The following is a 134612-nucleotide window of genomic DNA, read 5'->3' as shown; positions in this document are numbered from 1 at the left end:
TAGTAGCCAGCTGCAATAAATCACTACTGACTGAGAGGTCATGAGTTCAAAGCCAGCCCTGGTCAGATTGAATGCCTGACCAGTAAAAGTAGCCCAGCTCGTTGTTGACCTAAGCAACCCGAAAGATAGTTGCATCTATCAAGTAGGAAATTTAGGTACTGCTTATGTGGGGAGGCTAATTTAATTAATTTACGACACCATAGAAATCATCCAGCAGCATGCGGAAGAATGAGGAAGTAATCCATCAAGGACTCGGTGCCACAGTGGATGATGAAGCAGCAGCTCCCCCTGTGGCCGGAATCGAGCATACCCTCATGAAGCAGAAAAATGTTAAATTGCCTCTCTTTCTTTGCCTCTGTCTCTGTCTGTATGTCGTATGGCAGGGGTCCCCAAACTAAGGCCCGGGGGCCGGATGCGGCCCTCCAAGGTCATTTACCTGGCCCCTGCCCTCATTTATAATATAATATTTTTATATCAGTTTTAATTATATAATATATTGTATATACATATGATATTGATAATAATATCATTTTATACAATATAATACTAATAATAATACCATATAATATTAATTATATGTTATATATTACATATAATGTTACAGTATAGTGATATAGTTCAATATAGTAATATATAATGCTAATATTTTCTATGCTAGAAGGGTGGGATATAAATGTAATAAATAAATGTAGTAAATGAATAAATAAATAATTTTGGACTTAGGCTCGCCCAAAGTCTGAAATGACTTGAAGACACACAACAACAATCCTAATTAACCTGACTATCTCATTGGCCAGAAGCAGGTCCACACTTCCTATTGAAATCCTGATAGGTTTATGTTGGTTAAAATTATTTTCATTTTTAAATATTGTATTGGTCTTTCATTGTTATTGTTGTTGTTTTGCACTACAAATAAGACATGTGCAGTGTGATAGGAACTTGTTTTTTTTCCCCAAATGATAATTTGGCCCCTCAACAGTCTGAAGGATTGTGGACCGGCCCTCTGCTTTAAAAGTTTGAGGACCCCTGTCGTATGGCATTGAATGTTTGCCATGTATGTGTACATTGTGAACCACCCTGAGTCCCCTTCAGGGTGAGAAGGGCGGCATATAAATACTGAACATAAATAAATAAATAAATAAATAAACTATTTCTATTAACCTGTATGCTGGTTTCCCAAGGAATCTGACAGTGTAAGGACATCCACACACTCGCCTCAATGTTTAATTTCCTGCGCATATATCTTAATTATGTTCTCTCCATTCTAACAGGTGTTTGATTTGATATGATATATGTTCATCTCTAGTGACTCATTTAAGAAGCAGGCAGCAACTTTTCTGTAGCTTGAGAAAGCAGTTGACAGAGATCTTAAATGTCAAAGAGTTCAAGCTTGACTTTTCTAAAGAGATAAATCTCACTGACTTCATATCACTAAGCTTTTGTTTTCTTTCCTATATGCCAGGCAGGTGTCAGTATTTAATAATCAATTGCTTTAAACATAAGTCACATGTCAATAAATAATAGTCTGTATAGCTGAGCTGGTATTTTTTGTAAGTCATAAGAGTCAGGTATTAAATGTCTCATCAAATATCTTACTCAGAACAAACATGAGAGCTCTCTGATACATGTAACACATTCACTGTGCTGTGGCGTGAGCAAACTGAAAATTAGATTTGTCATCAAAATACAGTCCTCATATTTTGGTACATTTTTCCCCACCCTAAACAACTCCAGATTAAATGTCCAATGAATTGTTGGCTGAAGATGTAGGAAGTTGTAGTATACATCTTGAGAACCCTATTCTAAATAAGGCCATTATAGTGCAACACCACTGAATCCATAATCTGAAATAAGTTGCAGATACTTGGTATCTTTATGCAATCATTCCAGACACTGATGTTTACTCTGATGCAGTGTCTTCTAAATTATCTACTTTCTAGGAACCATTCCCTAAATTGACTTCCATGCCAGTCTATTACAGAACGTCTGTGGTTTTAGATTATTCTGGGGCATGTTTGGGAGTATAGAGGTCATTTATGGCATGAACATATCCTGGTATGTTTCCATGTTGCTCCTCAGAAATGGGGAACATACTTAAGAATGCACCCAACATTCCTCTGGAAAGAAAGCCTTACATGGACTTTGAATTCTTTGAATGGGCGAACAAGTGGTGCAACTGAATGTAATGGTGGACAACTTGTCATTAAAGACAGTTTACTGTCATAACTGGGGTGGGGTGGGGGTATCTAATAGCTTATCAAGTTAAAAAACAAAATTCAATAGGTTTAGGTTTCATTGTTGCCATGACATCAGCGCTCAAACTACTATTAGCATTTGACTATCAAGTCTAAACCTTTTGATACTGAAAATATTTGGGAAATATTTGGGAAATTTGTTATTGGGCTAATCTTGGAAGAAATGCAGGAAACAAAACCCAGCTTTAAAGAGCTTCCTCTTGAATGTGTGAAAGTGAAAAGTCACCAGTAAACCTTCCTCTACAAAACCTTATTCTTTTTAGTTATTAGTTTTTGACAACAATCGCATCACCTTGGAAGAATCAAATAACATTTTCAGGTTAGTACTTATGGTCCACTTTAGGCTTTCTTTTCCCATGATCTAATTTTCCTTGTTCCTTTCCCTTTAGGTTATTTGTTTATTCTCCTGTCTCTCTCATAATTCCGTTAATGACAAAGAATTAGACAAAATTGGAAAGGTTATGGGAAAATGTCACAAATATTGCCCAAGATAAGGCCACCTGAAAGGCGCAAACAGAGTGTTATAGGTCTGAAGAGTTGGAGAAGTAGCATTGCCAGACTTGTGTCATCATGATGTTTATTTGGTCAATCTGAGTCATATTTGCTTGGATACTCAACAAGCGGACCAACAAACAGAAGCTTCACACTATATGTAAGATGCACACTTGCATAATTACCTCACTTGTGAATAATTCTGACAAGGATGAGCCTGAGCAATATAGCCTCAGAGTGCAAGGATCTCTACTACAGCAAGGCAGCATGTTCCAGCCTGTTTCCTGTGAGGAATATGGGGACTAGACCTTTCTTAAACGATATCTTCTTAGATATCATTCATAATGCAGGTTAATAGAAGCAGTATGTACTAAGGTAGTGGATTCTCATTTAGTAGACTTATCCTCTTAATTGTACATTAATTATAAAGATAGTTGTAATTAAACAGTAAATGGTGTTCTTATACAGATATACAGTTTTAATATACTCAGGAACTGAAGTTTTATCTCTTTTGTTGGAAGTCTATAGTTCTCTTAATTACGATGAGCACTAAAGGTCCTTCAGACATGTTGGTCCTATAAGTGCAAATCAAGATGGTATCTTCTCATTCCACTTAAAAAGGCTGGGAATCCTATTATACTCTTGTGATTGACATACAGAAAACTATTATATGGAAATGGCTGAGGCAATGAGATGGAGTGCTCAATGTAACCCCTTCCTGACTTAGGACCTTGCCTGGTTATCCTTTAATAGAGGAGTTCATCTCCTGGCTTCCAATAAGTCAGGGGTCCCCAAACTAAGGCTCACAGGCTGGATATGGACCTCCAGGGTCATTTACCCAGTCACCCTAAACCTGAAAAGGCACACAACAAAAATGATTCTAATTAACTTGACTACCCCATCAGCCAAAAGCAGGCCCACACTGCCCATTGCAATACTGGTAAATGTATGTTGGTTAAAATTGTTCTTTATCTTAAATATTGTATTGTTCTTTTCCCCCCACTACAAATAACATATGTACAGCAGGCATAGGAATTTCTTTTCTTTTCTTTTCTTTTTTCCAAACTATAGTCTCCCCCTCCCCCCCCCCCCCCGCCCAATCGGAGGGACTGTAAATCAGCCCTCTGCTTAAAATGTTTGAGGACCCCTGCTATAAGTCAATCTCCACATGAGGTTTTTCTGGATATGTCATTCCTACTCTGTCAAACAGGCAAGGCCTTGGCCCATTCCTCCGCAGTCCCTGGGTAACAGCCCCTGTCCAACTCAAGTCCAGAGAAGCGGTTTGTGAACTCTGCTTCAGATGTATAGTTTTATAACATCTCATTCCAGGTCCTCTTCCTCAGACTCTATCGATTGTCTTTTATTTGCCTCCTGACTCTTTCCATCTTTAGAGGCTTTTGTTGAGGCAAGAAGCTGGTTCTCATTTGCTACAAAGGCTATGGATCTGTGAGCTGGCAAGGTAGAGCCTCTGGTATCTCCAATCCTTTCTCATGTATGTATCAAGGTTGAGGTCATGAAGACTTTCAGTGAGTAAGGATGCATATACAAAGATGCAGAGATGAATCCATATTTAGGGAATTAGGACTGTATCTAATATATAGGCTTAAAACTGTTGTTTGCCACAAAATACCCAACACCAGCATCTCTATTGCAGATGCCACATATTAGATGCTGCTGGCAGCCCTTGGCACTACTTGGCCTTATGTAGGCTACCTCACTAGTATGGACTGCTTCATCTGAGACAACAGCTGGTGACTGTAATAAGGGTCTGACGCATAGAAGCGCTGCTAGGAGATAAATCTTTGTTGTTTTTGGAGTCTGCCATATGTGCCTATGTAACATTTCAGGCTGTATTTTTATCTCCTGTGTCACAAGTAGTATACCTTGACTGACTAACCACATTACTTTCTGTGAATTAAAAAAGGTAAAGGGAACTCTTCATCCTACTTCTGATCTCCATTTCAGCGGTCAGTCAACAAGACTTTGATCAAGGAACAAATGTCTCACTTCTCAAAAATAGCTTTGCAAAGAGGTACTTACAAGGATGTAGGGTAGACGGAGGCTGTAGCTCTAGAATCACAGAGAAGAAACAAACATTAACAAAAATTCATTGTGGCTTTCTAATTTAGGAAATCCACTCCAGTCACCATCCTAACTTCACAGTAGTAAGGAGAAACCTAATGTATACTGAAGATTATCTTCTTGATCTGCTACTCCTTATAATACATGGGAGATGTAAGGTGAAAGTGGGAAATGCTCAAGAATAAAAAGAACAAACCAACTTGATAAAAGTAAAAAATGTTTGCTTGAAATGTATCATCCTTGCCAAAAGGATGTGGAGGTGACATCAACTGGTAAAGTGTTCTGCCATTGAACTTCTCATCAGCTCCACCCTAAGCTGGCTCCTTTGTCAGACGTCCAACAAAAAATGAATTTTATTCCACTGTAGTTGGGTCTGCATTTTATCCCACTGTAGTTTGAATCAGCAAGGTAACCAGGCAAAGCAAAGTATCAACTAGCAATTTTAAAGTCTCATCTGGCATGCCAGAGGACAATGGATTCATGCCTGGTACACAGTAGCCAGTTAACACACGGAGTTGGGAGATGAAAAGTGATTCACCGTCTGGGTAGAAAGGGGTGCTTGGCAAAGCAAGCACACAATCTATCCATTTACAAGCCTTTTTAAAGCTTTCTAAACATAACAGCAAGTTACTGTCTGATGGATTCTTTGCCACCTGCTTTGGAATTACTTGATTGGTTTGCTCACCACCTGCAAGAAAAATTAACATGGCATACAATAATTTTTCACTCACTATTAAAACATTCCACAGTTAGATATTAACTCTAAATTACCTTGGTCTAGTATTGAATTTTTTGTTAGCATAGCAGCCATCAATTTCATGCCTGAGTGCGGATTTGAATCCAGGTCTCCAAAATGTTAGTCCCATGCTCAGATGAGTACACCATGCTGGCTCCCAATTTAGAGCACATTTCCGAGTAAATGCAGCCCATATAAGTAGTTTATTTTTATTGAAAACATTTTCAAATTCATATCTTCAGATTTAACTGAATATAGCCCAAGTTTAACATGACAGCTCATTGTTAGGATTTGCATTCTCTTAATACATAGCCATCTGGATCCTTCCCTGCATTCCATAACATCCAAGGATGCTTCTCTCCAGATCACTAAGCATGAAAGCATTAAAATACTCTCAGATACGAGCCTGGCAGGCACTGACATTGCCAAGTGATAAATTATAGTGAGAATAGTCACATGTAAAAGAAAATGGAACAGAGGAATATCTTTCCTCATTCTTGGCTGGAAATCTAAAATAGAAATGTCCCCATGTCTGTATGTTTTAAAATGAGTCACAGGAGAAGAAATGTTAACTTGAGGGGGAAAGAAGAAAAAAGCACTAAAATATATTTTAGGTGAAAAAGCTATTCTTTTTTATCTATGGAAAAAGCTAAAACAAATAAGTCTCAAAACGTTTAAAATATATATAATTTTCCCCAGCAAGCTTCCATTTTCTTTGGCATTTTGTTTTCTATCTAGAAAGCTCCCAATCTCTCCACTTAGAAGATGTTTTGAAGAATTACTGGCTGACAGCTCTGAAAGGAAGGGAAATATTTTCAGACTGAGAAAATCTCTCCAACAGTAGTACACTAATAACAAAATCAAAGGCTGGTCCTTGACAGGAAATGTTCAGAAATCAGATGAGTCCCAGAGGTCTAACAGACTTATGGAGGAGGAGAACAGGAAAGCTACATTTATTTTCCCAGAGAAAACTCAATTGTAGACAGAAATATTTTGAATGCATCCTCTCTTATTGTCTTATATGTTGTTGTTGCTGCTGCTGTTGCTGCTGCTGCTGCATACCTTCAAGTCATTTCTGACATATGGTGAGCCTAGAGCTCTAATAGGATATTCTTGGTAAGATTCAGAAGGGAATTTCCATTGCCTTTCTCTGAAACTAAGATAGTGACTTGTCCAAAGTCATCCAATGGGGTTCAGGATGGCATGAGATGCTATTGCACAGAAACAGGTATGTGTACTGTTGCCATTGTTGCCATGTTATAAAGAATGTGGGGGTCTATAGCTTTAAACAGATTCGCAAATGGGTTGGTGATCCCAGAAAACTTAAGAACCACTGTGCTGTGTTAAAAACAATCCAAACAATGTGGATACATGTGGTTCATTGTTCCAAAAAGGTCATTAGGTTTAATCCAGGCTAAAATTAACTTAGAGCAAACCCTATGAAATCAGGGATGTAACTTACTGATCAACTAACCTAAATCCAAAGTGATTTCAACAGAGGCGTAATTCAGTCTGGAACTAATTATTGGGAGGTGAAGAATCAGCTGTTATCTGTATAATTTCAAGGGCAACCTACAAAGCACCCAGCCCAGAAAAGGGTAACTTGTGGCTTTTGGTGTTTTCTCATTCAGCATGTGGCATGTCTGAGAATACCTCTTTTCTTCCCTCAGATGACTGAGGAAGAGACAATGTTATTGAAGCATAGTTGAGGCATGGTTCTGTTCCATCTAATAATCTAATAATTTTTCCTAAGGAGAGTTCTGGGTTGCATAATATAGCCCCCAATCATCGGTCATGGGTCCCCACCAGTGCACTGGCTTTAAAAATCTTTTAACTGGCTTACTGAGTCCAGACTGCTCTGAAATTACCCAGAATAAACAGTTACAATAAGATCTGTAGGTGGGACTCTATCGATGATCAATTCTCAACATAAACAAAGCTTACATCAAAGTTTGGGAAAGTTAGTGTTTTTGGATTAAAACTTTTGGAATCCCAAAGCAACCAGGGGTTGACGTGACTTGTAGTTAAAACAAGGGTGAATTATAATCAATATACCTGCCTTCCCATCCTGAATTCAGAATTGGCAGGCTAGCATTTCTCCACTGGTACAGAGATGGCCACATCAGGAGGCATAATACCCCTTTGATAATCAATGGGGAGAAAAACCTAGAGTGGGCAATCTGGAGTGTTAGAGGGAAAGAAGATAGGTAGGAAATGAGTCAAGCAATTCTTCATATCAGTATAATTTTAATACTTTTGATGCCTTGAAAAATATTAGAGCTTAAAAATTATATTTGAGAGGAGACTACAGCTACCAGAATGCTACAGCCATCATGACGACTGGTGGAAAAGTAACTTTTCCAAACTCTTTTCCTTTTTTTGGTTAAACTAACATATATTCTCTGAAATGAAGAGAGCTATGGAAAAAAATTGTGGAAGCCCAACACTAACGGTTAGGACAATGGTGGCGACCATGTAGATCTCCACCTTGGTGCACCAGATACTTTCAGCTAATAAACCCCCAGATGAACCCATGATCAGTGGACTCAGGCCCTTCAGTTCCTTGGCAGTCTTGCTAAGAAGCAACTGCAAGCAGGGGCAGTTATTATTATGGGATCTATAAATGCTTCTGGACTCCGCCAAGGAGAGCCTCCATAGGAATGTGAGAGATAAGTTTCACTTCACAGCCTGTAAAGCCCTTTGGGATCCTGTGGGGTGAGAACTGAAGGGAACGTAAGAGATATGTGTTATATACAGCTTGTAAATCTGGGGCCTAGGGGAACAAGGGGTGCTTTATAGCCAGAGAGGCAAATATTTTTATTAGAAAACTTTTTAGTTACTTGGGCATGTGTTGAATGCTGTGTTTAGCACGTTTGATTATAATTTCCAAAACCAAGCAACCCCTAAACGATTCTGTAAAAGGCTATTTCATTTCCCAGCCAGACAGTGTGTCTCATGAGGAAATCTAAGCCTAAGGTTTTCAGTTAATATTTTAATAGCAATCATAATTTGCCTGAGTGTTAACTGCTTGATTTGATATACAAAATGAGCATGGCCTCCACCTGTTTTCTCACAAGGTGTACCAGTTGCTGATGAGTCCAGTTAATGCAATGTACACAGAGTACAAAAATGTACAAAGAATGTTGGCATGGGCCAACTTGTAAAAAATCCTATTTGCTTCACATGGAATTGTAAAATTAATTCTAAAAGAATCTTTCCCATCTGGTGGATCAAATACAATTTCTTAAAAGATTGGAGTATACAAAATACTGGAAAAATAATATGATCCCAAATATTGTAGAAAGGATGGAAACACTGATGGATTTGGCTGACTGAGGTTGCTTCCAGACAGGAACAAAAATGTGGACTATCACACTTTTACCTGATGTGTCCAAATGACGTCTCAGGTAAAAGCAAATAAATTTGGAATAGCCGCTCTTATTGCAAATTAATCAAATACCCCATTAGTCCTGGGCCTTCCTGAAAGCCATCTCACACCTTTTGGACTTCTGGAGCCCAAAGGTCCGAGATGGCACCCACCTCCTCCCTCCGAGCCTTACAATTAAAAAAAACTTACCAGGCTCCCCCCCCCCCCCCCCGGGTCTCATGGCACATCATTTCTCCATGCCAGGAGGACTCATGGAGCAACTTAATGGTGCCCTGGTAAGTTTTAAAAGGTTTTAAGGCTTGGTTTGGGGGGTTGGGGGCAGCTGGACCCCTCCCCCCCTAAAAGCCTGGGTTTGGGGGGGGGGGTAGAGACTCAAATCCGACTCAAACCCACTTTGGCATGGATTTGGGTGCTGTCTGGAAATACCCTTAGATAAACTGACAAATCTACTTTAAAAGGCTCTATTAAAAATGTATCTAAAATTCTGGCAACTTTTAAACAGACTGGTTAAAGAAAGGAAAAGGAGGCATCAAAAGGATTCGATATGTACAGAAGAAATATGTTATAAGGAAAGCTAGAAAACATAATAGATGTAGTTTAGACGGGAGGAATATTGTGAATCCATTAGCACACTGCAGTCAGAGTCAATTTTAATGGGTAGTGAGGATAGAAATGATGGTTCATCACAACAGAAACGACTAGCAGTTTCTCAAGTTGCTCTTGACATGAAAAAAATGTGTGTGTTTAATACAAATGTGTTGTCTGACTGTTGTTTCTTGTTATGTAAATATTGCAATGATAAAATTTATCAATAAATATATATATTTAAAAACATGTTTCATTAAAAATTGGACGTAAACTGGATTTTTTTGACACTTTGAACAAAAGGCTTTGCATGGATTATATTTGCTAAAGAACTATTCAGTACAATGAGTGTTTCGTTTGATATGATTTTAAACATTTGTCAGATGGACTTGAGCCAAGCTAGGCTAATAGCAATGGGTGCTCGGCTATTAGTGGATGTTTCCTCAGTGAGAGTTAAAACAAAAGGCAGTATCTGGAAAAGAGTTTTTCTGAGTTTGAGCTATATATTTGCTTATGCGTAGCTATGCCTTGTCCCTCCAGTTTCGTTCAATGCGTGTGTTTGTTAGGAAATCAAAAAGAAAGTAAAGATAAGAATAAGGTCATTCATCTCTAGTGCGCTCTCATTCTAAAACTATTTCAATTCTAGATCAGAGCTTGAGAAAGTTATTTGTGAGGCTATAACTTTCTGAATTTGGAAGGGGTAGAGTTTGAAAAAAATCAGACTAAAGCTAGGGATGAGTGAAATATATCATTTAAAACTTTTATCATGTGAGGCTTTCTTAAAACAGAAAATTTCAAATTCTTTCTATAAATTTCATGAAGAAGTACATACATTTATGTGCATTCTTTCAGAAAGGTGAACCAAATGCAAATGTTACTCACCTTCATTGGCAAAATTCCATAAACACAGCTGTTCCCCGGCTGGAGAAAACCATGCCAGCTCTGCAGTTGTTCAAATGAGGAGGTTGTAAGGAAGGAAAAAAGAGGTGAATCAGATATTCAGCACCATAAATATGCCTGAATGCAAGAGATGTGCAATCTCAGACTTTTGACAGCAAAGCACTCTAAGCCTTTTGCTGAGATGGATGAATCTGTTAGTTTTGCTGTATCCCACAACTGAATATGAATTTCTTTCCATCCTTAGTCATATTTTTTTCCTGATCAGTTCTTATCAAAAACTGAACCAAATGAAATTTCTCACTTATGCTTATCTAAACTCAAATGAGCTGCCCTAAAACGTCTCACTCCTCAGGAAAATGGAGACATTATTACATTGTAATGAGTCCTCATAGGCACTGAATAGGTCTTGAATACAAAGAATGTGAGTGCTGATATACACGTAATAAGTACTTGGAGGGAGTTATGCATAATGTTCATGGGATGACAGTTATGCATTCTCTAGTTTTTTAAATGTCTTCTCGGTCATGATGCCAGACTTCTAAACATTGCAAACAAGCCACACTGGTTTCTGGTTCTCAGTTACCTGTTAAAGTCACTGAAGCTCAGCCAAGAGCAAAATAGTCAGTTGTAACCATGCATGTGTGCAGGGCCGGCCCTACCATTGAGGCCACGTGACGCCGCCGCCTCGGGCGCAGGTCCCGGGGGCGCCGTCAGGCTGGGCGGGAGGCGGGGCACCGCTCTGACGGTGCCCCGCCGCCCGACCAGTGCGCCCTGGCCTTGTGGCTCCCTCTTTCGCCGCCCGGGGAGGGAAGGAAGGATCCCCTCCTCCCCTCCCCGGGCGGCGAAGCCTTTCTCTTTCGCTGCCCAGGGAGGGAAGGAAGGATCCCCTCCTCCCCTCCCCGGGCGGCGAAGCCTGTCTCTTTCGCTGCCCGGGGAGGGAAGGAAAGATCCCCTCCTCCCCTCCCCGGGCGGCGAAGCCTGTCTCTTTCGCTGCCCGGGGAGGGAAGGAAGGATCCCCTCCTCCCCTCCCCGGGCGGCGAAGCCTGTCTCTTTCGCTGCCCGGGGAGGGAAGGAAAGATCCCCTCCTCCCCTCCCCGGGCGGCGAAGCCTTTCTCTTTCGCTGCCCGGGGAGGGAAGGAAAGATCCCCTCCTCCCCTCCCCGGGCGGCGAAGCCTGTCTCTTTCGCTGCCCGGGGAGGGAAGGAAGGATCCCCTCCTCCCCTCCCCGGGCGGCGAAGCCTGTCTCTTTCGCTGCCCGGGGAGGGAAGGAAAGATCCCCTCCTCCCCTCCCCGGGCGGCGAAGCCTGTCTCTTTCGCCGCCCGGGGAGGGAAGGAAAGATCCCCTCCTCCCCTCCCCGGGCGGCGAAGCCTGTCTCTTTCGCCGCCCGGGGAGGGAAGGAAGGATCCCCTCCTCCCCTCCCCGGGCGGCGAAGCTGGGCCAGGGCGAATAACATGGGAGGCGGGGCCAACCCTGGCCCCGCCTCCCACCCAGCGTGCCCTGGCCCCGCCTCCCACGCAGCGTGGGAGGCGCGGCCAGGGCACGCTGGGTGGGAGGCGGGGCCGGTGGGGGGCGCTTTTCAGCGCCCCCGCTTAATATTTAAATTTATCTCCGACCGGCCCTGCATGTGTGCATTGTACAGTTAAGCCAACAAAACACAATTAAAACAAACTACAAATATGTCAATAATACCAACACAATAAAAATGCTGAAGTAAATTCAAGATCCAACATTACAAAAATAGAATATGATTTCAAACTAATAATCTTCATAGCAGCGACAGTAGAAAACCTAGCCTTAAAATGAAAGAGGAGTTTAAATTGTCATGTAACAGATATTAACATAGCAGAAGAGAAATGTCTCAATCTTGCTATAGAAAGAAAATAATATTGGCATCAGCAGAGATCATGGAAATTGTGTTTAAGGTCAGGACAGGAAGACTATTATTAAATTTGCCTAGTTTCAGTTTTTTATAAAGCCATGAAAGCACATAATATAATAAAATGAAACAACAAAAACAACAAAAACAGGCAGTTGAGGTGGTAACAATCTGATCACTGTAAAAAACAATGGCAAAACAAGAAATGAAATGTTACAAAACTGACTAAATAAAAATAGATTGTTAGGGAATTCATTTGGATGTGGGTAAGAAAGGAGATGGACAGCAGAAATGATTTCAAGAAAGTTTACTGTTGGCTAAGAGAGGTCACAGCCCAAGTCTCGCTGGAAAAAACCCAACTGTCACACCCAAATTGGGTGTGCTGGCTTGTTATAACCTTTTTCTGACATGTGCACACTAAACAAGGCTTAAGTTTTCATTTTCCCAAAATCACACATTATTTCCAATAGGAAGAAATGTTCATGGCTTCAGCGTTATATTTTGTTGCTATTCTAAAAGGCACTCTATCGTCCATTGTAGTTCAGAATGAAGAAACAGAATATAGGAATGTGATAAAACACTGGGAAACTGTTTTTTTTTTGTTTTTTTTTAGCAAAATGGAGTGGAGTTTTGCTCCTTTCCGTTCCAGAAGTCTTATCAGCCAAAGATTACCCTTCAGAGAGACTGCTTGTTAGCAAACTGACTTTCAATTTCAGCATTATTTTGAGACCCTTTTGGGTTCTCTCTTTATCATTTCTTTTAGAGTTTCTAAATACAGTAGAGTCTCACTTATCCAACGTAAACGGGCCAGCTGAACGTTGGATAAGCGAATATGTTGGATAAGGAGAGATTAAGGAAACGCCTATTAAACATCAAATTAAGTTATGATTTCACAAATTAAGCACCAAAACATCATGTTAAACAACAAATTTGACAGAAAAAGTAGTTCAATGCGCAGTAATGCTATGTAGCAATTACTGTATTTACGACTTTAGCACCAAAATATCACGATATATTGAAAACATTGACTACAAAAATGCGTTGGATAATCCAGAACGTTGGATAAGCGAGATTCTACTGTACAATCATTAAAAGCAGCTCTTAAGCCCCCTCATTAAAAAAAATAGATTACTACTATTAATATATCAAGCAAATGAGAAAATATGTCAGTGGATGCAAAGATACCTGCATGATTTCCTAATACATCTGTCCCCACACTAGTAGAAAAGGCGTAGAGGGATTGCACAGGTAATATCACAAAAAGAAAATACAAAGTACAATATGGTCAAGTTGGAGACATAAAGAAACTTCTGATATAAATTCTGGAATGAAATGAGATGATCTCATGGCCTTACGGAATGAGTTGGCACTTTTAGATGGAAACGATGTCCTAGGGCAGGGGTCCCCAAACTAAGGCCCGGGGGCCGGATGCGGCCCACCGAAGCCATTTATCCGGCCCCCACGGCACAAGGGCTGAGAGGGGTTGGGCTAAATGACCCAAGGGTTCTCTTCTTCTCTTACAACCATTATTATTATTAATAATAATAATAACATTAAGGCTGGGTGGCCATTTGTCAGGGGTGCTTTGCTTGTGCTTTTGGTCCACAGAGGCAGAAGGAGGTTGGACATAATGGCCCAAGGGGTCTCTTCCAACCCGCTTTATTATTATTATTATTATTAATTAACATTGATGCTGGGTGGCCATCTGTCAGGGGTGCTTTGCTTGTGCTTTCGGTGCACAAAGGCAGAAGGGGATTAGATTCAATGGCCCAAAGGGTCTCTTCCAACCCTCTTTTTTATTATTATTGCTGTTTTATTATTATTATTATTATTATTATTATTATTATTATTATTATTATTATTAACATTGTGGCTGTGTGGCCATTTGTCAGGGATGCTTTGCTTATGCTTTCGGTGCACAAAGACAGAAGGGGATTGGACTCAATGGCCCAAAGGGTCTCTTCCAACCCTCTTTTTATTATTATTGCTGTTTTATTATTATTATTATTATTAATTATTATTATTGCTCGGTGGCCAACTATAGTCCGGCCCTCCAATGGTCCGATGGATTGTGAACTGACCCCCTGTTTAAAAAGTTTGGGGACCCCTGTCCTAGGGATTCAGTTTGGTTGGGCTTTTGGGTCAGGATCAAATAGAAAGACACAGTATGCTATAATATGTCCCACTAGTTCCAGTTACTGCTCTTGCTCCCAGTGACATGGTGAAAACAAAATATACAGCAAAAGGCCCGGATCAAATCCTTGGCATATCCAAGTAGCAATGGGAAAGTCTATTTTGGCCAGTCATTATAGATTAGGGGTGAATAGCAGGTAATACACAGATCTCTGATTGATACATGGGAGATCAGCAAGGATTTTTGACTCACCGTTAACAGGTAACAAAATGATTGTTCCACCCTAAATGATACAACTGAATTTAAGAAAATGTATGGTAATTAGGTAATGACATTTGGGGAAAAAAAAGCCTGGGAATACTCAAATAAACTCAGCATGGGCTTAAACTTTTTAGTTCTAAGAAGTATTTTGCATAAAGCATAAAGCTCCATAAAGACCCTATGGTTATGTTAAAAAATAAAAATAAACAAGATACAATAATCCTGAAGTCTCCCCAGTACTGTTAGAGATGATATTAGTAAGATGCCCTGCCCTGCCCTGCTCCTTTTCTCTAGTGGAGCAGGCACCTTTGCTAATGTTAGCATAAGTGGAATGGCAGTGGCAACATGGGGCCTGCATCATAAGGTAGTAGTCCAGCACTGCCAGACAGACATTGTCATCCAAAGGATGAAGAATGGAAGTGTACCCACCCCACAGCCAGTCTGGAGTACTGCTATTCTGGTCCAGCTTTGGGTTAAGTGGATTTTGTCGATGATCCTTTAGTGCAGTGGATCTCAACCTGTGGGTCCCTAGGTATTTTGGCCTACAACTCCCAGAAAAGGGGCCAGGCTGTGACGCAGCTGCAATAAATCACTACTGACTGAGAGGTCGTGAGTTCAAAGCCCAAGTCGGATTGAGTGCCTGACTGTTAAATAGCCCCAGCTCGTTGTTTACCTAAGCAACCTGAAAGACAGTTGCATCTGACAAGTTGGAAATTTTAGGGACTGCTTATGCGAAGAGGCTAATTTAACTAATTTACAACACCATAAAAAAACATCCAGCAGTGTGCATGCCGGATAAGGAAGTACTCCATCAAAAGGACTTGTCACAGTGGATGATGAAGCAGAAGCTCCTCCTGTGACCGGAATCGAGCATACCCTCACAAAGCCAGAAGCTGGAAAGTTAAATAGCCTCTGTGTCTGTCTGTGTGTTGTTTGTCTAATGGCATTGAATGTTTGCCATATATATGTACATTGCGATTCGCCCTGAGTCCCCTTTGGGGTGAGAAGGGCGAAATATAAATACTGTAAATAAATAAATAAATAAATAAACCCCAGCCAGTTTACCAGCTGTTAGGATTTCTGAGAGTTGAAGACCTGTTGTAATAGAGCCTGTGAGTAACATTACAAACAGTAATATGAGTGCCAGAAGGGGAAAAAAGGGTTACTCGGGAGCAGGAATCTGATGATGAGCAGCAGAGAAAGAGAATTCGGGACATACTTACAGCACCTACAGATGAAGAATCATTTGAGGGATTCTCTGTAGATGATGGGTAAATGAGTGAAGGAGAAGGAGGAGACACCATGGATTGGACTAAGATAAGAAAAGTGCAAGTGAGGCACCAACAACTAGTGATACTTTTATGGAGTTCTCTGGGAGTGAAGACTGGCAATCAGAGGATCCAACTGATTCTTGTGGGGATCTAAGTCTTGACAGGAGATGGAGGAATTGGAGGGAGAGTCAAAGGAATTCACGTGAAGAGCTGGGAGCAGCTGTGGGGGATGGTGATGGGATGGTGGTCAGTTCATCCTCTGATGATGGTTTGTAGATAAAAGTGGGTTCAGGGGGTGAGGGGTCTTTGCAGAAGGCAAGGTGTTGATGTGCGTTCATATGTTGGGTATTGGGAAAGTCTTGTAGTCTTGCTGCTGCCTGCTTCATGTTTGGATCTGCAGTTTGGACCTGAACCGGTTTGGCTGGAAACGCTGCTTCTGCAGACACTGGAGCAACTCTGCTTTGGATTCCTCGTGCTTCAATCTTTGACTTCAGCTGACAACGCTTCTCTTCTTGCAACTCCCTCTGTTAATCATTGGTGTACTGTGCTTTTTGTTTTGCCTTAGACCACTTTGTTTGATTTGTTGCTTTTGCATCCAGTTGTTCTGGATTACATTTCTGTTTACCCTTTTGAACCAGGTCTGGTTTGGTTTTTTGAGTTTTTGACCAGTGGAACTGCATTTAAGTATCCCTACGTCCTTTTCCTTTTGTTCCAATAAACTCTGTTTTGAAGACACTTTTAAGTCTGGCCCTTTAAGGCGTCTGTGATTCCAACAAGACCAAAACCTCTGGGGTCCCACAGGTTAAGAACCACTGCTCTAGTGTGAGGCATCTTTGTAGCAAGTTACCATTGTGTCTTCAGTCTGCCCAAATTAGGACTTCGCTTACATAATTTCTACTGCTACCTTCAATTAGCCTCCACCTTTGAGGTAGAAGAGTAAGGAATTCTTATCTCTGTCTTGTCCTGGCCCGGGAGGATTTTTCTTGTTCTTCTGAGAAGGCCATTTGAATAATGGAAGATAACACACGAGGTACCCCCTTCCATGCATTATCTCATATTCTCCAAGTGTCCTGATTTGGGAATCCCATCTAATCCTCTTTCATCCAACTTTTACAGCTGCTTTTAAAATGTCTCAGTTTCTCTTTCTTCATCCCACTTTCCAGCAATTTCTCCAGTGTACTCCTGGCGCAAAGTATTAAAGTAGCTTGCACTCAGTACAGTGAAGGGAGAGGAAGAGAGGTGAACACTTGCCTTTCACTGTAGACTCAGATAAAAGCAAACAGCTGCAGCCTCTCCTACTTTGTGTCTTCTCCCTCATTAATGCCTTTTGTCATCTTGTGGTGTCACTTGCTCATCTGTTTCCATTTGAGACATGTTGGAGGACATCTATATGATGATCTCTAGCAAAGCTAAGATTCTGAACTGGGTTAATATGTCTTTGAGGCTGCTGCTGAAGTTCACAAATCAGTCAGAATTTGCAAAGCTGAATCTGGAAGGGAAAGTAGTAACAGACATTTGATACCACAAGCTCCAGAGTAAACTTAGCATGGCCTTTCAGAAAGTACTCCATGTGGTGAAGCGAACAGTAAATTACGGCTTCAAATGCCAACAAATACTTTGGGATTATCAGAACTTATTCAGTGGCTCAAACAAGACTTCCAAACTGATTGACCAAGAGGGCTTCCAACCTAAGTAATTATCTCTTGGCAAACCTGGGCATGAGATGTACTTCCCTGTCATTCTGTTGGGAGCAGAAACATATTCCCTCAAAGAATTCTCTGTATAGTTTTCAGAGAATTATATGAATGAGAAGCTGCAAAATTTCACAGCATCACTGAAAATATTTGCAAGGCATTGAGGAATGCTAGGATTTGTCAGAGCCTGATTCCTACCACTGAGAGCACATCATTCACAGCAAACTCTCCAACTATACCACACAGCTAGGCACAACACTTGTTGGAGCGACTGATATGCAATGGATGTATTCTACATGCTTAACTGAATGTAGGGAGTCTTTTAAAACACAGATTGGGAGACAAAATATACATCTGGAGGCAAAGAGAGCAATTGGAAAAATTAGGGAGGGGGGAATTAAATACTCACTGGTTAAAAAAAGCCTCTTTTTGAATCACTAAAAATAATACTGTTCTTCAACTAGATATATTGCCAATGGTAAGAAATGATGGGAACTTTAGACTAAAATATCTGGAGAACCAAAGGTTCCCCACCCAATTTTTAGGTAAATAACAGCTGTGGGGTTATGTGTGTGTGTGCATATATGTAAATGGTATCATTGGAGCTCCCGGTGGCGCAGTGTGTTAAAGCAGACTGAAAGGTCGCAGGTTTGAATCCGGGGAGCGGAGTGAGCACCTGCTGTTAGCTCCAACTTCTGCCAACCTAGCAGTTCGAAAACATGCAAAATGTGAGATCAATAGGTATCGCTCTGGCGGGAAGGTAACGGCGCTCCATGCAGTCATGCCAGCCACATGACCTAGGAGGTGTCTACGGACAATGCCAGCTCTTTGGCTTAGAAATGGAGGTGAGCACCAACCCCCAGAGTCAGACACGACTGGACTTAACGTCAGGGGAAACCTTTACCTTTAACATTGGATAAGTATGTTACATTGTCAGAGAGAAAGGAAGATTTAAGCTTCCCTTCCCCAGCTGCCCCCCTCCCCCAGTTCTAAAGCTCCTTGGATTTCACCTTGCTTGCTATTTATGTATAAAAAAAGAGCATGTAATTAACTTTTGGCTGTTAGAAACTGGATAGGTGCTAGTATATTGCGTCAGGAATATTTGCATAAGGGCTTGGCGTTTTTTTTAGAAGTGAGATCTTGTATAACTACAAATGTACATTTTGGATGACATCTCAATGTGAAAATGTTTACTATGAAGATGATCAAAGTTGAATCGTTTGACCTGTTCACCAATATACTATGAACCCTTTCTTTAACACAACCATTATCCTTTGTCAAAGGTAATGGACAACGAGGAGGTGTAATTGCAACAGAAGTTGGTTTTTATATTGCCCTCCGTGTAGATTAAAAAATGCAATGGTTGGTATGTTGAGTGAAGAACATATGCGGGAGTATTCCATCTAATGGCAAAAGATGCTATTCTATTGGCACTATACAACCAGAAGCCCAGTCTTCCTAGCATGGAAGGTGCATGGATGGTCTATGCCTCTGGCAGCAAAATGTCTTGGGTTGGTCCTGAACTCACTTCCAGTTCTGCTTCATTGTGAAGCTTCCCTTGTGTGACCAAATAATAAACATGCACAGTACTCATGGAAGGAAAAAGGAAAAGGGGCTGACCAAGGGCAAGATGGATGGATGGCATCCTTGAAGTGACTGGCTTGACCTTGAAGGAGCTGAGGGTGGCAACGGCCGACAGGGAGCTCGGGCTGGTCCATGAGGTCACAAAGAGTCAGAAGCAACTGAATGAATAAACAACAGTACTCATGTACCACCCGAGAAGCCATTTTAAAGTAAATTTCATCTCCAAATCATGAATAACATGGAATTATATTTCTGCCAGGAAATGTGAGGGAATGTAGTTTACCATTTTAATGGTCTAAATTGCTAAGCCTTCAAGTTGTGCAGAAAGACTTTTGTTCACTCCATATATAAATTATCTCTTTATTACTATACTGACATCTAGTGGTGAAAAAATGCTTCCTCCAAAAATGCACCAAGATTTTGGTGACCTACCTATTCAGTTATATTCCTGCTGGCTAGATTCAATCAGTTGCACTGAAATCCTGGAGACATGTCTTTTGGGTTGATACAACAGATGCCAATGTGGCTACAAGGCTGGAGAACACAGACATTTAGGAGCCCTTTCGAACTACACAATTACAGCACCATGATTGAACTTTATCTGTCATGGTTCTATCCAATTGAATCTTAGGATTTGCAATTTACTGAGGAATACTATATTGATAATTCTCAGCCAGAGAGCTGTAGTACCTCACTAAATTATGGCTCCAGGAACCATAGGATAAAGGTGTGGCACTTAAAGTGGAATCATAGCGCTATGAGAATGTGTAGTGTAACACAACCCCAGCTCCCATTAGCCCTATATCACACTTTTCATTGCTTATGGGGCTTGCGACACCAGCATGTATAGCAATGGGATTTGAATGTGGTCAAGCAAGGTTCAATCCCTTTCTCAACCATGTGGTTTACTGTAAAAGCTCATTGATATTACTGATGTTATGATAGAACTGTATGTATGTATACTCTAAGCTTCTCAAAAAGTGCAACAAATTAATAAGATATTTTGTGAGAGCTTTGTTCCATATTACATTGCTTATAAATAGTAACTTGTGAGTCATTTTTAATTAAATAATGCATTAAAGATTAGACTGTATAGATTCTAAAGTATGTGTTGACCATTCTTCAATAACATCGGATTGGCCTCCATCTGAAAAGGGCCTACATGCATATGCCAAGACAACATGGCAGATGCACAGTACTGGGAACAAGGGGTGGGAGTGATAGCTACAGGAAACAAATTCTTAGACATGCCTAATGATGGACATAGAAAAATAACATGACTCAGGTCAAAACTTTCACTTGGGCATTGTCATGGTCTAGAAGTCCAACAGTGTCATGGATGATAATAATGATAATAATAATTATTATTATTATTATTATTATTATTATTATTATTTTCATTATTATTATTATACCCTGCCACCATCTCCCCAGAGGGACTCGGGGCGGCTCACAACATGAGCCAACAATGTGATGCGGCTGCTAAAAAAGCCAATGGGATTCTGGCCTGCATCAATAGGGGAATAGCGTCTAGATCCAGGGAAGTTATGCTCCCCCTCTATTCTGCCTTGGTCAGACCACACCTGGAATACTGTGTCCAATTTTGGGCACCACAGTTGAAGGGAGATGTTGACAAGCTGGAAAGCGTCCAGAGGAGGGCGACTAAAATGATTAAGGGTCTGGAGAACAAGCCCTATGAGGAGCGGCTTAAAGAGCTGGGCATGTTTAGCCTGCAGAAGAGAAGGCTGAGAGGAGACATGATAGCCATGTACAAATATGTGAGGGGAAGCCATAGGGAGGAGGGAGCAAGCTTGTTTTCTGCTGCCCTGCAGACTAGGACACGGAACAATGGCTTCAAACTACAGGAAAGGAGATTCCACCTGAACATCAGGAAGAACTTCCTCACTGTGAGAGCTGTTCGACAGTGGAACTCTCTCCCCGGGGCCGTGGTGGAGGCTCCTTCCTTGGAGGCTTTTAAGCAGAGGCTGGATGGCCATCTGTCGGGGGTGCTTTGAATGCGATTTCCTGCTTCTTAGCAGGGGGTTGGACTAGATGGCCCATGTGGTCTCTTCCAACTCTACTATTCTATGATTCTATGATTCTATGATTCTACAGATATAAAACAAGCATACAGTGGTATCAAATACAAAAAAACACACAAAATTAAAATTAAAAGGCATAAAATAAAATCACAGTCTCAAAAGCTGAAAAAGCAGTGGTGCCAACAGGGGAGGCATCAATCCCAAATACCAGTGGACAACCCTGATATCCCTAATCCCTCTCCCTCTGCCCTAGACCTATGAATCCAGATCATATTTGACAATTCCTTTACCTAGCTTCATTACCTGGATAACACATACTTCTACAAGAAGTCAAGGATTCCTGGAGCCAGTGTGCCAATGGCATGGATCCTGGAGAAAAGAAGAAATGTTAGATTTTAAGCCAAGGATTGAACATTTTAAGGTGCCTCTATTTATGGGAAGGGACACAGCTTGGGAGTTTTTGTGGCCAAGAGGTATAAAGATCTTGGTGCACTGCAGACCTGGTTGGAGCAAGGAGTTCACATTTTTTGTAGATGCTGCATTATCTAGCTTGTTGTGCTGCTTTCCTCCCATACTCTAATTAAGACAGACATTCTTTACCAGCTGAATTTCTTTTAGCGTATTTCAAAGGCACAGTGAGCAATATTTTGCTTACATGTTCATTAATTGTGCATGGGAAACTTAATAGCACATTAAGCATCGCTTACGACTTATATCAACACAAGGTAGTGATAGTATCAATCCTAGAATAGTCAAATGAGTTTAATCACTTTATATCGCATAAAAGATATCCATGACCATCTCCTTATATTGACACACTGTGACTTCAGTCATCTCTCTTCATTTTCTGGTGTTTGGGGCATAGGACCCCTGTGAAAATGAAAATAAATAAATAAATAAATAAGAATTGCTATTTTTTTTAACCTGAGAGAACATCTCTCTAGAAATTTCTATGTCTCTCAGCATTGCTCTCTGGTCAAGTTCACACTGCAGGATCTATTGTTTCATAGAAATCTCTGTGTGGTGAAGGAAGCATGGGTGAAGGAAGTTAGGCACAGAGTCACACTGGAGGACCTAGAAAGTCCTAGAGAGCATAATTTAAATCAAATCTATGAATAATCAAACCTGCAAAAGTCAAAACTGCAAATGAAGAGGGATAAGTGTACAGCATTTGTCTGCATGTTTATTATATGGCATACGATGTAAAAATATGCCATATATTATCACACTGCAGTCAGAAAGCAAGCAAAGGTAGGTGCCAATTTTAATTGCAAGGTCTTTGAGAAGCTGCATTCAAGAAGCTGCCACAGGTATTTGCATAATTGTTTCTGCCTATTTGCATAATTGACCTAAATCCAAATGATAGTGCAAAATCATGTAGGCACATTCAATCAATGTGATTTAAGTTACTATTCAGCACTTGATTCAATGGGTCTTCTAATGTTGCAGTTAGCAATTGAATTTAGAGACAGGGTGGTAGTTTCCTTAGGAGAGCACATTAATTATGGAAAATAATTACCCATTTCTGCTGATTGGTTCCAAAGGGAAATCTCCTTTCTGGTTGTTTCTGGTGAACATCAATGGGGGAAATGACCTTGCTGTACTCTTTGGCCGCCTGCCCAGCAGACACAAGGCATGTCCTGTGAGGGAGGCCATTCTTTTTCCACACTGTGGGCGGCCGTTATTGTCTCCCAGAAGAAGAAAAACCTTTCAGGAAACAGTTCTTTGAACTGAACCTCTCAACTTGATCAGAGCTTTGAATGTTGTTCAGCTGTGCACCTTACACAAAGAAGACCTTTTTCTGCAGTGGTGGAGCATAAGAACCATGGCTCTATTATTTTCTAGCCAGAGGCAGACTGAAAAAATGTCACTGCTCAGATGGAAGGAAAAACTGAGGTGCCTTCACATGGCATGTCAAATATTTTTGCAGTGATAGGAGCCAACAAATTTAAACAGATTACCAATTGGGTTAGAAATGTTCTAACACCTAAGGGATGAGCCCATTACATTTATTTTGATCTAGCTGACTTAAGTTAGAATTTCAGCATCCACTTGATTCCAGAAGTAATTAGTAATTAATTAGTTAAATGAAAGACCATTAGAATTAAAGCAGTTTGACACCACTTTAACGGTCATGGCCTAATGCTGTGAAATCCTGCGATCTGTATTTTGGTGAGACATGACCATTCTTTCGCAGACAATGTAAAAACCTTCTAAAACAATAACTCCCAGGATTCCATAGCACTGAGCAGTGGCAATGAAATGGTGTCAAACTGCATTAATTCCACGGTGAACCCTAAATCTACAATGTACCCTAAAGTACACAAATTCAGTATTTTATCCTAAGTCATGTTCTCCTGGAATTTAAAAATCTTACCATTGAGCAATTAGCATATTTAAGTCACACGATTCAAACCACCACAAATGCAAATAGTCCTAGAAACCTTTGTCGAAGGCCATGAAAGCCTTCGACAACACATTAAACCTTTATCTGTTTGTTTGTTTGCTTATTTATTTATATCCCACATTTTTCCCAGATTGGGACTCAAAGTGGTTTACTACAGATTTTAAAAAACATAGTTCAACATTCACAAAATACAAAAGTTAAAAAATTATTAAGTTGCTAAAAAAATAAATAAAAGCCAGTTAAAAACATGAGACATACCCTGTTTCCCTGAAAATAAGACATCCCCGAAAAATAAGACCTAGTAGAAATTTTGCTGAATTGGTAAATATAAGGCCTCCCCCAAAAGTAAGACCTAGCAAAGTTTTTGTTTGGAAGCATGCCCAGCGCCTGCCAAACAGAACACCAGAGCATGCAGGATTGGTAAATGTGCATACCAGTTGTACATGGAAATAATGGTAGTAACAAGAAATTATTGATAGATTTCACAGTTTGTCTGGTTATGCTGGTTTGTGATGAAAACTACTGTACAGTATATAATAAATGTTCATTTTTTAATTCAACAATAAATGTGAATTCTTCTTCATGGAAAAATAAGACATCCGCTCAGGGCCGGCCGGAGAAAATTTATAATAGTAAGCGGGGGTGGGGAAAAGCGACCCCCTGCCGGCGCTGCGCTGCGTGGGAGGCGGGGTCAGGCGAGTAGCGCAGGAGGCGGGGCCAGGGTTGGCCCCGCTTCCCGCGCTACACAACCTCACCCGTCTGGCCTTTTCCAGCTGGGAAAGGCCAGACGGGCGAGGGTGAGTAGCGTGGGAAGCGGGGCCAACCCTGGCCAGCCAGGAAAGGCCAGCCAGGCCACAAGACCAGCCAGACCAAGGCGCACTGGGCGGGAGGCGGGGCACCGTCAGGGCAGTGCCCCGCCTCCCGCCCAGCGTGCCCTGGCCCCGCCTCCCATGCTGCGTGGGAGGCGGGATCAGGGCACGCTGGGCGGGAGGTGGGGCACCGCCCTGACGGTGCCCCGCCTCCCGCCCAGCGCGCCCTGGTCTAGCCAGCCTAAGTTGCTGGATGCAGGCGCAGATCGCCCAGCCGATCTGCGCCTGCATCCAGCAACTTCCGCGCTTTGCTGTTTGGTGCGGCACGGCGGCGGCAGCGGCGGCGCTACGGGGCGCTGTTGCGGCGTCGACAGCGCCCCCTAGCGTCGTGCGCCTGAGGCCACGGCTTAACGGGCCTCATAGATCAAACCGGCCCTGCATCCGCTGAAAATAAGACCTACCACATCTTTGGGAGCAAAATTTAATATAAGACACTGTCTTATTTTTGGGGAAACACGGTAGAAATCACAATTGCACAACAAAATATATTAAAAATCCAGTCATTTGTGCTGAACAAACTGGCCCGAGAAGGGAAGATATGGATATGGATATAGGTTTGGGAGTGGCGAAGTCATCAACGAAGGCTCCATTGGAGGGGGATTTCTCTCCTCCTCATGTTGAGTGCCGCCATGGCCATACCTTGCAAACAAAACAACTGACCTTTCTAATTAGAGACTCCACATGGAATAGGGGTAGATGGACCTCAAAAAGAGCGATCCAGAGGTCCTTGGTTCAAATTTTATCAAGGAGCCTGACTACAGTCAAAATTAAGACCATTACGTGGCTCCAGAAGGACTATCAATCGCACGATCGCTCTATATGCCTCATTTCCACTTTTGAGGATAAGTCTATTATAGAGGAGTTATGGGCCCTTAGGTCCTGGCTGCTATTATGGGGCATCACCATCAGAAAAGTAATAGTAGACCCCGTGATTCGTCCTCTTGTGGCCAACTTGTCTTAATATACTCAAGCACTAACTAGGCCCAATGATAATAGGATGTTCAATCCTCACTGTAGGTCCCCTCCCTCAGAAAAGTCGCATCTAGATGTTCTGGCCCAATCTTTCTCAGTCCCTTACCAGCAATCGTTGCCTCCCCCTACTCCTCGAAGATTTTCCGGTAGGCCCCACTTGTCCCCTTTCTTGGAAGCTAGGTTAGTTGGAAATTCCAGCAGTCATTTGGACTTGGGGAGTTGACTAGACTCTCCAAATGATGTTCCAACTGAGCCAGATTCCCTGGGGGGTGGGAACCGGGTGGGGTTTGGTTCCATCGAGGTCGTGTGGGGGAGGAGGAATTGCGGTCGACGGATTCCCAGGGAGAAGTGCAACAGAGTTCTTGCGACCCTGGAGAAGGATAGGTGTGGTAGCCTTGATGGCAGGCCCTCCAGGCTGAAGGTCCTGCTGCTCAATGCCAGATCCGTCAAGGGTAAATCATCTATTATCCAGGATTTAATCCTGGATGAGCAGGCGGATCTGGCTTGCATCACCGAGACCTGGCTGGATGAACTGGGTGGAGTTAGTTTTTCCCAGCTTTGTCCGGGTTTCGGGGTGCATCAGCAGGCCAAGCCGGGAGGGCGGGGAGGTGGGGTTGCGGTGGTCTTTTGGCAGTCCATCGCCCTGGTCAGATGCGCCGCTTTGCAACCTGCCGGGTTTGAGTGTCTCCACCTGAGGGTGGGTACCCGGGACAGTTTGGGGATTCTGCTGGTGTACCGTCCACCCCACGACACAGCAGTCTCCCTGCCTGAGCTAGCAGAGGTGGTCTCTAGCGTGGTGCTGGGTTCCCAGCGCCTGGTGGTGCTGGGTTCCCAGCGCCTGGTGGTGCTGGGAGATTTCAACATTCACGCTGAGGCCACCTTGACAGGTGCAGCTCAGGAATTCATGGCCGCCATGACGACCATGGGACTGTCCCAAGTGATATCGGGTCCCACTCATCAAGCTGGACATACACTCGACCTGGTTTTTGTTGCGGGCGACGGTTTGGTTGGAGTGGAAGAGCAAACTATCCTTCCATTGTCATGGTCCGACCATTATCTGATCAGTTTAAGACTCACCACACCCGTAAACCTCCGCAGGGGTGGTGGACCCATTAAGATGGTCCGCCCCAGGAGACTTATGGATCCTGAGGGATTCCTGAGGTCTCTTGGGGATCTGTCTGCCATGGAGCCTGACTATCCTGTCGATGCCTTGGTCGCTCGCTATAACAGTGAGTTGTCCAGGGCTATAGACATGATCGCCCCCGAACGTCCACTCTCGCTACGTGGAGTTGCCCCACGTGCGAGGAGGAGACTAGAGTGCTGCTGGCGGACAACTCGTGATGCATCTGACCGAACACGGTCTAGAGCCGCTATTAGGGCCTATTCCGCGGCGTTGCGAGCAGCCAGAAAGGTTTTCTCGGCTGCCCGCATCGCGTCTGCAACAACTAGATCCTCAGAGCTGTTTCGGGTTTTTGGGGAGCTCCTCCACCCTCTTCAGGCTGGGGGGGCACCTGACATCCCGGCAACTCGGTGTAGCGAGTTTGCTCACCATTTTGCAGACAAAGTCGCTCAGATTCCAGGTGAGGTAACCGAGGTTTCTGTCTGTTCGATCTTGTGGGATTCGTTTCAGCTTGTGCTGCCTGATGATGTGGACAAGATTCTTGGAGCGGTGAGGGCGACCACCTGTGCCCTTGACGCTTGCCCATCTTGGCTTTTAAAACAGGCCAGTGGTGGGTTGGTTGATTGGTTTGTGAGAATAATTAATGCCTCTTTGGAGCAGGGTAGATTTCCATCTAATCTAAAACAAGCGGTGGTGAGACCTATCTTAAAGAAGGCCTCCCTAGATTCGACCAACTTGCATAACTACAGACCAATCTCCAACCTTCCATTTTTGGGCAAGGTCTTGGAGCGAGTGGTTGCCTCTCAGCTCCAGGGATTCTTGGATGATACGGATTCTCTGGACCAATCGCAGTCTGGCTTCAGGCCTGGTTTCAGTACCGAGACGGCTTTGGTCGCCTTGGTGGATGACCTCCGCAGGGAGCTGGACAGGGGGAGTGTGACCCTGCTGGTTCTCTTGGATATCTCAGCGGCTTTCGATACCATCGACCATGGTATCCTTCTGGGACGTCTCTCCAGGATGGGCCTTGGGGGTACTGTTCTGCAGTGGCTTCAGTCCTTCCTAGAGGGGCGTTCCCAGATGGTGAAGCTGGGGGACACCTGCTCGGACCCCTGGCCATTGTCCTGTGGGGTCCCGCAAGGTTCTATTCTGTCCCCCATGCTTTTCAATATCTACATGAAACCGCTGGGCGAGGTCATCTGGGGTTTTGGAGTTCGGTGCCATCTCTACGCGGATGACACCCAACTCTACTACTCTTTTCCACCAAAATCCAAGGAAGCCCCTCGGATACTGGACCAGTGTCTGGCCGCTGTATTGGCCTGGATGAGGGCGAACAAGCTGAAGCTCAATCCTGACAAGACAGAGGTCCTCCAGGTCAGTCGAAAGTCCGATGGGGTATTGGGTGGCAACCTGTGCTTGACGGGGTTGCACTCCCCCTGAAGGCGCAGGTCCGCAGCTTGGGGGTCCTCCTGGATTCGGGGCTGACGCTTGAGGCTCAGGTGTCGGCCGTGGCCGGGAGGGCCTTTGCACAACTAAAACTTGTGCGCCAGCTGCGACCATACCTCGAGAAGTCTGAACTGACTACGGTGGTCCACGCCTTAGTTACCTCTAGACTGGACTATTGCAATGCGCTCTACGTGGGGCTGCCTTTGAAGACAGCCCGGAAATTGCAATTAGTTCAGCGCTCGGCAGCCAGGCTTCTAACAGGAGCAAACTACAGGGCGTGTTCTACGCCTCTGTTTAAGGAGCTCCACTGGCTGCCGTTTGTTTTCCGAGCCCAAATCAAGGTGCAGGTTATCACCTACAAAGCCCTAAACGGTTTGGGACCCACCTACCTTAGAGACCGCATCTCCCCCTATGAACCTGCACGATCTCTTCGCTCTTCGGGGGAGGCCCTCCTCTCGCTCCCACCACCTTCGCAGTTGCGGCTGGTGGGGACGAGAGAGAGGGTCTTCTCCGCTGTGGCCTCCCGCCTCTGGAACTCACTCCCGAGGGAGATTAGACAGGCCCCCCACTCTCCTTGCCTTTCGAAAAAGCCTTAAAACCTGGCTTTTCCAGAGGGCCTTCGACGACTAATTTTTGGGGGTTGATTTGTCTGCCCATTTAATTTAATTAGAGAGTGTTCTGCCATGATTATTGATACCTTGCTGAATACTTCTGCCACGAAGCTACAGAAGCCCTCTATTTCGGCCTAGAACTGTTTTATCTCCTTGTTTTTAACATGTGATGTGTTATGGTTGATTATGTGACTGCTTTTTAACATGTGATGTGTTATGTATTGATTGTATGACTGCTTTTCATGTTTGATTTTACAATGTGTAATTTGTCACTGTTTTTATTATTGTTGTGAGCCGCCCCGAGTCCCCTCGGGGAGATGGGGCGGGATATAAGAATAAATTTATTATTATATTATTATTATTTTAAGATTGTGATAGATTAGTTCCTCTAAAATGTAAACCAATAAGTAGTAATGGCAGCATTGAAGGGCAATGTCTTCTGTGCATATAGATGCCTTTCTCTTTTGTATACTGTATAAAGATGCCTTATCTGTTCTGGAAAACTCATGCCCCTTCCACACAGCTGTATAAAATCCCACATTATCTACTTTGAACTGGGTTATTTGGCAGTGTGGACTCAGATAACCCAGTTCAAAGCAGTTATTGTGGATTATATGCTTTGATATTCTGAGTTATATGGCTGTGTGGAAGGGCCTTTGGTCTTGAAGTTCTTAAATCTGGGACTTTTCTTGGATCAATCTGGGAATCAATAAGACAAGTAAAGAGGAGGTTGTAAGATGATTAGATTGTAAGGGACACAAAAGGGGAAAGCAAAACATGGATTTTGGGTGGGGTGAATGAAAACAGAAAGTTCAAAAATTAAGACAGTTCTTAAGGCAAGAAAAGGGGCATGAAATCACAGAAGGCATTTTTTTAGTTATGTTCTGTAATAATTTTACTGTATGTTGCTAAATGCAGTATAAATAACAATTCAACACAAATGAAATAGTTAAGTTTTCTACTTTCTAATGTCAATTCAAGTTATTAGATTTTAAGCCTATTAATGAATAATTGCATTAATGCCTTTCTACTTACTTTGGTATACCTTGTTTTTTGTTCGTTTCTAGTAGACAGTAATACAAAGGCCAACTCTGTATCGGTTGGAACAAAAAACATTGTCTTGTGAAAAAATGTACTTTCAGTGTAGAAGTCAAAATCTATGATGTTAACATTAGGGGAATATTATTCACTCCTGAAAGCACTGATATTATGGTTTTCAGCCATATAGATGGCTGTCAGAGTGGCTCACAACATAAAATACCAAGAAACAAGTAACCATGACAATAAAATTAAAACAATTAAAAATATTGCACCAATGCAGTCAGACTCTCAAGGTCAAACAAGGTTGAAATGTCTTCTGAAGTGATCGTTGTCTTTCTATAGACTTCAAAATATTGTTGAACGTCTTCTTCCAGAAGCACAAGTAAGTAATATTTTGGGATTCTGGGAGAAGATTGAGAACCACTAAAAAAAACAGAACAATTTTGACAATATTTAGGTCCTGTAGTTAACCATGGTCCAGAAACATTGTAGTACAATAAGATATTTTGAGAGAGAGAGAGGTCACATTCAGATAGCTTTATTTACAGTATATTTGTTATCATTGTTCTATTTGATTATTAATTATTATTATAATATCTTACTGTGCTTAATTAATAAATCAATTAATCATATGTGTGTATAACAGAAAATATAGTATATATAGGATTCAGTACCATCAGTGGTTTCGGGAATCCACTGAATGTACTATATTGGAATGTATCCCCTGTAGATAAGGTAGAATTTCTGTTTAACATCCCAGTTTATGGATTAGTAACAGTAGCAAACTTTGCTCACGCACAAAAGCAAATTTCAGAAAAGTAGGATCTGTAAGGAAAATAAAGTGGATGCTTGTATTCTGATGATTAATTCCTTTATATGAGCTTAGGACAAAGTCTGGTACTTGGCTGTTTATATGGCCATCTGCATCAGGCTCTAATTGATGGACTTCCCAGATCTAGTTTAAGAAACAAAAATAGATCCTGCTAGTCTGAATCCTGATCTGTCCTGATCAGACCTTGCACAGGCAAAGGATATTTTTAGACAAACCCCATCCTTTAATGATAAAGGACTGTCGTTGAGTAAGAAGCTGAAACCATTGCAATAGCTTGTGCTTGGGTACTCTTCATCATGTTCCCTCTTGATATAAAGAAGGAAAGTTTTGATTTCTTTCTTTCTTGTCATATTTTTTGTGTGTGTCAGGAGCAACTTGAGAAACTGCAAGTCGTTTCTGGTGTGAGAGAATTGACCGTCTGCAAGGATGTTGCCCAGGGGACGCCCAGATGTTTGATGTTTTACCATCCTGTGGGAGGCTTCTCTCATGTTCCCACATGTGGAGCTGGAGCTGACAGACAGGAGCTCACCCTGTTCCCCAGATTCAAACTACTGGCTTTTTGGTCAGCAGTCCTGCTGCCACAAGATATAACTGCTTCATATCTGAAAAGCTTATCAGAGGAGGTTCCACTTCTTCAGGACAAGATCTTTCCTTTTTGAAGGCTTACAATTCCAATCTAAAAAGACCTGACACGAAAGAATACGGGATTGAGAAGGGAAGGGAAAATAAGAAAATGTAAAGAAAAGTTATGAACATTATAAAGATTGCTCATTCTAGTAGAATGGCTGGGAGATGACAGCTAGAAGAGCCACTGCCTGATGGATGTGGCTTCTCATGAGTGTGGATAGTGTCTCCTAATTGGGACTTCTATTAGAAGAGGTTTGGCACCTTTATCACATGATATGTGCTGGTTTACTTAGTGTCAGGCATTTGTATTCTCATCAATATTTTACTGAAGGACCATGACGAATGGTGTAATTATCATTTTCCATACTGTTAGCTTTTTATTTCCCTCTGATTTTAATATACTGTCCCTCTCCCCATCAATCTCCTGTGTATGGATGCATGCAATTATGGGCACCACACAATGCATAGTCCTGATAAAATGGGCTATACTCCAAAAATAGCTCATTTTTAATGTTAATCTTAAGGTGTCTTCACTCTATTGTTTTGGCTGCCACAGACTGAAGCAACAACTTTTAAATTATGATAGTTGGTGATTTGGAAATGTTCACTCATTGGAAAATTACATGGCTGTTGCAAGCATCCAGCATGACTTGCAATATAAAGCTCTGTATGCAAAAGGATCTTGTAGTATCTTTGGAAGGAGCATAAACTTTCATAGATTTCAGTCTACTTCATCAGATGCTACAAAAGTATATACCTAGTACCAACTTATTTCTTTCAGTCTCAGAGGTGCTACAAGAACTCTTTGCAAACGGATCCTGACTAATATGGTTGTATCTTTAAATTCTACTTCAGTGTAATGATCTGTTATGCAACACATGCGTAACTGAATTTTGCAGCAATCAACAGAGTTACATGAGACTTGCTACTTGGTAAATGGATACAGAATTGCCACTGGCCTAATAGCTTGATTCTATGCTTATTTTATTCAGGAGCGTTTGATGAACTCAATGGGACTTCCTCCAAGATGTATGTACACATAGATAACAGGACTGCAGCATTAGCCGACTCCATCTTCCCAGTAACTGCACAATGCTGGATATAGTTTTAAAACATTTAACAGCATTTATCTGATGCTTGTATTGAAATAAACTGACAATGACACCAGGACTATTTTGTTGTTCATGACGAGCAGCAGTCCACAAATATTACAAATAATTCAATAAACAGACACATATGTGTACCCATGCAGTAACCCAGAGGTGCAACGAGCCCTCCATACCCACATATTCTATCTCCATGGATTCAGCCATTCAAGGCTTGAAATGTTTTTTTTCTTTAAATTTCAAAAAGCAAACCCCGACTTTGCCATTTTATATAAGAGATTTCATTTTACTACATCACTGTGCATAATAGGACTTGAGCATCCATGAATTTTTATATCCATGGGGGATTTTAGCACTAAATCCCTGTATATATCTATGGCAGTGGTTCTCAACCTGTGGATCCCCAGATGTTTTTGGCCTTCAACTCTCAGAAATCCCAACAGCTGGTAAACTGACTGGGATTTTTGGGAGTTGTAGGCCAAAAGCACCTGGGGACCCCAGATTGAGAACCACTGATCTATGGGGTGAGGCTGCTTAAAAATGATAATATTGCTTTTCATAAGAATTGCACATTCCCTGTAAATCTTTGCTCTAGTCTCCACATTTCTAGCATTGCATTAGTTTCAGCTGAGAATTTACAAATGAAATGGAGGCATCCAAACCAAAGGGGCAAACTTACCAAGGGAAGGCAGGAGCCACAGTGGTGCAATGGGTTAAACCCTTGTGCCAGCTGAACTGCTGACTTGAAGGTTGCTGGTTCGAATCTGCGAGATGGGATGAGCTCCTGTCTGTCAGCTCTAGCTTGGGGGGACATGCGAGAAGCTTCCCAGCAACACATCTGGGCTTCTGCTGGGCAACGTCTCTGTAGACGGCCAATTCTCTCACACCAGAAGTGCCTTGCAGTATGTTCTCAAGTTGCTTCTGACATGATAAAAAAAAAAACCAAGGGAAGGCAAACATCTCATAATGTAGGCATCTTGGGTGCAAATGACTATCATGGGTGCATCTACAATGTAGACCAGTGGTTCTCCTAAACAGCCCCTTGCCTAACTACTTTGATACATGCTTATTTAAGTTTTTAAAAATTGTTTGGCTTTTGCTATGTATTTTAGTGTTGTAACTTGTACTATTATATATATATATGTGTGTGTGTGTGTGTGTGTGTGTGTGTGTCAATTGTTGTTTTTAGGGCTTTGTCCCCATGTGAGTTGCCCCAAATCCCCGCCGGGACATATAAGTAATAAATTATTATTATTATTATTAATACAGTAGAGTCTCACTTATCCAACATAAATGGGCCGGCAGCATGTTGGATAAGCGAATATGTTGGATAATAAGGAGGCATTAAGGAAAAGCCTATTAAATATCAAATTGGGTTATGATTTTACAAATGAAGCACCAAAACATCATGTTAGACAACAAATTTGGCAGAAAAAGTAGTTCAATACGCAGTAATGTTATGTTGTAATTACTGTATTTATGAATTTAGCACCAAAATATCATGATATATTGAAAACATTGACTACAAAAATGTGTTGGATAATCCAGAATGTTGGATAAGCGAGTGTTGGATAAGTGAGACTCTACTGTATTCTCAACCTATGGGTCCCCAGATGCTTTGGCCTACAACTCCCAGAAATCCCAGCTGTTTGGATTTCTAGGAATTGAAGGCCAAAACATCTGGGGACCCACAGGTTGAGAGCCACTGAAGTAGACTGAATGCAGTTTAACACCACTTTAACTACTGTGACTCAATGATAAGGATTCTTGGGAGTTGTAGCTTGATGAGGGACCAGCACTCTTTGACAGAGAAGGCTCAAGAATAGGCATGAGCAAACTTTAGCCTTCCAGGTGTTTTGGGCTCCAACTCCCACAATTCTGAGAGTTGTGGGAGTTGAAGTCCAAAACACCTGGGGGGCCAAAGTGCAGGTGCGTGTTGATGCATACACACGTGCCAATGGGGGGGGGGTATGTGTTGAGAGGCGGGCGCCCTCCCAGGGAAAGCCCCCTCGGTGCCTGGCTTCCTGGAAGGCGTCCTGCCTGCTGCCTGCGGGGGATGCTGCTGCCTCTGCCGCTTCTCTCGGCGCTTCCCGGGAAGGAGGGGCGCTCCTCCTCCTCCTGACTTCTCCTCCTCCTCCTCCTCCTCCTGGCGCCGGACTCAGGTGAAGGTCTCCGGGGCCGCTTCCCTTCCCCAGGTGTGCCTTCCTCCCCTTCCCGTCAAGCCCAGGGCTCCGGCCGAAAGTGAAAGCGGCCGGCAGGCCGGGAGGGAAGCGGAGAGGCGGAAACCTGGGGCAGAGAAGCAGAGACAGCCCGAGAGCCAGCCAACGACGGGGACTGTCCGCTTGAGAGCTGCTAGACCGGGATTAGAGCGCTATGGCCGGGGAGAGCATCGCCCGCTTCTTCCGACACAGTTTTCGGCGGCGATCGTCCCGGGGAGGTGAGCAGTCCAGCTTGGGAGTGCGTCTACACTACAGGTTGGATTAATGCAACTTGACACCAATGGCTCAATGCTTTTTTTTTTCGTGTCAGGAGCAACCTGAGTTGCTTCTGGTGTGAGAGAATTGGCCGTCTGCAAGGATGTTGGCCAGGGGACGCCCGGATGTTTTGATGTTTTTACCATCCTTGTGGGAGGCTTCTCTCATGTCCCCGCATGGAGCTGGAGCTGATAGAGGGAGCTCATCCGCGCTCTCCCCGGGTGGGATTTGAACCTGGCAGCCTTCAGGTCAGCAACCCAACCTTCAAGTCACGAGGCTTTAATCCACTAGGCCACGGGGGCTCCTGGCTCAATGCTATGGAATTGTGAGAGTTTTACAAAGTCTTTTTAGCCCTCCCTGCTCCAGAGTGTTGGTGCCCCCACCAAATTACATCTGCCACGATTCCGTAAAAGCCGTTAAAGTGGTGTCAAACTGCATTGGGCTTGCCCACCAACCACACGCGTGTCTGTCCGCCCGCCTGGCGCCAGCCCCGCCATCCACTCCTTCCAGCTTCCCCGAAGACCTTTCGTCCGCAACCGGTTTTTCGAGTGTTTCCTCTCCAATAAACGTCGGTGTGTGGGCTCTTAGGGGCGACCGGGGAGTGGGACATTTGGGAGGAATGTGGGACCGGGCCCCCTCGTTTTGCAGTCGGGAACAGCGGGGGAAACTAACCCTTCCCGGACCCAAGTCCCGGCTGTCTTTCTCCCCGCCCCTTCCCTCCGGCCAAGCCAGCAGGATCCGGGAATCGGAAAATCCCCCTCGTGGCGTCCCTGGCAACACCTGCGGCAGAGAGAGAAAGGCGGGGGGGGGGGGGGGAGCAGGAGATGACATTCAAGAGCGTGTGGATGTAAAACCAAAAGTGGTATCGTGCAGATGAAGCCCCTTCAGCCAGTCTCCAAGCTTGCTTTATAACACAGGCATGAGCAAACTTCGGCCCTCCAGGTGTTTTGGACTCCAACTCCCACAATTCCTAACAGCCGGTAGGCTGTTAGGAATTGTGGGAGTTGAAGTCCAAAACACCTGAAGGGCCGAAGTTTGCTCATGCCTGCCTTAACAAGTCAAGGTGCACATTCCATGCATGGAAATGAATACAATTGAGGCTACTTAGAAGTAAGATGTATTAAACTACACTGAGTAGGATTAGGCCTAGGTAGAAGCCAAGGGATTTCTGTTAGAGCTGGGAAAAGATCTTCATAGAAAGCCTGAAGGATAACTGTTGGTACTGCTTCAGACCAAAAGTGTCCTGCAGCTTAATAATAAGGGTTGTTCAAAGTTGTCATCCATCTACGGGTCCACTTACACCAGTGTTTCCCAACCTTTGGTCCTCGTTGTTTTGGACTTCAACTCCCAGAAATCCCAGCCAGCCTACCAGCTGTTAGGAACTGTGGGAGCTGAAGTCCAAAATACCTGGAGGCTCAAAGGTTGGGAACCACTGACCTACACTGTAGGATTAAGATAGTCTGACACCACTTTAACTGCCATGCTTCAGTGCTCTAGAACAGGCATGGACAAACTTGGGTCCTCTAGGTGTTTTGGACTTTTACTCCCACAATTCCTAACAGCCTCAGGCCCCTTACCCCCCCCCCCCCCCAGCCGCTTAAGTTCAATGGGACCTATTCCAGGGAAGAATATACAGTAATGCAGACTTTAGTATAGATTAGAGAGCAAAAGCAAACACCTTCTGGACAAATCTTGCTGGGAAAAATCTATAATAGGTTTGGGTTGCTGTGAGTTTTTTGGGCTGTATGGCCATGTTCCAGATGCATTCTCTCCTGAAGTTGTCCTCAGAGGTTGTGAGGTATATTGGAAACTAGGCAAGTATACCAAACATCAAGGGAACTACTGATCACATAGGGAAGCTGATGAAGAAACAACCCACAAACAATCTACAGACCCATTCAGAAAATCCAGCAAATGCTACGTTCAGCAAAGAACAAGAGGGATCCTCTCACCCCTGCAGGAGTCTACCGTATACCATGCAGCTGCAGACAAGACAACAGAGGGACCACCAAACGCAGCAGCATTGCCCAAACACAAGTCAAGGAACATGAAAGGCACTGCAGACTAATCCAGCCAGAGAAGTCAGTCATAGCAGAGCACTTGATGAACCAACCTGAACACAGCATATTATTTGAGAACACAGAAATGCTGGGCCACTCTAACAACTACTGTGTCAGACTACACAGAGAAGCCATTGAAATGCACAAGCATGTGGACAAATTCATCAGAAAGAAGGAAACCATGAAAATGAACAAAATCTGACTACCAATATTTAAAAAAAAACTCCAAAATCAGACAGTAAATAAAGAACAATGCTCAGAATACAGGGGAATTCCAGACAAGAAACCATCAGGGCCAGCTAATACCTCCCAGCAAAGAATTCCCCCAGGCAGGAAGAAGGCAGATTTTGAAGCTGCAAGGCCATTCAGTGCTAATCAGGCTGGGCAATTGCATCATTCACACTTGTCTCAAGCAGACAAGAGCTCTTTCTCCCACCCTGGACCTTCCACTGATATATACATCCCACTTGCATAGTTTTCCAACAGACCTCACAACCTCTCAGGATGCCTACCATAGATGTGGGCAAAACATCAGGAGAGATTACTTCTGGAACATGGCTATACAGCCTGGAAAACTCACAGCAACCCAGGGGTTCTGGCCATGAAAGCCTTTGACAACACATCAAACTGCATTATTTCAACAGTGTATTTCCACCCTGACTCTAGATGGATGGAATCAGACATCTCCTTATGGTCCAATTCAATGGGACCTATTCCCAGGGAAGAGTATACAGTAATGCAGACTAGTATGGATTAGAATGCAAAAGCAAACCCTTCTGAACAGATCTTCCTGGGAAAAATCTGATAGTTTTTACTTATGGTTGCTACAAGTGGGAAATGACTTAAAGGAACAACACGTTTTCTTGTATTCCCCTGGTATTCACAATCGGTATTACCATGTAAGTTGGGTGTTTTGTTTTTGTATTAACACCAGCACATGTTAATTAAGGGCTGGAATCAAAACAATATTAGTAATTGCATATGACATTGTCTGAGTCCAACAAACCTCATGCTCTCCGTTTCTCCTTCCCGGTCAGTCCATCTCTAAAACCCTACTAGAGTCCTTTATGTCTTTTTGTGCTAAAGCAGGGTCATGCTCTTTGAACAGTAATAATTGCTAATATAAAAATGTGTAATGTGTGTTTTGCATTAATGCAGAGAACGAGGTGTGGCCATGCATGTTAACACTGCAGATGGTTTTAGAAGTCACTGTTTGCTTAATAAATGTTTACTTTTCATGAAGCCTGCTCTGGTTCAGGATGGTTGCAAAACAGAATGATGGAATTAGAGTTATTCAGCTATCCAGAGTAAACAGTTTTTTCTCTCATGAGAGATATACACATGCACATATATGGCATAGAGTATATTAAGATGCAGAACAGGCAGCAACAACATGGTCATAATCTGTGTTGTCATGGAAGAAACTTTCCAGTGTTTACGGATTTGGCAGCTGTCTCTGAATTCTTCAAATTGCACATCTATATTACAGTTTTGCTGATTCACTCTGCTTTCGCCACCAGTCAAACATAAAAGTGCAGATATGTGGCCTCCCCAGGAGCCTTCAGAAATATGCCTAAGGAAGAGCCTGAGTTTTCTGACATGGTGGCAGACCCAAGTTTTCCCTCTGAAGCATTGTGTGCAGGATGCACACCAGTCATGTGTAACTAAGAGCAGAAGGATAACAATCCCCTTTGTATTTTATCACATGGCCAAACAAAGCCGTCCTTTTCTGTGGCACCTCACAAGATTTCATGATCTCTGGGGTTGTTTCTACAACCATGGTGCCAACTTGATGAAACAGCAGATCGGAAAGAGGTGTGGTAAGCCTCCATTGGCAATTAAGCTGGTAAAGCAGTCACTCCATTCTGCAGCTGCTCTTGGTACAGTTTGCTTCATTATCTGCAGAGTCACCTGCCTAAGGCAAACACGGAAGGGGTTTCCCCCTACACACCTTGTGCTTGGAAACCTACACCTTCCCTCCTCTGACTGCTGAATGCACCTATTGGTGCAAGCTACTTTGCATCTTTTCAGCCTTGTGCCATCATAAAATAGAAGTAATTATTAATCTCTCTCCAGCCAAGAGTGTTTGGGCATAATGTAAAACCGTGGCTTGGAAACACTGCTTTTTTGGATTCAAAGGTGACTTTACCTAGCTGTCTGTAAAATAGGTCTATTTCTAGCTTCATGTTGGTTCAGCTTATTTTGTCCATAGATGACAGTTATCTCTGCCCAGACATAGAACTGGCTATTGTTAAGAGAACTGTAAATGAATCATTAATGAAGTCGGATTACCAATGTTTAGCCAGATTTTCCAGTTCTGCGGGTAGGAACTGTTGCTTTCAATTTTTACAATAGTCACATAACTCCAAGTGACATGTTTAACATCTTTTGTAGTTTGGTCATACGTCAGCTGGGATGCTGACATTTCAGATGGTTAAAAAAAAAACAACAAGAATGAGAAGGCCTGCTTTTGTATCAAATCCATAAAAGGTTACTGGGGGAAGCTCAAATAATAATCTCTAATAAGAAAGTTTTGCCTTTGGTAGTTTTGCATTATACTTGCCAAATCGGAAGGTGTTAGAACAAGTCTTGGCTCAACACTGCGCTACATTATAGTATGCAATTTGAGATGAGTTTCTTTTTTAAAATATTGAGACTCAAATATGTGTGTCTCTAGTCTATTGCTCCCTTATCCAACATAGCAGTTCTTGACTTATATTCAAGAACACTAGGAGCAAATACTTGTAGCCTAGGAAATTGCTTCCATATATCATACCCTAAATCCTAGATCCTCCCTTTCCTGGAGATAGTTGTGTATGGATTGTGCTGAACAGTTTTATGAATTTGTGTCAGTTATGCTCACTTCTAGAAACTTGTAAAAAAGTGTGTAAATGTGAACTTGTGGGCACACTACAAAGCTGCAGCTCAGATAGACCTTAGACTGAGGAAGTAACATTTCTATCTGGTTTCATGGCACAGCTCCCAAAACATCTCTATTGATTTCGTATCCTATTTCAGGATCAGGTTGTCTGAAGCTGTATAAGATCCACATTGAACTGGATTATATGGCAGTGTGGACTCAGATAATCCAGTTCAAAGCAGATATTGTGGATTATCTGCCTTGATATTCTGGGTTATATGGCTATGTGGAAGGGACCTGAGAAGTTAAATTTCTCCTGTATAGATCACCTGGTGCTTGCATTCTGGGGCGTTCCACTTATCGTACCAAGGCCCAGTGAGGCTCATTTCTCTGGTGACGAAAACAGACTTCTGGGTCTTTCTGGTTTCCTTAATTTGGAGTAGCCCCCCTATTTAAATCAAGCGGACTCCAATGTAGAGTGCTTCTGTTCTTAACTGAAGACGTAACTGCTTATCCAAGCATTGAAATGGAGTAGGGAGTCACTGACATCCACTTTTGGTGCAGTACACTGGCAATGTTGGTCGGACAAGAAAAAATGGGCTTCTCTACCTTTTCATACAGAAGAAAAGTCAGTTCATCGCCTTCCGAGTGGAAGAAATAAAATAATTCCTAGGAATATAATAATCCGATTTCAAAACTTCGTAAAGAAAGAAAATTTGATGAAAATATTAAAGAAGAACCCAGAATATTTAAAGATGGGCGACTCAAAATTGGAGATATTCAATGACTATTGTACTGAAACTAAGAATTGGAGATATTCAATGAAGCCTATTACGATCCAATTAATGAAGGCCGGAATTTTGTACACTTGGGGATATCCTATCTTTCTCAAATTCCAATGGAAAGGCAAGAGATATAGAATAGACTCATTGGAGCAAGGACATCAACTATTGGAGGAGCTCGGTATAATAAGAAAACAAGAGAGAGATCGAAAGGAGGAGGAGGAGAAGGGTTCGGAAGCAGGAGTAACGGAGGAATTATTTGGCGCCACTGGAGGAATCGGGATGTAAGAAGAAAGCGTAACACTGCAATTAAATTTATTATTGAATTTAAAATGAGCACTCGGGGGGAGGGAGACTCTGGGCCATGGGATGACTTCGCCTTCCCCCTCCCCAATTGGGAAGGCCGGGGGCCATGATTGGGACGAGGAGTCCCGAAGAATGGAAGGGGAGGAAGGGGGGAATGAGGGAAGGGGGGGATCAAGGGGGAGGAGGGGGGAAGGGTGGGCAAGGGTAGGGGAGGGTAAGGGTCAAGGGTTCACATTGGTTCAAGCCACAAAAAAGCTTTTAAAGGGAAATGGAAATGATGTCTCATAAATTAAGAATTTCAACACTTAATGTGAGAGGGTTGGGGACGGTAATTAAGAGAAGGCGGATTGAAGCCCTACTGAAGAAGGACGCGGCGGATGTCATCTTCCTACAGGAAACGCATCAGAATAAACTGGGCTCAAATGAACTAAAGTCGAGCTGGATAAGGAATTATGAGAAATCTTTTGGGTCATCAAAGTCAAGAGGTGTAGCTATAATAATAGCAAAGAAATGCAATTTGGGTATAAATAAGGTATTGAAAGATGAAGAGGGAAGATACATAATAATATATGGTGAAATAGGGGAAGAAAAATATGTATTAGTAAATGTATATGCACCAAATGTTAAACAGCAAGAATTTTACGAAAAAGTATTAGAGCAAATAGAGAATTATCACCAACAAAATGTAATATTTGGAGGAGATTGTAATTGTTATATGGACCCAAAGAAGGATAAAACAATGTTAACATCAAAAACAAGAAATATCGAAATAACGGACTTAAGTAGAGTAATGAATAAATGGCAACTGAAGGATGTGTGGAGATTGGTAAAAGGGAATGAAAGCAGATATACATATTATTCATCGGTGCATAAGGTGTATACAAGAATAGATTATATTTTTGTCTCCAAAAATATGTTAAGTAAAGTGTTAAATGCTGATATTGGGATAATTAAGATTTCGGATCATGCTCTGGTATCGATTGAGTTGGTGCTGAAATGTGATTATGACAAAATGAAGAGGTGGAGGTTAAATACGAAAATATTGAATTATAAAGAGATAGTAGACAGAATGCAAGTAGAATGGCAAGAAATATGGGGCTTTAATGAAAAGGGGGTGACAAAAGGAGTTCTATGGGACACCATGAAAGCAGTGACTAGAGGGTTATGCATAAAAGAGACAATTAATCTAAAAAAAAGGCAAGAAGAAAGGAAAAGGAATTTAGAAAGAGAAATAGAAGAGATCGAAAAAACATATGTAATAAAGAGAGATATACGAACTTATGCAAGGCTGAGAGCAAAAAAAGAGGAACTGGATAAAATGGAAATAGATGAAGTACAAGAGAATTTAATTTATTTAAGGAGGGAATACTTTGAGTTTAGTGATAGGAATTCCAAGATGCTAGCCAAATCAACACAAAAAAAGAAAATGGAAGGAATGATAAATATGATAAAAGATAAAACAGGTAAATTATGTAGAACTATGAAAGAAAAACTGAAGGTATTTGAAGAATTTTATAAAGAATTATATCAAACTAAAGCTAGCTCTATAGAAGTAATTAGGAAATATGTGGAGGAAAATTGGGAGTGCAAGCTGGAGGAGAGGGATAAAGAGCTATTGGAACAACCCATTAAGAGGATAGAAATAGAGGAAGTTATTAAGAAATTAAAAGTGGGGAAAGCTCCAGGCCTGGATGGTCTAGGGACAGAATATTATAAAAGCTTCAGAGAAGTTTTAACTCCAAAATTATTAAAAATGTATAATGGGATAATGGAGGGAGATAAAATACCAGAATCATGGAGGAAATCACTAATAATATTAATACCCAAACCTGATAAAGATTTAACAGACCCGGGGTCATATAGGCCCATATCGTTAGTTAATCAGGACGCAAAAATTCTGTCTGCGATAATAGCTAATAGAATGAATAAATGCATGTATAAGTATATAAAAAAAGATCAGTGTGGGTTTGTGAAGGGAAGACTAATGTCAAATTTGATAGGGAGAGTACTAAAAAAAATTTATTTGGCTAAAGAGGGGAAGGAAAAAGCAGGGATATTATCACTAGATATTTTTAAAGCGTTTGATTGTGTGGAATGGGAGGCATTAAGGGAAATCCTGAATAAATTCGGAATGGGAAATAGAATAAAAGGAATCTTAGAACAATTTTATTCAAGGAATTCAGCAGAGATAACTATAAATGATGGAGTGACTAAGGAAATAAAAGTGTCCAGAGGAACGAGGCAAGGGTGCCCTTTGTCGCCGATATTATTTGCTATGGTGATAGAAATGTTTGCAAACGGTATAAGGAATGATAAGAATCTAGAGGGGCTAGGAAAAGAGGAGAAACATAAGGTGAGCTTATTTGCTGACGATACATTGCTATTTATAGAAAATATAATAGAGAAAATGGACAAAATAAAAGAACATTTGGAGATATTTGGGAAAACGACAGGATTACAAGTTAATTGGAATAAGTCAGAAATGATGTTAATAAATTATACAAAGGAAGAAGAGAAAGATTTTATAGAGCAGAGTAAAATGGGAATAAGAATTAAGAATGAATTAAAATACTTAGGAATATTAATAACAAAGGATTTAAAAAAAATGGAAGAACTAAATGTAGTAACATTAAGGAAAGAGGTTCAGAAAAAATTAATAGAATATGAAGACATACGCCTATCCTGGTTTGGAAGAATAGCATTAGTAAAAATGAAAATACTTCCAAAGATAAATTTTATATTTAGAATGCTACCACTTCAAATCACAGAAGAAGAACTAAACAGATGGCAACAAATGATTAACAAGTATTGTAATGGAAGTAAAAGAAATAGATTAACTAAACAGTTATGGTATAGATCGCAAAAAGAGGGAGGACTAGCACTACCTAATATTAAAAAATATTATGAAGCAAGCAGATTAAGCTGGGTGATAGAAGGAATGGTTAAAAGAGAGGGAATAGATTGGCTTAGTAATGATTCAGGAAAAGTGGAGGATGAAATTTGGAATATATTTTTTAAACAGTTTACTAAAAAAGAAATGAGGGAAATTAGAAACCCAATGTTGAGCAATATATTAGAAGTGTGGAATAAATATAGGAGGAAGTTAATAGGGGAGGGGTCAATCATAACCCCAATAGTGATGGAAAAAAAATTCCCTAAAAATTTAAAAAAAGTAATGGATAAAAAATTAAGGGAGAATAAATTAGATAGGATAGAGGATTGGCTGAAGGTGAGAATGAAGAAGGAAATGATGTTGGAAGAGTTTAAAGAAATAAAATTGACATGGTTCCACTGTATACAATTAGAACAATGGTTTAAAAATTGGGAAAAAAACAATAGAAATGGAAGCCAACTTAGTCAATTTGAGCTAACAATACAGAAGGGAAGGGCTGTAGAGGAACAGGAAAACTTGAGAGGTATAATTAGTAGAATTTATAAGATATTAATCGAAACGAAGGAGGGGAAAATAAATAAGAATACCCTTAAGGAGTCTTGGGAAGAAGACTTAGGGATAAAAATAAGCGAAATAGAATGGCAACAGTTATGGGGACAAAGACACTTAAAAAATTTATCAATACGGGTTAAAGAAAATTACTACAAGTTAATATGGAAGTGGTATCTGACACCAGTAAGAATAGCATATATGAATAAAAATAATTCAAAAAATTGCTGGAGAGGGTGCCAAGAACCAGGAACTTATATACACATGTGGTGGCAATGCAAATATGTAAACAAATTTTGGGGGAAAGTTTTTAGAGAAATAGAAGATATAATGAATATGAAAATTGATAAAAGTCCTAGCATAGCATTATTATCATTATATAATAATAAACAATGGAAAAAGGAGGAGAAAGATGCGATAACAAATCTAGTAACAATAGCAAGATTACTTATAGCAAGGAATTGGAAAAAAGAAATGAACATACAAATAGAGGAGTGGTATAAAGAAGCATGGAAATTAGCAATAAATGATAAACTAACATGTATATTAAAGGTTAAAAAAGGTATATGGAAACAAAGCGATTATGATGCTGTGTGGGGAAAATTTGTTGTAAAAGGTTTAAAAAACAAGGAAGGAAAGTTACCGTCACAAGAGGAAATGAGGTTTTGGACAGATGATATGTAAGAATTGTGGCTTGAGACGGGGGGAGGGGAGCACCGTGGTGGGGTGAAAATGTTTAAGCAAACTATAAAAGAGTGTGCTGTATAAAATGTAATAGAACCAATAATTGTATAATAATAAAAAAACATTTATAAAAAAAAAAAAAAAGAAGAAAAGTCAGAACATGTGACTTACATGGGATCCACTGACATTCTCACCTATTAAGGTGCTGGAGCTGAACTTTTTACATCTCGCAACTAAACTGTTTTTGTAAGGCAACAATCCTGTACATTATTATTATTATTATTATTATTATTATTATTATTATTATTAATAATAATAATAATAATAATAAACTTTATTTGTATTCCCCTCTATCTCCCTGGGGGGACTCAGGGCAGATTATAGAACACATAAACAGTCAGTGCCCTTATACAGACAATATCTGCTGTTAATGGTCTCATCCAGTCTTCAGGGCAAAAAGGAGGAATCTCTGGGTGAGAGCACTGCCTTGGAAAGTTCGTTTTCTTTATTAAAATGGATGTTTTAATTTGAAAGGTGTATTTGGTGCAGATTTTCATAGAGTTTTCTTAGACTGGGGTCACTGTATGTGAAATGAGCAACTGGAAGGCGGCACATACAGACACTCTTATGCAACTGTTGTCAGTAGTTGCCAGAGGCTGCCTCCTGTAGCTCTGAAATCTCTGCAAGTATAAATACCTATTGTAAGACCATAGTCAAGTCTGAATATACTGCTTATAGGCTTCACTTTAAGCAGGGTTAAATAAAAAAAGAAGGCAGTTTTGCAATTGCTGCCGAGAATAGATTCTGAAATCCTCTAGCTGAAATATTGTTACCGGATCGTTTTGTTAGCAAATACCACAGGCTTCATTGTCTGTGTCTCTTTTTTGCGTGCACTGAAGTGAACCGACTTCCTGGGCGAATGTTAACTCCCCATTCCTGCACCCAGCCTGGGTGATGTAACTATGGCTATTCTTTTGTAGCAAAACCATAATAACTTCCTGCTGTAATTTTTTAAAAAACAACAACAACCCACTCCTTTCTCAAGAACAAAACACACCTACAGAATACTATAAAACTTCAAAATCAGTTGCAGAGACATTGATAACATGTGTAGACCACCTAACCGTATGTGCTTGACCTAATGGCAGAAAGTGGGATCTGTTGGTTGATTTCTGGGTAATTATTTATTGTTCTGCATCAATTTTTTTACTAACAAAAAAGTAAACAAAGCCCCCCTCCCATATTGAAAAATAATGTGAGTCCTTTCACATACACTAAACCAATACCTGGTTTCTGTCCATGTTATTTTTCAGCATTTAATACACACACAGAAAGGGAAGGAGGGAGGGAGAATTGTTAGTGTATTTGGCAAGCAGGAAATATTTCTGGGTCAACACTGAGCACAATATCCACACAGAGACTATTCCCGAGGTCTCTGACTCATTTCTCTGGTCGCCTTCCCCATCTTCTAATCACCCTGTCCTGCTCATCTGTGTCACCAACATTACTTGCTTTCAGAAGATATCACTTGTTGTTTCTGGACCCTGGACCCTTAGTGGGAGGCATCCCATATTATGTAGACACACAGTTCTCCATAATACAATTGTACGTCCACATTTGCAGTTTTGACTTTTGCGGATTTGATTACACTATGTAACAAAATTTTAAAAATGTTCTGTTTCTGGTTTGAAAGTGTTATTTCCTGTTTAATTGTGCAGTACTTACTTTGAAAGTAGTTGTACTCCAGGATCTTTGTTTTTGTGGCTGCCACAAACTATGTTGAATTGGTTGAAACTCTATCAGATATTCATTAAAAACTATAGCAAAATGTGCTGCACAAAAAAAAAAGTTTTTTTTGCAGTTTAATCAACCTTTTTATGATAGAACCAATTAGGAAATGACATTTATACTTCAGGAATAAAAATCGTGTTACATAGTGTTAATAGAATGCAATCTAAATTAGCTAAATTAGAAAACCTCTACTGCTAGCATTTTACTTTATCTGAGGCATGCTAGAATTAATTACTTTTCAAGTGACAAAGTCACTGCAGGTTGATTTGGTTGCATTTCAGTCTTTCCGTTTTGTTATCTAGCAATGAGTCTAGGACAAATAATACTCAGTGACTGTGGGCTGAGTTCCTAAAGCTTTAGCATAGACTGTAGCACAGTGTTGAGAAGCATAAGATGTGAGCTTGAACTCCCTCATTCATGCCTCAAATCAACTTTGGACTCACTAGAAGGGCTTAGGAAAGTCACTTTCCTGGAATATTTTGTACCTTACCATCAAGTAATAATATAGGAATAGCGATACTTATCTACTGAATGATTTGTAAATATTGCTGAAAAGCTACACGTGACTTATTCCAAGCACTCAGAACAAGAGCTATATACATTAATTTTGTTGTTAGCTTTTCCTGCAAACCTCAAGCCTTCTTTAAAACAGTGACTCGTGCACTTCTGATTGTAAAAAGCACATTTTTAAAGAATGGAAAGACACTTCACACACAGTCAGAGTCTCAATCAATTCATCATAGTTTGTGGCAGCCACAAAAATGAAGTTTCTGGAGTATAACAACAACTTTCAAAGTACAGTGCTCCACAATTAAACAGGAAATAACACTTTCAAACCAGGAACATTTTTTTTTAAAATTATGTTACATAGTGCAATAACCCAAATATAGATTGGCTAGAAGAAATAAGGCTATGCTGACCAGATTGATCTGTGGTCTAATTCAGTATGAGGCTAAGCTTCAAATGGTGCACCTACACTGTAGAATGACATCAGTTTTGACACCACTCAGTGCCATTTTAAAAGTCTTTAGCCTTGTATGCCAACGATTGCTAGTGCCTCACCAAATTACAAATCCCAGTATGGCCTTGCTTTTCTAATACCCTGCTGTGTAAAGCTTTTTAGAAATAATCTTGTGAATTACTATCATTTTGCTTTACAGATGAAGCCCAGGGTGCCTTACCTAATGAAAACAGACCTGCAGTTGGTGAGAGAACCAGTTTCCCTAACTCTGTGGGCCACCTATTCTTTGAGTATTTAATTGTCGTCTCTCTTAAAAAGAATACTAAAGGAGATTATGAGCCCAAGATTACCTATCAGTTTCCAAAGGTAAGAAATCTTTCATGAATGAGTAATTGGGGGGGGGGGGGGGGAATTATGTAGAGCCCTTTTCAGATGCTATACCTCAAAGAAAGGAGTATTTATTAACACTGGAATTTGGTTTGCATTCTGGATGCAGGCTTTGCTCCAACATGTGTGTGTTTGGGTTTCATGTCTGAATAAGACAGTGTCTGTACTGTGTTTGTATGTGTATGTGAATACAAACAGCTTGTTTTTGGAAGGAAAAGTGCATCATCCAAAACAGTCTGGAATGATTTGATAATAGTACTGTGGGTAATCTGGATGAACAGCAAATCATTTTTCCTTTTTGTAGCTCACATAGTTGGCCCAGATTCTTCCTAGAAAACGATAAAAAGAAATCAGCCCTGAAAAATATGCTAATTAGCCTGCCATCTCTTGAGTTACCTTCGCCTGCCTTCCTTTCCAATTCCACAGAGCCTCCGGTGCACTGAGCTGCATTCTGTGAAACTACTGGAATCGATTTATCTTTAGAAATGCAGAAAATCCTGTTTACAAAGTATATACATCATTGTTCCCTTTTGAAGTGTCTCTTCCTGCCTCATGCTTTTCAAGTGTTCTTCACTGGATCTTCTCTGGTTGTGTTAAAGCTGCATTGTGAAAATGGCTCCCTTTCTAAAGCCAAGAGTGTAAAGAAGAGCACTCCTAAAGTGTTCACATAGGCCTGGGGAATAGCATGTAGTTCTCTCATTTGTTGCAAGATGTGACGCCAGGCAATAAGAACAAACTATAAGAGCAAACTGTTTTTATTGTGGATCCCTGCTCTGTCTTTTGACATCAGATAATGGGTGAGTTATTCCTTGGCATAATTCCATGATTCCTGATTAACATTAGTTCCAATTAAATCTCATTTAGAAGTATGTATAGCTAAGAAGAGCTACTCAATTAAAACAAACTTGAATACTATCACTGTAAAGATGATGTTATTTGATAAGACAAGGATGAAAATCTGTAGTCCATAAAGGTGACATTTTCTCAAAAAGTCACAAAAATCTTCAGGGTATTGACTTTTTTTCAACAAATGATTCAATTGCTGAGGGACTATCTATCAAAAGCTATACTGCTAGCTTCTGCCAACCTAGCAGTTCGAAAACATGCCAATGTGAGTAGATCAATAGGTACCGTTCCGGCGGGAAGGTAACCGTGTTCCATGCAGTCATGCCGGCCACATGACCTTGGAGGTGTCTACGGACAACGCCGGCTCTTCGGCTTAGAAATGAAGATGAGCACCAACCCCCAGAGTCAGACATGACTGGACTTAACACCAGGGGAAACCTTTACCTTTATTTACATCTCTACTTCACATTGGAAAACGGGCTGACAGGATTGAGATGAAATAGAAGACTTAGGCCCCATCTACATTGCCATATAAAATCCAGATTATCTGCTTTGAACTAGATTATATGGCAGTTTAAATTCATACAATCCAAATAAAATAATCTAGATTATTTGATTTGATAATCTGGATTATCTGACAGTGTATCCATCTATGCAGGTTAAATTATTCATTACCTCAATTCCAGTTCTGTTGAAACATGTGAAGTTTCTCTTCTTTCAGTGTAAAATACTTCTTTGATTTAAGGCAGTTTTTAAAAAAATCTCCGCTTTTAAAAGGAAAGACCAGTTTTTAAATCACACGGTTTGACCTACAAGTTAGGATCATGGTAGAATTGGGATTAGTGTGGGAAGGGCTGGGGTCAGGTTGGTGGTTGGTCACCCGATTATTCTTGCCAAGCAAGAGTAGCTCCCATGTTTGTTTTTAAATATTTGAAAATTATTATTAAACATTACATGCACACATTGTGAGTAATACAAACTACATTATAGCATTTACCCAAACAAAACACTCCCATCCCACATGCCCCAACAACTTAAAATATGACTTCGCACCCACCCAACTAAGGACTCAAATACAAGTAAGCCTTATTTAAGTATACAATATATTATCCTGCTTAACCAACAGTCATTTCTAGAGGACCAAACATTCATATCCCACAAGGTGCAACTATTGTTGTTTTTCCCTTTAAAAAGTTTAGATATGACTCCCAGAAATCTAAAATATTTCTCTTTTATCATTATAGATAATTTATCTATTTGGTAAATTTAAATACCTTCAGTATTGAATCCTTAGAAGGTAGCTCCTCCTTTTTTCAGTTCTGTGCATATAATAGTCTAAACATTAATGCAACACTCTGTAGTTTAAAGTCTTAACCTATTCATCAGGCATACCAAGTAGGAAATGTTCTGGCTTTTATTTATTTATTTTTTTACATTAACTAGTAGATATATCCCCACATGTCTTTGCCTGCCCCACATGTCCACCACATGCATTTCATATTTTCAGCATTTATTTTTAGTTACTTTATGTGCTTTAGCTAATCTTGCAGGAGTCGGATACAACCTGAACACCATTTTGTAGAGGTTTTCTTTGAAGTCAGTGTCTAGTATTCTTTTCAGTCCTGTGGTTAAAAAGTTATCTTGTTTATATCACTGTTCAGGTGTTACTTTCCTTTTTAGACCTGCCGTTTGTATGTGAACCTTTACATATATACCATTGCACCATTTCACTTCTCCCTGCTCCACAGGTTTCACTTCATAGAGGTGTTTGTGGCTAATCAGAACAGGGAAAAGCAAAGGTTGTTTGATTTTCATGTGTGGTGAGAATAAAACAAAACCCTAAAGCCTTAAAGTATCTGTAGTTGTGTGAGCAGACATAAACTGATATGGTGAACATGTGCACACAGTAGAAATACCTCTTTGCAATGGTGTGGCTGGTGACATATTGGGAGTCTCATGTGGCTTTCTAAACTGATTTTACTTTGGATTAAAAGAGGTGTGTGTATAGGGGTCAAACCAGGGCAGGAATACTCCACATTGGAGCTGTAGTAGATTTATGTAGCTTTGGCCTAAAATGCCAGGAAGAAATGTTTTAGCCTTGTGACATGTCAGATTCCTCCATGGAGAGATTGTAAATGTGAGAGCATTGTGTGATGAGCTATGATGAGAACTTGGAGGTGGCATAACTCAGACACACATTTCCAGCTGAGTGGGAAAGACTTGAGGTGTAGCAAAATTATAGAGCTCGGAAAAGTTGTTTTTGGGCTCCTTGGTCATGCTAGATGAGCGGATCTGGAAGTTGTAATCCAAAAGTTAAAAGTAGCATTCCCAAATCCCGGCTCCGTATAATAGCACTAAATTAGGCTGTCTGTGCAACACCAGCAAAACATGGGGACTCAGACAAAAGTATTTTACAACTTTCTGAGCATGCCCAAAAGTACAGCTACTCAGAATTCAGACAAGTTGTTCTTTGAACTACAACTCCCAGAATCCTTCTGCCATCATCACAATGCCATGCTGTCTGGGGAACTCTGTGAATCGTGGTCTAAAATAGTAATTTGTCTAAGCTCTACTGGTACCAGCCCTTTGAGCATGGAAACAGTACTCTGTATTTTTACTGAAAGAGTCTCAATACATGTGTGTGTTTAAAACTGTGTTGAGGTTACGCAGAGGCTAGGGACCTCATCACATTGGGCTTGGGCTCCGTCCTAGGATGCTTCCATGATGGAGCCCTCTGGCGTCCATCACATGATACAGGGCTACTTCTGACAGGGCTCCATCCTGGCTCTGTCCTGGAAATGTCCTAGGACAGAGCCCTGAGAACATGGGAGGCTTCCTGTGTTCTAATTGATTAGATTGGGGTGAGCATGGCGGGGGGGGGGGGGGGGGAATCTGGGCGGTGATGCTTTTTCCTATGTGATGTGGAAAGCGGTGATGTGGGCAATGCTGTGTGTGGGAAGATGGTTTCCCCCGGTGCCTGCTGGATTCACCACGTTGCCTGGAGAATCGCCCTGCTGTCGCTTGCCTTTTGGACCTCATTCTATCTTGATGGACCACTGATTGCCTGAAGGGATTGATCGCATAACCTCATTTTTTCCTACTCTAAGGTTACACATTACAAAAATTATTCTGCCAGCCTGAAAAAGTTCTTGAGGTATTAGAATCTATGCTGCTGAGGAACAGCTGGACTCTGTGGAGAGGATGTAGAAATAGACATTTGCATGCAACATATCTTGTGAAAGTCTGTTCAGCCACATTGTTTTTGAACAAAAATAAAACCACATTCCTTTGTGACTGCCTGAGCAGTTTGATTTTATCTGAGTATATCTTTTCAACTCTCATGTTGTCACGTGAAGGAAAATGCAGAATGGCTCCCTATTAAGCAGGTGTACTTATCTTTCATCTGAGCTACAGGTTATTTAGAGGCAGTCAGCCTTCAACACAAAATATACTTCATTGTAACCCATTGTTCCTTTAGGTAGAGATCTCTGTGAGTGCCTTGAAATTCCAGAACCAGGCAAAGCCTTGTTCATGAGACATTCAGTGGGCTTCATCTAGGGGTTAGGAACCTATTGCCCTCTTGATACTGATAGACTGGTGCTCCAGTCATTTCTCGCCATTGGCCTTTTTGGGAGGAACTGATGGAAATGAGGAGTTCAGTTTTCCTAGGAGGGCCACAGGTTCCCCAACCCTATTCGCCATCCATCTCATTCAGATGAATAATTAACCTGGATCTCTCCCCATCTGGTCCAGGAAAGGGGAGGGAATTTAATGCCTGGTGACAGCACAGAATTGCATTCACCTTCTACTTCACAGGCGAGATAGGAGGAAAGTGTCAATGTATGTTCTTGATAGCTCGCAATTGTTAATATTGCTGAGTGGACTGCCTATATGGCTTAGATCTAGGCTATTTGGCTGGCTGTATCTCCCTGTATGAACTGGTCCAGGCTCTGAAATTACCAGGAGAGGCCTTTCTCCCAATTATACTATCATTGCCAGCATGATGGTGAACCACTGATAGCTTCATCCTCCATGCAAATACCACAAGAAGGGGGTCTAATACGACACATCCAGATGTGATAGTCCTTTTTATCAGTGCTGAGTCCTCTTTAGGAGATTGTCATTTTTCTAATCCTTGATGAATCCAGGCATTCATTACTTTTCAGCTGAATTTCATCTTCTTCTCTGCTTTTTGTTTCAGCGTGAGAACTTGATGAGGGGGCAGCGGGAAGAAGAAGAGAGGTTATTGCAGGCTATTCCTCTGTTCTGCTTTCCAGATGGAAATGAATGGGCCCCACTAATGGAATGCAAGAGGTAACTGAATAGATGTGGCTGTCAAGTGCAACACATATTTGGAAAAGTTGGGTTTGTGTGCAAAATCGTAGCTTATGCTTTCAGGATACAGTTCAGATTATTAGGCTTGTGCATTTCAGCTGAACCTTGATCTGTTTCTACTGGCTTGATACTGATAGACCTCCACATCTGTTTTCACGTGCCTCCAGAAAACAGGTGGGTAGCCGGGTAGCTATTTTTGTACTACAGCTGGAAAATATGGCCAGATCCAGCCTATTGGCAGCAATGGGGCGGGGGTCCCCAGGCTCCCCTTCCCGTCATTTTAGGCAATTGCATTCATTAAGACCTGGATTTAAAAGCATCAGAGTTAAGATACCATTCTTTCTGTGATCCTTTCTCCCTTTGGTCTGTAGAAGAGACCTGGGTTTAATGCTTTGTTAAAGCTGTTTCTATTCTAGAGGAGACAGGCATTGCAGGAGTGTGCGCTGTCTCCCTGAACACAGCTTTCCAAGGCATTTTAAGGAGGCGTCCCACTTCCCAGGGAAGGAAGAGCGATGATCTAGAGCTATTCTACCCTGGGCGTCCTTTAAAAGGCCCTCTCTTTTCTCTTGATTTGTACTGCAGACCCTGCCTGGAGTGGTGCCTGCCTTTTCCCCCTTAAGCCTTTCTGCTTCAGGTTTAATGCTTCCTTAAAGCTGTTTCTACTTTCTACTCTAGAGGAGAGGTAACTAGGTGGTTGTAGTTTTCTGAGAATAAGGTTTTTCTTTTTATCTGCTGGGATTACTATTATTAATACTTTTAGAAGTATTTTCTGAAGGAGAGGAGGGGAGGAGAAAAAGAAGCTATAAAGGTGACTCTCCAAGCCCCCAAGCACGTGCACGCACCCATCCCGCATGTTCCCAACTCCCAGCCAGTACCATTAAATAAAAAGAATTTAAAAAATAAAGGAACATAAAAAAGATTCAAGAGAAAGGCCATGCCAGAAGCCAAGCCAAAAAATACACTGAAGACAGGACAGAACTGTGATGCTGAATAGGGGAGGATCTAGGAGACTGCCTTTAAATGGTTGTGGGGTGCCTAGCCAGAAAACAGAGAATCACTGAAGATGAAGATGCTGTGTTCCTCCATATACCACCTTTTTAAAAAGTCCAAAACAATTGTCACTGATTAAGAGGCAGCCTATGTTTCTGATAGGATAATTAACAGATTTATAAAATATGTCTTTTATTCTTCTTTGCAGTGAAACATTTTCTTTTGTTCTCACCAATGTTGATGGGAGTAGAAAAATTGGCTACTGCAGGAGGCTCTTGGTAAGTATCCCTTTCTTTTAACTCGCCTGCTTTTAGACAGTAGAAACAATATGTTTCTTGCAAGCCACATCCAATTTTGGAATAAATCTTTATTATACAGTGAGAATTATTTACATTTAACATTGGCTAAGAACAAGAAAAGAAGAACATAGCTACTTCTTATTAAATGTGTATTAAAATCAGGGAAGAAGAAAAAAACATTATTGCTGCATACTAAATGTAATATTTAAAAAACAAGGATAGCAAATTCAATCAAGTATAATCAAGTATAATATATTGTGCAAAGACATTGGCTTATTTGTAATAGAATATTTGTTTCCTAAGGCTTAGACATCATGCAAAGAGTGTGATGAAAATTCCTGACACTACTGCAGTAATATGAAAGAGGAAGGATACCCAATAGGGAAATGCCTGCAGTTTCTTAGAATTATCAGATGTTAATGCATTGACACATTAGAATAATTCTAAGAATTTTATTTAAAAAATGCTGAGTTGTGCCCCTCTCCTCAATCTGCAAAGCCTATAATTCAAGGGTTTGTCCTATGTTTTTTAAAATCAAATCAATTTTTTTGAAATACATTTTGCAAAATAGTGCAGCTGCCATGGCCAATGACCATACTAACTCAGAAGATTCTGTTGGTGCAATAAAAAGGTAACACAGTTGATCTTCTGTGTCATCATATTTTGCACCTACAGATTCAACCATCTACAGCTTGAAAATATATATATATATATATATATATATATATATATATATATCAAAAAAGCAAATCTTGATTTTACCATTTTATATAAGGGACACCATTTTGCTAGGCTTGTGCAATCTGGGTAAACAGCTGTCTGTTTTGGTGTCCTGGATTTCAGTGGAAGTCCTGATCCCTTTTTTGGGAACCTCCTGAAATCAAGAGGACAGAAATTTGCTTTTGATACGGGAAGCCAAAATATTTGTTTTCTATCCAGCCCATTGATAGCAATGGAGGCGACTTCCCAGGCTCCCCTTCCCATCATTTTAGGCATAGTCCTTATATCCTTCATTATTATTATTAATAACAATAATAATAATAATAATAATAATAATAATAATAATAATAATATTTTATTTATATCCCGCTTTTCTCCTAAATTAAGACCCTGGATTAAAAGCATCAGAGTTAAGATACCACTCTTTCTGTGATCCTTTCCCTTCTGTCTGTAGACAAGATCTGGGTTTAATGCTTTGTTAAAGCTGTTTCTACTCTAGAGGAGACAGAAGCTATAGGTGCGCACAGCTCTCTCCCTTTAAGAGGCCATTTTCCAAGGCATTTTAAAAGGACTTCCCATTAGAAGCAAGGGCGCCTTAGAATGCCTTTCCCCCCTGTGCTTCAGTCTCCTTTCTGCTTCCAAATCCAGCAGGGAGGTCTTAAGAAACTTTGCTTCTTAGAATCCTTTTCCTTCTAGCGGCTGCCTCCCTCTCCACACTCCATGTGTTGCCGAAAGCAGCCAGTTTTCAACAGCTACTTTTCTATTTTGGCAGGTAAAAAAATGGCAGCGGAGCTCATGCCGTTACGGGCTTCTGAACAAGCTGAAGGCAAATGTCTAGAATGAATCTATGCACAAGCCTACATTTTACTATGCTAGGGTCTTGGAAATAAACCCCAGTATGTGTACAAGGGTGCCCTGTATTTCTAATATTTTTTTGAGTTGTAAACAAAAAGTTCAGTTTAGAAGGGAAAACCAGAATGAAACTGTGCAGACTGAAATTAGGGAACAAATGCAAATTAGTAATAATAGGAGCAACAACAAAAGATGTGCAGACCATGGTGCCAAAGAACTGTGTTGATTCTTTACCTTGGGCCTTCTTCAGATGAAGATTTTTTTTTTTGCTTTTCTAAATCTATATAAAGTGTTAAATTAAATTGTTATTTATTGTTATAAGAGATATGGGAGTTGTGGATACTTCCAGATCTTGTCAGGATGAAACTCCCAACAGCCCTATCAATTGCGATGAATGATAGGAGTTGCAGCCCAAAACATTGGAAGGTTACACACTTCCCACTCCTCTTGTATCTGATAAATGTGCTTGTATTGGAGTGATTTCAGATTTAATACTTGAGGAGGTATGAGCAAATTTTTCCAAATGTGTGAGAAAATTACCGGTAACTATTTTTTGTCACACAAATCATACTTTAAAAAGACTCTATGTGTTACAAGTCCCTTGAGCCATTTCCCCTACATACTCATATACAAGTCTAGAAATCTTTGTCAAAAAGCAAGCTAAAAAAACCTGGGTCACCGTATTCATGAGTATTGTATGTCAACTCTTATAAAAAGAGGAATGGCCCTCTTTTCACCAATTGGAACATCCAGCTGTATCTTTTTGTTTTTTTGGACATTCACTTAAAATTAATGCAATATGTTGTGAAGCTAATAGAGATGCCTAAAATCTAAGTACTGTAGTTCAAATATTGAAGCTGGTAAATTGGTGAGAAGAATGTTAATCTGCTTGATATAGGATGATTTCAGATGGAGGTTTCTTAGCACTACATGTCAGGAGGAAGTAGGCAATGTTCCTAATCTTTTGTGTACTTTATCACCATTGATTAAAAAATGATGATTCAGGACTTTGAAAGTTGTGAGATCGCACATAGAGAGAGAACTCGGAATGCTCAATAAAGACTTCTGGGAAAGTGGCCAGGAAATGAAGATAAAAAGGTGAATGCAGTATAGAAGGGCCCTTCCATGCTGCCTTCACTTTTCCATCTTGGCTTTAACTACTGTCAGTTGTTCTGGTGGATCATTTCATTTTAACACAAGGCTATGTCTGTTTCCTTTTTCTGCTCTGTGTAGAGGAAGAGTTTTATCCTAATTGCTTTTAATTTTCATTGCATTTTCACATCAACTTTGTGACCTTTGTTTGAGGAAGTCCATTTTGAGAACTTCCTTAAATTAGAGGTGCTAAAGCAGAATATGTTTCTTAATTTCAGTTACTATATATTGTTCTTCTCTTGATATCTGAATATGGCATATTTTGAATATTTCTAATATCCACTTATATTTTGGAGGGGTATGTTCTGTAGATCAGCTTCCCCTAACCAGTTGCCTGCCCATTATTCCCAGCTAGCAATTTGCCATTTGTAGATTGCCAAGTTCAGGAAGGCTGCTGCTGATGGTAAGAGCTTTGACCTCTTCTCCTCACTCCTCCAGTTTTATAAGAGAAAGGAAGTCTGATAATATACTATTTCTCTAACCTGAGCTAGAAAAAATTATCCTGGATGTCATTTTGCTGGATCTCCTCAGAGGTATGCATGTTGGCATTTTGTTTACTTTTTCAGCCAAGTCTTGGCTTAGTTTGTCTGCTCTCTTGTTGAGGAGGCAACAATATGTGCATTGTATATAATTTGCAATTAGGTTTTGTTAGTGTAGTTTCCTGTCAGAGATAGTGTTCCCTGGAAACAAAAGGAGCCAGTTGTTTCTGGGCTCAATTCACTTTCATAAAATAGTACAGCTATTATAGAGTGCATGACTGGATGCTCACAGCAGGCTAGCATCATGGCTTTAAGGTGCTAGCTGCACACTTTAAAAGTTGTTCAGAAGTTATTATGCATGATTTGTACACAACAACTTCTTAGTGAATTTTAAAGTATTTTAGCAAAGCATCTCAGAAGATGGAATTTTGAGTCAGGAAGCAGAGATGCCTAACCTTTTCTCTAATCACAGTTGTTTTCTAAATTCCTGTTCCCCTTCAAATCATAATGCAGAAATAGGATTTGAGGAGGAAAGTGAAAGAAAGAGCACTACTCATTAACCATTTTCCCCAACACCCTCTGGATATTTTTTTTAAATAGTCAGCAAGCCATTAGGTCTCTGTCAACATGCATTTGGAGACAAAGTGTTATTAGCATTTAACAGTGTGTTCTTAAAACTAACTTCTTTGACCACTAATCTCTACAGAAATGCTTCTTAGACCATGCAGCTTAGACTCTTTGTGAGCAAAAGGGAGATTACATTCTTGTCCACTATCTATTTTGTTCCATGTCTGGTAGATTCTCATCTTCAGAGGGGCCCATGAATGGGGGCTGCTCAAAGCTCTGTCTGTGTCATGACAGTATGTATCCCATGGAAGGGATGTAACTGACAGCTTGCAAAAGAATCAGCTGCCTTTCAAAAACAAATTATGCTAGCTTGAGAAAAAAAAACCAGGAGGAGTTTGTGTGTGTATGAGTGTGCTTTTGCTCTCCGTAGGTGTGCGGAGACTTGGTTCCTTCCTGCTGTGAAATCCAATTTGTACATTCCGTGGGAGATTTCCTCAAAACCAGGTCATCCAGATTTTCTCCTCTTTATGTTGTGTTGCTGAGTGTCTGTTGATATGAGAATGAGTGAATCTTTCTGTGATCAGGTCAACAAACTGGTGGTTTGGGTTCTATTTCTGACTTGCCTTGTGAACCTGAATTAGAAGATGTGTGCCTATAGAGATCCAGCTGCTGTAGAAAAGGAAAAAAAAAATCTTTCCCTGCCCCCCATTCCTGCCTCTCTTCCTACGCCTTGACAGAGGAAATTCCACATAGCCCTGCACATTTGTTTGCTTACTTTTGGTAACTGAAAAGTTCATTTAGGAAAGTTAGATCTGCATGTGGCTTAAGGTGATTCTTCTTGCTTCTTTATAGGAATGGTTTTTGTATTTGCACAATACAAGCATCTCGCTAGTAGTTGAAATACAGAGGTTGTTAAACTTTTTAAATGTGCAAAATTATTTTTCAGCCATCTGGACGAGGTGCTCGTCTCCCAGAGGTTTACTGCATAGTGAGCTGCCTGGGATGTTTTGGCCTGTTTTCAAAAGTAAGAGCTCTGGACAATTTCTCCCTGCTACCATACATGCTCATCTCTTTACCCACTTACACAAAGGAATACATTTGGCTTTACAATTGCTTGCCTCATTAAGACTTGCACAGAAGTGGTGCACAGTGGTGAACCAGCACAGCAGAATGACCTATAGCACGAGGCCTTGCAATACCAGTTGCTGATCAACCTCATCCCTCTGATGAAGCTAACGGGTTATTTATAAGGACAAACCTTATAAATACCCCGTGATCACACCACAGTCCCTTATGTGTTGAGTCCACGTGCTTCCGTGTTAACATCTGCTGCGCTCTCCTTACTGTAACATTTTTTGGTTAAAGAATTGTGAAATGGTTGTAAAAAAAAAAAAGAGGTAGCACTGCAGCGATGTCCACCTACCTGGGAGTGCCTATAGGAAACCTCCTGTCTCCATGATGGTAAATTGTCACTAACCTACATCATAGGAATGGTGTGAGATAGTGGTAATGTCCTAAACATACATTTTTAAAAAATCATTCTATGCATCCATGTGTGTGTGTGTGTGAGAGAGAGAAAGGGTGACGGAGAAGGAGGGAGCGGATAAGTTTTGCTGGAAACCGTGTCTCCTAATCTTAGATCTTTACTGTAGTATTGTTTATGATGTATGGAAATGTATTCTGTATGTGTTTGTACAGAAAACAGTGGTTTAGTGTCTCTTGCAGTTGCTTATCATTTTGTGAAGAAGTGAAAAAACTGCAGTTAGCCATAACTTCCTGGTATATTAAAACAAATAGAGGTGGTTAATGCCTTTCAAATAGGACATCATAGAGAAGACAACTTTAAACCATGCCTTCTGTTTCTAGTTTGTTTGGAAGCTATTAAATGTCATTTTTAATCCAGTTATAAAAACTTAAAAGTTTTATGTGACTTCTCAAACTATATTACTACTTGCATAAAGGAAAGAGTGAAATGGCCATGGACAGGTGAAGATGGCTCATTCACATCTTGGTTTATTAAGCTGAGAATGTGAGCTACTTTTTATCTTCCCTTGTCTTATAGAGGAAGGTTGTGTGGATGAAATTTTTGTTCAACTTGATGAAACTTATTTGCCTAGGATTTTTCTTTTTATCCCTAAATTGATAAAACTATAGGAGGAGACATTGTGTGGCCACTAGTTGACTGACATCCCTGCTTTCTTTTTAGATTTTAGATGAGGTGGAGAAAAGGCGACAGATCTCTACAGCAGTCATCTACCCTTTTATGCAGGGCCTACGTGAATCTCCTTTCCCTTCACCAGGAAAAACTGTTACAATTAAAAGCTTTATCCCTGACTCTGGGACAGAGGTTTGTATCACTATGTATTTTATGAATGTTATTTTACTGTTATTGTTTTAATTATATATGCTGTTGTATTGTTTTATCTGTTGATTGGGCTTGGTCCCCATGTGAACCAATCTGAGTCCCCACGGGGAGATGAATGCGGGTAATAAATAAGGATTATTATTATTATTATTATTATTATTATTATTATTATTATTATTATTATTATTATCTGTTCATAAAAATCTGAGCTGGTTCTATTACAGCTAGAAACTTAGCAATGGCAGTGCTTCAGTTAGGAGTGGAAGAGGACAGGAGCTAATACAAAGCACTCTCTGGCTAGGTTCAAAATGTGATGTGAAAACATTCTTTTATATTGCTTCTGAACACAAACCTGCCTGGAAAATGTTGGTTGGTTGATGTTCGCAAGCTATTGAGCTATTGTAGTTTCAGGCTCCATCTGTTCACAGACCTTTGATGAACCATTATTAAGGCGACTGCTGCAACATAGAAATAGAAGCTTGTGTGTAGTATGCTTTTCCTTTATTTAAGGTTTACCTGGTTTTTACCATTAACATGGTACATGGGCTATGTGGATAATTTGCCATGAGCACAAACTGCAAGTTTGCATGCTTGAAAATGGAATGCAAAATTATAACTTGTTCTGGTGGCAAATGACTTAAATAGTCATCAATTCTAGCACAAAAAGACTCTTTAAACTCTGGAGACCATCCAGAGTCAGGAACAAACAAGCTGCCTTGTACTGCATCAGGCTATCTGTCGCCTGGTACTGTTTATTTTAACTGTCAGAGCATCACTGTAGTTGGAATCTTGCCTGTGGCAAGGCTTATTTTGTGGTCTCTGTTGAAAAATACCTTGAAGGAGTACAGAAGATAAGGTGAAAATTCTCCTTTTAACTGCACCCATCTTTGTGACTTCTTTTGCTGCCACCTCCCCACTTCAAATGAGCTTTGCCAAACTACAAGTGGACTGACGTCTAGCCATTTCCAGTTTTGGTTTAGGTAACTAATGCAGTCCACAGCCAGTCCTGCTTGCAATCAAAAAGCTTACCTACCTAGGGATTTGTTTGGACAGTGATGTTTCACATGATCTCCTTCCTGATCTTCATTCTACCTCAGTGGTTCTCAACCTGTGGGTCCCCAGATGTTTTAGCTTTCAACTCACAGAAATCCTAACAGCTGGTAAACTGGCTGGGATTTCTGGGAGTTGTAGGCCAAAGCACCTGGGGATCCACAGGTTGAGAATTACTGTTCTACCTGGTTTATGTCTGTGACCGTCTGAATGCAAAGCAAGTGCTCTGCTACTGAGCTGTGTACCCAAAGATATGCCTTTGAGGCCTGAACTTTCAAGGATGTGTTTGACACCTGGATGTCATTTATGAAAATGAGATGCCAAGGATGGCAAGGCTCCAAGACATTTAATAGTAGGTTATGAAAGGAAATATCAACAGGTGTGTGTCTGCTCCAATCCTGTCTTCTGTATAACTGTTAAAGGAACCCTGACCCACCTGGTTTTCTTCCTACAGTTGCTTCTAGGGGCATAATAATAACTGGAAAAGTTTCTGGTGCTGTTGTTTGCTGTTGGATCACAGCATAAACACATTCTTAAAAATCTTTACTACCACATACAGTACACATTCCTGAGCAAGTAATAGTTAATGTAGAAGAGGTAATTGAGGCACATACAGTTTTCTCTGTAGTGCCATGCCCTGTCAGTCTGCGCTAACCAAACTTCCCCCTTTCTAGGCATCTCTGAAAGGTGCACAATCTCTGCCCTCTTGGCTGTTCTTCTTGCCTCCTGCACATTTCTTGTCTCCGGAGATGTTCTCTGGCATAGAAAATTCTGTTGGTAATGGGCCACACTGCTTGCCTTGCTGTTGTCTTGTATACTGACCTACATTTCCTGATGTACATTTCCTGTTCTGCTGTCCAAAATTTCTGTCTTTCAGCTGCCAGTGTATGAAATCTTGGTACGATTTCCTGGCTTGCTCAATGTTTCAAGCAGCTGGAGGAGTTAGATAATGGTTACTGGTTGCATTTTCCTCAAAAGCATCCGTGTTTCTTCATTATCCTTAAATGGGCATACAGCAGTATCTCATTCCGCTAGACAGTTTGTGACTTAGCATTCTGGAGAAAGAGGCAATACAGAATACAGATGGTTTCCATAGTTTAAGCTGATTGGAAGTTCCTTTGTTGTACAGATGGATACAAATGCTTAGGATCAAGCTTAGGAGAAACAGTTTCTTCGCAGTGTAAACCAATTGCACACACTTCCCTCTTTTGTGTAGTGCCAAAATGGTTACTGGACTAAATATTGAGAAAGGAAATATAGCCTCTTGGTTTTCAACATGAGTTTTAATGCTCACTAACAGCTGAGAAACAACTTACCTCACTAGGACTTGGAAACCAATGATATCCATTGATGTGTTCATACACAAATCTAATCTCCATTGCTTCTTTGCAGCAAATTGAGTTAACCCGTCCTCTAGATTCCCACCTGGAACATGTGGAATTTCAGGCCCTCTTACAGCACCTCAGTCCAGAAAAAATCCTCCTCGTATTTGCTTCTGCAGTTTTGGAACGACGGCTCATCTTCCTGGCTGAAGAGCTCAGGTAAACACTTGGCCTCAATCTAGAGAAAGGAACTGTACTGAAGTCCACCTGAAACCTGGATCTTGGGAAAGTTGCAAGAAAACTGGAATTCGGTTTGTAAACCTTCCAACATTGCAGCCTGCCTTGAACTTAACAAATCTCAGTAATAAAATAATAACAATAACAATAATAATAATAAGTCTCCATCTTGTCTCCTTGCTCCAGCTGAAGGCCCCTCCTACCAGTAACATGCTTTGTGTGTGTCTGTGTGTGTGTGTGTTTGTGTATGTATATATATATATATATATATGTGTGTGTGTGTGTGTATGCGCATGTACACACGCACACACATGAATATATATAATATTAATATTAATAATAATATTATGTTGTAATACAATGTAATAATAATTATAATTCACTATTATAATTGTATATTTATATTACATGCAATATTACTAATAATATTGCAATATAGTTGTATAATATAATATATTGTATGTATATATACTTGTAAACCGCCCTGAGTCCCCTTCGGGGTGAGAAGGGCGGTATATAAATGTCGCAAATAAATAAATAATAAATAATAACATTGCAAAGGCTATAGATTCGTATGGTGCATAGTAAAACCATTGAATCCACGTCACAAGATAAAGCTATCACAGTCCATTTGAACAGCTTGGAATGTAAGGCTGATGTTCAGTGGCTGATGTTCAGGATCTATCAGTCATCTTCTGCACCATCATGCGCTTGCTTCTTGTATCCTACTGGTAGACTTCCCATACACAGTTAACTACTGTGAAACAAAACACTGTACTCACTGGGTTTTTCGTCTGATTCCAAAACAGCTCTTTTCATGTAAGACTGAGTTTAGGATTATCATCTACTAGTCATGATGGAGGTCTGTCTGACCATTGTGAGAGCAGAATGCTTGAACTAGGGAGGCCTCTGGCTCAATCCACCATAGATCTTCTTAGGTTATATACGAAGATCACTTTACCTTGAATGTCTCTGTTCTTTTGTACATAGTATTTTGGTTATTTAAAATTTTTCACATTCATCATAAAGAATAACAATAAAAATGTATACTCGTGTATATACATGAACCAGCACAATATTTTCTAACACTTATACAATTATACTCTACTATGCCATTCCCTCATCCCACTCATTGTAGTGACTTATTGATTTATTTATTTATTTACAGTATTTATATTCCGCCCTTCTCACCCTGAAGGGGACTCAGGGCGGATCACATTGCACACATATAAGGCAAACATTCAATGCCATAACATAGAACAGAGAGAGATGCAGGCACGGGCTGGCCTCGAACTCATGACTTCTTGGTAAGAGTAATTTGTTGCAGCTGGCTGCTAATAAGCCTGCGCCACCTCCCGACTTCCCATCCTTTGGGTTAGAGACAGTCATGTAAAGTTCTTTTCTTTCTGTCTATTACAATATTTTTCCATTCTTCCTTCTTACATGATAGTTATTCACTATAAATTCCATAAAGATTCTGACATATTAAATTATGAGTCCTTCTATAAACATTTTTCCCTTGTGCTTTCCTAATACAAAATTTAGAAATGGTTCCCAGTCTTTGCGTGTTTTTGTGTGAGTGTTTCTTTGTTTTAATCAGCTTTGTGTCTCCCTTTGCAGCTCCCTCTCCAAGTGCATTCATGCAGCAGCAGCTCTTCTTTATCCCTTTAACTGGGCCCATACATACATCCCAGTGGTCCCAGAGAAGCTTCTCAGCACTGTCTGCTGTCCAACACCCTTCATGGTGGGGATCCAAAAGCGCTATCTGGATGAAGTTTTGGATCAACCCATGGAAGAGGTACTGCATTTCAAAACTTTAAGGTGAAACAAAGGAGTTATCAACAGTACCATCCCAAGTTGTACTTGCCTCAGGTGTTCTCCCCAGAGGGTTTTCTTTTTTACAGAAACAGATTTTAAAAAGAAAGGATGAAACTGGTAGTGGATTTCCAATCATTTCTAGTTTTGCTTTGGGGGGGGGGGGAGGTCCATCCCATGGTAGGCCTGGGGGTAGACCCTGTGAGGTGTCCCACCCCAAATTTATATATGTCTTTTGGGCTGACATTCAACCCTAAAGGAACTTGCAAAATATCAATGCCCTAGATAAGCATTGGGCTTTCATCTGGGCTTTCTGAAGGGATGAAAATTCTAATGTCTCTGTTCCATCATTTGTTGATTAGTTTGCTAGATGATTAATTCTGGATATTGTGTCTTTTTAGGTGCTGCTTGTTGACCTATCTGAAGGGAAATTCTTAAGAGTGGTAAGTTCATATTGATATTATACTTAGCAACTTCGATAAGCACTTTATTAACTTCTGCACTGAGTGTGCCTCCTCATTTTCTTATCCAAAGTTTGAAAATATTTTTAAACTAAATAAAACTAGTTTATCTAGTTTATTCTGGGATCTACAGTCCTAAAAAGAATATTTTCAAGTTCAGAGCTTTCCTCTTTAATCAGTAACTCTGAATAGATTCTCTTGTATTCTCTCTTTACTCTCCTTGTCTCTTCTCATTACATCTGCCTCTATCAATCTTTTCTTCAACTTACCTCAGTCTTTTGCAAATCAACCACATGTGACTTTTCTGTCAAAATAGATTCAAAATTGTGAACATTCTTGTTAACCCAAGATTTTTCTCATCAGAGTTTTATGACACTCATTAAACATGTTTTTAGACCATTCCCGGAATATTTCCAAATGATCTTTCCATCTCTACCTTCTTGATATTGTGTCCCAATCCTGATTACTATCTTGTTTTCTTAGGGATTTTATAATAAACAAATAAAACAGTCACATTTTCTATTGCATTATTAATTTGTTCCTTTTTTTGGCTCTTTCCATAAGATGTTTTCTAATTGTGGTTCCCTTTGGCCATAGCCAGTATAGACAAGAATGAGCTGTAGTCCAACATCATCTGGAGAGCCACTGAGAATTGTGGTGTGGAAGCACGACTCATTCTCAAATAATGCACCCCTGATGCCCTCAATACCAGCCAGTCTTCCTTTTTTTCTTACCTTCACAGTTATGCTGAGCTTAGTGTTTGGGAATAGAACTCCCAGAACCACAGTGGTCTTCCAGGTTGAGAGGTTTGAGGGATGTTTTTCCAGAAGTAACATTTCCAAGCTTTGCATCTTATGTCTTGCACAGTGGTATTTGCAGAGAGCATTAGAATATGACAGCAGAGTCCTCTCTTGGGTTTTCATCTTACCTGCTTCTCCATCTCTTTGTGAGAAAACTATCTTCCCTCCTTCTGCCTACAATGCATCTTTTGTTCCCTCTCTTGTATAAAGGGATAGCTAATAGTCCTAGTGAAAGCTATTTTGCTCCTGTTTACTTATCCAGATAACAGATCTGTCTGCAAAATATTTAGAATATGTCTTGGGGGAGTTAGAGACCAGCCTTGCATCTTCCCTTACAGTTCTGACTATGGTATTAGAAAGGGGCTTTTGGAGCTGTAGCTTCTCTTTCTTATCTTCCATGCTGCTTTTTCAGTGACTGGCTGTTGAAATAATCTCCTTTTTAAAAACATTCTTTAGGTTGGCGATGAAGAAGAGATTTTACCAGCCAAGTTACAGAGTGAGATGCTGTCCTCTCTACCCACAATAAATAACAACATACAGAGTAAGCAAGGAATTTTCTCTGTCTTTCTGGCAATTCATGTGGGGAAAAAGGGAAATGTGAGAAATAAATAAGAAAAAATATTGACTGCAGGACATGCAATAAATGTCCAAGATAGTGGGAGAAAAAGGAACATCTTGTGCCTGACCTTTTGGAATTGGTGTAGTAGGAAGCTTCTTATTGAGGATCATCCCCATCCCCATCTGACATTTAGGTGTTGGAAGCCTTCCATCTGGAGGTGCCCCAAATCCTGACTGTAATGCACAGTGTATAAACAGTTCACCATATGGTAACAACCACAGTATGAGGTGATTTTTGCAATTCGGTGGCAGTTCTAACATTTGTGCTCTCCCAAGGCAAATGGTTCTTCTGGAATTTTCCACTTGTGAGCCAGAATAAGAAAAAAGACCACCAAATGGTTAAGACTTTAAAAGGAGCACTATTCTAACCAAAACATGAATTATATACTCTTTCTCTGTTTCTCTTTCAAGCACCCGAGGAGCTCAATGTCTGTGTTTCAGATGCATTTGTGCAGTTTTTTGTCAAGACAATTGGCCACTATCCTGCACACATCAAATGGAATAGAAGTGGACAGGGCTGCTTCCAGGAGCGGGCTTTCTGCAAGGCTCCCACCTCCAAAACCACACGCAAGTTCCTGAAACGATTTGTGAAGACTCAGATATTCTCCTTATTTATTCAAGAAGCAGAACAGAGCAAGAAGTGTTTAACAGGTACATTCCTAGTCTGCAGGGGCTGCTGCTTTGGGATTTTGAGTTTTCCATTTGTGTTGTTAAACCTGTGTGATTTAATATATATATTTAGGAATTTGCTTCTGGTTGACTCGAACACAACTCAATACCTCCTTCAGTTTGGATTGAGGCGTTGGCCCCTTCCACACAGCTGAATAAAATCCCACATCTGCTATGAACTGGAATATATGGCAGTGTGGACTCAGATAACCCACTTCAAAGCAGATATTGTGGGATTTTCTGCTTTGATATTCTGGGTTATATGGTTATGTGGAAGAGCCCATAGGGCTGTGGTTCCTCTTTAACCACCATGACAGCATTCTATGGGATCTTGGGATTTACCATTTAGGGAGGAGTATTTAGGATTCTGTTACAGCTTTAGTGCCTCACCAAATTGCAAATCCCAATATTCTGCAGGATACAGCTATGGCAGTTAAAATGGAATCAAGGTGTTTTATTGTAGTCTGTAAGGGTTGTTTGCTGGTCACGGTCACATGGATATTTTGGGGCTAGGAGCAGCTTATTCTCACTGCAAATTACCACAAAAGTTGACTCTTATTAAGGTAGGACATGCTCTCCCTCCTAACAGATGTGCTGATGTTCCCCAATGATAGTAAGATGCTGTAGCTCTCACCCTTTCCAAAATGCTAGATAAATAACAATAACAAGACTCCTGACCATAAAACAATCCAGACGTTGGAGATGTAAGTCCTAGAGTCTCCCCCACTATCATTGTACTGGCCACGCTGACCAGCTGTAGTTTAAAAAAGAAAAATGTCCAGGCTTTGATGCTGTCCCTACTTGATCTATGGAATGGGGGTAAATAGCTTTGTTGCGTTGGAACAAATGTATAATTGCTTGCCACAATTTTTTGAAAAGAGTTATATTTTTCCTTTGCTAAATTTGTGATGTGAACTATCTATGAATATTTTTGTGAAAATCTATATATATAAAAGGATAAAGTTGTGGGGGCAGTGACTATAACAACAAAACTAAACATCCCAGAAATACGAAACTTGGCAATACAATGCAAAAGCCTTGCCTCCCGGTTACAACAACACAACCACACCACAAAACCACAATCCGGACCCACAAAACTCACAACAACGCATCGTGACTATAACAACACAACTAAACGCCCCAGAAATACGAAACTTGGCGACACAACGCAAAAGCCTTCCCTCTCAGTTGTAACAACACAACCACACCACAAAACCACAATCCGGACCCATAAAACTCACAACAATGCATCGTGACTATAACAACACAACTAAACGCCCCAGAAATACAAAACTTGGCACACAACTAAATGCCCCAGAAATACAAAACTTGACAACACAACGCAAGAGCCTTGCCTCCTGGTTGTAACAACACAACCACACCACAAAACCACAATCCGGACGCACAAAACTCACAACAAAGCATTGTGACTATAACAACACAACTAAACGCCCAAGAAATACAAAACTTGGCACACAACTAAATGCCCCAGAAATACAAAACTTAACAACACAATGCAAAAGCCTTTCCTCCCGGTTGTAACAACACAACCACACCACAAAACCACAATCCGGACCCACAAAACTCACAACAACGCATCGTGACTATAACAACACAACTAAACTCCCCAGAAATACAAAATTTGACAAAACAACGCAAAAGCCTTGCCTCCCGGTTGTAACAACACAATCACACCACAAAACCACAATCCAGACCCACAAAATTCACAACAACGCATCGTGACTATAACACCACAACTAAACGCCCCAGAAATACGAAACTTGGCACACAACTAAACGCCCCAGAAATACAAAACTTGGCAAAACAACGCAAAAGCCTTGCCTCCTGGTTATAACAACACAACCACACCACAAAACCACAATCCGGACCCATAAAACTCACAACAATGCATCGTGACTATAACAACACAACTAAACCGGATGGCCATCTGTCTGAGAGATTTGGGTGGGTTCTTCCTCCATGACAAAAAGAAAGAAAGGGGTTGGACTGGTTGCAAACTACAAATTCCAGCACCCCATGGCATGGAGTCCATGCATTTCAATTAGAGGCCTCTTCCTTTTCTCTTTCCTCGCCATCCAACCCACTGACCCAGTTCCAAGGCTCCGCAGGCGGGAAAGGCTGGGACGGATAGAACGAAGGAGGGAGGGAGGGAAGGGAAGCGAAGGAACGCCAAGTACAAGAGCCCTCCCTCTCTGCCCGGAAGGCCAAGAGCAAAAGGGAGAGAAAGACCATTGATCCGGTTATATTTACCCTCCTTTCTGACCAGTGTATTATCAGCGAGCTCAGGATTGGAGCAGAGAAAGGGAACAGCATAGGAATAAAGGAAACAAGGAGAGCACCCACTCTATCTATCCATCCACCCATCTATCCATCCACTCACCCACTAATAATAAACACCTACACAGGCAAGAATCAGCCATGCACTGAGTCTACAAGGCCATTCAGTGCTCATCCACCTCCCCAATCCCTACATTCACACTTGGCCTCCAAAAAAACAATTACAATAATAACAATGACAACAATAACAATAAGAATCAACACCATCACAGGCAAGAAGCAGCCAGGCACTGAGGCTGAGAGGCCAGTCAGTGCTACACTGGGCCTCCAAAAAACAATACAGTAGCATCTAACTTATCCAGCCTTCATGACCACAACAACAACAATAATAATAAACACCTACACAGGCAAAAAAAAAAAAGACGATTGTACCACAATACGATATAAACCGCACTCAGCAGAATCAGACATCACGATTAACAACAAACCAAAGACAACAGGGACCTCAAGCAATTATCAATCAACACAAAAATTGAAGAAGGTAACAGACTTCAAATACTACTACTAATGTGAGTATAAAGAAGGGTGGAGGTCACAGCATAAATACAACCTAATGTAGACTGACCAACACCACCAGACTAAGCCACAGCAATGCGTGGCCAGGCACAGCTAGTTAGTCTATAAAATGTGATAGAAAGTAGTAGTAGTAGTAGTAGTAGTAGTATCACACAAGGCTTTCCCCAAGAGGTGAAAATGCCTTTCAGCTGTTTTGTTTCATGGTGGTACAGGGCATCTTTTGCATCCACATATTTTACACTGCTGAATCCTGCAATTCCTTACCATCTGCTATGTAAAATGAGGCTGATGGGAATTGTAGTACAGTAATTTGGAGGACCAAAGAATCCTCATTTTGGTCTTCCTAGTATTTGAAAGAATTGCGGCTAGGACTGAGAGAGAGTACCCTTTCTAAAGGCGGCACTGGATTATGTATATTTACTCAATAATTCTTGTAGATTTTATTAAATGTACAGTATAGTAATTTAAATTACTCTGTGAAGTAGAAGATCAGAATAGGCAACCATTAATCTTTTTGTGTTGAGTTCATGTTGAAACTGCATTCAAACATTTTATTCCTGTTAGGAAAAAAATTGATATCTAATTTTCCCAGCTTGAGTAAAAACAAATAGAACATTCCTTTGAAAAAGAAGTTTCATCATAGACATGAGAGAAGCCTCCCACAAGGATGGTAAAACATCAAAAACACCCGAGCGTCCCCTAGGCAATGTCCTTGCAGACAGCCAATTCTCTCACACCAGAAGTGACTTGCAGTTTCTCAAATCACTTCTGACACAAAAATATATATATATCATAGTATGGGCTTGAGGAGCTGCTTTTCTGACTGTTAAATTAAGGCTTTTTAAAAACGCACAAACATAATCCAAACTATACTATTGATGGTAGTGGTGATAGTAGATGAAGGAATCAGGATCTCCTACAGTAAATGCAGGCAGTCACTGACTTACACACATTTGACTTACAAATGACTTATAGTTAAGAACGGGGGTGAGACAACAGGGAAAGAAACCCCTCAGAAAGGAATTCACCGCTGAAAGAGTTATCATAGGAAAAAGTTGTCTCCACTAAATCTTTCTCACCAGTTCTTGTTTCCATAAAAAGCCAAATTCTCCAAAATCCAATGATCACAGGGTCAGAAAGTGAGCTGATATTTTCTGAACGGGGCACAGACAACAAAACAAACACCACAGGGCTGTTAATCCTTCCCTATGCTATCCAAAACCTAATAATATGTATTTGGCTGGAATGACACTTAAAAATGTATATGTTCCAAGTTACATAAAAATTCAACTTAAGAACCTATCTTGTTTGTAACTTGGGGATTGCCTGTACATACAGTAGAGTCTCGCTTATCCAACGTTCTGGATTATCCAACACATTTTTGTAGTCAATGTTTTGAATACATAGTGATATTTTGGTGCTAAATTCGTAAATACAGTAATTACTACATAGCATTACTGCATATTGAACTACTTTTTCTGTTAAATTTGTTGTATAACATGATGTTTTGGTGCTTAATTTGTAAAATCATAACCTAATTTGATGTTTAATAAGCTTTTCCTTAATCTCTCCTTATTATCCAACATATTCGCTTATCCAACGTTCTGCCGGCCCGTTTACGTTGGATAAGTGAGACTCTACTGTATTACATGCTGTGACATGAATCCTATTGATGACCTACATTGAATTAATGGTGTTGTAATGTAAGTGATTTACTATTCAACAGCTCAGTACGAGAGAGGCCTTGTGAAAATTATGTACTCTTCATCTGGCTGCTGTCCTTTAGGTAACATATTCTGATTCAACCACTCCCATATACCAGCATATGTACTTTGAAGATTACTGCAGAAAAAGGTATTCAATACCGCCTTGTACACCCCTCGCCCGCCATACACACATAATTGATGATGGTGCTTGTGAACAAACACACATACTTTCATGGTCAATCAGTGGCTAGTACTGGTGGGAAGAACCTGAGCACATCCTACTTTTGCTTTTGCAACCAGGAAATAAGAAAGAACCATATACCTGCTATACCTCCATCCATTAGAGAAATTACAACTCCAGGAAGGGGAAAGCCCCCTCCCCCAGTTTCAAAAACACAACTTGATGATGTCTGCAATCCCTCCACTAGTCCTTGATGGACATTTGCATAGAGGTGCATGCCAACATCATTGGTTTGGGGTGCATCCAAAGAACAAAAGAGGAAGAACAGCAGATGATGATGGTGGGGATACACCTATTCACCCAACACACATGCTTTCCCAGCAGTTACACAAGATTTTCTTGCTGAACTTTCAGACCTCTGGACCGTACTCTGGTAATCATTTTCTGTGCAACGATTTCATCTGAGTTTATTGCACTGCTGACTCATATCGTCGTCACCTACACCGAACTTCTTGGAATGACATGGGAGTGACCAATAATGTTCTTTAGAGAGCATGTGGAAAATACAAAGGTAGGATTGTAGTGACTGATGCATTTTTCTCTCTCACCTACAGGCTATTTTCAGAAGAGGTTAAATGAATATCAAGAGCAAAAGAAGCAAAGGAGACTGTCCTGAAACTGTGCTCTGGAAGAAAGGATTGCCTGCCAGTGAAGAGGCAAGGCTGTGACTTGAGTAATCGTTTGTTTGGATCATGATAACTCCTTGGGAGGAAGAGCAGCCTTTTCTTTGCTTGATGCTCATTGATGTGTTTTGACTCCAATTGTGAACTAACACAAGAGCAGAGGGACTGCAGCCTCAATTTAGTGTTCTCCTCCTCCTTTCTCATGATTCGCACTACAAGTTGTTCTTTAAATATGTAGAGAGTTCAGATGTAATTTTTGTAGATCAGCTGACAGTTCTGACATTTTAGGACAAGTAACTGCAAAAATTGTAACAAATCAAATGATCATTTTGGTCAAAATAGCATTCTAGATTTCTCTAGAAACAGTCCTTTGATGGGGATATAGAATGGTTAATGACAAGACTAGACAAAGCGTGAGGCCAATTAAATTCATTGGAGACATTTTATTATCATTAAAATGGTTTCTAGTTTGAAGGTTTCCTATTCATGCCTTTTTTCTGATGGAACCCTGCTATTACTACGAGGTGATCCATATTTCTTTTATAAAGATGCCTTTCCGCACAAAATTTTGTTTGTTCCATAAGAAGTTCTCTCCCATGAAAATTTTAAAATGTCTTTCAATAAAAAGTGCAGGAGATGAGAAGCAACATGCAAAAGAAACAAAAGGAAGATTTACAAATTTGTTTCAATGGAAGAAGAAAAAGAAATGGTTACAATGATTTGGGGCAGCCAAAAAGACCAACCAACCAAAAAATTCTGCCCTAATATAGTAAAAGTGAATGTACAGCTTAATTATATTTAATCACTATGTTTGAAGTCATTCTGTCCATAACATGGAATCCTGTACCTGGGTAACCTACGAAGTAGATGTGGACTCTTGCACATGGTGTAAGAATAACAGGCCGATAGTGTCCCAGTTTTAGACTGTTAATGGTGCTGTATACAGTAGAGTCTCACTTATCCAACATAAACGGGCCGGCAAAATGTTGGATAAGTGAATATGTTGGATAATAAGGAGGCATTAAGTAAAAGCCTATTAAACATCAAATTAGGTTATGATTTACAAATGAAGCACCAAAACATCATGTTAGACAACAAATTTGGCAGAAAAAGTAGTTCAATGCACAGTAATGCTATGTAGTAATTACTGTATTTATGAATTTAGCAACAAAATATCACGATATATTGAAAACATTGACTACAAAAATGCGTTGGATAATCCAGAATGTTGGATAAGCGAGACTTGGATAAGTGAGACTCTACTGTACCAAGAGATTATAGTTGTTACCAACTGAAACTGTTGTGACCCAGCATCAAAGGTGAGTAAACACCGAGTTACTTTAAAAGACCAAAGCAACATTTAGAAATACTTTGTGTGTCTTTCAGTATTTATTTGCACACCCATCTTTAGAAACAAAGGCTATCTTGTTCTTTTTGTGACAGCTCAAGAGAAACACAATGGGTAAAATCTAGGTTAAGGGTCCAATCCTGTGGCTTCTGGGAGGTTCTCCCACTGGCCATAGGACTATGTAGATCTCCCTCTTGAAATATAAAAGAGGGGGATACTTTTGGAAGATCTGTCCCTGCCACCACATAAAGGTCTGTGTTGGCAGGGAGTGCTGCTACGCTCTGGAAGAAGGGGGAAAACGGAAAATCAGTGAGCTAACAGCCTCTTATTTCCTATTAGGTTCCACAATAGATGACAAATGCACCAGGTCTAAAATTGGTATGCATAATTTCCCAAATGAATGGGAAATTCTCGGGTGTTTAAAAATACTTCAAAAAAGGAGTGGAAGGCTGTCTTCCCATCCTTCTGCTGACATGAGATGAGCAGGTCTTTGAATTTGCTATTTAATCTGCCAAAGCTTCTCCTGTTGACCCAGTAGCTGGATGCAGGTCCTAGTTCATTCAGTGAGACCACACTATACATAACCCAAAGTAATTTTATACAATGCTCTTTTAAAAACCGAAATTCTTTATTAGATTTAATTCTTTATTCTTTATTATTCTGTGATGTTTCCAACTTATGGAGACCTTAAAGTGAATCTATCATAGGAGTATCTTAGTTACAGTAGTTCAGAGAGGATTTGCCTTTGTCTTCCTCTGAGACTGAAGGAGTGTGACTTGTCCAAGGTCACCCAGCTTTCTATGGCTCAAAAGGGTTTCGAACTCTAATCTCCCAGAGTCTTAGTCCAATGTTCAAATTATTATACCGAGCCTCCGGTGACGCAGTGGGTTAAACCCTTGTGCAAGCAGGACTGATGACTTGAAGGTTGGGTTGCTGACCTGAAGGTTGCCAGTTTGAATCCAACCTGGGGAGAGTGCGGATGAACTCCAGCTCCATGCGGTGACATGAGAGAAGCCTCCCACAAGGATGGTAAAAGCATCAAAACATCTGGGTGGTCCCCTGGGCAACGTCCTTGCAGATGGCCAATTCTCACACCAGAAGTGACTTGCAGTTTCTCAAGTTGCTCCTGACATGAAAAAAAATCCTTATACCATACTGGCTCTCACTTGAGCCAGTGATTACCATCAGTTGTCTGTGAGAATGCACAGCTCTAATAGAATAAATCCTTTCTTTATCCAACAGAGATTTCATAATTTTGAAAAGTAACTATGTAATACCAAAAAAAATTAACTGGAAGTACTGTTATGGTATTTGAGCTCTTCAAATACTCTGGAGCCACTTCAATGTATTAGTGTTGCATCCTTGTCACTCTTGAGGTATTTGGATGGAGGATATTAATCTAAATTCTTCCATATGGAGGATAAAAACTCAAGTGTATCACATATGTCAATATGAAATATAACTTTGAGTGTAGCTCACATTTTTGCTAGCAGTAATACTTTTTTAGTCTAGCAGACTAGTCTACAAGCAGCTGTACCCCTTAACATTTATAAACAGCTTTTTTGTACACCACTTGTCCAACTCTCATTCACAATGAGCTCTGATGAAAGTACTTTTCAATGTTAACCCATATAATCCAGAATCTAATTCCTACTGATTAGACTAAGTCACAAGAACATATGCTGCTTTGTCTTCTTATTTTCAGATAGTACCTTGAAGTTCTCCCAAAAGTTGCTTCTTTAATTTATTATTGACAAGGTCATATTGCTCTGTCACCAAATGAGTAAGAACTACAATTATTATTTCAGATATAGATCATACAGGACTTGTTCTCAGCCAGTTGGCCCTATAGAAAGTTGTAGTAAGTTGGGGTTGTATGTTTTCCGGGCTGTATGGCCATGTTCCAGAAGTATTCTCTCCTGACGTTTCACCCACATCTATGACAGACATCCTCAGAGGTTGTGAGGTATGGAGAAACTAAGCAAGGAAGGTTTATATATCTGTGGAAGTTCCTGGGTGGGGGGAAGAACTCTTGTCTGTTGGAGAACAGTGTGAATGTTGAAATTATGTTACAATGTAATTACGTTATGTTGTAATGTTGTAAGCTGCCCCTGATTGATTCCTGTTTGGAATTCTTCTGTTTTCAGAATGCTGCTCCTTATTTACTGTTTTGATTTTGGAGCGGGCCAGTGAGAGCCTTCTCAGCCCAGTAGTAGCAAATTTCTGTATGGAACACTTTGAAAAACAAGCCCTAGAAACAGCACCAAAAAAGCCAACTATATGGTTCAGATATGTTGATGACACTTTCATCATTTGGAGCCATGGGGAAGAAGAACTCAACAAGTTCCTAGACCACCTCAACAGCATCCACCCAAACATCCAATTCACCATGGAAAAAGAAAAGGAAGGAAAACTGACATTTCTAAATGTTCTAGTTATCCGCAAACCCAATCAATTGGGCCACACAGTTTACAGAAAACCTACACACACAGATAGACACCTTCATAAAAACTCCAACCATCACCCCAGTCAAAAAGAAGCATAATCAAAGCTCTGACAGACCGTGCACAAAGAATCTGTGAACCTCACCTCCTCCAAGGTGAACTAAAGCATCTAAACTGGGCTCTACAGGCCAATGGATACTCCACCATGGACATCAGAAGAGCTGTCAGGCCAAAAACAAGCCATGAGAATAAAGACAAAGATCCACCCAGAGGAAAGATGTTTCTACCATACATCAAGGGAAACACTGACCGCATAGGCAAACTGATGAAGAAGCACAACCTACAAACTATCTACAGACCCACAAAGAAAATCCAACAAATGCTACGGTCAGCGAAGGACAAGCGGGATCCTCTCACCTCTGCAGGAGTCTACCGTATACCATGCAGCTGTGGACAAGTCTATATAGGGACCACCAAACCCAGCGCCCAAACACAAGACAAACATGAAAGGCACTGCAGACTAACTCAACCAGAGAAATCAGCCATAGCAGAGCCCTTGATGAACCAACCTGGACACAGTATATTATTTGAGAACACAGAAATGCTCGACCACTCCAACAACTATCATGTCAGACTACACAGAGAAGCCATTGAAATCCACAAACATGTGGACAACTTCAACAGAAAGGAGAAATCCATGAAAATGAACAAAATCTGGCGACCAGTATATTAAAACCTCTTAAAATCAGAACAGTATATAAGGAGCAGCAGTCTGAAAACAGAAGAATTCCAGAGAGGAATCAATCAGGGGCAGCTAACGACTCTGAACAAAGGATTCCCGTAGGCCAGGATGTGACCCTGGGAAGGCCATTTAATGCTAACAAAGGTGATTAATTACAACATTCACACTGTTCTCCAACAGACAAGAGTTCTTCCCCCCACCCAGGAACTTCCACAGATATATAAACCTTCCTTGCTTAGTTTCTCCATATACCTCACAACCTCTGAGCCATAGATGTGGGCGAAACATCAGGAGAGAATACTTCTGGAACATGGCCATACAGCCCGGAAAACAAACAACAATCCTGTGATCCCGGCCATAAAAGCCTTTGACAACATACTACATTAAAATGCAGAATGTGCCTTTTTGTACCATGAAAATATTTATGTATTTCTTCAACTGTAAGTTGCCCTAATTTCAGTACTACCACCACAAACAAAGATAGATAAAATATAGCTGCAATTTTAAGACACATCCAATTTTTTGAGATGTTTATACAGGAAAAGTGTAACTTAGAATTGAAGAAATATAGTTGTTCACATTGTTTTGCATAATTCTTTCAAAATAAACACAAGGCAAAGTTATGAGAATTTTCTTATTTATTAAAGAGCAGAAATAATTTTTTGCATAAATTTTATACAAAAAAGTAATTTTTTTAGACTTTTCACTGAAGAAAGTGGAGAAATAAACTATTTAAATGTTTATTTTAAAAAATAAACTGACAGATACCACACTGTACTGCATGCTGACAATCAATACCCCCCCACCTGCCATCACAGGGTCCTGGGGGCAGAACTTTAATGACAAAGGTGCAATTTATCAAGCACAGTGGCTGAGCAACTTGCATTCAGCAGACCTACATCACCCAATTGAAATGAAGAGAGACTGCTCAACCATGGCGGATTGCTTCCAAAGATGGCACTTTTCAAGGCCCAGTTTCGAGAGACAATGTGCAGCAATGTGAAAGTGTCATTTCTGACTCTTAATAATCTACTTCAGTTATCAGCAATAGGTGAAAAATGAGATCAAGACCTAGACTCATGTCCAAGACAGTCCAGCCACATGAGCTAGTGGGATATCTGTGTGTCACAGAAGCTCAACTCTTTAGTAATTATTTTTGAGTAGGTACTAAATGAGTATTTTACTAAGGTATGATTTATTAAAATTAAAAAGTAAATTGTCTGACAGTTTGTTAACATATGTTCTCACATATGTTAGAACTTCTTGCTGCTGGGAATCCATACACCCATGAACATGTCCTTGGTCAAGGTAATTACAAAGACAAAGCTTTACTCTCTGCATGCTTTCCTGGGCACACCGCTAGCAGATCAAACAATACATGTTCGACTGGAGAGTGCATAGAACTCCCATTTCAGTGGAGGAGGCTAGCTAAGGAGTGTCATCAATAACAAAGAGTAGAAGTTATACAACATTATTATAAATGAGATTTGTTCCTGTCTGCTCCAGTTTCCATAGTCTCCTCAGTATATTTGTATTCTCTCCAGTAGAAAACAATTGTTTTTATTGTAACAATCATGTAATTAACTAGTGATGATTAGAATATGTGGAATAGGTCTTGATTCTGAAAACATGGATGTGAAGGTGGGAAGCAATCTGATTGCACACACTGACACAGTACCGGAGCAAATCAAAAAGAGAAAATATCTGAAAAAAAGAACATAGCTATGTGTGAGATCTAGATGTAAAGCATTGGCTTTTTCCTTTAAATCTGGAATATGCAACTTTGCCTCTCCAGATGTTCTAGGATGGCAACTCCCATTAAACCTAGGCTGGCCAGTATGGTAGTCTGATAACATTGAGAGGGCCACAGCTGCACATCTCTGCTTTAAAACATTTGGTCCCTCCAGATGTTGTTGCACTACAACTCCCACAACCCCTCACCACTGGCTAGGATTGCTGGAACTTGTAGTCCAACATCTAGAAACGTGATTTCAAAACTGGTCTAAAAACATATTTTAAAAATCTGAAATATTACATGAATGCACACAAAATCAGTCTAGTATATTGGATACAGGCTATGGAGATAATTTTGGTAAGCCAGTTTGTCTCAGACTAACATTACCTGCAAATCTGGCTTGATGACAATATGGTAGTGTCGGTGAGTACAATTATTGTGCTCCTTGGAGTAAGGGCACAGTAAACATGAAGTATATTTAGATATGTGATAAAAGAAGCAATAACAGTGTGGTTTTGATCTAAATTTTCAATTTAAAAGATCCCAAACATAATAATAAAAGGAATTACCGTATACCTGGGTATATTTAATTTCTAATGCAATTACTGTTAGTTTTGCCTTTTCTCAATTACTTCTGCATTCTTAAAGACATGAAATGAAGTAACTTTTCACTATCTGCACTAATATTTCATGTACCTTGGTACAGTGATTTATTAAAATGCTAAATTATCATTAATTAGAATGTCATATACATAACAAAGGATAGCAACTGTGTCAGTATAACCCAGCAATTTGGAAAGTTCTGTATGATGATCAATATACTGCATTGAATACAATGTATGAAAATCAGCTAAATTTCTCTCTCTACCTCACTTAAGACTATTACAAAATATAATCTGTGGACACATATAGTTGAAAAAACACCTAGTATATTTCATGCCCAGAGAAACGAGGAAATACTTACCATGGCAATCCAAAGTACAATATATTCATCAATAAAGCTATTAAAATATTGGTCAAGAAATAAAAGTGCTGGGCCTATGAATGCTGTGTCATGCAGGTGCATCTCACTTTTGGTCATATGCGCAACCTGTAAGAAAAAAATGACAATTCAGGGTGACTATTCTATTCTAATGCTTCTAATGAACTATTAATAATAGCAAACAAGAGAATTTTGATCAACATGCGTCTTAAATTATCGGACTATGGTCAATCTTTGTACAGGAAAATGAAAATTATCCTTATGTGCACTACTGAAGAGCTTTTGGAAGTAGAGGTACAGAAGAATATCAGTGTAAGTGAAGAAAATAATTTATCACCAAACACTAAAATATAACACAAATAAAAACGCAGATATGCTTACCACCAGTTTGTTAGTTATCTTAGCGGAAACAAAACCAAACGTCAGTATATAGAGGCAAGGATGTTTTTCAAAGAGTTCCACCGCAGATTTCTTGTAGATCATGGCAGCTAATGCAATCACTGATCCAATGTGAAGAAATGGTGAAAGGACACTTGTTCCCTATACAGAAAAGAAGTTTGCTTTTATTTATCCAAAAGGGCATGGACAGAAGTACTAATATCAACATGGTAAATCTAGAACACTTGGTAGAGAGATAAAGTTTTTGTTACACTTTTAACAGTACCTTCCTGAGTTCAATCAGCTGGCAGTGGGGAAGTGTATAGAGAAGGATGACGATTGTGTAGCAGGCACTGTGAACGGCTGGTGCACTCTACAAAAACATCTGCTGCCAAGAACTGAAGGAGACTTAAATGATAGGTATGGACAGATGGGGGGAGGAGTTGGTCAAAGGAAAATGAAAAAGACAAAGAAACACTTACTGCTATTGTTGATCCATTTTTGCCAACACCACCTGTGAAGATCACACCAAAGTAGTTTGTACACGAGAATATGGTGCCTGCTACAGTACAAAGAGCTGGGAGAATTTTCACTTGGATGTTTAGCACTGGAATCTTAACAGGAGAGGGAAAATACAGACATAGGTAAAGTTAAGCTGAAATGAAATGCTTCCAGATTTCAAACAAACTCAAACATTCCACTTTTCTAAGTATGTATTATAAGATGAATAGAAATAAAGCAACGAAAAACTTTGGAAAAAGAGGGTCCAAGGGGTGGCCATAAACATTTCATGATATGAATGTATATGTCGCGTCTCATGCCAGTTCTAACACAGTGAAAATTAGAATGGATATATCAGAGGAAGAAAACTGGCACAAAAAAAGTCAAAGAATCAAATGTGCAATAAAAGGACAGCATTTGGATATTCTCTCATGCTGCATGCTAATTTCTTTTGATAGTTTATTCACTTTTTAACTTTAGTATTTTGTGAATTTTAAACTTTTTTTGACTTCAGTTCCCGTCATCCTATGCCCAAAATCATGGCTGACAAGATCTGCAGTACAGTATTAAGAAATCCACAATTTGTACCCCTTTGGTCTACATAATGTTCAGATGTCATTGAGTTGCCAATAAGCCAAATTATGGAGTAATGCTATTTCTTGTCATTTATCCCCAATTAAATAACTCATAGTGGAGAAATATGTTTCATCTGAAATGTAATTCTATAATCACAGAAAATAGCTACAAATTATCCTGCAGTTTTACATGCCTCTTGTTCTTGTTAAGTGGGTACATGGCTAGTGTATCACGTAACAACTATAGGTAGGAAACTGCATTATGTGGTAAAGCATTCCCCGTTGTTTTGGGACAGTCAGTGCTAGTCTATTTTATACAATTTATGATTTCAAAATCCTTACCAGAATGAAGCTGTGAAAGGTGGACATGGTACGTATTCTATACTATTATTCTGAAACTTCTCTTTAAATATAAGCTGAAAACTGTTAGTTGCAGGGAAAGAATGACATGAAATTGCAAATTCAAAACAACTTGAAAAGAATAATTTGTTTAACCCATGAAACGGTGATTGCGGGGAGGAATCACTGTGGGTTGCTTCCATTAACTCTGATAGGCAGGAACACACAAGCCTTTTCTGAGAGTGTCCACGAGGTGGAGCCCTTCACACAGACCAATGTTTCACCTTCTTATGCTTCTAGATATGTTTAGATAACAAGTTTAATAGATCCCTTGTCATTTTATTAATTACTCTCTGGAAAGGACATGTGACAGCAACTATTAATATTTGATTTTAAATGTTTTAACTTTATTATGCATGTTTTTATTCGCTGTAAGCCTCTTTGGGGCCTTGAGTGGGGCCAGCAGGGCAGGGCTGTGGCACAGCTGATTAGTAGCCAGCTGCAATAAATCACTACTGACTGAGAAGTCATGAGATCGAAGCCCAGGTCAGGTTAAAACCCCGACCATTAAATAGCCTAGCTTACTGTTTACCTAAGCAGCCCGAAAGACAGTTGCATCTGTCAAGTAGGAAATTTAGGTATGCTTTATGCGGGAGGCTAATTTAACTAATTTACAACACCATAAAATTGCCAGCAGCGTGTGGAAGGAATGAGGAAGTAATACCATCAAGGACTCAGTGTCACAAGTAGACGGTGAAGCAGCAGCTCCCCCTGTAGCCAGAATCGAGCATACCCCCATGAAGCCAGGAGATGGAAATGTTAAATTGCCTCTGTGTCTGTCTATATGTCGTGTGTCTAATGGCATTTAATGTTTGCCAATTATATGTGCACTGTAATCTGCCCCAAGTCCCCTTTGGGGTGAGAAGGGCGGAATATACATACTGTAAATAAATAAATAAATGGTGGGAATGGGGTATAATTTTTTCCAAATAAATAAATAAATTTGCAGGTAAGACAAACAGTTCTTTTTCCAGCAGTGAAGAGAGGCACATCCTTATGTGGGAAATACCACAGCGCCCTGTGTAAACATACTTTATAATGGCTTCACTATTTGCTGTAGTATCCACTGCTCAAAGGCACTTTCGGCAAAGGTGTCCAGTTTGTAGTGTGTATTGAACATGAAAGGTGACTTCATCATTGCTGCCCCACAAACCTCTGCAAGTAGGACATCAACAGACAGTGCTGCCAAAATAGCTGTGCTCCAAGTGGACTCGGACAGAACAAGAGCTGGCAGTGCAACTCTCAGAGACTCGTAGCAGTCAGTAAGGCATTTTCTGGTCTATCTGCTTAGGATGAATGTGGGTCTTTTCTTCCCTAAGAATTGCTGGTTGAAGGAAGTGAAGAGAAAGTCCCAAGCAACAGAAGCTGCTTTTTCTTTGGAGATATACCTGGATGGTTTGATGTACATCCTGCATGTGGCATCTCTTATCCAAAAAATTGGTAGGTTTAGAAAACAGTCGTGAAAATTTGCTGATTTAAGTTATTTATGACCAAGAGGTCCACATTCAGTATGATGAAAGCACTAATACTAACACTAATGAGAAAAGATGGCCAGTGGCCAGCTGAATTAACATGAGGCCAGCTAGAATTGTTGCTAAATCTGAGCTTCTCCCACTTGCAGGTTGGGGGAGGTCTGGCTGTGGCACAAGTCAGCTCTTCCTCATTGTCATTATGGCTCTTGTACCTACAGCTAGCAGATCAGATTGCATTACCTTCGAGATCTGTCAGTGAAAGAAGATTTTTGGCATAAGGGACTTGTAGCTGATGCATTTTTAAAGTTGGTATTACACTACCTATATGGAACCAAATTACTAAACTGTCAGTTAAAATATGTTCAGTCACCATATATTGGGTGCAATTCTATACCCATGTTCCTATGTATATGCCCTAGTAGGACTTTCTTTTATGTAGGTGCATAGTGTTCTGCTGTTAATACATTACTTTGTTCCATAATTATTTCATTCAATTTAACATGAATTTCACATTTCCCCTCAAAGTAACGAGCAAACAAAACCACCATTCTCTTATTCTTGCACCACTCACTTGAAGTCCTATTTTCAATTACTACAACTCTTTTCACTGTACATATGACCAGTATGTAGCTTCAGTATGTGCGCTATCCTTCTTTTCATTATGTATGAATAGAACGTTTTACCACTGTAACCATAAACAGGTTTTTGTAATGACCACTGGTATGGTACAGAAAGATCTTCATCAAGAAAAGTGGAATGTTTGAAGCATATTATGTTTTAAAAGTGATCCACGATTATTTTTCCAGCATTAAAAGTCATTGAAAGAAACAACTGATGTTAAAACAGACTAAACACATACTGCCTTAAAACCTAAAGCAGAGTGTCTGAATTTACTGGATTTACCTATATGATGACTTACCTTTCAGCAATGGGTCTACAATAGTTAGAACTAACCAGCAGGATTTTAGCCACCATATAAAAACATAGAACATATTCAAAGTAGACTTCAAAATCATGTGTTTTATCTTAAAAGGAAAATGTAAGGTTTACTTTTTTAATCTACTAAATAAATTTTCACCTATGCAACATTGGTTTTTAGACTTATAACAGATTAAGAAAGAGCATATTTTTCAAGCTTTACCTAATATTTAAATTGCAGAAAACTGATTTTTGTAGTGAATTAGTTTTTGCTTTTAGCAGTGATTTTGCAAAGCAAGACACACACAGCTGCTGTGTTACGGAAAATGCTAAGTTTTAGTAGACAAGGTAGACATACATAGCATGCTTAAGCATCTATGGCAGCCAAATAATCTTTGAGAAGTGCTTTTGGCTTAATACTGTCAATATGATCACCACATTCTGAATACTTAGACTCCTCAAAATGTTAATAATCTATAAATGGGTATGATAGTACTTGTTTTCTGCACAAGCAGAGACCTTTTAATTCTGATGCCTTAAATCCTATTTTTGTTTTTCTTTCTTTTCAAAGAAAATGAAATCAAGGAAACTCCAGTTTAGGCCAGTGAACTGTTCAGCAAGATAATACTTGTTCAACTGACAGATAAAAATACTTCTTATGGAATGGCCCACCTATCTTTGAATTTTAAAATGTTATGAAAAAGAATGACACTGTAGTTAAAATATAATCTAATGCAACAAAGAGATACTACACTGCAAAACAATTAAGATTTTTTCAATAAAAATGAGGTATTGTTCCAAATATATAACCAAACACAGTACAGTTGATCGAAAAAATGAATTACATTACATGGGATATACAAGATTAATGAAATTACCATAGTTTGCCAAAAAGTTGGTCCTCCGATCACTGCCAGTAAATGCATGACTATTATGAAGACTTGCACTTCAGTCACATCAATTCTGATTAGGCACAAAAAAAGCAAAATTGCTCGAATCAATTTTTAATCAGTTTGCAAGCATGGCAGCTCTCCTTTATCATGCACAAGATAAAACAAACCAAATAATGGAGAGGAAAATTCCATGTTTTCCAATGCACCCATACTGTACTGTAGCTTATTAACTACACAGCACAGAAAAAGGAGCTAAAGTTAGAGGGGCGTGTCTTTAAACAGCACACAAAAGGAGAGGACAAGTGCATACAAAGTCACAGATGTTTTACAGCTCTGCAACAGTCAGTCACCTGGCTATAAAGACAAGCTGTTTGTTTTTTTTCAAATATACCAACAGCTACTTCAGTCTACCAGATGTCTGCCTAAAAGAAAAACTTGCAAAATATCCCCTGGATGCACTTGTACTTCCCTCCTTTCCATAATATGGCTTTGCAGCAATGTGGTTAAAAGGAGTTGTTGGAACAATCAGTAGTTGGAGAAATATCAATGTTAAACCTTGCCCACCAAAAAAAGAGCACTCCTCTTAGTAGAAGTGTTAACCTCATCACAATTGTTCTTCCTTCATTCTGTGGTGTTATTCATATAGGTCTGGTGCTGACAAATTTTAACAGTTTCTTTATTAAAGTTCACATATTAGACTGCAGATTAGCAATATTCTATTCTTTTCTTGCTCTCAAGTACGATATTCCTCTTCTATGATTTACCTTAAACACACAGAAAACACTAACCATAATTTCCAAATTGAACAAAGTTTCAAATTAGGGGCTGACATGAATTAGAAAAGTGGTTAAAAGGGGCTTCTGCGCAACAACAGTGTAGACATATCATTGAATGATGGTAAATGTAAAGAAGGGGGATTTGCACAATAGAAGGGAAGATATAAAGAGTGCACAAGCAGCTCTCAGCTCCTCATCCTAGGGTGCTTCTACACGGTAATATAGTTTGATACCACTTTAAGTGCTCAATACTACGGACTACTACAATTTATAGTTTAAAAGGTCTTGAGCCTTCCCTGCCAAAGAGTGCTGGTGCCTTATCAAACAATAAATCCCAGGATTCCATAGCACTGAACCATAGCAGTTAAAGTAATGTCGGACTGCATTCATTCTACACTGTAGATGCACCCCAATATTTAGATACAGGTAGTGTTGCACCTGCACTAAACAATAAGTACCATGGTTTTGTGGTAAGGCGAGTCTTTATCTGTTATTTAAGGGCATATCTAACTTGCAGGCTAACTTATAATGTTTTTGATGAGTAACAATACAATATCTGCATGCATCAAACATGTGATCCCTGCCACATGTATCATGCAGTTTCATGAACAAGAAGACCATGGCTTGCTGTGGAGCAAACAGCTCCTGGTGAAGCAAATGGCCATGGTAAGTGGGTAAACCCTTCCTCTTTCTGTCAAAGTTGTCCCAAATAGTCACTAACATCAAAATGCCATCTATCTGGCATTTGGTAGAGGGAGAACTGTCAAAGTTTAAATTATTTCATTTCAAGGATTCAGCATCATCTTTTACATATGGGGAAGGATGTTGCTAGGTTCCAAGAGATCAGCAAAAAGAAAAAAGTTTAGGAAAAATCCGTCTTCATTCATATTCCATATACAATTTATATTAACAGGAAAAAACCAGCTAATTCCTTATACAGTCTCTTTCTCTTTCATGGGCATTCCTAAGTTACTAGTCGATACCAGTCCATAGCAAAAGCAAAAAAATGAATTAAGCAAACTTTAGTCCTGAAAACAAAACACTACAATCTGTATCTAGATTGTCCCTACATAACTTACTAAATAAAGATTCAAGGGACTGAAACAAGCTGAGGGTATATGCCACCATCTACAGTCAATTTACAAAAAACAATATTTTCAAGAAGTAGAAAGCAAATTTTTACATTTGTGGCATTAATAAATATAATTTGTTATCCAGTCACTGCTAACCAAATATTTAGTATCTATAGAAGTTCAGCAGTCTTGGAGTTATTCATTGATTTAATTCGTAAATTACTGGTTCAGAAAGTTTAAATAGCAATGCCCATGATGGAAGAAATATATACATAGTTGTAACATTTAAGCAGAATGAGCTATTATGTATAATAACTGACCACTTTTCAGTATACCACTTGGTGAAATGGCATTACTGTGACTGAGCAAATCTTAGTTCATTCCAAGAAAAGGAGACCATGTTTCTTTAATTTATAAGAGTTGTATCAAGTGGAGAAACAGTCTCTGTCTCATGAAAGGTAATGAAAATTTTGTCTAGTTTCTAAGCAAAGGTGCCATTACACAAAGTGCCTTTACATGAGGAACTAAGTCATTTTAAAGCTAATGGGCAGCTCTGCTTAAAGGCTACAACATACATAGATTTATAAATATATATAAGCATACACCAAGAACAGAGAAAACAGGATTAAGTAATCTTGCATAAATCACACTGTTAGTCAAAGAGAAAAAATAAGGCTTTAGAAATATTTCAAAAGATTTATAGCAAAATAATAATAATATCAGAGGGTGGGAACAGGATGAGCTTCTAATATAATATTGGAGTTTAGCAAATGCACCCTCCTAACATGAGAGAATGCTAATTTCAAAAACCTACCTTTGTATAGTTACAAATTATGTTAAATCACATATGTGTATACAGGAAAAATTCTATGATCAGCCTTGTATTATCACCTGTGTATGTTACAGGGAACTGATAATCTTGTATCACAAACTGCGGTTGGAAAATATATATATCTTGTCTGTGACATTTTATCATATCTTGCTTTAATCCAAGTTTTGTTAAAATAGTAGTGTATGCCTATTGGGATTAAGGTTTTAACGTCTGTGAGGTGATATATCAACTTTTAGTCTTTTCACAGAGAAAAAAATAAAATATTGAAGGGAGAAATGTCGAGAGGCTTATCAAGGCCTAGCTATGACACTAAGAGAATCATAACATTAAACTCAAAAGAGATAGTAAATGCTGCAATGCCCCAAATAATTCTCCAGTTTGGGTTAAAATCTGAATCTCAGAAGAATTCCTAATTTATACTCTCCCACCCATGAGTTCTCAAATTCCAGGAAAGGATCCTGGAAAGGATCCTCCTGCTTGTGAAAAACTGTCAAAAGTAGCCAGTTATCAGAGAGGAGTGAAAGTTTTCTCTTCTTCCTGACTGATTTTGGCAGCTTAGCTGTCAAACTGATAAAACCAGCAGATGCCACCCTACAGATACATCTATAGGAGGAAGCTGGCATTCCCCATTTCAAGTCATCAGAACTGATACTACCTGTTTAAATATTATTTTAAAGTCTATTAGACTGAGTTGAGTTTAAAAGAGCATATGCTTAGATAGCTAGGAAAAATTATCTTCTGGACACATAAGCAGTTAATTGACAAAGATCTGGAGGAATTCAAATACATCCCTGACTGATCGCTGGAGGAAACCAAAATTCACACTAGCTTGTGTAAAAACCTTTCACTTCCTAATTTTTTATTCTTCATTTTCAAATGGCTCAACATTTCAAGCAACCTGACATGAGCCACCTATCTGTAATTAAAATATTTTTTCTTCTCCGGTAATTTTCTTTATTTGAGATAGAGAAAATGCTGATTATGCTTAACTTATCTGTATTGGTTTTTTGGTTAACAAAATCTATACTTTTTTTTAAAAAAAAGTTCTAATCCCTAGACATGTTATTGTCTGAATTTGCCTAGAGCCCTGACACAGTACTTTTAAAAAATAAATTGTGGACTAAGTGGACTTTATCACTGCATCAATTTAGTCATAAAAACATTTAGGAGAAAGAAAAAAAACCTCCAGCCAGGTAGCTACTTTTTCATTCTAAAGTTATGTAATAGTTCCAAGCAGTTGGGAAAATAAAGTATTTTTTAAAGAAAACCCTGGCCTGATTTAGTGTAATAAATTTGTTTGTACATAATTCACATACTCATTGTACCAAATTCCTGGTGTTCCCGTTCTTAATAAAGAGATAAAACCAATTTAAAAATATAAGCACACTGATTTAGTTAATGTATACCAGAATGTATGTGATCTCTCTTCTGAAGAGGTTCAAGGTATCTTTTCCTTAAGGAAAAAAGATGCATTTCACCTAACTCCCTCTCCAACAATATACTCACAGAAAAATACAAGAACATGGTTGCTTTAAATGTGATGGAAAACATGTTGCAAACAATACGCAGTACAGAAGCGTATTTGAGGCCAATTTCAACAAATGTTTCTGCACTCAAATTATATTGGGAAATCTTTCTGTGGGGAATGTATTTTATGTTTAAACAAAGTATTAGCAGAAAGGGAAACTGAAGAAAAGGAAAGTTATAGAAGATCTTGAGAGATTTAGAGGACCTAAATTGTTTTGTTTTCATCAAATTATGTTTAAATCAGAAACCTGCATTAATATCTTTCAGGCTAGATTTTTCTGCAATCTAGCATAAATATACCTTAAGGGAAAAACATATTTACGTTGAATTCTATGACACAACAAAAACATCCCCCCCCCCCCACACACACACAAACTGCTTTAATTTTATTTAATTAACATGTAGGTGGAAGAAGGTTCTACAGTGGGACTTTTGCAATACTCTTCACATCTTCTTAGGAAAGAGCCCTATAGGCTTTCCTAAGATGTAGGTCAAGGAATTCTAATGGCTAGGAATATTTTTCTAATGGCAATATATTCTAACATCAATATATTTCAAGGTAACTATCTACCTAAACATTATTTTTTCTGGTGGAAAGGTTTCTAGCAAAATAGGAAGGAAATATTCCAAAGGTGGTTCCAACAAAATTAATCCAGACCTTATGAAAAGAGATGCTTCCAACATTCTGGGACTCTTCTCTTCAAAGAGGTGAAGTCAGTTCTGTATATTTTATAATAGCCAATAGGGAAGAAAACACCAGAGTTTCAAAACAAAGCTATGTATGTTTTTAGAACAGAGGAGTGAGGGGAGCTTCACAATCTGAGTTTTTATTTCCCCTTTAGGCACTGCAGACTGTGTTCATTAAAACAAATGTCTTGGAAAAAATATTAGGAAAACAATTTTGATTTTTTTTTCCAATTACAGCGTGCATGACAAAGAGGTGCTGTCTCTAGAGAGTTCATGCCATTTTTCATTGGGTAACACTGATTTCGATCAGTTACCGTGTCATTCCAGAACCCAGGTCCCAGAGTTCCTGTGAGAAGGTGAGTTATTATAATACAGAGTTCAGACTCTGTAACATCAAATCTAGGTATGAGGGAAAGAAACATTTAAGAACACTTTAAATATCTTCAGCTTAATAGTATCATGCAAATAGATTTTCACTCACAATTATGGATATGGACTTGAATTGAAAGGAAAGACTCTATTGAAATGTTATAGGTACAAAGGTAGTCACAGAGAGGTGTAAAAAGCAATAATAGATGGAATCCACATTCCAATGAAATCAGAGGCAAAGCTCCCACTGAGCTCAATGACTCTAAACTGTAAGCAATACAATAAAAAGGTTTGAAATATCCTAAATGCAAAAATAATTCACATACAGGTTTTCAATTAAATTTCACAAATTAAAGATTTGCAGCTTAAATTCCAATATTAAAATAACTTCATGCAAATACCATTCCTAATCTATAGGGACAGCTTTGAATTTGTATTATCAGTGCCACTAGAAGCAGGGCAGATGATAAAAGATTCAAAGCCATAACTATAGTTAGATATGTCACATGACTAAAATGATACATAGTTCTGAGTTATCATAAATTATACTTAAGATAAGGAAAATCTTGATATACAACTATCATCATAAAATCTTAAATATACAGCTTTCATAATAAAATCTTGATATACAGCTATCATGGCACAACTGTCCCCCATATTGCTTAAAAAACATATCACCTAAATCAATGCAAAAGCATTTTTTCATTACAATACTTTGAAACTGGTATATCATGAAATTGCCCTGGGGGAGTTATACGTAACCCATAGGTCACACTTTCCTGTCGTGATCTAGAACAGTGATTCTCAAACTGTGTTCTGTGAAACACCAGGGTTCCGCAAAAGCATTGCAAGGTTTCCACAAAAAGCCTTTAAAAGTTTTTTTTAAAAAAAATATTAAAAGTCCATGCCAGAATATGCAAATTTTACTGAAATTCAATATACCACTGCTTTAAAAATGAAATTTGAATTTGTGTCGCTGAATTATTGCTAGTAAGACAAATGTATAGCTGTCAGCAGCCAGAAGCTATCTGAGCACTGTTCCCCTCATGTCCACCTATTAATGTAAATAAGGCTTTTTAGCTTATGGTTACACAAAAAACAAATTTAGTAGTCAGTTGGATGCCACCCCAAATTTATGTATCAGCTATCAGACATAAATCCTTATTACAAAACTATTTTAATTAAATTCACTCAAAGGGGCTCATTTAAGACCTGCTGCAAAGGGAATACTCAGCACAGATTAACTGTTGTGCCAGCACAATCTTGCCCTCCTCGTCATTTTATATTGGAATCACTTTCTGAAGCATCTACTAGCATAATAATATCCCAGTAGTGCTGCAAAGTTCATCATAGTACATTCTGAGTCCTATTTCTGGATTATACTTATTAACTCCTTATTATTGTTCATCGATCAATTATATAGAAAATCTACAATTTTTAGCAGTAATCTTTTATTCATAGGTCCCTTACTTAACATTATTCTTGCTCCAATCTTGTTGAAGTCTACAGGATTGTTTCAGGACTACAACTGAATAATGCCTGTGAAATGCAATCATTTGATTTGTCTTATTAAATATAAAAAGGGGATTTTATGATTTTGAATAACTACTATGAGTTTGTATTGTTTTAATCAATTTATGCTATTGATAAATCATTTTAAAACTGATGAAATGATGACACTGTGTCCAGTTGTTGTCAAAACTAAAAACTATAACATTATTTCAACATACTGTGATGCCTCATGGGCCTTGTAGTCCTGCTCCCAGTGCCATCGTGGCTAATGAAGACGAAAACATGGGGTTTTCGCCGGTTCAGCAAGAGCTGGAATCTTTCCAGATGCCTGATGTTGATGTTTTTCCCCAAGAACCCATTAAAACAGACCTTGAGCAGCTCTCACCCCCTTTTGCTAGGAGACAGTCCTATACTGCAGACAGGGGAGTGAAAGAACAGGTTCGCAGGAGCTTGAGAATTGCAGCTAAACAAGACACTGATTAGCCATGTTTCCCCTGGGAAAATCTAGGGAGTCTCACATCTGGAGAAAGCTGGGTTTCGTTTCCTGTTCTCTAGGGAAAGAGAATGCTGGACACCTGCTTGGCAGGGAAACGGGGCCCAGATATAGGTGCCTGGCACGGTAGGTTCCATGCGGAATCAACAGAGCAGCTTCAGGAGTGATTTCGTGTTTCCAGCCTTGTGTGGACTTCGCAAAGTCCGCAATCCAGTTTCCTTGCCTTGCCTATCCAAGTATTCAAGAATTGCCTTGCCTCGTTCCTAGTCACGGACCTTGTTCCTAGAATCAAGTTTTGTTTCCAGCCTTGTTGTAGATTTACCTTGGACCTTGAAAGACCCTGGACAATTCCCCACACTATTGCTTGGCAATAGTGTGTGTTTTGGTTTATTGGATTTTATCTTTGGACTCTAATATCATTTATTGGACAAAATATTTCTGGACTATATTTGACCTCTCTTGATAGGTCTGCTTCTGGACTATATTTTCTACTTGTTTTTATTACTCTTATATATTTCCTTAATAAAGATATTAGATAGTATTTGGCCTCCATGTTCGGTTCTTGGTGCTCCGTTGCCACGGGCGTGACACATACAGACATGAAATATATAAATACACATTTATTGGCTTAAGGTTTTAACAATACAAGATGAGACAACAATTGTTATATTAGTTTAATGTTTACTTACATTCCAAAGCGCAATGTTCCAGAAACATAGGTCTGCCAGTGTGCACAGTAAAACATGAATGTCCCAGCAAAACAGCAGAAGAACATCCAGTCAGGATTTGTACCCAGCTGCACAGCAATACACGTTCCCAAAACCACGAAGACTGGAGGCAAAAAATCAATTAAATGAATATAGATTACAAAACCAAGGCATATACATGCATAAATGAGTTCACAAATCCATTGTTACAAATGCTCAACATCCTGCAATATGTAATTGCTACTCTTTTGTTCCTACTGCCCTCTGACCTTGATGTACACTGCTAAAGCAGATTGTTAAAAATTTAAAACCAAATTAGGCTATAAGATTTATACATTATGTATATTGTGAAAGAAACTACATTCCCAATGCAATGCAGCTAGAAAAGCTTCTCAGTTCCATTAAAATTCATATTGACATATATTTGAAAGATTGATGATATTTTTAGATTCAATATAAATAACAGTGATTTCAAGGCTATGCACACTTTTCCAGGTGGAAGTTTCACAAAACTCAACAGCATTTATTTTCAAGCAGATATGTAAAGGATTCTAACACTAGTGTTATGGTTATATGCTTTCAAGTCATTTCCAACTCATGGCAACTCTATGTTGAATATATCACAGGATTTTTGGGGCAGATTGATTCATAGGGGTTTTGCCATTGCCTTCTGAGCTTGATAGTGTGTGACTTGCCCATATCACCTAGTGAGTTTCTATAACCAAGAAGGGATTTAAACCCTGGTATCCCAGTGCCCTAGTCTAACACACAAGTCACTATACCATGCTGGCTCTCACCAGTAGTAACACTTCATAATCAATGGGAAGTTTGGGTGAGTTAATTGTTATGGCTATGCTATCATGGCAGGGTCTTTTGTGTAACTCTAGTAGGCCAATTACTATACCAAAGAAATAAGTAAAAGAAGAGATCTGGAAATAAGAACAACCCTTCCTTCATTTTCAAATTCTACTTTGCCATCTTAAGCCTAACCAATCATGAAATTGACAAGAGTCAAATTTCTAACTCTATGATTCTAAAAGTGAGGATGCTCTATGACCAGCAGGGGAACACACTGCATGATCAAGAAAAAAATGAAAAGATGATGGACTCATTTAAGGAAGAACCATTAAAAGATGGACCCATCAGTTTACAAAGTGAAGTGAAAGCTGTGCTCGGAGCACTTGGGAGAATTAAATCACCAGGATCTGACGGCATATCACTAGAGCTGTGTCAGGCTATGGAGACAGAATCTACTCTTGTTGTAACACACATCTATTAACAAATATGGAAAACAAAGATTGGAAATGCTCGATAGACATTTCATCCCCAAGAAAGAATCACCAGGGACTGTAGTAACCATTGGACTATTGCAATAATTTCCCATGTAAACAAAGGGGTGGTCAAAGTTCTGCAGTGAAGACTTTTAGCATATACTCTATGGCGTGAGAAATACTGTATCACATGTCTAAGCACAGTTTGGAAGAAAAAGAGGCATTAGGGACCATATTGCAAATAAAGAATTTAAGAAGAAAATGAGCCTATACTTTATAGAGTGTTGCAAAGCATTTCAATTTTGTACACCTGTACAAAAATGATGTATTGCTCTTAAAGAATTGGCTTTACAATATATTTGATTGCCCTGTGAAAGTGTAAAAATTAGAGGAAATAACATCTACAATTTAACATATTCAGATTTAACTATTTAACATACTACTAGCAGAAAATAGCAAAAACTTGGAAATATTACTTTAGAAAGTGAAGGGGAAAAGTATAAAGACAGATTTATTATCAGTGATGAAGAAAACAAAAATAATGACCACTGATTATTTACATAACTTTAAAATAGACTGTGAAGATATTGAGATAGTCAAAGACTTCCTATATCTTGGTTCAATCATTAGTCAAAATGTAGACGACTACATTATGTAGTCAATAAATCAGAAGACGGCAAAGATTTGGAAGGGCAGCTATGTAGGAAATACACAAGATCCTCATGTGTATTGATTACAAAAGTCAGGATTATTTATGCCATCATATTTCCAATTTCTATGTATTGTTGTAACAGAAAGGAAGGCCAATAGGAAAAGACAAAAATCACTTGAAATGTGGAGAAGAGAGTTCTGCTATCCTGGCCTACTAAAATGACAAATTAATAAGGCTTAAAGCAAATCAGGCCTGAATTTTCTTAAACTGAGGCTGTCATACTTTGAACATATGATGAGAAAAGACACTAGAAAAAACAATGTTGCTTTGAAAACTAGAAGGCACCAGGAAATAAGGTAGACCATATTGCAGAGGGATAGACCCAGCCCCAGAAGTCACAACCCTGAGTTTGCAAGACTTAGTGTGTCTGTTGATGACAGGGTGACTTGAATGCCTCTCAATCATAAGGTAACCATAAGTCAGGAACCTAAGAAGATTTAATTAGGAGATTCTTTGCATTGAACAACAAACTAAACACATGTTGCCACAACCAATGACTGCTGTATAATTTTTTACCGTCTGTTCACAGATGAACAGAGGTCTCCATTTCAATTGCTCCAGTAGCATTCTTAGACAATTAAGTTTTCAAAATTCTTTGTCCAGGTTTTTCGTCTACTACAATGGTACAATAAAACATTCTGTCAGATTAGTGGACAGGAAGTAAATAATATATACAACTAGATTATGTTAGATTATATCTATGCTTTCGGTATACCAATTCTTTATAATAAAGCCTAGGAGCACACAGCTGGGAGGGATCCTATGGTCCATCTATTCCAACCTCTCAACACAGGATTCCAGCTTAAGCATTCCAGCAGGTATCCCATGTCCTATTTGAAGACCTTAAAAAAAGGAGTCCCCACCATAACTTTAGGTAATTTATTCCACATTTTTTCCCGATGTTGTCAAGATCATTCTAATATATTAATGTTACTGTCAAGATCTTTTTAATGTACTAACAAAATCTACTCCCCTGTAACTTCACACCATTTGACTTGATCCTACCCTTTGAAGCAACAGAGAAGACAATGTATTTCAATGAAGTATTCTCAATCTCACCCAATAAATACTTTATTATCTTTCAATAATATAACGCAATACCTGTGGACAGTGAATCACAGCCATGGTCAAAAAGCTCTCCCAAAGGGCTACTACTATTCGTTCTTCTTGCTTGTTTCCCATCTATAGCATCCAAAGATTGGTATATGAAAAGACCACAAGCACATGCAATATATGCCCACGAAGGTGCCTAAAATAGAAGTTAAGTAAACTGAAGTGAAATGTAGATAAATGTTATGGAAGCTCAAATAAAACATGTTCTCAATCATAATTACAAATCTCTTCCCATTCTTAATCATTAATGTTTAGGATGAAGTTTTTTGTGCATATGCATAATTAGTTATGTCAAATCCCATTAAGATCAAAACAGGGTCTATAAAAGGTTCATAATTTAGTGAACCATCTTATTTTGGCGCAGCATGGCATTTGGATAATTTTATTGGGTACCATGTCTTATATATGTATAATCCTTTACACCAGTGATTCCTAACCTTTTTGAGTCGCAGAACCCTTTTTGGAATCAATTTCTATGACGGAACCCTTTAGGCCTATCCTATATCTTACAAGTGAATGGTGTTTAGGAGTAGTGTTACAGGGGAAGGAAGAGGGGGCAGACAGTAAGGGAAGTAAAGTAAAGAGACATCTAAACAATTGAGAAATGTCCATGTAATGAAATTGCATTTTAAAAACTTGAAATTTACCATATCTCACTTTATTCTCAACTACACCAATATACAAGATATTGTCAAAACTTGGCCATATACATAAAAATTCTTCTGAAGTTCAATAAACCAAACCATTTGTGTTACAACAGAATGAGATTGCCCTATAGTGCAACAATAGGCCTAAATTAAGACATAAAATAATGTATAAATGTTTAATGAGAACTTGTGGCTGGCAAATTTTTGTTAAGAATGTAATTTCTTGTTTTCTAATTTTGATTCTACATTTTGTTTCTTATTCTTTAATTTCATTCAATTTCTTCTTTTTTCCTGGAGCATTCACAGAGCCCCTGGGAACTGCACGCAGAGCCCTTAGGGCTTTACAGATCACAGGTTGGGAACCAATGCTTTACACAAATCCATCCCATTGTAGTCAACAGAGCTCACTCCCAAGTCATTATATTTGGCAGTTTTTATGTATTTACATGAAAGTAAGTTCCACTGAACCCAGTGGGACATATTTCTAAGTAAAGATACATAGGCGTACACTAATTACTTTTGTCCTCCTTCTATTTCTGAAAGCTATTATATTCCTTGGAAATCATTCAGTGGGAAAATTATACATTACATATTTTCCCACATTGTTTCAATAGCCAAAATAGCCCCCCCCCCCACAAATTCCCAAGATCTTAAAATTGTCATCAATATAATTCCCAGTAATCTATTTTTCCTCACAACTGTTTCTTCATTCCACTAGCATCTTTTCTCTTCACCAGCACCAGAAACACTTCAGAAATTAAGAGGTGGTGTAATTCCTCATTTGTGGTAGAAGTGGAGGTCATATTTAATAATAATAATTTTATTTTTGTATGCCGCCTCCATCTCCCCAACGGGGACTCGGAGAGGTTCACACGGGGACAAGCCCAATACAGTCATATAATATCATAAAATCAACAATTAAGACATCAAGCAACACATTTAAAAACAAATTAAACAAGTCATAGTTTAAAATAGGCACAATTAAAATATTAAACAATAATCCAAGGCATTAAAAGGTCCAATATAAGACCACAGTCTGGGCGACAGTCAAACTGATGAAGGGAGTGTCTATTACAGAATAGAACATACATCAAATAGACACAACAAGTAGGGAAGATAAATCTGAATGGAAATCAAAGTATAAAGTGACAGGGCAAGTTTCAATGTGGATATGGGCCAGATTATAATGGATTTATCTACTCAAAAGCACAACGGAACAGCCATGTTTTTAATTGCTTCCGGAAGACAGTGAGGATTGGTGCTAAACTTATATCCCTGGGGGAGGGAATTCCAGAGCCAGGGAGCCACCGCAGAGAAGGCCTTCTCCCGCGTCCCCACCAACCTCATTTGCGAAGGGGGAGGAAGCGAGAGAAGCGCCCCCCCCCCAGGAAGATCTTAGAGATCACACAGGTTCGTAGGGAAAGATGTGGTCACAAAGATAGGCCGTTCACGAACCGTTTAGGGCTTTATAGGTAAGCACCTGCACCTTGAATTGGGACTGTAAACTTAATGTCAGCCAGTGGAGCTGTTTAAACAGAGGAGTTGACCTCTCCCTGTAACAATCTGGCTGCTGATCTTTGAATTAGTTGTAGTTTCCGAGCCATCTTCAAAGGCAGCCCCACGTAGAGTGCATTACAGTAATACATTCTAGAGGTAACTAAGGCATGGACCACCCTGGCCAAGTCAGACTTCTCAAGATACGGTTGCAGCTGGCGCACAAGCTTTAATTGTGCAAAGGCCCTCCCAGCCACCACCAACACCTGAGAATCAAGTGTCAGCGCTGAGTCTACGAGGATCCCCAGACTGTGGACCTGCGCCTTCAGGGAGAGTGTGACCCTGTCAAGCACAGGTTGCCACCCTATACCCCGATCACTCGAGCAACTGACCAAGAGGACCTCTGTCTTGTCAGGATTAAGTGTCAGCCTGTTAGCCCTCATCCAGTCCATCACAGCGGCCAGGCACTGGTCCAGGACCCAAGGGGCTTCCTTGGAGTCTGGTGGAAAAGAGTAGTAGAGTTGGGTGTCATCTGCGTAGAGATGGCAACGCACTCCAAAACTCTGGATGACTTCGCCCAGTGGTTTCATGTAGATGTTGAATAGCATAGGAGATAGAATAGAACCTTGCGGGACCCCACAGGTCAAAGGCCAGGGGTCCGAGCAGGTATCTCCCAGCTTCACCAACTGGGTACAGCCCTCCAGGAAGGAGCGGAGCCACTGCAGAGCAGTGTCCCCAATACCCATTCCAGAGAGTCGACCCAGAAGGATACCATGGTCGATGGTATTGAAAGCCGCTGAGATGTCCAAGAGAACAAACAGGGACACACTCCCTCTGTCAAGTTCTCTGCTGAGGTCATCCACCAAAGCGACCAAAGCCATCTTGGTGCCATGACCAGGCCTGAAGCCAGACTGCGATGGATCTAGATAGCTGGTCTCGTCGAGGAAGCCCTGGAGCAGTGTGGCAATCACCCGCTCTAGAACCTTGCCCAGAAAAGGGAGATTGGAGATTGGGCGGTAGTTGTTTAAAACCATAGGATCAAGAGACATCTTCTTCAGGCAAGGCCTTACTATTGCCTGTTTAAGGCACGATGGAAAATGTCCCTGATCAAAGGAAGCATTAATGATTCCAATGAACCAATCTACCAATCCCACACTGGCGAGTTTAATAAACCAGGAAGGGCAAGGGTCCAGAGCACAAGTGGTCGCCCTCACAGCCCCGAGGACCCCCCCCCCCCAGATATCATTGGGCTGAACCGGCAGAAACGAATCCATCAAAACCAGACAAGCAGATGCCTCAGTTACCTCATTGGGTACTGTGATTAATCTAGCATCTAAGTCGGAGCGTATCTGAGTGACTTTGTCTGCAAAATGATGTGCGAAATTGCAACATTGGTTTGCTGGATGGTTGGGGACCCCCTCCCCTTCCCGAAGATGGAGAAGCTCCCCGACCACCTGAAACAACTCAGGTCTGTTTGCTGCTGACACGATGCGGGTAGTGGAGAAAGCTTTTCTGGCTGCCTTCATTGTCGCGGAGTAGGCCCTAAGTGAGGCTCTAGCCCATGTTCGGTCAGGTACACTATGAGTCGTCTGCCAGTCCATAGCCAAAGAAAAAGAAAAAACATTCATTCTTTTTTTTTCCAGAAAAAGAATTTGATCAAATTTCAAAAAAGCTCAATTCTGAGTAACACTTCCAAAAATGAAAAGTAACTTAGAAAGGCTCCAAGGTCAAGTGGGAATGTATGATTCCTGTATATTATTATTGTAGAGGAAAACATCCTTTGTAACAAGTGAAGTGATATCAATCCTTGAAATAGAAAATATTTAACTATAAGGATACAATAAATGTGATTACAATAAAATATGGTTTCTCAAATGTAGGAGAAAGGCATTCTGACATTTTTCAGATAAACTGGTTCTGCTTTTTCAATTTATTTTTAGTTAGAACAAAAATAGCCACCCCTTTTGTTATACAAAAAAAATTCAAATTATCATAAAACATGAGGGGTGTAGGCTCTAAAATACAAAAACAACATTATGAAATAAAAACATTTAATGATGAAAACTTATGTTGATATGTGGACAGTGAATTATTCAATTCTGTATCTGGCATGAAACCAGAAATTTATCAAAAACCATTATGCGGGATCTCTAAGAATATAGGCAACGTAACAATAATACTAGCATGAAAATTGTTAACAGTGCTTCCCCTCTTGTATATGCATGTCCATTTCTTCAGTAAGAAAATAGCAAGTTTCACTGAAATGGCAGAAGAATTTTCATTAAAGGTTTCTTATGTGAGGACTGTAACATTTAAAAATTGTGATTTTAAAAAGACAACAACACATCAGAACATTGAGGTAAAACATGATAACAAATCTGATCTGCTGTTGTTGTTGTGTGTCTAAGTCATTCCTAAATTATGCAAACCTTTATGTTTTCTTGGCAATATTTATTTAGAAGGGGTTGGTACTGCCTTCCTCTAAGGCTGAGAGAATGTGACTCACCCAAGGACAGCCAGTGGATTTCGATGACCAAATGTGGATTTGAATCCAAGTGCCCTGGAATCCTTGTCCAACATTCGGACTTCATCAAGTTACTAGTTGACTTATCGTGGCCACATTAATTTCACAGGGCTTTCTCTGAGGCAAGGAAGTACTGTAGTTTTGCCAAGCCCTTTCTCTGAAATATAGGCTATGTCACCTGATATTTGTCAGTGGTGTCCCATTCAAATGCTAATCAAGGTTGTTCCTTGCTTAGTTTCCAAGATCAGATACGTTCTGGTATCTTTAGGGTATTTAGGTGTAAATTGCCTCCCCGCCCCCTCTTTATGAGAACAGAAGCGTCACTACACAATCAATCAATACATTTAGATATAACTACATTTTTACTGAACTTCTCAAACGTTCCAAAGACATGACAGGCTTAAGTAAGAGTCGGGACAGCTCTGGTAAGTACTTTAATGGGAGTCCGCCAGGGAATGCCAGGAGCTGTAGAATGATTTAAGAAAAAGGAACAGGAAAAACTACCTCTGAGAATTCCTTGCCTAAGAAAACGAGATCACCATTAATCAACAGGTGATTTAAAGAAACACATATACATATGTATGGTAAAATGCATTATGATTTCTAATTTTTAAAAAGACATTGTAATGCTGAATTAGTCTAAGAAGGCAGGTTAAAGAATCCCTGTTCTGATATTTATTTCCCTTTCAGTACAAAATACATCCAGTTTTGCATAAATACTACCACTAACTATTCTGTCTGTCTATCTATCTATCTATCTATCTATCTGCAATGATAGTTCTTAATAAAATGTCACTTTCAATTATAACTTCATGGACTTTCCCTATTTTATTTTATTTTATTTTCCTCTCTTACAAATATATAAAAATAACTCTATGAAGAGTGTCCAGGCATAAACAAATAGTTATTCAAAGAGTTGAAGCAGCAATTTATTGGTAACCCAATATATGTTAACTAGTACTTGCACAGTTACAGTTCATATGGATGTTTTCTAAGTACTATATTACATACATACATATTGGGAATATTTAAAATAATTTATGCTAAAGCAACTTTCAGCATATTAGGAATGGTAGTGAATGACATATTTACATTCATGAAATGAATGTATGGATGATGGGTGGAAAACATCTGCAATAAAATAAATCTGGTGCTTTCCTGAGCAACTTCAACACAGATTGATTTCCAAAACACATCTTAAATATATGGAACAAAAATAAGCTGTGGCCTTCTCATCTGCATTTTGAGAACTTCACCTTAGATTAGATTATAGTTGCAAGAATAGTACAGCTATTACTAAAGACTAGGGATGAGTGACAGGGTGTAAAAAGGTTCTTGTAAGATGTGAATATTTAGATCAATTACAACACTTTTAAGTTGCACAGTGCCTGTAAAGTTTTATTTGATCCTTAAAAATGTACTACACACTCTATAATTAATATAGAAAGATAGGGGTAATTGAAAAATTGAAACTAATGAAAATTATAAAGTATCCCGGGCTTCATCAGACTTTCAGCATTGTTAGTTTTTTTATCGTGCAAAGTTAACAAATACAATTAATATGATTCAGCAATTTGACCAAACAGTAATGGGGCCAATGAAATGTTTACTTTTATTATTAGATGGAGCCTCTTCAACAACCACATAAGACTCTATTTGTAGCAAGGGGTTCGTTTCTAAACACCTAATTAATGCAGGATGTGAACAAGCTTAAAAGGGTACACCTTCATAAATGATTTGTTGTCAGAGGCTTGATAGGAAGAAGTAATGTTTATCATAGAAAAACATCTGAGGGAAGAAACTATCAAGGAGAACATGATTTGTCCTTGGTAAGAGAAAGTACAAATAAGTCTGGTTAGGATAAATATCTAGAACAATGTCCTACCACTTCAACCACCAAATTAACTCTGGTAGGATATTGTAGAAATTCTATTCTGGTCACACTATCTAAAGGAGATGAATTAGACTCATTAAGGTACTTCCAAAAAGTGAACTCTGTTATGAATCAGAAAGTAATGTGAAGCTTTTTTATCTTTTCCTCTTTAACATATTTTTGTTCAGATTACAAGAACTATTGGAGATGATGAAAGAAAACACAGAAGGGAGGCAAACTGAAGATAACATAAACAAGTAGGAGATTAGACAATAAAAACTTTGGAAGTACTCTATCTTTGTCATATCAGCAAGAATAAGTTCAGTAACTTAAAATCAGTAGTGATCCCTTTTTCACATATCAGGTTTGCAATAAAGGAAACCACTTAAGAGCCACTAATCACTACATGAGTAAAAGCAGAAAAAACAAGTTTCTCAAAATGAACAGTTTCACTAGAATTTATTCACATGTTTATATGCACAAATCTTATAGTGGCATGGGCATAAGAAGATATGATATTGAAAGCTTCTTTGATTAAAGAAGGGAGATCTCTTGAAAAGCAAAGCCTATGATAAACACATCTATATGTATAAAAATGTTCTGATAGTTTTTCCCTTAACTTAAACAACAAAAGTACAAAGCCAAAACACACCAAATTTGGCCACAAAAGACATGGTCATCTGAACTGTGTTTTTACATAAAAAAACAAGAAAAATAAAGTCCTAATTAGAGGGAGAGGAATAACTGTTTCTTTCCCATTGCTGCCAGTTAGAAGGCTAAGCTCCGCCCACTTTGTCTCCTAACAACCCACTCAGCCATTTAATGGCGCCCAGGGCCTCTTCAATTAAGCCTCTTCCACACTGCCTATAAAATACAGATTATCTGATTTGAACTGGATTATATGGCAATGTAGAGTCAAGGCCCTTCCACACAGCTATATTACCCATTTATAATCTTATATTGTCTGCTTTGAACGGGATTATCTTGAGTCCACACTGCCATATAATCCACTTCAGTGTGCATTTTATACAGCTGTGTAGAAGGAGCCTTATATAAACCAGTTCTAAGCAGACAATATAAGATTATAAATATACAGTAGAGTCTCACTTATCCAACATAAACACCCCGACAGAACGTTGGATAAGCAAATATGTTGGATAATAAGAAGGGATTAAGGAAGTCTATAAACGTCAAATTACATTATGATTTTACAAATTTAGCACCAAAACGTCATGTTATACAACAAATTTGACAGAAAACGTAGTTCAATACATGGTGATGCTATATAGTAATTACTGTATTTACGAATTTAGCACCAAAACATCACAATGTATTGAAAACATTGACTACAAAAACATTGACTACTAAAAGGCAGACTGCGTTGGATAATCCAGAACATTGGATAAGCGAATGTTGGATAAGTGAGACTCTACTGTAATATAAAATAATTACTGTGGGATAATAATACAGAACAATATAATCTCTAAAACCAGGACAGTAAATAAAGGGCAACACTCTGAAAGCAGGGAAACTGGGAATTCTAGAAAGGAAACAATCGGGGCCAGCTAACACTTCCCAACAAAGGATTCTCTGAGGCAGGAAGCAAACAGGCTTTGAAGCTGCAAGGCCATTAAATGCTAATCAAGGTGACTAATTGCAGCATTCATTCCTGCCACACTGAGACTATTAATTGCTATTCAACCTGGCCAACCAAGGATTCCGCAAGGTAGAAAGCGGCCAGGCTTGCAAGCAGCAAGGCTATTCAGTGCTATTCAACCTGGCCAACCAAGATTTCCCCTAGATAGAAAACCCCCAAGCTCTGAAGCCACGAGGCTACTCTGTCCCATACAACCAGGCCTAGAAAGGATGCCCTATGTGGAAAGTGGCCAGACTTTTAAGCTGCAACACTATTCAGTGCAGTTCAAGCTGGCCAAACAAGGATTCCCCTACTAAGGAAGTAGCCAGGCTTCAAAGTGGCTCTTTGATTGAGGGTGCTACTCCAGAAAACGGCCAGGCTTTGAGGCTGCAAGGCTATTCACTGCTATTCCAACAAATGATTCCCATAAGCCACAGCAACGCGTGGCCGGGCAAACCTCGTATATACTAAATATTTCAGAACTGATTTCCATTTGCCATAGAGAAGAGTTCCCTATTATTCCCTTATACATACAATACCCATTTAGATTACATTTTCATATTTCAGAGAATTTTTTTTTCATATTCTAAAATATGTTTAAATTTTTTGATTTCGCTGCCCTTCTTACTAATTTGAGGAATTTTAGTGTTAAGATTTTCCCTTCTTATTTCCTATCATTCATTAGTCCGTAGGCATTTCATGAAAGTGATGTTATGAACATGATAAATCTTAATTTATCTGACAATTATGTTAAGATGTACACTAGTCCCTCTACATTTGCAGGTATGAGAGATGTAGAGCCCCTATGAAAGGGGAAACACCGCAAATATAAATAAAATCTACAAACACTATTATTTTTTACCCGACAGAATATTTCTCTAGGCATTTCTAGGTTCTCCAGTGTGATTCTGTGGTCAACATCTAATGGATATTCACCATAGAATTGTGTTGGATGACTTGGAAATGCCTAAAGAGAACATATTTTTTCAGTCATGTATATTTCAGCAGCAGAGGTAACAACAAATACAGTAATGCTTGCATGATCAAATCTGAATACTCAACCCGCAAATGTGGAAAGACGATTGTATTTACAAACATATTTCTCAAATTTCTAATAATCAAGATGTCATCAGTTTTCAGATCATCACAAATCAAGTAAAATCCAATACTGAAGCATTTATTGAGAGTATTCTCTTCCCCAATCAAGTCAACATTTTAGCTTACCTGCTCTGTAGCTGTTGGACAGTAGAATATTAATATTACGGTTGTACATATATTTATTATCAGTCCAACTATCGTAATGAGATTAGGAGCAATCCAAGCTGGTATTCTTCTGACTAACCATTCCCAATAACCTTGCATCAATGGCTCAAGCAGTGATCTTCCAGCACTTTGATACTTATGTTCTTCTAATCGTTTTAACTGGTGCCTTGACAAAGGTGGTGTAGGTAACTGAATCAACTTGCTCAGTGAACATCCTCCAGATGGGACATGGCCATAACGCACAGGGGATTCTAGTTGCAACTCCCCACATCGTTTCTTCAGGGATCGATTCCCACTCATGGATTTTTGAACCTTGAAAGTTTGATAGGTGTGAACTGCTGTAAAAGATCGTTAAGATCCTGGTTTATCTGAAACATAAAGTATTTTAGATTAACATAAGCAAAGCTTTGACTTTGCTTTTTAATGTTGCTATAGTCAAAAGTATAACACATGTAAAGTTAAGCTTCCTATAAATAAGTGTCTTGAAATTTAAGGGACAGATATACATGGTCTAACTCAGGGGTCCTCAAACTAAGGCCCGGGGGCCGGATACGGCCCTCCAAGGTCATTTACCTGGCCCCCCGCCCTCAGTTTTAGAATATAATATATTGTATCTATATATATAAAAGGGTAATGAAATTTCGGCCTAGGACAAAACAACAAAACCACACATCCCAGAAACACTAAACTTGGCAGCACAACCCCTCATCCATGCCTCTACATTCATACAACAAAAAGAAAAGAAAAATAAAGTCCTAATTAGAGGGAGAGGAATAATTGTTTTTATCCAATTGCTGCCAGTTAGAAGGCTAAGCTCCGCCCACTTGGTTCCTAGCAACCCACTCAGCCTAGGGGACAGGCAGAGTTAGGCCTCACTTAGGCCTCTTCCACACTGCCTATAAAATACAGATTATCTGATTTGAACTGGATTATATGGCAGTGTAGACTCATAGCCCTTCCACACAGCTATATAACCCATTTATAATGGAATTAATGTCAGGGGAAAACCTTTAGCCTTTACCTTAACTACCACCAATTCCTCAATACTTTATTTCCCATACCACCATACTTCGCCACAGCAACGCGTGGCTGGGCACAGCTAGTATACATATAATATTGATAATAATATTATAATGTAATACAATATAACACTAATAATAATAATACCATAAAATAGTATTAATTATATATTATATATTACTAATAATATTACTAATAATACAGTATAGTGGTATAGTTCAATATAGTAATCTATAATGTTAATAGTGTGCTATGCTAATAATATAACATATTGTATGTACATATAATTTCTAAGCCACTCTGAGTCCCTTTTGGGGTGAGAAGGGTGTGATACAAATGTAGTAAATAAATATAGTAAATAAATAAATAAATTTTAGACTTAGGCTCACCCAAAGTCTGAAATGACTTGAAGGCACACAACAACAACAACAACAACAACAACAACCACAACAACAATCCTAATTAACTTGACTATCTCATTGGCCATAAGCAGGCCCACACTTCCCATTGAAATACTGATAAATGTATGTTGGTTAAAATTGTTTTTATTTTTAAATATTGTATTGCTCTTTCATTGTTATTTCATTGTTCTTGTTGTTGTTTTTGCACTACAAATAAGACATGTGCAATGTGCATCGGAATTTGTTTGTATATTTTTTCAAATGATAATTTGGCCCCTCAACAGTTTGAAGGGTTGTGGACTGGCCCTCTGCATAAAAAGTTGGGGGACCCCTGGTCTAACTAATAAGCAAATAAACAAAAATTGCAATTTGTTGTAGCAATTATTTCTTCTTTTTCCAGAAATAAATGAAAACCAGCATGAAGCCAGATTACCTGAGCGCAAAACTCCACCTATTCCTTATTAAAGCAAAAAGATTCCACTTCCCAATTTTTCTCCAGTTGCCCCGAATAGTGTACTAAAGTGTTCAGGGATACTCTAGGACAGAATATGAGATGGGACTAAGGGAGAATGCATTAGTTATTATCATCTTATCAACTTCAGTTAAGAATCAACATTCATTCTTGGATAGAGGTAATCCATGATTAAAAATAACCTTCTGTTGTGGTAGAGTAAGTCAATATACTATTTATTTTCTTAGTAGTTTAAACCTCACCCACAACTGAAACATGGCCTAGGCTACTGTAACCTAGCTAGGGTCAGTTGGAATACAGTATGACACCCCCCCCCCCCCCCCGGTTATTTGCAGGGGATATGTTCCAAGACTCTGTCAATACTTGAAACTGTGGATAACAGTAAACCCTATATTTTGACTATATTTGGTATGGTAGCATACCATAGAATTGTACTGGAGGAACTAGAAACGTCCACCAACACACCCCAGAGAAAGGGATCAAGTTCTATTTCTCTGGAACTGAACAGAATGATGTTGACTCACACTTGCAATTCAGGAGGACTAGACTTAAAATAATAGAATCATAGAATTGGAAGAGACCTCATGGGCCATCCAGTCCAACCCCCTGCCAAGAATGGGCTGGTATAGATGCAAGCACATCTGTACATAAGCATAGGTACATGGAATAACTTCACAAATGGTATATTTTCAGTTATTTGGAGCTGCCAATTCTCCATTAGAAAAAGAAGCCTGCAATTTAAAGAAAATTTATTAGCATTTTATTAGTTCCCTGAAGTTAGTAAGAGCAGATGACTCTAGTCTAAACTAATGTATAATGAGAAGTAATGTTCTATTAAAAGTGATTACATACACAGAAAAAACACCTGTGATTCACAGGAAAAGATAAACAGATAAATCAGAAAGAATTTTATTTAAACCTTCTGAATTATACAAAGAATGCTATAATTACAGTAATATTTTGACACAAGTTCCAATTTTTGTTCTTGAACTCTCCAGTTTAAAACCATTGCTGATATCAGCCAATCCAGACATCTTTGCTGGCAAAAGAATTAAACACAAATTTGCCAGGCTGTTGCTAATTAATTTACTGTTGTTATGTGAGTAAATCTTAAGAACTTTGTAAATAAGAGAGTTCACAGTAGATGATAATAAAAGACAAAGTTGGAAGTCAGCTGCTAGAATTACCACAATACTCCCTCTGCTGAATCAGGACATAGAAAACAATCCATAAAAATGTGATGCCTGAGCTATTTCTTGGCAAGATATGGTGAAGAAAAAGATGGAAACTAACTGGAAAGGAGCCATAATCCAGGGACACAACATGTGTTTTGCAAATAAGCAACAACGTATAACAAGAATGTAGGGTACAAGATCTCAGGTTGAATCTAAGATGATTTTGATAGCTTATGAAGGACTACTTCCGGTCCGGTGCTGGCCAAGTGGTTTGATTGTAACCAAGAGAGGCTAAACATGCCCAGCTCTTTAAGCCGCTCCTTCCTGAGCTTGTTCTCCAAACCCTTGATCATTTGAGTCGCCCTCCTCCGGACACGTTCCAGTTTGTCAACATCTCCCTTCAATTGCAGTGCCCAGAATTGGACACAGTATGATGCCAGGTGTGGTCTGACCAAGGCAGAATAGAGGGGTAGCCTTTAATGCAGTTTCGACACCAGTTTTCCTGCCCTGGCTCACATGCTATGGAATCCTGCGACTTGTAGTTTTGCATTCTTTGGCAGGAAAGGCTAAAGTCTTCCTAAAACTACAGCATTGAGTCATGGCTGTGAAAGTGGTGCCAAACTGCCTTCACTCCAGGTGCAGGGCAGGTTTCCTGGAGGCGCTCCTAATCTGGGCCTGTGACACATCGGCGCACTCTCCCTCCCTCCCGTGTGTTGAGGGCGAAGAGGATTGTTGTTATGACCGGTGATCCCGGTCACAAGCTCCGGTTACATGGCCCCAAGGACTGCCCGGCGGGTGGGTGGGCAAGACTCGCGGTCAAGGGCCCAAGGCCGGCAAGGGCAAGGGGACTTTCTGGGGTCACCTGACGCAGAAACCCCGAAAGAAGAGACACCCTTTTCGCCGCCATACCCGCAAGTTGAGAGGCAAATGAGGCGCAGGCTCTCCTCCGAAACCCAGGGAGGAGACCCTCGGCTCCCAAGCCCCCACAGCAGAGCCCATTCCCCCTTGAAGCGCGCGGAGAGCACCCGGCATTTACCTCAACCAGCCTCTTCGCCCAGGCGGCGCTTTTACGTCCCTTTTCCAGCTGCCGTAAACAAGGCCGAGCGGCGGTTGCTTAGGGAGGGCTGGCGCGCGCACGCGGCCCAAGGAGAAACTAACGGAGGAGCGGCGCGTGAGGGACACAGAGCGAGAGAGAGAGAGTGCGCGTGCGCCAGGGAGGAGGCGCGCCTGCCCACCCGCCTGCTTTGCTTGGTGGCGCTTCGCCTTCGCGGGCCCTCCCCGCCTCCTTGGCCGCCCTCCTTCCCTCCCTCCTCTTCTGAGGGGGTGGCGGCCGAGGCTGGAGCGGCGGTGGAGGAATGAGAGAGCGGAACGGTAAATCACACTTCGACCTCCCCATCTTGCCCGGCAGGCAGGATCAAGTGTCCGGGTGTGCTTTCCTGTCAGGACAGGACAGGAGGAGGGTCAGATGAGGCGCCGAGGGAGGGAGGGAAGGAGGGGGCTTCTGTTCCTTCGGGGCCTGAAAGTGAACCGAGCAAGCCCTCGCCACCCTTTTCTGTGCTTTAGAAGAGAGATACCGCGGCCAGTTTTCTAAAAGGAAAACCTGGGGTGGCCTCCGTTTGAGAAATGGGACAAATTGCTTTCACCAGTATGTGGCTAGTGGCCACAATGGAAGCTTTTGTCCCGCTGAGTTTCCCTCCTCAAGATTAAGATCAGATGACTCTTGCTTTGAAAGGCTCCATGGTTGCTCTGTTATAAACGAATGCGCGAAGTTCAGTACTATGTGCTTCAGCACTGTCTCATCTTAAAGCTGGTTTTATTTTCCATTCCTAAACACCTTTCTGAAACAAATAATTTTGTGTCTTGCTTTGGTTGTTGGGCCTGTAAGCAGATTGGTCTTTATGGGCTTCATCACACTACAGTTTGGATCCACTTTAAATCCATTTTAAGGAGGGGCCTGTAAACAGCTCAGCCAGACAGGTCCTGGGCCTCACCAAACTACAAACCCCAGAATTCTGCAGGAGGCAGAAACCACATTTAACGCGGGTTCATGCTTTAGTGTGATGAAGCAATATGTGTTGTCGAAGGCTTTCATGGCCGGAATCATTGGGTTGCTGTGAATTTTCCAGGCTGTATGGCCATGTTTCGAAAGCATTCTCTCCTGACGTTTTGCCTGCATTTATGGCAGGCATCCTCAGAAGTTGTGAGGTCTGTTGGAAACTGGGCAAGTGGGGTTTATATCTGTGGAATGTCCAGGGTGGGAGAAAGAACTCTTGTCTGCTTGAGGCGAGTGTGAATGTTGCAATTGATCACCTTGATTAGTTACATTCAGCAAAGGACAAGAGGGATCCTCTCTCCTCTGCAGGAGTCTACCTTACTGTGCAGTTGTGGAAAAGTCTACATAGGGACCACTAAAAGCAGCATTGCCCAAACACGGATTAAGGAATATGAAAGGCATGCAGACTAACTCAAACAAAGAAGTTAGCCATAGCAGAGCACTCGATGAACCAACATAGACACAATATATTATTTGAGAACACAGAAATTCAGGATCACAGCCACCATGTCAGACTGCGCAGAGAAGCCATTGAAATCCACAAACATGTGGACAATTTCAACAGAAAGGAGGAAACCATGAACATGATGAAAATCTGGCTACCAGTATTAAAAAATTCTAAATCTGGACAGTAAATAAAGAACAACTCTCAGAAGACAAAGGAATTCCAGAAATGAAACAATCAGGGCCCGCTAATCACCTCTCAACAAAGGATTCTCCCAGACAGGAAGCAGCCAGGCCTTTAATCTGCAAGGCTTTTCAATCCTAATCAAGGTGATCAGTTGCAACATCAACACTTGCCTCAAGTAGACAAGAATTCTTTCTTTCTCCCACCCTGGACATTCCACAGATATATAAATCACACTTGCCAAGTTTCCAACAGACCTCACAACATCTGAAGATTCCTGCCATAGATGTGGGTGAAATGTCAGGAGATACTGCTTCTAGAACATGGCCATACAGCCCAGAAAACTCAAAACAACCCAAATTGGTCTCTCTTTTGTGGAACTCGTGGATTCTGCAAAGTCAGAATTCCCTATTAGCCAGGGAAAGTTTAAATAACAGTTTGATTTTGAAAGACTCTGTGCGAGGGCCTCTACTTTTGCAGGAATTAGGGAAAGTAGAAAAAAGCATAAATATCTCTTGGCACCCACACTGTATTTCCCTCTCTCTCTCTCTCTCTCACACACACACACACACACACATATACACACAAAGTACCTGTGTTCTCAAGTCAGCTGTGGTTTTCTATGTTTCTGTGGATTTTATCTATATGCTGATGTTTTTATGATAAGCTGCTTTGAGTCCCTTGCAGGAGAGATAAAGTGGGGTATAAATAAATATTATAATTATTATTATTATCATTATTATACGTTTTCCAACCATTCAAAGGGGAGGCAACACATGGCCTCTCCTTATTCTTTACTTTCCTCCTCAACTAGGCAAGTGAGTGTTCAATCAAACTAACATGCATGCACCCTCTTCCCTTGCGTTCCCATCTGCTTGAGCAAGTGCGCATGAAGGAACCATGAAAATGTCCTCCACCCTCCCTCGTACAACGCCTTTAAGTTCAGACTTAAAGGAGGAGACAGATTGCCAGGAATCTTCAGGTCCTGATATCAATGGCTCTCACTGACTCCAGAGATTCAATTCTTTCCCCAGCAATAGGTTACAGGCATTGAGGACCCATTACTGTCATTCATTGAGTGACAAAGAAATTGCTTTGTGTCCACAGTTGTTTAGAAGGAGACACTTATTTATTTAGGCACCTAGTGTCTTGAAATAGCTGACTACAAATTTCCTTAGAATCATAGAATAGTAGAGTTGGAAGAGACCTCATGGGCCATCTAGTCCAACCCCCTGCTAAGAAGCAGGAAATCGCATTCAAAGCACCCCCAACAGATGGCCATCCAGCCTTTGCTTAAAAGCCTCCAAAGAAGGAGCCTCCACTACAGTCCGGGGGAGAGAGTTCCACCGTCGAACAGCCCTCACAGTGGGGAAGTTCTTCCTGATGTTCAGGTGGAATCTCCTTTCCAGTAGTTTGAAGCCATTGTTCCGTGTCCTAGTCTGCAGGGCAGCAGAAAATAAACTTGCTCCCTCCTCCCTATGACTTCCCTTCACGTATTTGTACATGGCTATCATGTCTCCTCTCAGCCTTCTCTTCTGCAGGCTGAACATGCCCAGCTCTTTAAGCCGCTCCTCATAGGGCTTGTTCTCCAGACCCTTAATCATTTTAGTCGCCCTCCTCTGGACTCTTTCCAGCTTGTCAACATCTCCCTTCAACTGCGGTGCCCAAAATTGGACACAGTATTCCAGGTGTGGTCTGACCAAGGCAGAATAGAGGGGTAGCATGACTTCCCTGGATCTAGACGCTATTCCCCTATTGATGCAGGCCAGAATCCCATTGGCTTTTTTAGCTGCCGCATAACATTGTTGGCTCATGTTTAACTTGTTGTCCACGAGGACTCCAAGGTCTTTTTCGCACACACTGCTGTCAAGCCAGGCGTCCCCCATTCTGTATCTTTGATTTCCTTTTTTTCTGCCGAAGTGAAGTATCTTGCATTTGTCCCTGTTGAACTTCATTTTGTTAGTTTTGGCCCATCTCTCTAGTCTGTCAAGATCATTTTGAATTCTGCTCCTGTCTTCTGGAGTGTTAGCTATCTCTCCCAGTTTGGTGTCGTCTGCAAACTTGATGATCGTGCCTTCTAACTCTTTGTCTAAGTCGTTAATAAAGATGTTGAACAAAACCGGGCCCAGGACGGAGCCCTGCGGCACTCCACTTGTCACTTCTTTCCATGATGAAGACGACGCATTGGTGAGCACCCTTTGGGTTCGTTCGCTTAGCCAATTACAGATCCACCTAACCGTAGTTTTGTCTAGTTTTTTCTTAGCTTTGTTATTTTCAACCTCAACCCCACTTGGTGACTGGCAATATTTTTCAATGTTCGTATTTTACTGACCTGGGACTTGCTGTTATTTATGACAGTTTTTCTTGCTGGCTTATTACCTGGGCTACTAAATTATTGGGCAACATATGGAGCAACTGACAAACACTCTATGGCTTCTCCCTTTATCTTGCTGGATATCCTGTGACTGACCTGGGCTGCCCTCCTTGACAATGCTTACACTCCCATTGTCTGAATTGCTGACTGGAACATAGGACATTGCTCACCTGAATGAGCAAGTGTATGAGGGGACACACACATGCGCATGCACACCCTCCACTTTGTGCTATCTCACCCCACCTCCCTGCCTGAGTGAGCACTCACATGTCTCCCTTGCACACCCCTGTCCTTTCCCTCTCACCCACTGGAATGAATGTCACAAAGAACTGCATATGTGCACCTTTGCTCCTTGCAGTCCCCTGGTCCTAGTCCTTCTCCCTGGTCATACTGCTCACAGTGGCATGGAAAAAGCTGCTCTTCAGTCAGTTGAACATATGCAGCTCCAAAACATAATGCATTACAGAAGCATTAGCAGTACTATGTCTCCAGCTATTTACTGATTTTAAAATCCCTTTCTTGAACAGACACCAGTATACCCAAAAGAGGAATTTCTGCTGTACAAGATGTAGTTAGAGATCTATAGCCATACAGTCATACATGTTAAAATGGATGGTCATTGATGAGTCAGCATTAGATATTCCAATTCTTTCTTTGAACCTTGCCTGTAATATTTATTTATAGATAACATAAATTTATGTATAAAAATAGTTCGTTTGGATACTTGATTGGCCCTCATTAATGTCTCTATATTAAAGAAAACCTGGATGCACTTAAAGCGGCAAGACCAAATCTGGATTTGACAATTGTTTCAGTTGTATAAATTGTCATATAACTGATCATTTGAACTAGTCTGTAAGAATAGAAGAGTAAAAATTCATCATTAACATAAAGTATCTCAATTAAGATAACAATCACATTGTTGGCCTGTACCTTCCCTGTAAATATTTCCTTACTGATTTTCAAATGGCCAATAAATTTTATCAAAGCATATAAAAATCATGGCTGGTTGGTGATTTCTGAGTTTAAAGCAATCAAGTTCACAATCAATAAAATATTTTAGTTTTTCTGCCTATTTTAAACTTATGTCCTATTTTTTCATCTCTGTCCTGTGTATTTAATATGTATTTTACCTGTGCTGTTACCTGCCTCGAGGAGAAGCAGGTAAATAAAATTATTATTATTAATTAATTATTATTATTATTACTGAAGGCACACAACAACGATATTATAAACTGATAATTTTAGCACATCCTTTCAGAAATCAGAAAAACATCAGCATTCCACACCGCTGTATAAAATCCACATTGAATTGGATTATAAGGCAATGTGGACTCAGATAATCCAGTTCAAAGCAGATATTGTGGATTATCTGCCTTGATATTCTGGGTTATGTGGCTGTGTGGAAAGGCCCTAAGTTCTGCCCACTCTTCTCAATTTCCAATCTCGAAGGGAGTGGAATTTACACATATCAATTTTTCCCCTTCTCGCAGTTTATTGGACTTTTGTTTTGTAGTAACTTTCCGTTTCCTCAGCTGAGCTGGCATTGCAACATAAATGTGAAACTGAATGCAATCTTTCTGGACAGAGTCCTGATTCAGTAGAAAGTGGCGTCTTTGCATGTTCTCAGGGCAAAAGGCAAAGCTCATGAAAGCAATTGTTTCTTTCAAGACAAGTAGAGAAGGGAGGGAGACTACTCATTTTATCGCTTTATTATTCACAGCACTTGAACCAGATGTGGTGGTTTCAGCAAGGCCTGAGTATTTTGCCTTCGGCCCTAGTCATTTGGTCATCTGCTTCCTTTCTGTTTTCCTACATTACTGCAGTTTTGTTACATCATGTTGACCCTTTGGTGCCTTACATCAGGTCAGTAAACTTTGTACTATTGTACTTTTACCTGTAACATTCAATAAGGAAAGCATTCCCCCACCCTCCCAACCTCCTTTGTGGCAAACTCTTTCTTTACTTTTTTAAATTATATAGATGCAGACAGAAAGCTGTAGTATGTGTCATAGATAGGGAAGGAAGACTAAACTTTCCCCTTCTTTTTAGAGCTCCCCAAACTGTTCTTTTCATACCAGAATAAGACTTGAGGGAGAAACTCCTGTTGTCTTCATCCAAGTCATTTTGCAGGCCTGATTTCAGCACAGAGGGTCCAGCTAGAGCAGGCATGGGCAAACTTCATCCCTCCAGGTGTTTTGGACTTCAACTCCCACAATTCCTAACAGCCAACCAGGAGGGAAGTTTACCACGTAGATGAGAATTATGTGGCCTTCCAGATATTGTTGACCTGCCACTTCCAGCTTTCCTCACTAATGCCTATATTGTCTCAGGCTGCTGGGAGCGGTGGTTCAAGAGTATCCAAAGGCAGCACAAACCAGTAGATCTTTGCTCCCAGCTGGCTGTCTAGGAAGTTCATCCTTCTGTTTCAGCAATGATTGCCCCAAAACTTACAGATATAACTTGTTTTTCTTCTCACAAACGTCTAAATTAAAACATTAAATGGAGCACAAGAATGAGAAAATGAAGGGAAGTAATTTCTGTTTGATTTTATCCTGTTTAATGTCATTTTGAAATATTTCTCCAGTGTTATTGGCTTTCCATTGTCCTTTACTGGTTTTTTGAAAGGTTTTATCTTTATGTTTACAATGATACTCTCTTTGCTGAATTGGGATTTAGGCCCCTTCCACATGGCTATATAAAATCCACATTGAACTGGATTATATGGCAGTGTGGACTCAGATAACTCAGTTCAAAGCTGATATTGTGGGTTTTCTATCTTGATATTCTGGATTATATGGCTGTGTGGAAGGGCCCTTAGAAGGCATCCTGGGCTTCTTTGGAATCAAGATGGCTATAAGAAACACTTGAGTGCTCACTTAGGGCCCTTCCATACTGCCATATAATTCAGATTATCAAATCAGATAACACACATTATCTGCTTTGAACTGGATTCTATGAGTCTATACACCATATAATCCAGTTCAAAGCAAACAATCTTTATTTTATGTGGCAGTGTAGAAGGGACCTAAGATTCCATTTTAGGGGGAAATTTTCTTATATTCTGACATTAAATCTAGTCGTGTCTGACGGTGGTGCTCATCTCAATTTCTAAGCCGAAGAGCCGGCGTTGTCTGTAAACACCTCCAGGGTTATGTGGCCGGCATGACTGCATGAAGTGCTGTTGCTTTCCCTCCAGAGTGGTACCTATTGATCTACTCACATTTGCATGTTTTCAAACTGCTAGGTCACCTCGCTCCCCAGAATTGAACCACCAACCTTTCAGTCAGCAAATTCAGCAGCTCAGAGGTTTAAACCTGCTGCACGACTGGAGGCTCCTTTTTAGAAGGGGCCATAGTGAGCCATTGTTACGTAGAACCCCAAGCATATTCTTCACACAGTTTTTGGTTAGTTTAAAAATGTATTTGCATAATAAAAAGCAGAATATTATATGTTACATTTCTTTCAGTGATGCAGGGACAACGCCTCCTGAAAGATGTTTGTTTGGGATAATGTTAAATGTTGCTGCTCTTTTGGGTAAGTACAAATTGAGGGCCCTTCCACATAGCCCTATATCCCAGAATATCAAGGCAGAAAATCCCACAATATCTGTTTTGAACTGATAATGTGGGATTTTCTGCCTTGATATTCTGGAATATAGGGCTGTGTGAAAGGGCCCTGAGAATGTTTTGATGGTGCTCCAAAGGGGAATAATTATGTAGTAATGAGAATAGAATGATTATTGAGATGGCTTTGTGATGTGGCATGACACACTGATAGAACATAGGTGAGGAGGCCATTTGTATATCTTAGTAATGGGAAATACAGGTAGTATTAGAGCTGATTGTAGAAAGAAAGGCCCCTTCTAAACTGCCACATAATCCAGATTATCAAAGAAGATAATACAGATTATCTGCTTTGAACTGGAATATATGAATCTATACTGTCATATAATCTAGTTCAAAGCAGATAATCTGGATTTTATATGGCAGTGGAAAAGGGGCCAAAGTCTCTTAAGCTTGTCAATACTGGACCTGCTACAGGTGAGACTTGAATATTATTCCAATACTGGTGACAAGAGGCAGCAGGCAGCATATGGCCCTTATACACTGCCCTGTAATCCAGATTATCAAAGCAGAAAATCCACATCTGTTTTGAACTGGATTTTACGAGTCTGCCTTAGAGGGTATGCAGCATGCCTCCTGACATACACTGATCAGTCTTTTCATGCCTTGTCACCATTGTCTACCCCCTAGCATCTTGCCACTTGAAGCAATGCTTCATTTTGGAATTGCTGTGATTGTGATTCCAAAAACAGAAAAACAGAATTGCTCTTGTGTCTGCATACTCAAGATTCCATCTATTTATGCTCCCTCAATGAATCAGTGACTTCCATGGAATAAATAACAGAAGGAATTAAATGGGATGCAATTACAGAAAGCAATTTAAGGAACAAGATGGGGGGGGGGGGCAATTAGAGCTAATTTAATCTTCCTGCCCTCAACGTTCAATGGTGCTACTTGTGTCATTCAAAAGGTCTTTTAACTATGTGGAGTAGATTTCTAGGTGGTATAGAAGCATGGGAATTTCACTTATAGAAACTCGATTGGATCAAAGAACTTCCTGTCGAATGTGGTATATCTGTTGCATACAATAATCAGTATTTATTTCTTTTGTTGAGTTTTGCATGCTTGATTTCTGTCTTTTTGCAACCATAACAGTAATCCTTGATTTCTGACATCTAGCAATCCATTCTTACTGTATTTTTATTGTTTGTTCACAGGCATTGCTACCATGTATGTTCGATACAGACAAGTCAGAGCTTTGATTCCCGAAGATCACAAGCTCCTCAGGTTAAACAAAATGGGTGTTGTTTTAGGAATGGTTAGCTGCTTTGGGCTTTGCATCATTGCAAATTTCCAGGTGTGTGTTACATCTTTAATTTAGGCAAATAATTGGGGTACTATCTATAAGCACAACACATATTATGGAATATGAAATGTGAGAAGCTATAATATGGCAAGCTAGACATAGTAAAAGAAGAAATAGAACATATAAACATTGCAGTTTATATCAGGCTGCCGTTCACCTTCTGGACCCAATTCAAGGTTCAGGTGATCGCCTACAAAGCCCTGAACGGTTCGGGACCATCCTAACTTTGTGACCGCCTTTCCCCCCATGAACCTGTGCAATCTTTTCAGTCGTCGGGGGAGGGCCTTCTCTCACTTCCATCTCCATTGTAAGCGGGGTTGGTGGGGACGAGAGAGAGGGCCTTCTCCGTGGTGGACCCCCCGGCTCTGGAACTCGCTCCCCAGGGAGATTAGGCAGCATTCAGGAAGAGCTTGAAAACCTGGCTCTTTACACAGACCTTTGGTGAAGGGTTGCCCATCTCCATGATAAATCTTGCATCGATGACCATTTCCTCATCGATTGCACTTTTCTGGCCTTGTCACTTTGATATAGCCATAGGGCCTATTCCCATCCTAATTTGCTCTCTCATGAATCTACAGCACTTTATCAGCTACCTTATGTCTACAAATTTATACGGTGCACTTTACCCAGTACGTTTTTAAAATTTTGTGTTTCAATCATGTTTTATTAAGTTGCTATTTTATCTCTATATGTTGATGTTTAAAATTTTATAATTGCACTTTTTTATTTGATGTGTTTTACTTTGTTATTGTTTTTACCTGGGCATGACCCCATGTAAGCCACCCCGAGTCCCTTCGGGGAGATGGTGGCGGAGTATAAAAATAAAGTTGTTGTTGTTACTATTATTATTATTGCAGTAGTGGGGCAAGTGAGTTAAAGAGGACATTTTGAGTCAGATTATTATGCAGTGTTTCACTTAGAAAAAGAAACTCTTAACAAGAAATGGTATGGCAGTAATAGCAAGGAGAGAGATAATATGTTCCTTAATATCCCACCAGAATCTACTCTCTTATATCTTCAACAGCAACCTTAGTTGACGGCATAAGCTCTAGAACAATTCAGATTCAGACAATAACAGTATTTACAGTTAGCAAGGGAAAAGAAGGTTCTTCTAAAGTCTGCCCACATGAAACTGGCTGCACCTGTTAATGTCATCTGGTCCTTCAAATGCTTTCTAGATTCTTGGGAACTGGTTTGTTCAGGAATGTGCATTTTAAGAAAAGTACCGCTAGCTGGTTGATGCCGTTTATGCCAATTACCAAAATGCTACATACCATATATATATATATATATATATATATATATATATATATATATATATATATATATATAATTTTATGGATCAAGGGTTTTCCACCTCTCCCAACACATAGAATATATGTTATCAATGCCAGCTATCAGAGATAGTTCCAAGTTCATTCCACCATCTCAATTATCAGAAATCTTCAACTCACATTTAAGCACATATACTTTTTTTAAAAAATTGACACAAGTTCCTAAGTAACATTTTGCATAATTGATCCTAAAAGCATGATATTTGAAGATCCTGATTTCTCATGCAATATTGATATTATTAATGATTCTATTTATACACTAGTTGATGTGAATGCAGTGTTGCCTGGGTCTATATCATGGGGCCTCTGTTTCTATGGGATTTTGCCTCACTACTTCACTATTTTTTCTTTCCTTTAGTTAACATCAGAAAACTAATAGCAGTACCTTAGCCCTCTCCTCTTTTCTTGCAGTCGTGTCACCCATTAGTCTTCTCTTCACCAAGGTTAACATTCCAAGTTCCTCCAACCTTTCCTCATATATTTTATTCTCCCTATCTCTTATCATATTTCTATTTCTGTGAACCTATCTAGCTTGTCTATATCCATCATAAAATGATGGGATGGGATAGCACAAAATTTTCAATTGTGAGTACTTAAAAATTAAAGAAAAAAGAAAGAAACCCTTCATAACATGAAGTTCCCAGAACTGATTGCGGTGCTTCGGATGAGGCGTGGCTGGTACAGTATATAGTGTGATTATTACTTAGATACTAGAATTCTCATTCTGGAGGCTAAAATAGCCATGTTTACTGGAACATCACACTGCTAGCTTAAGTTCAATTTACAATCATCCTAATGTCCTTTTTGCATGTAGCACAACTGAGATATATTTGTCAGAATCCTATACTTGGTTTTTGTGGCCTAAATATAGAAATCTGCATTTGTCTCTATTGAATGTCATTTCATAGAATCATGGAATCATAGAGTTGGAAGAGACCTCGTGGACCATCCAGTCCAACTCCCTGCCAAGAAAATCGTATTCAAAGCACCTCCAACAGATGGCCATCCAGCCTCTGTTTAATAGCCTCCAAAAAAGGAGCCTCCACCACACTCCGGGGCAAAGTGTTCCACTGCCAAACAGCTCTCACAATTAGGAAGTTCTTCCTGATGTTCAGGTGGAATCTCCTTTCCTGTAGTTTGAAGCCATTGTTCAGCGTCTTAGTCTCCAGGGCAGCAAAAAAGAAGGTTGCTCCCTCCTTCCTATGACTTCCTTTCACATATTTATACATGGCCGTCATGTCTTCTCTGAGCCTTCTCTTCTGCAGGCTAAACATGCCCAGCTCTTTAAGCTGCTCCTTATAGGGCTTGTTCTCCAGACACTTGATCATTTGAGTCGCCTTCCTCTGGACACATTCCAGCTTATTGACATCTCCCTTAAATTGTGCCCAGAATTGGAGACAGAATTACAGGTATGATCTGACCAAGGAGAATAGAGGGGTAGCATGACTTCCCTGGGTCTAGACACTATACCCCTACTTATGGCCAAAATCCCATTGGCTTTTTTAGCTACCGCATTACATTTTATTAATTTCTGTCCATTTTTCTAGTTTGTCTAGGGACATTTTAATACTTTTCCTACTTTTCAGTGTACTAACCACCCCTCTTAGTTTTGTGCAGTATGCAAACTCGCTAAAGATGATTCTCACCCTAGAATCTTAAGTCATTGGTAAAAATGTTAAAAAGTAATAGCCCTGGGAGAGAACCCCAAGGCATTCCACTGAAGACCTTTTTTCCAGTTTGAAATTGATGATGACTGTCTGAGCATGGTTCCAACCAATTATGGATACATCTGACAATGTTTCCATATATGCCACATTTAATAGGTTTGCTAATCAAAATATTATGAGGGACCTTATCAAATGATTTGCTGAAATCCAGATAAATGACATCAACAGCATTCCTGGCATCTTCTGAATTAACAATGTGAACAAAAATAGATATATGATTAGTTTGGCAGGACTTGCTCTCAACAAACTAATTTTGACTCCTATTGATCACTCCATTACCATCAAGGTATTTGCAGATAGACTCCTGTATAATATTTTCTAATATTTGTGTGGTATTTAGGTAAGGATGACTGGTCTGTAGTTTCCTGAACCTTTTGAAGAGAGGGCCAGTGTTTGACATTCTCCCGTTCTCTGGCACTTAACCTGTTCCCCAAGTGTTTTTTTAAAAATATGATGGCAAGTAATTTAGAGAGTACCTAAGCAAGTTCCTTCAATACTCTGGAATGCAGTTCATCTGGCCCTGCAGATCTGAACTCAGTTTGGTTCGTTAAGTGATTCCTGACTAACTCCCTATCAATTTTGCTTTGCAATCCAGAACCCAGCAAAGGTCTCTGTTGCTTCATGGAAGCATGCAGTTTTCTTTTTGGGAGAAAATGAAGCAAAATAGGTATTGAATAGTTCTGTCTTTTTGTTGTGTCCTGTTAGCATTTTGCCACCCTTACTGAACAGTAACCCCACTGTCTTCTTAGTCATTCTCTTGCCTTTAATATATTTGGGGGGGGGGACATTCTTCCTTGCTGGCATAGCCAGTTTGCGTGCTTTTGCTTAGTCTGTACATGACACTTTAAACCTAACAAAATAGCCAAAAGGACCAATCCGGTATCATGGTGAAAGTGTCATGTTTTAATGGCGAAAATCAAGATTAAAATCTTTACTCATGCTCTTGATCTGGACACCATCTCTCACCCTAACCAAAAACTTAGAGGATCAATGTGGGGTTAAAACACCATCTTTTTTTTTCTCTGAAAGCATGTTATGCTTTCTTGAAACTAAACAATTCTGTCTCTAATCTGTGCAGCCATTGTACGGTGTCTGATAGGGGCCTACCTGGAAATGGGACACATACCACTTGAGCAGGATATACTGTAGATGTTATTTTCTCATGACTGAAGAGATAAAGACAATATTTTAAGAAAATAAACCATCTAACAAACAAATATTGACAGTTATGATGGGGTGCAGATAGAATAAAGGCAGGTATAGCTCAGTTAATGAAGCAGTTGTGTTCCTCAGAATAACTTTTAACAAAAAAAAAATAGTACCAGAGATAGAAATTGCATGAAAAATGGGAATAAGTTACTACACTGCAAAAATAAATATGCTTCAACAGATTTTTTAAATTCAAAACGAATAATAACAGTATGCACATGTGAAATAAAATACCCAGGTCACATAAGTAAATGAACCTTCTAAGAGATCTCATCAACATTTTTCTAAAATGCTTCCAGGGATTACTCTTCATTCTTCCACATTTCTTATGATTTCTATTTTAGTGGCCACATTTCTATTTTAGTGGCCACATTTATCTTTTTTTTAAAAAAATGCTACAGTAGCTGATGAAGCTATCTGCTCTCCGCTTTCCTCTCAGTTTTCCTGTTACTCTGTGCTCTGTAAGAGATTTTAGGGCACTCATTTACTTCCCATCTCAATATTTCTAGTTACTGGTTATTTGTCATGTATTGTTTGAGAGAGTCTTAATGCTGTTGTTTTATACCCTTATGTTTTACTTAATTGTGTTTTTATCTGATTGTTATGCTTTGCTATGTTTTATTTTAATCGTGTTTTTGTTTTAATGGATTATTTTGTTTTAATGTTTTGTGGACATTTTGTCCCATGTGTAAGCCACCCCAAGTCCCTTTGGGGAGATGGAGGCAGGTTACAACAATAAAATAATAATAATAATAATAATAATAATAATTGTTGTTGTTGTTGACTGTTAGGGAAAGCAGGCACAAATCGTTATGTTAGGTTCAGCTAGAGTAGATTCTCATGGTTTCCCAGCTCAAACTCGATTGCATGGCTCACAGCAATCATACTTCAGGAGCCCCAAATTGAATGCCTATATTTCTGCAGTCCTCTTTCACCATCCTTCTAATGGTGATGCTACTAGGAAACTTCTAGCTAGGTAAGAGGAATATAGGGAAGTTGGGCATGTATTGCAAAGTTTTTGTTCTGCAGATAGACATGTCCACAATGAAATCATGCCTTTTGCAAACATGAGCTCTGAAGGTTGAAATTTGCTAATGATTATTGAGCAGTTTACATTTCTAACTATTGCTGTCCTATGTAATTATCCCAGATATCTGAATTCGCTTTTTTTCTTGTAGAAAAGCACTATGTTTTCCATGCATGTCATTGGTGCCTGTATCACATTTGGAATAGGAGCCATATACATCTTGATTCAGACAATTCTTTCATATAAGATGCAACCAGGAATTCATGGGAAGGGCATCTTTTGGATCAGACTGGCAGTTTTGTTGTGGTGTGCCTTAAGTATAGGCAGTAGTATCCTTTCTAGTGAAAAATGAAACAGCTAATGGTACTTTTAACCTGTATGATCTATAACAAAATAAATAATGACTAAAAAATAACTTTAAAAACTTAACAAGTGGCATATTTTTATGTATGCTGCAGTGCACTTTATTAGATGTATCTGACAAAGTGGACTGCAATCAAGGTGACTTCTTATTGAGCTGCAAGTCCTCCAAACTGGTTGTGCTGGTCCGGGCTGTTGGGACTTGCACGCTAACAATACCTGCAAGATGGCATGATCGGACCTTTCCCCATCTATATGTTGACAGACAGCACAATAGAGCAGGGTAAGGCAGATAGAAAAGAAGGGATATGCCTTGCTTTTTGATGGGTTGGGCTTGAATATCAATAGATTGTTCTGCACAGACTTGCATTACACAAATTTCTTTACATGTTTGTTCAGTGAGGGCAAGGCTTAGTCTTTCGCCCTGAGTCCCTTCGGGTGAGAAGGGCGGGATATAAATGTGAGAAATAAATAAATAAGTCTTGCTATCATCATCAAGTGTAGAAATGCCAAACAAAGGTAAATTGGCATGGTGTACACAAAAAATCCTAAGCAATACACACAAAGAAGAAAAAGCTAATATAGCATTCAAATGCAGGCAGAGGGTTTGGGACAAAACACGAGCTCTCAACTGTATGATACTGTTGCCAAATGGTCAACAGTGCCTTTTGACATCGATTAGATTCAGAGAATTCTTTGTGTGAGGGAAACAAAAGGCATTTTGACATCTGCACAGTGAAGTCTGATTCCTGCTGTCCCTTCTTGCAGCTGTACGTTTTCCGTTCTGGAGGGTCTCTCTCTTGACATTTCAAAACATTTTACAGGGCAGGCTTTTTGTGTGTGTGGTTGGGGTATGGGGTGGAGGGAATTAGTTGTGCTACCTGAGCAGACCTGTTTTTCTATTGTATGAAGACACAAGGTATTTTATGTCCAAGTGGGCATTTGGTGTGCTACTTGATAACTCACCTTAGATGATATGGACACGCCATAGATGATAAAATTATAATTGGTGAAGTATGTCTGCCAGATAGACTGTAAGGAATGTAAATTCTCTCATCATGGAAGAAAGCAAACAGGTCAAGCAATAATAAATGTAAAATGGTGCCAGTTTTCTCCATGAATCTTTTGCATATTCCTTAACCTTTTACAGTGTTTATTTCTTCAATGGTTTTATACAAGTGGGGAATAGGTTTAATACAGAAGCTGCACTGGAACCCTCAAGAGAAGGTAAGTTTGAATTTAGGTGATTATTCCACAGATTACAGTGGAGGGATGGAGAAACTCCAGCCCACAGATAATATGTGCCCTTTTATTTTAAACCCTGGTGCTTCCTAGGTTATTTTTAAAATTGTGGTTGAACTTTGTCACCAAAAATGTGGTAACAAATTGCTAAATACATTTTAGTCAATGGGAAAATACCCTGTAATTCCTGGCACAGTCACTATAATATTCCCTTGTCGATATAGTAATAATTATAAATAGGTTTTAATGGTTTTAGCTATTTATTTTCACATAGTTAAATTCTATTTTAATGTTTATGGTTTTTAAGTTTTATATTTTATATTGTATTGTTTTTAGCATTGTTAGCCACTTGGAGTTTCTGTTAAGAGAAAAAGCAGCATACAAAATAATAATAGTAATAGTAATCATACTAATTATATATATTTGCTTAACTAATTTTATTTAGTGTGATTTTGTTTTTAATACACTAGGAACTATATCATGAAAATTAAATCTGAATAGATTTGGGTTAATTTCTTTTACAGCTAAGAAATAATGAATTTAATATATAATGAAATAAAAATGTATTAATTTTGAATCATGGGACATTTGATTTGTTAACATTAATGCAACTAAAAGTTTGAGTGTGGAAAATTAATAATTTTTCTGCTATTAGATAACCCCCGTAATGCCTTTGGCACAGAAAATGAAAATAAAATGTAAAAAAATAATAAAGAAGTACAAACACATAACCTTCAAGCTATTGGCTAACATGAAAAGTGGTCCTTGCTCCTCCTTCGGTTGCTCACCCTTGCTATCAACATACTTCTACATTTTGTGGAAAATGTGTCTGCTTATGATCTGTTGATAGTTAATTCCAATATGTGTTATATGTTACTACAATGTCAGTCACTATATATCAGGATTACCTGCTACTATATTGGTAGTCATTCCTATAAAGTAAGCTCATGAATGATCCATTCTTGGGTAGTTTTTGTTTTTAGTCTTGAGAAATATAGAATGCATATAGAATGATAGCCCAACTTGAATATCTAATTACATTTTAAAGAGTTAGAAAGTTTTAAACCATATACATTTAGAAAGAAATCAGGGACAAAGGGCTTTAATAAAAAGCCATGTTTTAAGAGGGTGCCAGAATGAAGTCAGTATCTCAAAATTTCAGGGTAGGAAAAAGGAAGGCTACATCTCAGTATCTGTTATTTAAAAGCATGTGCGGTTTTCCTTCTGCAGAACCAGCTAAGTTGAAGTTTAGTTGGGCCAGTTTGTTATGTTGTATCTGAAAGTGCCCGACACATCTGTCTGAAACATTAGATTCTCTATAATAATAAATTATATAAATAAGGTTTTTTGAACATAGACTCTAAATCAGGGGTCCCCAAACTTTTTAAACAGGGGGCCAGTTCATGATTCCTCAGACTGTTGGAGAGCCGGACTATAGTTGGCCACCAAGCAATATTATAATAGTAATAATAATAATAATAATAATAATAATAATAATAATAATAAGGATTGGAAGACACCCCTTGGGTCATTTAGCCCAACCCCCTTCTGCCTTTGTGCAGTGTGGGGGTGGGTAAATGGCTTCAATGGGCCGCATGTGGCCCGCGGGCCATAGTTTGGGGACCCCTGCTCTAAATTAACCCAATTACCGTATTTGTTTTTATTGTCTTTGATAGCCCATTTTTCTCTGCTGGTTGTACTGGTTATGTTCACCTATCATACCAACAGCAGGAGTGCTGCTGTATTGGATCAAACCCCAATTTCATTCATATGGCAGCTCTCACCATTAATCTGTCCACAAACAGGGCAGTGGTGCAACTGTACCCTTCATCTTCTCTGCAGCTGGTATGAAGAGACATACTGCAGCCGATACAAAGATGTGATCCATAGCTATCCTAATTAATACCCATTTATGGCCCTTGCTTCCATGAATTTTTCCAGTCACCTTTCAAAGCCAACAAGTTGGCTGCCATTACTATATCCTTTGGTAGTGATTTTAACTATGCTCTGTGTGCAACCATTCTTCTCTCTATCTGTCCTACATTTCCCTCCATTCATTTTCAGTTAAAGTGTTCTTCCATCAATGAAACATACACCTTATATAAGTCCTGTTTTGTCTTCTACAGGGTTATGCCTTTCACTTAGCAAGCACAGTCTCTGAGTGGTCTTTGGCTTTCTCTTTCATCAGCTTTTTCTTCACTTACATCCGTGACTTCCAGGTAAACCAATATTTCTTTGTTAAATATATTATAAGTTACAGAGTTCAGAGCTCAAAAATAATGAGTTAAAATAATAACATAAAAAGACAGTAAGGAATCAGATGCAAACTGATAAAGTTCATGGAAGCTTATGCTAGAAATTTTCTCTTTTCGGTTAGTCTCAAGGGTGGAGTCCTTTATATCTTTTATCTTAAAACAGACTGTAATGGCTACCTCTTTGATCTGATACTTGTAATTAGTTCATTTCCTCAATAGCGAAGATATGATATTACAGTTGTAATTCAGTGAGAAATAGCTTCACTCCCTTTGTGGTATAACTGGTTTCTTAATTGCTTTTTTGTTATGGGGATTTGCTGCACCAAACGGTAGAGGAAAATATTATGTGGTTCAAATGTTAATTCTTTTTGTGCTTGAGATGCTGAAGTGATTATGAGCTAAACAGGAGGAAAGCATTTTCCATGCCTAAGGCTAGTGACCTGTTTGTTGTTTTCAGATTACTTTTGGTAACCAAAAAAGAATTTTTTAATTGAAGAAATGGGAAATAATAGCATTTAATTTTTTTACTGCCTACAGCAACACAATTATAATAGTAATGAATTGCTTTTTAAAATAACTTTTCATGACCTTATGGTTTGAAGATGGTGAACCATTTTGAAATTCCAGGAAATGGGACATAGGTAACACTCAGATGTTATGACACAGTTGGAAGGTTTCCCATGAGCCAATAAGGATGGGATTTCCTTGGCTAATAACTTAAAACAAAAATCATCTTGTGGTTTTTGTTGTGCACTGTTTTTGGCTTCCAGAAATAGTCATGTAGAGTGGATGGACAACTTGAATAGTTGTTATTTTGTATAATGATGTACAGTGTATCAGTTAAATAAGTTGGCGCAGCTGAGCTGCTGAACTTGCTGACTGAAAGATCAGCAGTTCGAATCCGGGGAGCGATGTGAGCTTCAGCTGTTGGCCCCAGCATCTGCCAACCTAGCAGTTCGAAAACATGCAAATTTGAGTAGATCAATAGGTACCGCTCTGGTGCGAAGGTAACGGTGCTCCATGCAGTCATGCCAGCCACATGACCTTGGAGCTGTCCATGGACGCCGGTTCTTCGGCTTAGAAATGGAGATGAGCACCAATTCCCAGAGTTAGACACAACTAGACTTAATGTTAGGGGAAGACCTTTACCTTTACTACAGTATATTTTTCAAAATGGGACCAAGACTGCATTTTTTAATTAGCAAGAAAAGATAGTGCTGGGCAATCGGGTACTTTGCTTACCAAGCTGAAACTCTTCCTTCTTGTCTCCATATAATCTGAGCTTCAGGAAAACAAGAAGATAAAACATGTATATTTTCTTTTCAGGTGTATTTTTTGTTGTATATTTAGAGAACTGGGAGATAAGAGTTTCAGCTTGGCAAGTGAAGTACCCAATTGCCCAGCGCTATCTTTTCTTGCTAATTAAAAAAAAATGCAGATGTAAAGTCTTGGTCCCATTTTTAAGAATATACTGTGTACCAATTAAATATTGGACAGGTCCCAGTTTATGGTATATTTTCTTGTAAGCTATGTATACAATAATATGGCACAAATTGTTTGGCACATTGGGAAAAAAATTGTCACAACTGCCACATCAGATAGCTTGAGAAGTGCTGTCCTAGATAGCTCACTTTTAGTAATGGAAAAACACTGAAGTCAATTTACATCAATCACTAAAAAAATCCCCAGTTTGGATTAGTATAGCAGTGGACAATTTGTACTCCTCAGAATCTGTTAAACTCCAGTTCCCATCGACTCAGGACAGCATAATCAACAGTAAGAGATTTGCAGTCTTAACATCCGAAAGACTACATGATGCCCACTCCTGAATTAGGATTTTGGTAATACTTTCTCACCTTTATATTTGTAGTTCTTTAAAACTTGAATAAAATTCCCCCAGTTATATCTGTAAAGTCAAAAAGCAATCCAGTAGCATTTATAGCCACAGGAACATTCCTCAGTTCTCCTGTGAAACAGCATGTGAGCCTCTTAACACGGTCGATCTATGTGGAATTGGAATAGCTGATAACCCTCATTATTTCCTTTCCCCCATTTCTTTCTACTGCAGAAAATCTCTTTACGTGTGGAAGCACTGCTGCATGGCCATAACCTGTATTATACACACCAGCAACTACTCACAGATGACCAAGGAATGCCCATTTCATAGGAAGAAAAGATGACAAGAGTATGAATAGGACCCAAAGATATCCTTTAATGGGAGAAAGACTTGTTTCAGCAGTTCTACTGCTTTTTAACTCAAGTAACTAACAGAGAACTGCCTTATAGCTATCAACACAGATTGTGTGCATTGGAAGATTAGTACTTCCGTGCAGGCAGTTTAAAAAGTGTCCTTTTGGATAAGTCACTTTTCTGTACTACAACTCCCAGGCTCTCACAGTCAGCATGACCACTTGGCATGCTTTCCCAAACCTTGGATTTTATATTATTGAAGGAATGTGACTGAAATGTGTTAATTTATATAAACAATGCAATTCTGAATATGAAGTAACACTGGTAATAGCATCCTGCAACATTTCTTTATAAATTTTTATAGACTGAATAATAAACGTGCAAATTAAAGTTTGCTTACGGAGGTCCATGAATTCTTCATACATTGGAAACATGGGGGAAAAATCCTAATGAAATACATATATTACGAGGTTATTAACACACAAGCACCTAGAGGTTTCTGTTAAGAATTCCATTGATTTCTGTAAATGGGGAAAAACCATTCCCTATGTATGGAAGGAAGCAACATTTTTTGCCGCAACCACCATTACATTATATAAAATTATACCTACTTTCTTAAGAGTGGTACTTAGTGGCTATGATCAGTCTGGAATATCCTGATTATTTTTGTAGCTACAAAACACTAGGAGAGGGGGTTGAACTTTAAATTGTTTTGTTTGGACTTTGGACTGAAGAAAGTATTTGTTATTGAGAAAAATTCAGAAAGAGGATGGAACATGCACAAACAAGGAAAATTGCTGTTTCCTTTGCACTGGTGGAACAAGCCTGACAAAAATTGGAAATTCATAGTACTTAAAAGCGAGTACCTCTTAGTTTAAACAAGCAATGCTCCCTCAAACAGTACCATACACTGAAGTTAAAGAATCTTCACAATTTCAGGTAGATAAGAAAGTCTGGGCTGAGCCAATAAAATGTACGGGGTGCATAGCAAAGTGCCTAAACAGGGAAGATTTATCTGCTTGGCAGTAGCAAATTATTTATTTATTTATTTCCAACATTTATATCCCGCCCTTCTCACCCGAAGAGACTCAGGGCGGCGTACACAATTGGCAACAATTCAATGCCTACACATAATTAAAACATAGCAATGAAAATCCAATTAAAACAATATAAAAATATAAAACATATGATTAAAAATCCGTTCATCCAAAATCCTCATGCTGTAGCCGTAAATCAGTCCTGGTCGTCTTTATCATTTAATCTTTGAAAGCCTGGGCACATACCCATGTTCTCAGGGCTTTTCTAAAACTCAAAAGGGTTGGGGCTTGTCGTATATCTCTGGGGAGGGTGTTCCACAACCGAGGAGCCAGGATCGAAAAGGCCCTGTCCCTCGTCCCCACCAGCCGTGCTTGCAAGGCAGGCGGGACCGAGGGCAGGGCCTCACCAAATGACCTTAGGGATCTTCCTGACTCATAGGAGGAGATACGTTCGGACAAGTAGGTTGGGCCAGAACCGTTAAGGGCTTTATACGTCAAAACCAGCACTTTGAATTGGGCTCGGTAGCATATCGGCAGCCAGTGGAGCTTGCTAAGTAGGGGGTTGTACGCTCCCTAAGCCGCCCCAGTTATTAATCTGGCTGCCGCCCGTTGTACTAGTTGGAGCTTCCGGGCCGTCTTCAAAGGCAACCCCACGTAGAGAGCATTGCAGTAGTCCAAACGGGATGTAACCAGAGCATGGACCACCGTGGCCAAGTCAGACTTCCCAAGGAACTGGCGCACAAGTCTGAGTTGTGCGAAGGCTCCCCTGGCCACCGCCGAGACCTGGGGCTCCATGCTCAGCGATGAGTCCAGGAGAACCCCCAGAATGCGAACCTGTGTCTTCAGGGGGAGTGCGGCCCTATCCAACACAGGCTATAACCCTATTCCCTGTTCGGCCCTACGACTGACCAGGAGGTCCTCCTTCTTGTCTGGATTCAGTTTCAATTTGTTCGCCCTCATCCAGTCCGACACAGCGGTCAGACACCGGTTCAGGACCTGGACAGCCTCCTTAGTGACAGGTGGGAAGGAGTGACAGAGTTGGACATCATCTGCGTACAGATGACACTGCACCCTGTAACTCCGGATGATCTCTCCCAGCGGCTTCATGTAGATGTTAAACAACATGGGGGACAGTTCCGAACCCTGCGGGGCTGAGCAGGTGTCCCCCAGTGACACCATCTGGGAACGACCCTCCAGGAAGGACCGGAGCCACTGCAAAGCAGTACCTCCAAGACCCATTCTGGCAAGGCATCCCAGAAGGATATTGTGATCGACGGTATCAAAGGCCGCTGAGAGGTCCAGCGGAACCAGCAGGGACACACTCCCCCTGTCCAGCTCCCGGCGAAGATCACTGACTAAGGCGACCAAGGCTGTCTCGATACCATGCCCTAGCCTGAAGCCAGACTGTGCCGGATCCAGAAAAACAGTATCATCCAAGAATGCCTGGAGTTGTGCGGCCACCACACGTTCCACGACCTTGCCCAAAAAGGGGAGATTGGAAATAGGCTGATAGTTATCCAATTGAGTGGGGTCCAGTGATGGCTTTTTCAAGAACGGTTTGATTACAGCCAATTTAAGGCTCGCTGGAAATATGCCTTCCCAAAGGGAGGCATTCACCACCACCTTCACCCACTTGGCCAATCCCCCTCTGGCTTCTCTCACCAGCCAGGATGGGCAGGGGTCTAAGATGCATGTGGTAGCCCTCTCCTCTCCAAGCACCTTGTCCACGTCCTCATGCTGAACCAATTTAAACGAATCCATCAAAATAGGACAAGAAGGTGCTCGTGCTACATCCTCGGAGACTGCCGTTAATATGATGTCAAAGCCAAAATGGATCAAAGCGACTTTGTCTGCAAAGAACCGAGCAAATGCTTCACAGCGGGCTCTCGAGTTGTCAGGGATCCCGTCTTGAGGGACGGGATATAACAAACCTCTGACAACTCGGAACAGCTCTGCCGGACAGTTCTTTGCGGACGCAATATTAGCTGCAAAGAAAACGTTCTTTGCAGCATCTATTGCTGCGGCATATGCCCTAAGATAGGAACACAGCCGTGTTCGGTTTGGCTCACTTGGCTCCGAACGCCACACGCCCTCTAGTCCCCTCTTCTTTCGCTTCATCTCTGCCAGTTCCTTAGTGAACCAAGGAGATGGTTTAGCTCGGGTACTCGAGAGGGGACGTTCCAAAGCGATCGTGTCTATTGCCCTAACCGCCTCCTTGTTCCAGAGGGCAACCAGAGCACCGACAGAGTCACCAGCCGAGGTGGTGGGAAACTCCCCAAGAGCCATCAGGAATTCATCCGGATCCATAAGCCTCCTGGGGCGGACCACCTTAATCGGTCCTCCACCTCTGCGGAGGTTGGGGCGCAGTAAGTCTAAACCTGATCAGGTAATGGTCAGTCCATGGCAATGGAGCGATGATGAGCTCCTCCACACCACCACCTTCCTCCCATCCCTGGCAGAAAACCAAGTCAAGTGTGTACCCGCTCTGTGGGTAGGGCCTGATACTAATTGAGACAGCTCCATGGATGCCATGGCGGACATGAAGTCCTGAGCTGCACCGGAGGGAGTGGCCTCGGCATGGACATTGAAGTCCCCCAGCACAATGAGCTGTTGGGACTCCAAAGCCAGGCCCGAGAGCACCCCGGCTAGCTCAGGCAGGGAGACTGTAGTGAATAATTGAATAATTATGGAGAAAAGTCCAACATGTACTCAAATATTCACCAGGTCTCTAGTTACTTGTTGACATGTAATGAAACCTCGATTTCCTGCCACCAGTTTTTACTATAATTGTAAACCTGTTCAGCCTTCTGAAAAAGAATAACTGAAGAATCTGCAATAAAAGTAAAGAATATTTTTAAAGTACCTTATAAAATTGTTGCCAGAAATTGCCCTAAAATATTATTCTGCCTGTAATGTGCACTGGAAATATTAACCATCAGAAAATGAACCTATTATTACATTACTAGTAGAACAACAAGATCCCATCTGCCTGGTTCCCAGGTTCAAACCCCAGGAGCAGCGTTAGCGGCCGCTGTTAGCTCCAGCTTCTGTCAACCTAGCAGTTCGAAAACATGCCAATATGAGTAGATCATTAGGTACCGCTCCGGCGGGAAGGTAACGGCGCTCCATGCAGTCATGCTGGCCACATGACCTTGGAGGTGTCTACGGACAACGCCGGGTCTTC

General features: G+C 39.9%; 3 protein-coding genes across 7 annotated transcripts; 2 read left to right on the top strand and 1 right to left on the bottom strand.

Moving 5' to 3' along the window:
* Positions 1–34371: 34371 nt before the first annotated feature.
* dennd2d (DENN domain containing 2D) lies at positions 34372–73570 on the top strand. 2 transcript variants are annotated; one of them, XM_003220520.4, is made up of 12 exons: positions 34372–34765; positions 47888–48054; positions 53123–53235; positions 54455–54524; positions 59262–59339; positions 60522–60662; positions 63123–63271; positions 64910–65087; positions 65506–65547; positions 66822–66906; positions 67395–67634; positions 73028–73570. In XM_003220520.4, the coding sequence occupies exons 1-12, from the start codon at positions 34702–34704 to the stop codon at positions 73087–73089; spliced, it is 1389 nt and encodes a 462-aa protein (XP_003220568.1). In that variant the 5' UTR covers positions 34372–34701; the 3' UTR covers positions 73090–73570. The 2 variants fall into 2 exon arrangements, with proteins under 2 accessions (XP_003220568.1, XP_062834799.1); XM_062978729.1 differs by having other exon boundaries at positions 34373–34802.
* A 4680-nt stretch (positions 73571–78250) lies between these two features.
* On the bottom strand, positions 78251–110236 carry cept1 (choline/ethanolamine phosphotransferase 1). Of its 4 annotated transcripts, none has more exons than XM_008109917.3 (9): positions 110097–110236; positions 105954–106360; positions 96544–96691; positions 93442–93583; positions 90693–90777; positions 81208–81339; positions 80729–80887; positions 80330–80455; positions 78251–79334 (listed from the first exon to the last, which is right to left on the bottom strand). In XM_008109917.3, the coding sequence occupies exons 2-9, from the start codon at positions 106290–106292 to the stop codon at positions 79215–79217; spliced, it is 1251 nt and encodes a 416-aa protein (XP_008108124.1). In that variant the 5' UTR covers positions 106293–106360; positions 110097–110236; the 3' UTR covers positions 78251–79214. The 4 variants fall into 4 exon arrangements, with proteins under 4 accessions (XP_008108124.1, XP_003220626.1, XP_062834800.1 ...); XM_003220578.4 differs by lacking the exon at positions 90693–90777 and adding an exon at positions 85469–85553; XM_062978730.1 differs by lacking the exons at positions 90693–90777; positions 110097–110236 and adding exons at positions 85469–85553; positions 109970–109993.
* Positions 110237–110278: 42 nt separating this feature from the next.
* On the top strand, positions 110279–130786 carry dram2 (DNA damage regulated autophagy modulator 2). Its single transcript, XM_003220577.4, has 8 exons — positions 110279–110431; positions 115839–115981; positions 117585–117652; positions 118899–119038; positions 124496–124673; positions 125855–125931; positions 128073–128165; positions 130270–130786. Exons 2-8 carry the CDS (start codon positions 115851–115853, stop codon positions 130366–130368), a joined length of 786 nt encoding a protein of 261 aa, XP_003220625.1. The 5' UTR covers positions 110279–110431; positions 115839–115850; the 3' UTR covers positions 130369–130786.
* The last annotated feature ends 3826 nt before the right edge of the window (positions 130787–134612 follow it).

This window comes from Anolis carolinensis, chromosome 4 (genome assembly GCF_035594765.1).
Source record: "Anolis carolinensis isolate JA03-04 chromosome 4, rAnoCar3.1.pri, whole genome shotgun sequence".
NCBI lineage: Eukaryota > Metazoa > Chordata > Lepidosauria > Squamata > Dactyloidae > Anolis > Anolis carolinensis.
The sequence above is the reverse complement of the archived record's forward strand: the minus strand, read 5'-3'. Positions and strand labels throughout refer to the sequence as shown.

Bases quoted from the DNA above. Each gene is read 5' to 3' on its own strand.
- dennd2d (XM_003220520.4), top strand. From the start codon at position 34,702: ATGGCCGGGGAGAGCATCGCCCGCTTCTTCCGACACAGTTTTCGGCGG. The intron at 53,236-54,454 runs GTAACTGAATAG...TCTTCTTTGCAG, and splicing joins CCACTAATGGAATGCAAGAG to TGAAACATTTTCTTTTGTTC. The intron at 54,525-59,261 runs GTAAGTATCCCT...ATTATTTTTCAG, and splicing joins GCTACTGCAGGAGGCTCTTG to CCATCTGGACGAGGTGCTCG.
- cept1 (XM_008109917.3), bottom strand. From the start codon at position 106,292: ATGAGTGGGAATCGATCCCTGAAGAAACGATGTGGGGAGTTGCAACTA. The intron at 96,692-105,953 runs GTAAGCTAAAAT...CTTCTATTTTAG, and splicing joins GTCCAACAGCTACAGAGCAG to GCACCTTCGTGGGCATATAT. The intron at 79,335-80,329 runs GTAAGTATTTCC...TCTTTTTTTCAG, and splicing joins TTGTACTTTGGATTGCCATG to ATATTTTCTCTTTTTGATTT.
- dram2 (XM_003220577.4), top strand. From the start codon at position 115,851: ATGTGGTGGTTTCAGCAAGGCCTGAGTATTTTGCCTTCGGCCCTAGTC. The intron at 117,653-118,898 runs GTAAGTACAAAT...GTTTGTTCACAG, and splicing joins AAATGTTGCTGCTCTTTTGG to GCATTGCTACCATGTATGTT. The intron at 128,166-130,269 runs GTAAACCAATAT...TTTCTACTGCAG, and splicing joins CTTACATCCGTGACTTCCAG to AAAATCTCTTTACGTGTGGA.